Source organism: Chenopodium album, chromosome 16, assembly GCF_948465745.1.
Source record: "Chenopodium album chromosome 16, dcCheAlbu1.1, whole genome shotgun sequence".
Lineage (NCBI taxonomy): Eukaryota > Viridiplantae > Streptophyta > Magnoliopsida > Caryophyllales > Amaranthaceae > Chenopodium > Chenopodium album.
Genome location: NC_137849.1, coordinates 3,408,923 through 3,553,101, shown reverse-complemented (window position 1 = coordinate 3,553,101; position 144,179 = coordinate 3,408,923). Strand labels below are relative to the sequence as shown.

Here is a 144,179-nt window from a genome sequence, read left to right as displayed (position 1 = left end):
AATGGCTACGATTTTATTGTGGTCATTGCAAAACTGTCCGTAAAATCATGTGTATGTAACCTATTTTACGGAAAATTATTTACAATTTCTTACCAGTATAACGGCTTTGATGCTGTTAAGTGACATATCATATTTGTTGTTCATATGAACTTCAAGCAAAATATTCATAAAACTATGGTCATTTCTCTCATTGTCTGACTCGACGACAACATTTTTCTTTGGGGGTATTCTACTATGGTCATCTTCAAATATGACCATAGGTATGCTTTGGTTAAAATCTCCTTTCATTAAATTGTTGGTCAAACTTACTTTCCTTATTTTTCTATTTTTATTTCTTTTCTATTTTCTGAAAAATACATTTTCTTTTTTTCGAAATCCTATTTTATATTTTCGAAATTATTTTTAAAAAATCATCTTTAATTAAATCCGAAAATTAAATTAAATTAAAAAATAAAATAAAAAATCTGTTCTTCATTGTTCTTCATGTTCTTCATTCTTATTCATTTATTATGGATGAATTTAACCTCTTGTTAATAATCTTTGAACTTCAGGGTTACTTTCGCATCGATGATCATCAAAAATAGGGCCAGATCCAACCATCATATTCGATATTACAAGTTATTAGAATTCCGAGTTTTAGCGTAAATGGTATTGGTGAAAAATCATCGAATAATTAGTTTTTATTGTACAAAATCCTTCAATTGATGCGAAATCACCGATTTTGTGCAATCAAATTCAAAATTTATTACGTTTTTCAAGATTCTGGGTTCGACTGGAAATTCTAAGAAGAAACCGATAAAATTTTGTATTCGAAACCTGTTTGATCCAAAAACCACGCTTATGTTAATCTAAATTTTGTTTGTGTATACATACTTAACACAAATACATATTGGACATTACCTGTATGAAACATCTCTAAAATCTATTGGTTACGACCTAACGTAACATTGGACATTACCAATTATTAGATTAGAATTTGATTTGAATGCTACTTATTTTACGCTGAACCTAGACAAATATCTAAATGAATCTTACGTACACATTTGATTAAAAGATTATGATCTAAATATCTTGTAACTTAAGAAATTTAAATCAAATATTAGGAAATATGTATAATGTTAGGGGATCTCATCAGTATCTTTTCCTAAAATATTATGTTTTGAATTTTGAAAAGATTATCTTTCAAATTTTAAGAATCTTTTTTAACATTATCGTTAGGTTTTTTTTGCTGAATCATTCTCGCACACTATTCAACCGAATTTGCTTCAGAACTTGCACAATTACAATTACCTTTGGAACTCAAATCATGGTTAAGAAAGCAGAAGTAAGTATTCTCTAAATTGATTTGAATTTTTTTGCACAATTTTTAATTTAGGATTTTATGTAAAACTTTTTAATGTTTTGAATGTTGTAATTTTGAACATTAATTTCATCTATATAGGGTTTATGTTATAATTTCTTTTAAAAACTATACAATTTTGTTACAACTATGCAATTCTTTATTAATGAATTTAAATTGGGTATAGGGTTTCTGTTGTAAACAATTTAATTCATATACAATGGTTAAATCGTATATTCAAATCACTCATAATCTATTCTTTTTCATTGTAGAAAACTAGTGCAATGGAGAAAGATATTCATTGCAAATTCTCAAAAATTGAGTTAACATTGGATAAACTCGTAGCCGAAGTAGCTAGTATATCACAGAGTATATCAAAGGTTCCAGAATCAACTGATTGTAGGAGTGACAAAGAAGGCGATACCGTTGGTAAAACTCCGCATCGAATCGTTCGTATTCTCCTTTCTTAAGCCCTGATGGTGATTTGATCGTTAGCTCACGTGTCTCAACCACTAAACGGAATTTAGATTTGAATGACACCGGCGACGAAGGCGAGGTAGAAGAAAAACACTTAAACGGAACTCAGGTATTTACTGTCCTTATGTTTCATTTTCTGTTGAATTTCTGGCATTGTTAACCTTAATTTCATGTCTAATTACATATATAATTACATTTTATGCTGTTGTACGTTGCCAATTATGTATTGTGATGTTAAGGTTTTCTCTGTTTTTTCATTGGTAATATATTTTATAATGTTGGGATATAACCTATATTGATGAATGCATGTTACATTTCTATTTTGTAAAACCATGGGTAATGACTAACTATATTTCAAGTTATAGCCTTTTTATATTGTCCTTATGCTTAATTTTCTATGGAAATTCTGGTAATGTTGACCTTAAAATCATATATGATCCTATATGTAATGACCTTATATGTTATGTTACATTGCCTAATATGTTGTGATCTGGTTATTCTCTGTTTTGTCACTGGTGATTACCTGATTTTGGAAATTAACTATATTGATGAATGCATGATAAAAATTCTTAGTTTTAATATTAAAAGGGTAATGACTAATTATTATTCGGGTCATTACCTGAAAGTTTTTGATGTTAAATTCAGTTCCAGTGACATTATGGTATTTTTTATATTTAATTTAATCTCACGTAATGACCTTATACATAGTTGTATATTGTATCCTTCAAAAAAAAAAAAAAAATAGTTGTAGTGTACACCTATTTTGTCATTTATATAATTGAACAAGTGCATTTTGTAAGTACATTTTGTAGTGTACTTATATTGCTGAATTCTACATAACAAGTCTGTTTTGTATATTAATGGGTAATAACCCTATGTGTTTCGTGTTATTACCCATTTTAGTTTACAGTATCAATTAAAGACATTTAACCGAATTACATTTGTTCTTTGTTGGGAAGATGAAGATGTTGGTGACGATGAAGATGAAGGTGAGGGCGACAACTCTAAGAGAGTACAAAAGGCTTCTGCTGCACCTGTTGATGAAGATTATGATTCTGGAAATGAATACTTCTATGATACTTAGGCTTCGTCTATGTATCTATGTATGCCAGGGAGCTATATACTATTATTGTTGTATTTCTTTTTTCTCAACTATGATCCTAAGACGTTTTAAGTAGTAAATTATTATGTGGGTACTAGCATGTATTTTGGCCCAATGTGGCGAAACTGTAATGGTGGCATGTCACATATTTAATCTTTGTAATGTATGGTAACTAATTTCTACGTAACTAATTTCATTTTATGTTAAAGTACTTTATGTTCATACATTGAATTTTGAATTAGAAAGCTCTCTATTTTCACAACCTTTGCAGTATTAAAGGGTCTATATTAGGGGATTTTTCTAAATATTAAAGGGTCTCTATCTGTACATGAATTTAGTATTCCTTGTAAATTATTTTAAATAGTTAATTTTGAAAAGTTAGTTACCAATTGAATTTAATTAACATGTGTTAGAATTGGAAACATATCAATTGATATCCCCATTTTATATGAGCTCAATTAGGATATGTAAATATTCCATTATATCTACAAAATATATTAGGTTAGTAATAATACAAGTACTGATACATAATAAGCCATTTTTCCTTTGATAACTCAATTTATTCAAGGCAATCAAGGCATATTTTTTAAAAATTGTCATGAATTTGAATTGATGTATCAAATGATACTGAGTATTTTTGTTTAATATTATAACATAAATAGAAAAATAAAATAAATGATATTTAGAATTAACCAAATCCTCAACTAGTAATTCTACAATGTATTTTATTCAATAATCTCCTAATACTTGACCACAAACATAGCCCATGAAATAACCAGTGCAAACAAAGTCATAGATGTGTATGCAATATATCTGTTCTTCTCCATGGTTGATTGACATATTTGGCTTTTCAAGTCACATATTTGTTCCTGAAATTGTGATTTTTTTATCTTCAATTTGTTTAGCTTCATAGTTAGAGATTCAACTTCTTTCTCAGTTGCATCCAATCTCTTTGACATCATCTCACACTCGACGCATCCACCGACACCATCATACAACCATTTAAAAAATCCACAGTCCGCCTCCTGCAATTTATAAAAATTAAATAAACCCTAATAGTTACTTGGAACTCTAATGACAGATTATTATATTTACTCATATACATTAAAATTGAACCGTAAATTACAAATGGGTTTAGAATAAAGTACCGAATATTTACCACTACCACGAAATTTCCTTCCCTTATTATGGTTAGGCTTGTTCACAGTTCGAATCTTAGAGGGAACGCCACATCCACATTTCACCATGCCCCCTCCAAAACTAGAAGATGAACCTCGAGAAATGGAATTTTGTGAATCCCCCAATTTTTTTTTTTTTTTGGGTGTGTGTGTGTTATTTTTTGTGTTAATTACAAGGTTGAGAGTAGGTCAAGGATATAATTGAGCTTTTAAAAACTAACCTCCGAAAAACAAGGGCGGTCAGTTGAAAATTTTGAATTTAATTTTAAAAATTCAACAAATAAATTAATTAAAAAGGATACCGCGTCACTGCTGTCTTTTAATAAACATATAATATGATTTATCCTAAACATTTTTGTGTTATTACCCGTGTTTTATAAGTCTTTTTTTCTACAGCTAAGGTTCATTTCAATAACAATTTAGTACTTAGACATTGGGCCTTAAACAACATAAAATTATCATTGGGTATAAATCATATGTGGAAAATATATCAATGTAACCCATAATGTTAAATTGCATAAAGTATGATTAAATTCTTAGTTACGGTTCTTAAACGATTATGCCCATGGAATTTTCTAAAGGTTGATGTTTTAATTACTTAAATTGAGGAAAGGTGGATGTTTTAATTACTTATATTGAAGTATATGCCTACATAATTAAAATAGCTAAAGTAGATGTATAATTCACCTTTGATATCAAACCTTATCTTGGTAACATATAAAATGTTATTTGTCTAGGGAAGGCCAAACTCATATTAACCATCAATTACTAATATAACAAAATATTATTAAATTAACAAATAGTATTTGGTAATGTCCAAAGTAACAAATGGTCGTATCTAATAACTTATAGTAATGTTACTCACAGGTAGTGTCCAATATGTAGTTCTGGTCATTACATTTATGACAAATATATTGGAAACTAACCTCCGAAAACAAAGGGCGGTCAGTTGAAAACTTTTAAATTTAAATTTAATTTGAAAATTTCAACGTATAAATTAATTGAAAAAGATACCGCGTCACTGCTGTTTTTTTTATGAACATATAATATGCTTTCTCCTAAACATTTTTGTGTCATTACCCGTGTTTTGTATGTCTTTTTTTTTTTTTTTTTTTTTTTTTTTTTTTACAACTAAGGTTCATTTGAATAACAATTTAGTAATTAGACATTGGACCTTAAACAACATAACATTATCATTAGGAATAACTCATATATGGAAAATATATTAATTGTAACCCATAATGTTAAATCGCATAAAGTATGACTAAATTCTTATTTACAATTCTAAAGTTCGATGTTTTAATTATTTAGTCATAAAGTATGACTAAATCGCATAAACTATGCCCATGGATTTTTCTAAAGGTTGATTTTTTGATTACTTATAGTTGAAGATAAGTGGATGTTTTAATTACTTATATTGAAGTATATGCTTACAGAATTAAAACCGCTAAAGTAGGTGTATAAGTAATCATTCATATCAAACCTTAGCTTGGTAGCACATAAAATGTGATTTGTGTAGTTAAGACCATCATATTTACTATCAATTAATAATATTACAAAATATTAATGAATTAAAAAGTAGTATTTGGTAATGTCCAAAATAACGTGTGGTCATAACCAATAACTTATGGAGATGTTTCCCTACAGGTAATGTCCAATATGCAGTTCTGGTAATTACATATACACAAACAAATTTAAATTAACAAATGCGTTTTTTTTATCAAACTGGTTGCGCAAACAAATTGCATCGATTTCTTCTTAGAACTTCCTGCAAAACCCAGATTATGGAAAACTTTAAAATTTTGATTTCAATTGCATAAAACCCGTGATTTCGCATCAATTGTTGGACTTTGTACAATAAAAACCAATTATTCAAGGATTAAAAATCAACCCCATTTGCGCTCAGTATCGAAATTCAAGAAAATGTAGATTTCGAATTTGCTATTTGAATCCGGCCATGTCTTTGATGTCAATCGTTGCGCAATCACGACTAAAGGAAACAGAACATTAATTAGATGTTAGATTGAACCATAGATGAAGGACATTGAATAAGCATGAAGAACACAAAGAACAATGAAGAACACTTTTTGATTTTTTTTTAATTTAATTTTATTTTTGGATTTAATTAAAAGTTGTTTTTTGTAAAATAATTTCGAAAAAAAAACTAGATTTTCGAAAAAAGAAAAAGTAATTTTCAGAAAATATAAAAGAATTTAAAATAGGAAAAAAAAAGGGTTTGACCAACTATTTTAGGAGAGATAAGATTAGCCAATCAAATTTAAGAATAGTGATGGTCATAAAGAAGAATGACCACATTAGAATTTTTATTTTCTTTGTGCTTAAGTGTCTTTGATGTTCTTTAATGACCTTGTGAAGAATTACATCCAAATCAGCTACGACTTTTTCCAATCAACTTTCCAAACCTTTTACACGATTGATCCATCTAAGGCAGGGTACGAAATCTCCCAAAAACACTGTCCCAAGCAACTTCATGGCTCCATCCACGCGATCCTTAAAATTCATGCCACCGTCCTGATTTTCGCTATATTTTCTTCCAAAGGATGTTCTGCATATCACATCATATGTAAATGAAAAAATAATTTCCGCAAAATTTACCTCTGAACAACCTGATCTGTTAAACATTTCAACCATTTGAGCAACCTCTTCTTCTCTTATTGCTCTGAAAGATTGAACTTTCTTAGTATGCAACAGCTGCATAACGCAGAGTAAATACAAGTTGATATCAGATATCAACAAAACTTGTTAATATCAAGGCTAATTTTGTAAATTTAACTACCAACACAAGGGTAATATTGTAATTTTAGAAACCATACCCCATTTCTCTCCCCTCTATCACCACCATCCAACCTCCACTACCACCCACAGCACCACCTTTACCTTCACGAATCGACCCCTGCCGACCACCATACGCCCGCCGCACCAACATCCGGCCGCCGCAACACCACTAGCTACCACCCACAGCACTACCTTTAGCTTCACTAGCCTTTACGAATCGACCCCAGCCGACCACCACAGGCCGCTGCACCAACATTTGACCGCCGCAACACCACTAGTACGAGCAAATCCCTTTCCCTAAAGGGTTTGTATGGCCCCAATTTTCATAAATTGCTACTAGGGTGTCGTTTTTTTGGCCGGCTAGCCGGCTGCTGTAGATCCGCGTATGTGGTCGACCTCGGGCATGGGAATGGAGAAGAGAGAAGGAAGTAGTGGCCATGGGAATGGAGGAGAGAGAAAGAAAAATTGGTCATGTGAGGGGATTGGCAACTTTGGTGGCGAAGGTGGGAGGTTTTTTTCAAATTTACCGTGTTTCGAAGATAGACTCTTGTAGAAAAAAATTACAAAGAGCATCAATGGGTAGAACAAAGGATGAAAAATCAGTTTTTGCGAGAATTGTAAATATGGACTTATTATTGTTTCCAATGTGTTTGGGTCTGTATGCTAAAACTCAATTACTGAAAAACGAAAACAAGAAAATAATATAACAGAGAAATTGAAATTTTCTTAGTTATAGAATGAAATACTAGTTGAAATTAGGCTTTGAAAATCAATAAATAATTAAGAAGAAAGAAGATGAGTAAAAAAAAAAATAAAAACAATGACTGAATTAATGGAAAATGTAGAATAAGCGGTGTCCGATTTATTCAAAGAGAGAATATAATAAGATTTTTATAATAGTAAAAAAAAAAAAAAAAAACCTATTTACAATTTTGTTCTTAAATAATAATTACAAATTAATGTAGCGATATGTGTAAATGTTCTTTTTAGCTGTTTTGCTCTACTGAAATCTGCTCTACTTCGCTAAATTCTATTTTGTTGTGTTCTACTCTGCTGAAAATTATTCTGCTCTACTCTGCTCTGTTCTACATTATATTGGAAGCTCTGCTTTACTCTAGCTATTCCACTTGTTGAAATCTGCTCTGCTCTACTAATTGAATTAAGAGTCTATTTAGATTTTTTCACGAAAATTAAGAAAGTACATAGTACACATGTGTATGTGAGGGTTAGAGAAATTTTTTTCTAATTTTTTTCTAAAAAAAAAAATTTACCCATTAAAACAATTTAACTTGTACAATACATTTAATTTGGAAATAAATTTTTATTTTTTTTATTTTTTTATTTTACAATAAGGCCAATTAATAATTTTGACAATGATTAATATGTTATTTTTTTGTACAATTATACTTTTCAAAATTGATTTTTGTAAAAGTATGCATAGCATTGAGATTAATTCAACTACACATTGTATAACAACACTTGACTAAGGGCCCGTTCACATTTACTGAACTGAACTGATTGGAGCTGAACTGAACTGAACTGAATATTTTATGAGAGAGGGAAATTAGGAGCTGAACTAAACTGATTAGAGCTGAACTCAACTGAATTGAACTGAACTGAAATTAAGTAAATGTGAACAGACCCTTAATTAACTAAACGACTTTGAACCTATATTTGGGCTCGCTTAAAAGCTCGAGCTCGAACTGGACTCAGTGAACTCAACTTGAACATGAATATATAGGGTAATACATAACTAGATGTGCTTCCTGCTCCTGATAAGCAGATAAAGAAGGTATGATATGAAAACAAGATAATGCTCGACTCGACTTAAATGCTTAATTGACTCGTATACATCCTAATAATTACGTAGCATAACAATAAATGTATGTAATATTTTAAGTTGAATAATTAAATTTGTAGACTTGTGACTGGTCTTTATTTATCATTTATCTACAAAATACAATTTGATATGAAAAATAATAAATTATCATAAATTTTGAATGATTCCACCATATATTGTGGTCATATCAATTTATCTGGATTATAATTAAATTTATCTACAAAATACAATTTGATTTGAAAAAAAAAATAAATAATCTTTTACCTAGAATATAATTTAAATTATTTGAAAAATAAAAAATTGTCATACCATTCTCAAAGGTTTCCCGGAAATTATTGTGGTCATTATCTATCATAATTTGAGTTATTTTCCATCAATTTTCCGTGACAAAATTAGTATTGTAGGGGTTAATAGAAAAAATGATCATCTTTTTTTTTTTTAATATTTATTATTTAGAAATAGATTCTTACCAAATACTTCGTACAAAGCAAGAAAAAGAATAATAATGATGATGATGATGATGATGATGATAATAATAACAATAATAATGATTAGGGTTGGGTAGGTTTAGGCTTTTCCAATCTTCCACGTCTTTTTTCCGGCAAGATCACCGGCGAGGTGTCAGGTTTTGTGATTGTCAATTTCTGGGCGTTTAGCAAGCATTTTCCGGCGAAGTTACAGCGAATTTTGTTGGTTGTTTCTGGGCTTATTTCGGTGAAGTTTCGAGCGATTTTTTGGCGATTATTCAGGCTGTTTCTGGCGGTTTTGGGTGCAATTCTAAGGTGGTTTTCAAGAGGACTTTCAGGTGGAATTAAAGTGGCTATAAGGTGTTTTCCGTCGGTGGTTTTTAAGGCGGTATTAAGGATTGTTTTGTTGCAGTTGGCAGGCGGTTTTAAGGGCTGTTTCTGGTTGTGATTCTGGCAGTTTCTGGGCGTGTTTCTGGTCATGTTTCAAGCCATTTTCTGGCAGTTTCTGGGCATTTTTCTGGTCATGTTTCAGGCGGTAATTTGCTAGCGTTTTAGGCTCGTTTATGGTGAGCGTTTTCGGGGTTGTTTCCGGGCATTTTTGAGGTAGGTTTTTGGGGCTATTTGCGGGCTGTTTTCAGGTTGGTTTTCAGGCTAAATTCTGGTTAATTTTGCGGAATTTTCTAGTGCAGTTTCGGCAGCTCTTGGGTGCAGTTTTCTGTCTGTTTCTAGTGCATTTTCTGGCGTGTTTAAGGTCATTTTTCAAGCGTGTTTCGGTCAAAATTTCTGGCAATTATATCGTCTATTTGCTTCTGTTTCTGGTACATATTTGGTCTGCTTTTCTGCTTAGTTTGGGTGTTGTTTTGGATGCAAGTTTCTGGTCACTTTGGGTGCTGCTTTACTGCGTTTTTGGAATGTTTTTTGTGTAGTTTGCGTGTGGTGTATTTCGGTTCTCTTATGGCAAGTTGTGGTGGATGTTATGCCTCCTAGTGTTCTCTTTCATTGCCCGTTCATGGGTCTTAATGGGTGTTACGATGGTAGGGGTAATGGGTTCACTAAAACTTCTTTGATCACTCATCTCCGTGACCGCCATTGTTATGCGAATGCGCGGGATTTGATGCGAAACTCTCTTACTTCTAATTTGGCAATTTTCTTAGAGGCGGAGTCAACTTTTCATCGTATGGGAATTTGGCTTTGTGGGGAGTGTTTCAAAACACATTCTCTTCGTACGAAGTGTCAGCATGGTACTGATTCTGATGACTTCGTGGCCCCTCCTGATTCTGGGGATGGTGTTGTTCGGTTTGTTCTTTATGGTTTCCCTAAACCGCAAGGTCCTGCTGTATCTGATCCTTTTCCTAGGGTGCCTAGTGAGCCTCATTTTGCTTTTGATGTTTCTCTTCTTGATAGTTTTCTTTCGAAGCGGTTTCGTTCAGTAAAATCTATCCCTCCTAAGTGTCGTTTGAGTTTTTCTCGGGTTCTCAAAGGGGCCATTGATAAGGTGATTGGCAAGCCTGATGACATCTCTTGTTGGGTTCAATTGCTTGTGTTGCCTCTATGTGTCCTTAAAATCTTTTCTCCGAGGAGTAGTCGAGAATGTTCTTCGGGTGTCAAGCGACTGCGGCAGGAAGAGAGCATCACCGCTGCTATTCGTTCTTGGTGTGAGCTTGGTGGTTCTGTGCAGCTTGTGCGTGACACGTTGGCTGATGTGTCTCCACCTTTGTTGAACGCTAATGAGGATCATGATTTGTCCGAGCGTAATATTAAGCAGTGTAAGAGAAATATTTCTGACGGGCATTTCACTACTGCGGTTAGGGTTCTTTCGTCTTCTGGTCTTGCCCTTTATAATGATGCTACTCTTGCAAATTTTAAGAATGCTTTTAAGTTGGTAGACCGTTCGCTATGTTGCGTGAGGTTCGTCTCCGTTGTCCAACTCTGTCGCGATGGGTTGAATTCTGTTACTCTACTCCAGCCAGGCTGTTTTACGGGGAGCATACCTTATGGTCATGTCAGGGAGTGCAACAGGGTGATCCTCTAGGCCCTTTGCTTTTTGCTTTAGTTCTTCATCCGTTAGTGTGCCAAATCAGGGATTCTTTTGACTTATGTTTGCAAGCTTGGTATTTAGATGACAGGACTATTATTGGTGACACCTTAGTGGTAGGAAAGGTTTTGGAGTTGATTTTGGCGGAGGGACCTCGTCTCGAACTCCATGTCAACGTTGAGAAAACGGAAGTATTCTGGCCCTCGGAGGACCTTCGTAACTGTCTTGTCGATGTCTTTCCTCCGGATATTGGTCGTCCGGTGCATGGTGTTAAGTTTACTGGGTGGTCCTGTCAGTGCTGATTCCTCTTTCTGTGGTGAGCTTGTTTCACAGAGAATGTCGAAGACCGTTGTGCTAATGGATGCTGTTGCTAAGCTCGATGATCCCCAATGTGAGTTGTTGCTTCTTCGTGCGTGTATTGGGGTTTCAAAAATCTACTTTGCTATGCGCATTTGTCCTCCAAGTCTTTTTGAAACAGCACAGGTTTCTTTTGACATGGCCCTTCGGGCTTCTTTGGAGCGCATTGTAACAGCTTCGGGGCCTGGTTTTGGTGATTGGCAATGGCGACTTGCCACCTTACTATTTTCTTATGGTGGTTTGGGTGTCTATTTGGCGGGTGATGTTCGACATTATGCTTTCCTTGCATCGCGTCTGCAGTCTTCTGGTCTCCAGGCTACGCTTCTTCGCAATTCGTGTATTGTTGGTCCGGGACCGGCCTTCGATGGTGCTCTTAGACTTTTTAACAGATCTATGGAGAATGACCTTATGAGTAACCCTAGTGAGATCGTTGCCCCCAGAGTCATGAAAAAGTTGGCAGATGTATATTTCACGAAGGTCACTACATCTGCGGATTCCACTTTTTCCTTAACTCCGCGTTAGGTAGCCTTATGGAAGTCCTGGCAGGGGGATCACTCTTCAGCCTGGTTGCGGACGGTCCCGATATCGGGTTTGGGTCAGACTATGAATGGTAAGACTTACCATAGTGTTCTTTGCTACCGGTTGGGTGTTCCTTTGTTCTTCGTTTCAACACCGTGTTCAGCTTGCTCAAGGGTTTTTTACGGGGATATTTATGGGGATCATGCAGTGTCTTGTGCTGGGATGGTGGGTATTAAACATCGGCACAACATTGTTCGTGACACCCTTGTTGATATTTGTTTTTAGTCTGGGATTTCGTCTCGAAAGGAGGTTAACGTTGGGTTGACTGGAGGGAACGACGGGGCTATTCGACCAGCAGATGTGTTGCTTTATTCCTGGGATAGAGGCCTTGATGTATGTGTTGACTTGACGGGGTCTTCACCTTTAACGCAATCGGGGTTGTCTGACTTCGTTCCTGGTCGTGTTGTGTCGGCGGCGGCTCAGCGGAAGTGGGACAAGTATGGGGCGCGTTGCAGGGCTATTGGCTATGGTTTTCTTCCTTTCTCCTTTTCTTTGTTGGGGGAATTAAAGAAGGATGTTATTGCGTTGTTGAAGCGGGTTCAGGCGTTCGCTAAGACTCAGGATATTGGTGCTCGTGCAGTCGTTCACATCTTCAATAGGATCGGGTTTGCTATAGCTAGAGGGTGGGGGCCCAGATTGTATCTCGGCTCCCCACCAATTTCTTGTAAATTGATTGACTTTGTAGGTTTTTTGATATTTTTATTATAATAATAATAATAATAATAATAATATGAAAATCACTTTATAAACTTTCACTTTAGTTGAAATGTCAAGATTATCTTTCTTTGCATTCCAAATTATTCTTCTTCTTCTTTTTTAGTAAGGAGGACCCTACCCCTCTCGATTTTGGTCCACTCGAATTCCCTCTAGTTACACTTTGACAGGCATACAGTTTTAGGCAATTTAATTGACTTAGATAAAATAAGAGGTAAGTGGGTAGTTGGAGTATTAAAAATTATAAAAGAAAGATAGTGAGGTTAATAATTTATTGAAAACTAATGAATGTGAGAGCAAATATATAATAAAAAAGTAGTATTTAGTTTCGGTGGGGATTACCATGAGAGGAGAGAAATATAATATTTTATTGTAGTTTTTTGCCAAAAAAAGGAAGTGTAACACTTATTAAAACACGACCGGATTTGGTAAGTGTAACACTTATTAAAACACGGAGGGAGTAATAATAATAACACAGTCATGGTTGTCTGACTTTTTTCCTGGTCGTGTGGTGTCAATTGCTGCTCAGCGAAAACGAGACAAGTATGGGGCCTGTTGCGGGGCTATTGGTTATGGTTTTCTTCACTTCTCCTTTTCTTCATTGGGGGAATTAGAGAAAGATGTTGTTGCATTACTGAAGTGGGTTCATGCGTTTTCAAGGACTCGGGATATAAGTGCTCGTGCAACTGATCACATCTTCAGCAGGATCGGGTTCGCTATAGCTAGAGGAGTGGGGGCTCAGATTGCATCTCGGCTCCCCACTAATTTCTTTGTAAATCGGTTAACTTTGTAGGTTTTTGTTTATAATAATAATAATAATAATAATAATAATAATAATAATAATAATAATAATAATAATAATAATAATCTATTTAAATACGGAGCAATATAATATGATACGAAAAATTTGTAAATTTCAAGATGAGCTGGCTCAATAATGTGTAACAAACTATAGTTGTTAAACTGGTTGAGAGAAATCTATTTTTTAGGTTCTTATGTCTCCATTATACTAGAGTAATTTGATATTAAATACTAAATTAGCCCTGTGCAATATATAATATAAAAATTTTGATTAAAATTAAATTAGAAAGCACCGTATACATTAAGAAGTTGAACGGAAAGGAAAGGAGGAGATTAATGACATATTCTAGAAACCTTGTGTTTTGGGTGTTTTTGTCCCTCAGGAGAGTTACAGGTCAAGGACTGATCTGACTGCGCTTGTACTTGCAAAACAACGGAGACTCCGGGGGTTTGGAGCTCCGCCTCCGACGATCAAGTTAGTACTTGAATATGAGTGGGAGAAGGTGCGGAAAATGAAATAAGATCTTCTCAGATTCCGAGATCAGGAGATTTCTCTGATGTGAGAGAAAAGAAGATGTGATGTAATAAATGATTCAATGTGTCCCCAAAATGGGGGAATATCTCCCTATTTATATGGTCGTTGGTAATTGTGCCCTTACGTAAGCTATATGACCTAGATTTGGTGGGCTGCCCCCGTTTTGGCGGCTTCTTGGGGAATTGGGCCTTTGAAGGCCACCATTCCTTTTCCTGACAGTGGATTCCACATGTCATCTTGTTAGTGGCCCAATTTGGACCAATACTGGGTGGACACGTGTCCTGCTTTCATTTGGGCCACGTGGCGGGGTAATTTGACCTAAAACATTTGCCCCTCATAGATGTGATGTGGCGTGCCACGTGGCATCTGTGACACTTGTCACTCATCAGTTGGTGGAATAGTTTTTACTGTTCACCTTATGGGAAAATTACCAAGTTGTCCCTAAGATTACCCCTCTATAAATATAAAATTTACCCCTCATTTTTTGCATATTCACGAAAAAAGTTTGAGAGAATTTGCAAAGTGTTATCTGCTGCTTGCTACAATCCGACCACTTCGACCGACTCAGTTTACTTTAACTAGTACCTTCTATAAGGTAACCGCCTGACTCTCTTCTCCTTAAAGCTTTACATCTCCGCCTGTGTTTGTTTTTCATTACTTTCATAAATGGTTTCACAAACACACACGACACGGCCTAGGACAACTGTCAGCTGGTCACCTTGGACGGCTGAATCTAGGACTAGGGGTGTCGTCTGCTCTATTCCTTCGTCCCCCAATCCGACCGTCTCTGTGTCTGTGTTTGTGCAGGACACTATGGCTAGGACGAAAGAACAGCACAGCTGCCTAGTGATGAGGAGGATGAGGGTTCCCTAAGGGTGCCCAGGAGAGAAATTCAATATGATGCACCTGGTGCCCTGAGTACCCCAGGCGACTCCATTCTAAGAGAGTCGGATGATTCGGCCGATGGGGGGTCCGAATCTGTACAAGGGTCCTCCCATTCAAGCGCTTCTTTAGGCGGCTCCGAAACTGAATAAGAGTCGCCTGCTGAGTCTGACAAAGAGTCTGCCTCTCTTGAGAGAGGTCAGGGAGAGGCATCCTCCTCTCTTTAGGACAAGTACACCCCCTATTTAACACACATCTCCCTTTCCACCCAAAAAACTTATGCAGAAGGGCCTGGAGGACTTTCGAGACTCCTATGTGATGGGGGCCGGATATGAAGTCAATGTCCTAGCTTTAGGGGACGCGGTAATATGGCCTCTTAACCAAAGCTACAAAGACTCTGGCTTTGGCTGTTATGCGGCCGTGATACAGGCGGGCCTGCGATTCCCCTTGGATCCGGCTGTTGAGGCGATCCTGGACGGATATCGCCTGGGGGTTTGGCAACTCACCCTTAATTCTTGGGTTAATATTTTGGGGTTCGTGGCCGGCTGCAGGATGCACGGCGTCGAACCATGCTTTGAGGCGTTTACCTCCATGAACTATTTGAGCAAGGCTCCAAAGACAGCCGGTCCCGGCTCGTATACCCTTACAAGCAATAAGGGGTATATGACGACTCCTGGAAAAGAGTCCAAGTGGAAAGACTAGAGAAACAGATTCTACATAATATCTTCTCTAGATACCAGCCGGAATGCAAAGTTCAACTCCTGGAATCAAAATCCCTATCTTCTAGGCCAGAAAGCAATGCTCCCGCCTGTATCTGACGAGGGATGGGATCAAATTCTAGAGCCTAGTTTATTTAAGGTGCAGACTAAGACCATAAAGGGGAGTGCCGAGAAAGAGATAACCTTTAACAGTTATATCCCCAATTACGAATGGCTTATGGACCCAACTTATTTAGCCGCCTGTGGCCTTAGCGTAGAGAAAGGTCGAGGTGGGTAGCCGGATGAGTGTCTTGTTGTGTATTGTTTTTATTTATGCTTTTCTAATCACACATTCGGCCTTTTGCAGAAGAAGCAATGTCTCAGCTTACCCGAACAAAGAAACCAAGCGGCTCCGCCTCCGCCTACCGTCAAATGATATAAAAAGAGTCAAATCTTTTAGATAGAACAGCTTGAGCATGTAAGTCTCATACATCCGGCTCCTTTCCTTTGAATTTGAAACACACATTTTACTAAGTGTTTGATTTTCTTATAGGAGGGTTCAATCAAGCCCCCGGTCCTTTCTAGGTTAAATCTGAAGCCCCCCAAGCGGCCTCTCGGTGAAGAGGGGCAGACCCCACCCAAGCGGTTCCGGAAGACTGTTGCGCACAAGCCCTCTGCCAGCAACTCCAAGTCTCACCCTTCAATAGGCGGAAAATCGCCTGCTGCTATGGCTGCTCTAAAGCAGGCGGCTGACTCCAAGTCTTCAAAGGAGACGCCTGCTGTTGGGACAGACTCTCCTGTCAAGCGCTGCGACAAACAGGCCCAGGACCTAGTTGTCATCTCAGGTATCTGATACTTGGTCAAATTCCATGCGGCCTCCCAATATCTTAGGAGGTTTGGACTCATTGATGTCGGATGTGTATTCACTAACACCCAAATTTATTCATTACGCAGAATCCCCCCAAGTTTCGGATCTTCGGCAAATTGCCAAAGACGTGATCCGGAACGTCACCTTGAGCAACGGGACTCCATCAAGGGGGTTGGCACCATGAACTTTGATGCCATACTTGCTCTTCTCACTGAGGTGAAAATATTTCTAAGTTAGAACTTATAACTTTTGTGATTTTATGTCTCGGTCGTCTGTTTACTAACGACCTCATCTCTTCTAACCGGATGCAGGCTATGCTGCGAGTGAATGGGCTCAAGAAGCCTTTCAGCGAGAAGACCAAGGAGGTAAGGGCTGCAAACCTTAGGGCCGCTTCCAATCTTGATTGGGCGCTGTATGATGTTAATAAAATTGAGTTACTAACTCAGGATATCCTATATTCGCAGGAGGCTGCTAACTTGCAAGTCAAGAAAGATTTGGAGGTGGATCAGAAGAAGGTGACTGAGCTCAAGGGGGAGCTGAAGACAACCCAGGCAGAGCTTGGCAAGCTACAAGACATCGACAGGGACACAGACAGTCTCCGTCGACAGGTCGAGAAATTACAGAAAAAGCTTGCCAACCAGGAGGAGCAACTCAGGTTCAAGTACCAGGCGCGTGCTGATGAAGAGAAGTGCCAGCTCATTCAGGAAAATGAGAACGACTGTGTCACTCTAATGAAGATGGCATGGAAAGCTCTCTTTCCTAATGACGACTACTCCATTTGGGAGTATCGTTATGAGCAGGCGACTGAAGCCTTGGATCAGCAGCAGCAGGAGGCGGATGAAAGGGCCTTGGGTGATGAGACTGGGGGCCAGGAAAGTGAACCGGCTGAGAACCATCCAACCAATGCCGAAGATATGGCGGATGAGAATGAAGCGCAGTCCTCCCCCAATGCTGATTAAGCTTAAGTTTTTCTGTGGCCGGATAGCCTTTTTTAATACATTTCCGGCCTACGTGCCGAGTATCTCTTGTTACTTTACCGACTGCGGAGTCGGGTTAATCAACAATTTTCTTTCTTTCTCTCACCGGCTGTTTAGCCGGTTAACAATTTAACTTTAATTTCAACTGACCAAGGGGTCAGTTTTTAATAATGAATCATCCGGCCATTAGGTCGGTTTTAATACTTGTGTTTTGGTTTTTAACACTTGGTGTTTTAAATTTGAAATTTGAACTTTGAATGGTATACCAGATGTTCTTGCCCCTAGGCGGCTGTGCGCTTGGGTTACAGGTTGGTTGATTGACTGGAAATTTTGTGATACCTAAAAAGGGTATGACTGATTTCTAATTCAATCAATCACTAAGGTGATTGCCCCAAGCCAAGCGCGCAGCCGGCCACTTGAGCAGCCGGTGCTGAATGCAAGCGGTCATTTGACCTCTTTGACATAATCGGATGACTGTTCATGCTACAAATGTTACCAGTTGCATAAACTAGAGTGTAAAGTTTGCATTGGTCTGCCTGCCATTCTTTTATTACAATAATAGGCGTTCTTATATTTTTCAGGCGGCCTTATGTGCCTACCCCATTTCAAATGGGTTTCTAAGGCTTATTCATCCTACTTGGGCCAATTTTTAAATTGGCTGTCTGTGTAGGTTGACGGCCATAATTTAACTATCCAATTATACTTAATGTCCGTTTTCCCCTAATGGGAAGACTTGTATAATTCGAGAAGTAATCTAAGTTAGAACTTCGGTCGATTGCCGGCTGATGTGTCGAACATCCGGCTTTCGTTATCTTGGTCGTTCTTTAGATTACCCTGGTCAGACGGCTATGAGTTGACCAATTAAGTCGTTCAATTTTTGCCGTCTGCATGTGCTGGTAGAGCAAACGATAGAATGCCCTCTGCGACGATAACACCCGGAGGGGCGTCGCCGGACGCCATTTTTCACATTGGAGTAGGCGAATTTATAAAATGTGTAACCATCCGGCCATTGGCCTCATGTCTCTTTCAAAAGACGGTTATATAGCCACTAAACCTTTTCGTCCTTAGTTTATTATCTGGCCATTGGCCTCGCGTTATTTGGACGTTAGTGTTTAACTTCTAATTTTATCTTTAATTTATTAGGTAGAGGTGTACCGTTTGTATATCAAACAGGCGGCACTTATGATAGGACGTATGTATATAGAGGAATAGATAACATAATTTGGAAACAAAAAGCAGCTTCTTCATTGATAGGCTTTCTATTTACAAAAATTTACAACACTTAGAAGTAGTACTTTTTGAGATTGTCTACATTCCAAATCCTGGGCAGCCGCCTACCGTCTGGTGTCTCCAGGCAGTAGGTGCCGTCTCTTACTTCCTTGTAGATCCGGTAGGGGTCTTCCCAATTAGGAGTCAGCTTTCCAAGCTCATTTGCCCTACCAGTTGCCTACATTTTGCGTAACACAAAGTCCCCAACTTTCAAAGGGCGCTTGTGTACTTTCTTGTTATAGGCACGAGTCATTCTCAGACAGTAAATCTCATGACGCAAGGTGGCATTGCCCCTGAGCTCCGGGAGTGATTCCAATGCTAGCTGCATGGCCTCCCAATTTGCCTCTTCATCGTATAGCATGACTCATAGAGTCGGCTTGTAATGCTCGATGGACAAGAAAGCTTCAGCACCGTAAACCATGAGAAATGGGGTTTCACCGGTTGCCCCCTTTGCAATTTTCCGAATGGCCCATAGGACATGAATTAATTCTTCAGCCCATAAACCTCCGGCTCTTTCAATTTTCTTTTTAATGTCGTCTGAGAGAAGTTTGTTGAAGGCTTCAACTTGGTCGTTTGCTTGGGGTCGGCCGACTGAAGCAAAATAATTTGAGATCCCTTGATCTCCCAACCAAGTTTTGAGCTGAGGCGTCTCAAACTGAGGGCCGTTATCAAACACCATAGACATAGGTACCCCAAACCGGGTGATAATGTTCTTCCATATGAAAGAAATGACATCCTTGGTCTTGATGTTTTTGACCGCCTCCGCCTCCACCCACTTGGTGAAGTAATCCACAGCCACTAAGATATAGCGCTTTCCGCCTGGAGCAGGCGCGTAAGGATCCAGAATGTCCATGCCCCATTTAGCAAACGGGACTGGGCTGTGGATTGCCGTCATGTTGGTAACCGGACGATGGATTAGCTTACCAAATTTTTGACACTTGTCGCATTTTTTAACCATCTCCATGGCGTTTGACTCTAGAGTAGGCCAGAAGTAATGTCACCTGGCTCTGACGGCTAAGGATTTGCCGCCTGTGTGAGAGGCGCAGTATCCCGCATGCAAATCTTTAAGAACTTCCCTCCCTTTCTCAGGGGTAACACACTTCAGTAGAGGCTTCAAGAAACCTGCCTTGAAGAGTTCTCCGTTTCTCAAATCAAAGTTTGCAGCTCGCTTCTTCATGACGGCTGCTTCCAGTGGTGAATCAGGAAGTGTGACATCTGTCAGATATGCCCGGATGCCATCCATCCAGGTGGAAATTCGGTCAAGAATTCCAATGGGTTCCTCATGTATACTTCTATTTTCCAGAACTTTCCAAAATATTGACCGAGGCATATCACAGCAGGTGAAGGATGTCTGTTTGGACATCGCATTCACCTGATTGTTCTCATATCTAGGCACCTGATTTAGATGGAATTCTTCAAGTGTCCCAGTCTTATCCTTGACCGCCTGAAGATATTTGATCATAGCCGGATGGGTAGCTTCATACTCACCTTGGTACTAGCTAACGACCAATTGCGAGTCAGAGTAGGCGTCAATTTTGGTTGCCCCTGCCGCCTTGCACATGCGGATGCCGGCTAGTAGGGCTTCATATTCTGCCTCATTGTTTGAGGCCTGGAACTTGAACCGTAGTGCATACTCAAATTTGTCCCCTCAGAGGACTCATAAATAATTCCTGCACCACAGCCGTTCATAGTGGAGCTCCCGTCCACGTACACTTTCCAAACCTGATCAGTATTGTCCGGTGGAACCAGTCTTGTCATTTCGACAATGAAGTCGGCGAACGCCTAACCCTTCACTGCCTTTCTTGGTTCTTAAGTGATTTCTAGACTTTGAATTTCAATAGCCCATTTAAGCATCCTACCGGATGACTCCAAAGTTGACATAGGTCGCTTGAGGGGTTGATCTGTGTATATCACAACCGGATGCGCTAAGAAGTATTGATTCAACTTCTTGACTGCCATGTAAAGGGCGAGGCCAAAATTTTCAACTATGGGGTACCGAAGCTCAGCATTTCTGAGTACATGGCTAATGAAATAGACCAGGAGCTGGATGCCGTCTCTTTCAGCAAGGAGAACGGCACTGAGGGCATGGTCTAAGACGGCTAAGTACATGTATAACGTCTCTTTGGGCAGAGGGCTAACTAGCCTTAGAAAAGAGTGCAAGTGTTCTTTTAACTTTTGAAAGGCCGCCTCAGCATCATCCCCCCATTCAAATTTGGTCTTCTTCCTGATTGCTTGGAAGAAATAAAGGCATTTGTCACTTGATCAGCTGAGAAATCTTCCCAATGCCGCTAGGCAACCAGTTAATTTCTGAACTTCCTTGACAGTGCGGGGTGACTTCATGTCAATTATTGTCTGTATCTTCTCGGGGTTAGCCTCTATCCCTCTTTGATCAATCAGGAATCCGAGAAACTTCCCAGACTCAACACTAAAGACGCATTTCTTCGGATTTAACATAACCTTATGCCGCTTGAGTGTGGTGAAGGTTTCTCGGAGATCAGCAAGGTGATCCATCTGGAGCTTGGATTTGACTATCATATCATCAATGTACGCCTCTACATTCCTTCCGATTTGATTAATGAAGACTGTATTAATCATTCGTTGGAAAGTAGTAAGCGCATTCTTCAAACCAAACGGCATCACAGTATAGCAGAATAACCCTTGATCAGTGACGAAGGCCATCTTCTCTTGATCTTTTTTCTACAAAGTTATCTAATGGAAGCTAGAATAAGCATCCATGAAACTCATCAGGGCATGGCCGGCTGTAGAGTTGACAAGACTGTCGATCTTTGGGAGCTGATAACTGTCCTTTGGACATGCCTTGTTGAGATCTGTGTAATCAACACACATGCGCAAGGTTCCATTCGGCTTCTTTACAAGCACAACATTTGCCACCCAATCAGGGAAGTTACATGGTCGTATGAACCTAGCGTGTAGCAGCTTTTTAACTTCAGCAGTTGTTGTCTGACTTCTTTCCTCGCCGTGATTTCTTTTCTTTTGTCGAATAGGCTTCTTTTTTGGATCCACGGCGAGTTTGTGGACAGCAAGATCCGGGCTGATGTCTGACATCTCTTCCACTTCAAAGGAAAAGATGTCTTTGAATTCTTTCAGCAGGAGGTGCAAGTCTGCACCAAGCCTTTCAAAGCCAGCCGTCCCCAACTTAACAATTTGCTCTGGATGGCTGTCGTCCAATGGAATATCAACATGCTCACCAAACGGCTGGGGACGGAGATTATCTGACTGTTCCCCGGTCAGTGATTGCTATTTCTTCTCTTTCTTCACCTCCACTAGATGTTCAGTTTTCTTTTCTTTACGGCTGCTGGAGGGGGTGAATCTGGGTCCTTGACATCGTCAAGGTCTATTGGCTCCTTCGGCTGACCAGCTACAGCAGCAGTCGGCTTGACGTCTGAGAGATAACACTCCCTTGCCGTCTTCTGATCCCTGTTGAGGGAGCCAATAGAGTCATCATCCTTTTCATACTTAAGAAGCATGAGAGCTAGGATGATGACGGCCTTGCACTCGTTCAGAGTGGGTCGGCCAAGAATAATGTTGTAGGCGGTTAGCTCTTTAACCACCAGGAACCGGAGGATCATATGTCGTCCTTTTCCCTTCTCCCCAAGCCGGATGGGTATATCAATCCGTCCGACTGGGTGCACGACTCCTCCGCCAAAGCCAACTAATGGATGGGAGACGTCGCGCAGATTGTGTAGCTTGTAATTAAGCCTAGACAGACACTTGTAGCTGATCAGATCAGAGGAGCTACCCATGTCTATTTGCATTCAATGACGATTGGGTCGTCATGCGGTCGGCGAACTTTGCCCCGATCCTTCTCAGTGATGAGGACGTCTGGGAATGTTCCACTGGAGGACGTTTTTCCATCATCAACTGAATGGATTACCCTCTTCAGATGATCCTTGGTGCTCCAAATGGTTAGGCCACCACATGCGAATCCGCCTGCAATAGAGTAGACCGGATCCTTGTCAGTAACCGAGCTACTAGTAGGCTGGACAGGTTTTTACGACTGCCCCGAATTTGTCTTAGAAGTCTCTTTGGACTTCAAGACATAGGACTACAACAAGCCTTTGTCAGCCAGACGGTCCAACGTCCGCTTGAGACTATAGCAGTCGTTGCTGTCATGGCCCACTTCTTGATGGAAGTGGCAGAATTTATTCTTGTTCCGCGACTGAACGGAACTCTTCATAGAATTCGGCTTCTTAATGGTCAGCCGGTCCTTCACCTCTGTAAAGATGGTGTAATAATCTTTATTGAATTCATACCGTGAGACATACGGTTTAAATTCTTTCTTTTTCTTCTTGGACGGCTGGTCAAGTTCCTCAACCGCCCAAACTTCTTTTCTCTTTTTGCTCTTTTCAGCTTTCTGAGCCGGCTGAGCAGACCGAATCTCTTTTTGTTTGTCGGACTTCTTAGAGTCCGACCGATGGTTGGACAAGCAGAGGTCGGTGACTTGAATAAAGCTCTCCGCCTCTATCAACGCCTCTTGAAAGGTGAAAACCCTCTTTTGGACAAGGTCGAACTTAAAGGTCGACCCGTCCTACAGACCCTTAAAGAAGTTTGTATAGGCTACCTTGTCAAACAGCCCCTGGATTTGAATTCTCACTGGGTTGAACCGCCTGACATAGGAGCGAAGTCCCTATTTATCTCCCTGCTGGATGGTGCTCAAATCGAGACTTGTTTTCTTGGCAGGGATGTTCATTGAGAAGTTGGAGGCAAACAGGAAAGCAAGCTTCCTGAAGCTGTCAATGCATCCAACTGGAAAGTTGCCGAACCATTGTTGGGCAATGCCCTTCAATGTAGCCGGGAAGCACCGGCACCACATAGCATCCTCCAACCCCTACATGTGCATGAGGTTACAGTAGGCCATGAGATGGTCCTCCGAGTTGGTGGTGCCATCATAAGCACCCACCAACACATTCTTAACCTTGGCCGGTTGTGCGGCCTTGGTTATCTCCTTGGTGAACGCAGAAGTTTGTTCACCAAGTTTAAGCAGACGGAGCTACCAGTCCAAAAGTTGGACATTGTATGCCGCCTGACCCCCTAAGAGGGTTGGCTGCATGAAGTGAGAAGAATACGGACCGTAGACCATGGGGGGTACGTACGGTGCACTCCCAATCATCTGAGGGCCAGAATGGACGGTATTACTGCCTGTATGGCTCTCATGTACGGATTGAGTATTCCTTGCAGATGTACTCTTAAAGCTGTTTAGAAAGCTCGAAATAGAGGCTGACTCAGACAGCTGCTGCCTCCGATTTCGCTCGATGACATGCCGAGCGTCGGTGTAAGTCTTCTTGGTGTCATCCGGCTAAACAACATGGATGACCTTCCTTGTGCCCGTCTGGGGCAGAAGGATCTTCGACCAGTTAATGGCAGGCACAGTCTTATCCTTGGGGTGTGGAGTAGGCTGCCTGTCTTTGACTGACTTCTTCCTTGTAGTTCGAGGAGACTTCTTGGCCGGCTGACCCTTGCTAGAGCCAGCCATTTTCTTTTTGATCAGGTTCTTAATCTCACCCTTGAAACTCGTTATGAATTTCATGAGCTCGTTCCTGGTGACTGGAGCCTGACCTTTTGCTGACTGGGTTTCCCCTTCCGGCTGACCAGGGGTCCTACTTGTACCTGCCTGGCTTTCACCTCGTTCTAGAGTGTCTCTGGGACGGATGCGCTTAGTAATGAGTGAGCCATCTTTGGCAATGTATGTTTCGACCTGAGGATCATCATCCTCATGGTCTGTAAAGACCTCCGGCTGATTAGCCTTAAGGTCAGGAGGCGGTACAGACACTTAAACCATCTTTGAGGTACTCTCCCCACAGACGGCGCCAAATATTTTGGGTGTTTTTGTCCCTCGGGAGAGTTATAGCTCAAGGACTGATCCGACTACGCCTATACCTGCAAAATAACTGAGACTCCGGGGGTTTGGAGCTCCGCCTCCGACGATCAAGTTAAAACTTGAATATGAGTGGGAGAAGGTGCAGAAAATGAAATGAGATCGTCTCGGATTCCGAGATCAGGAGATTTCTCTGATGTGAGAGAAAAGTAAATGTGATGTAATAAATGATTCAATGTGTCCCCAAAATGGGGGAATATCTCCCTATTTATAAGGTCGTTGGGAATTGTGCCCTTATGTAGGTCATATGACCTAGATTTGGTGGGCTGCCCTCGTTTTGGCGGTTTTTTGGGAAATTGGGCCTTTGAAGGCCGCCATTCCTTTTCCTGATAGTGGATTCCACGTGTCATCTTGTTAGTGGCCCAATTTGGATCAATACTGGGTGGACACGTGTCCTGCGTTCATTGGGCCACGTGGCGGGGTAATTTTACCCAAAACACCTTGGATTCCATTGTTCGATTAAAAAAAAAAAAAAAAAAAAAAAAAAAAACTACTCCTCCACACTTGTATAATTTTTTTGGAAAGTGAACAATTATAAATCAAAAGTTTGTTGGTGAAGATTGGAATACAAAGTATAATGAAAGAGCAATTAGACAGGAAAAATTAAAGAAAAAGCTGTCATGTGGATAGTTATGATGTCAGATTTTAAGTGGTTGTTATTTTAGTATTATTTATAAATTGTTTCATAAATTCAAATCAATCAAGAATATTTTTTTTTTATGCTCTTGTTTGGAAATTGGAACCATGCAATATTATTATTCATAAGTTGGAAAAATTTTCAAAATTATTTTCAAAATTTATTAAGAAAAACGTATTCATATGAAATTTCGATCAGTAAATGCATAGTCTTTTAACAATTTTGATGTCCCACCTTCTCTCATAACAAAAAAACAATTGCATGCTTAAATTGTGATTCTATCACTTTTCAGTTTGTTCCATTATGTTTTTTCCAAAGGAATTTTTTCACTAATTTAAAAGAAAGGCAAAGTTGTGCATGAAATGCTATCATATTTGTCATTTGTGGGGGAGTTAGGTGTGAAAAAGATATTTCCTCCATTTTTTTTAATGATATAGTGAATTATTAATTGGTTCGATGTTTGAGTGCTTGAAATTGAAATTAAAGACTTGTTTGGATGCCTATGAGAATTCTCATTTCTCACGTGAAGTTTTAATTACCTAGAACTAGAATGATTAGGTAGATGAGTTACTCTATTTTATGCAACATAACACTCTCATGCTCAAGGAATTTTCAATTCCCATAAAATTGCCAGCGGAACAGATGCATATAAATTTACTTCCTTGATAAATCAACTTGTCTTGTAGTTTAAATTGTTGTTATATTTAGATTGACATAGAGTTTTAAGACGTTGATGAGTTGATTTTTTATTTTTAAATCATAAGTGTGCTTTATGGGACAATAAACTTTTCTTGACTCGATCAATAATTAGTTTCATACATCCATGGTAAAGAATTATTGTAACAAATTAGATGGTGTGGTTAATAATTTATTTGAAAGTAAGAGATCAGATGTGATTATTTGTTTGATTATATGTGATCAGAGGTATGCTATCAATATGTATAAATATATAGATAGTTGTGTGCAAGGAGAAATTTGAATAAAATATGAGAGTAATTAAAAATATGTAAATAGGGTAAGACGAGAGGGGTTGTACAGATATTAAATAATATATATAAGGATTATGTGTGACAGTAACGCAATAAAGTATGTATGTCAAATTTACTGAAAATTCAACTAAAAGTGAGTCTAGTTTTTAAAAAGGAAATTTTAGAAAATAACACCACAAAATTCTCAAAAAATGTATTATAACACCACCAAATCTAAAACTATTATTATAACACTACAAAAAATACCAAAAATTAGATTTCACCACCATGTAACGGATTTTTGGATGGAATCTGTTACTAGGACCCACTATGAACACGTGGCAATTCGACATTGGTTAAAAAAATGAAAATAAAAACAAAATTTTTTTTTTTTAAAAAAAAAAAAAAAAAAACCTTAAACCCTAACCCAGCCACCACCCCACCACTGGCAGCCTTAACCCCACCACCGGCAGCCCAGCCCAGCCGCTGGGACCACCACCTAACCCCCATAGCCTACCAGCCAAACCCACCAACTAAACGCCATAGCCCACCAGCCCATCGTCCACCAACCGAGCCCACCACAACCACGAAACCACCACCTAACCCGATAAACCCCATGTCCACCAGTTGAACCCACCACGGCCCCGCTGCAAATCCCACCACCACCGTCAATCGAAACCTCAACCCCCCACCATCTTGTCATTCCTTTTCTGATTCCAAACAACAAAAACCACCCGTTGCGAAATCTCTCTGACAACCCTCTTTTATGGTTATGGTGGGAGCTAGGGTGGGATTTTTGGGGGCTATGAACCTGTGGTGGTTGGGGCTAGTGGGAAATTGGGTCTTTCGGTGGTTAGGTGGTGGTTTAGAAGGTGAAGGATGAAGTTTCGGTGGCTAGGCATGCTTGCCGGCGACGGGTTGTAGGGCTGTCAGTGGTAAGGGTGGTGGCTGGGTTAGGGTTTGGAGTTATTTCTTTTTCTTTTTATTTTTAATTTTCTTTTAATTTTTTTTAATTCAATAGAATGGTGACATGTGTGTATAGTGGGACCCACTAACGGTTTTTTGGGTGATTTATGTTAAGTGGTGGTGAAATTAATTTTTTTGGTTTTTATGTGGTGTTATAATAAAAGTTTAAATTTTTGTGGTGTTATAATCCATTTTTTGAGAATTTTGTGGTGTTATTTTTAAAAATTTTCTTTTAAAAATGAAGAGCTATTAACTTTTTTAGTGATAATTATAGTTGTAACTTAAATCAAATCGTATCATATGGTTTAAGTAGGAGTTTAAATATAGGTCGTCATCTCAACTCCTTCCCATGTCTTTATGATCTCACGTTCCCATGAAAATGCAAAGGTTAATTGGTTGTGGTAGCACTATTTTAAAGCACAAACCAAATCTTGAAATGTATAGCAATTACTTGTATGCAACAAAAGAAATTTACTCAAACTACTCCTCAATACGGAATACTACATGAAGTTAGGAATAATGGGAACGAAAATTACTTATAGGCAATTCTTCAAAAAGAGCTTACTCCGAAACATGTTGCAATAATATTAGATGGTAGTAGGAGGTGGCTTAAAGTTCAAACAAGGGAAACCTCTAAATTATGATTCCTTCTTTCAAGCTAACACCCTCTTTGCTGACCTTTGTCTTAAAAGGGGTGTTTCTACTGCCACCACTATTATGTATTCTTTAAAAAACTTTCAAAGACGCCAAGTGAGTGTTCCTTTAATGTCTTCTTTAGTGTTTAGAGAGCCACCGATATGGGTGATGAGAATAGATCCCAAGAACCTTTGAAATCGAGAAGAAAATTCTAATCAGGCCAACTACTGAGTTAACCTTCAACCTTATTGTTTCATCGATTATGCTTAAGGCTACAATAACTAAAAAAGGAAATGAAATTGACAAATTGATAAATTAATAGAAATTTATACTCCCTCCGTTTTTTTTAAATGCATCACGGAGTTTTAGGATTGTAATATAATATTGTCAGTGGATTGGATGAATAATTTATCATAGTTTAGTAAGATAGGGTCCATGAAAGAAAAAGTATGTGAGAGAGGGTAGGTATTTTTTATTATTTGAGTAGGAACCATGAAAGAGAAAGATATAATAAAATAATTTGAAGAGAGTATAAAGTAAGAGAGAAATGATAAAATATAATATAAAATTACCAAATATAGAAGTGATGCATTAAAAAAACACCAATAATAGGGAAGTGATGTATTAATAAAAAAAAAAAAGAGGGAGTATGTTTCACAACATTTTCATTTTAATTGGTAGTTTCTTACAACATTTTTTTTTATTAGGTAGTTTCTCACAAAAAAAAATAGCTTTTAATAGGTAGTTCCTGATAAAAAAATCATTTACCATTATTATGGCAGCTCCCTAATTAAGCTTAGCAAATCGATCATGAAATCATGTTAATTACGTATCCAAATAAACCTTAAGTCCTAATGTACGGGGGCGGACCTTTGTTGCGGTGAGTTGGGCCCAACCCTCCTTAATTTTTTTAAGTTATTGATTAAAAGTAATATAATATGTAGGATATTTTTTGAAAAACTACCTTACAAAATACTTTATTTGTTGGAAACTACCTAATAAAAAATGTTGTAAGGAACTACCTTATAAAAGGGTAAATGTTGTAAGAGACTACCCTTGGTCGAAAACTCATTGTTGACTTTAATTTTCCGGCGTTGACCATGTCACGTGCCAATTAAGAAAGGAGGGAAAGAGTGAATTAAAAGTCATGTGATTGGCACGTGATGTGATCAACACCGGAAAATGAAAGTTAACTGCAACTTTCCGACCAATGGTATTCTCTTACAACATTTACCCTTTTATAAGTTAGTTTCTTACAATTATTTTTTTATTAGGTAGTTTCTCGCAAAAAAATGTGTTTTATAAGGTAGTTTTTCACAAAACAATCTAATATCTAATAGTTATAATTAAAAGTTATGGCATAGAGGTTAAGTATTGTTATTTTTAAGTAAAAGGTTAGAGGATTGAACCTTGCCCTCTAAATTTCTTGGCCCAAGATCCGCCAATGCTTATATAGTACGGAGAAAGTAAATAATTGGTGATGGTAGAAAATTAAACATACCCACGGTGCACCATGGTTGATGCATATATATCATATAGTATGTGTTTCATATATATATCACATAATGTTAGTTTAGATAAACTATTACGAGAGGGGGTGAAAAGTAGTAGGTTCTAATTAGGTAAACTTTTGCGGAATTTAAAGACAAAACATAAAAGGAACTTAAAGAACACAGCAAGTTTTTACGAGGAAACCTTCCAAGGCCCAACTGGAAGTAAAACCCCGACCCTTCTTGGGATTTTCAATCAAACTCCACTATAATAGGGCAACTCCTAGTTACAACCTATTAACACAGACCTTTCTCACAAGTTCCACCACGGACACTTGCTACCTGATAGGACTCTATCCTACCAAACCTAAATCCCACTTAAGTTCACTCAGCACTCCCGGAGTTCCTACACTCGGCTTCTAACCTGAAGCTCACTCCCTGTGCTCTTACAGCTATCACTCGAATTTTTGAGACTTTCAAACTCCTAGACTCATACAAATTTTAGAGAATTCAAACTCCTAAACTCAAACATGAATTGTCAAGAATTCACAAACACCCCAAAACCAATTACAACACAAAGACTCACTTCTAATATATAAATGGAAAGCTACACATGAAATCCGAAATCAAAATGATAAAGCTTAAACCTTTTGGCAAACTTACTCTTAAGCACTAAGTGGTATTCACGCTTAAAACGAACTCTCACTTTGCTTCAATGTATCACTTCTATATTTATAGAAGTTCCTCAGCTCACAAAGTAGGGTTTTTGGAAAAATGATAAGTTAAACAGAAATTCATTCTCATCATTTCAAAACCGAAACAAACTTAATATCGATTTTAAGAAAACCTTATCCTGTCAAATTCGTTTTATTAAAAAATAAAGTTTTATGAAAAATATAAAACCAAGTAAACCAGATTTTAAAAGATAAAATTAATAAAATACTTTTTCATAAACTTAAACTTATGTTTTACGAATTACTTAGTTTTCCAAGCTCTATCCGATTTCTAATAAGTTTCATATATATCAACCAGATATATATTTACATCAACCTAGAAAACAAACTTATCTTTAATACAACCTAAGTTACGAAGTTCATCTTTTTCGGTTGATATCTTGAGCTTTGCACTGGTCCTTGATTGTTGAGGTTGTGTTCCAGCATTACACCGGAACCAGGTCGTTATAACTCGTTGATAAGTTCCTATTAGGGAACTCCTTGTAGTTCCATCCAGCTATGTTCAGAGAACTTCTTTTTGGAACTCTTCTTCTGACTTTACTTGTCATCCTGGATCTTCTAAAGTTCTTCTGTTTCAGTTCCTACTTCAACTCCCAGAGTTTACTCATCCTGCCAACATCACAACACTAGAAAATCCTTATTAGACGGAAGTTTGCTCAGTCATAAACATCATCATCAAAACCTCATAAGGGTCAACACATAATCAACATCATGTATTACTTTACATCCTGAACCACCACCAAACTATCAATCAAAGATTATTATTGCTCCTGTTCCTCGGCTCTTTGGCTCGACGATTGCTTGTTTTACATCATGTACACAACTTAACACACGTGTTATGTTAGTAGTATATAGCCCCTCCATTTTCCTAAATTTTACTCGCTTTCTATTTTCATTATCTGTTTTTCTATGTTTTACTCACTTTAGCTTTATTTATTTCATGTTAACTTTATTTTTTCCTTCATGACAAACTTTAGAGAATGAATACTTTAGTATATTGTATTAGCTTATGAACAAATTATATATACACCTTAAGAAAAGAGATTAGGCCTTATAAACATGAATCGGCCCATTAACTAAATACGATACTAAGTACAATATTAGGCCTTAACCCCCCCCCCCCCCCCTCAAGTTGGAGCATGCAAGTCACAAATGCCCAACTTGCCAAGAAGATACATGAATTGTTGCTCGCCAAGAGCCTTAGTAAAAATGTCCGCTAGTTGATCCGTTGTCTTCACATACGATGGACTAATGATCCCTTCCTAAATCGCATCCCTAACATAATGACAATCAACCTCAATATGCTTAGTGAATTCATGGAAGACCGGATTCTGCGCAATATATATAACGCAGATTGACTATCACAAAACAAGCTCATGGCACACAGATGAGAAACTCCCAAGCTAGCTAGTAGTGCCTTCAACCATTTTAACTCATCAGTGGCCTTAGACATCGAATGATACTCGGCCTCAGCACAGGATTTAGCAACAGTATTCTGCTTCTTAGTCTTCCAAGAAATAGGAGAACCACCAAGAAACACCAATCAACCATTAATCGAACGTCTCGTCAAAGGATAACTAGCCCTATCCGAGTCACACCAACGTGTAATATGCAAATCACAATCTGAACTCAAAAGGATTCCCTGACTCGAACATCCTTTCAAGTAACGCAACGTACGAAGGGCGACCTCCCAATGATCCTGACGCAGTTGTTGCATAAATTGAGACAAGATATGAACCGCATAAGCCAAATCAGGTCTAGTGAAAGACAAATAAATCAATCGACCCACAAGCCGCCAATACATTTCAAGATCAGAAATAAGAGGGGACTCTGATTTAGCCAGAGTATGATTATGCTCAATCGGAGTACCTGCCAGAGACCCTTAGCAAACCCGACTCTGCAATAATATCAAGTGTATATTTCCGTTGACATAAAAATATGCCTTTCGGACTCCTTGCAACCTCAATACCAAGAAAGTACTTCAACACACCCAAATCTTTCATATGAAAACAGTCACTCAAGTATGATTTGAATGTTGAAATAGCAGTAGAATCATTACCAGAGATGATTAAATCATCAACATACACTAGAACGCTAAGTTGAATACATCTAGTTTGCAGAATAAATAAAGAGTAGTCAGTGTACGATTGCAAAAAAATCGTACCTTTTTAGAGAACCGGCCAATTTAGAAAACCAACAACGAGGTGCTTGTCTTAGACCATACAAAGACTTCCGAAGACGGTAAACCATACCAGGTTGGGTTCCATGAAAGCCAGGGGGAGGCTTCATATACACTTCCTCATCAAGATCGCCATGAAGGAAAGCCTTATGAACATCCATTTGATGCAGTTCCCAATTTTTCGTCGCAGCAACAACTAAGAAAGCACGAACAGTGACCATTTTAGCGACGGGAGCAAATGTTTTATTATAGTCTACACCCTCAACCTGATGATTGCCAAATATAACAAGGCGAGCCTTTAATCGTTCAACTGTGCCATCAGAATTATGTTTCACCTTGTAAACCCATCTGCACCCGAGAGCCTTCTTACCCGGAGGTAATTCTTCCATTACCTAGGTTTCTTTATCTTCCAATGCAGATATTTCTTTTTGCATAGCCTCTTTCCAACCTTCATGTTGCATATCTTCTTTAAAATTTCGAGGCTCAACTGTTGTATCTACAGCTGCAATAAAAACACGGTGTCGCATAGAAAATTTATCACAATTCACAAAGTGTGCTAAGGGGTAAGGAGTACCTGAGGAGCTTGGAATCGGCAATGAACTGTGAAAAATAGATGGACATGGAAGAGAAATAGTATGTGCCACATAATCACGGTGCCAACCCGGAGGGTGTCTATGTTTTTTGACCACGATCCAAATCTAGAGAAGAAGTAGAGGGGGGTTCGGAGCAGCCTGTGGAGTGCTGCCCAAAACAATAGCAGAATCGGACTGGGGGCTGCTGTCCGGAATAGTGGCAGAAGCAGTCTGCTCCGCGAGGCAGCCGCGGGCAGCACTGGACGTCGTAGTAGGGCTGCGGTCCAGCCTACCAGAAGCAGCAGTTGGGGCAGCCTTAGCAAAGCTAGTAGCAGCAGTAAGGGGCGCAGCAGTAGTTGGGGAAATGGCATAGCAGGGCTGGTAGGATCATTAGCACTATCAGGGTCGAGGGAACCCTCACCGACCTCTAGCACATGCTCTAGGTCGTCTAAAAAATCAATATCAACACTAACATTGTTGTTAGACACATCATCTGTACCCATAAGAGTATCCCCAACTCCAACATTATCCGCAAATGGAAACTCATGTTTGTAAAACTTGACATCACGTGAAACAAAAATGTCACCCGATTCCAAGTCATACACTTTCCAACCCTTTTTACCGTGAGGGTAGCCTACGAACACACATTTTCGACTCCTAGAAGCAAATTTATCACTCTTAGCTTTTTTATTGTAAGCAAAACAAAGACACTCAAACACTCGTAATGCATCAAAATTAGGTGGCTTATCAAAGAGTAATTCAAAAGGGGTTTTATTGGCTATTAAATGGGAGGGGGTACGATTAATTAAATAAACCGCCCCAAGGACACACTCTCCCAAAAAACCAATTGGCAAATTTTCCTGAAACATTAAAGCACGACTCACATTTAAGATATGTTGGTGTTTACACTCTACCCGACCATTTTGTTGTGGTGTACCGACATAAGAGGTTTGAAAAAGAATGCCATGTTCATCAAAATACGGAATCATGTGTGTAAATTCAGTCCCATTATCACTCCGGACACATTTCACAGTTACATCAAATTGGCATTTAATCATAGCAAAAAAGGAACAAAAAGAAGAATAAACTTCAGTTTTGTCATTCAATAAATAAACCCAAACACCTCTTGAAAAATCATCAACAATGGTAAAAAAATAGCGTGCACCACAAGAAGAAGGAGTCTTATACAACCCCCACAAATCACAACGTATCAATTCAAAAATACGACTAGCTCTACTATCACTAGTAGGAAAACTATCACGAGTTTGCTTAACTTGCGGACAAATTTCATAAGCTTTATTCAAAGATGTTCTACTAGAACTAGTACTAATAGCAAAAAACTAACTTGACAATAGAATCCGACGGATGCCCTAGACGACGATGCCATAACTCAAAGGAGGAGATCTCCGGAGTAGTCACCGCACATACTGTTGGAAGCCGCCGGAAGTAATATAGTCCATCTATCTGTTCACCGCCTCCAATCAGGCTCCTCGAGTGTTGGTCCTGTGTAGCACACAAATAATCAGTGGATTGGACAAAACAAAAAGAATCATCAATCATTTTTGACACCGATATTAAATTGCAATTTAGTTGTGGAACAAATAGAACATTCTCAAGAGTAATTCCTTCGGTCAAATACACTCGCCCCTCCATCGTAGCCATATCTTGTGCGCCATCCATGAGACCGACGGGACACGGAGATATGGCATGAGCATCCATCAAACAAGACTCATTCCCTGTTACATGGTGAGAGGCGCAGGTGTCTATAATCCAAGGCAAAGAACAAGACTCACCACTCAATTTTTCTTGTTGGCGAGTAGCAGCCATGTTCAACAAAATTCGCACATGTTCTAGCTGGAGGGCAAAGAGAGCAGAGAGATTGTCATGCGAGGGAGGAGAAGGATCACCAATGGAGCAGCCCACGACATTAGCATACGCCGTGGGTTTGCTCGAGTCCCACACAGCAGCAGAATTAGACGAGGCAGAGGGTCGGTTGCCAAGCATAGCAGCAGCAGTAGATGAAGCAGGGGCTGCCCCCTTCTTCCCGTATTTTTCAACCTACCAGAGAGCATAGCCGTGTAACATAAAGCACCCCGAGTTATTGTGACCTGAACGCTTGTAATGAGTGCAAAAAAGCTTTGATCTATCCACACGAGGGGTGGACTAAAATTGCCTACGGTTAGCTGGTGGAAGAGCAAACACATGGGCATCCTCCTTTGCCGTATGTGCCTTAGCTTGAGCGATGCTACGAGAGCGTTCCTCTTGAAGGAAGGCCTGAAAAGCGCGATCAAGGGTTGCAGAGGGCTGTTGAGATAAGAGATTAGTCCGCACCATCGCAAATCGATCATCATCTACACCAATTAAAAACTGATGTAATTTTTCCTCTTCCTTATCTAACTTATACTTGGAAGCCACATTGCAAGTACACTGACCACATTCACAGTCATGTGGTGGTTTAAGGCGAGCGAGATTGCCAAATAATCCCATCAGAGTATGGTAGTAGTCCTCGATGCTCATGTTCGGTGACTACTTGCATAGAGCAATAGTAGTCCATAGCTGTTGGAGACGGGGGCCATTAGCCTCACAAAAACGCTTCTCCAAATAGTCCCATAGTTTCTTAGCTTCATCAAAATAAGCATGGAGGTCGCAAGTTTCGGTTCAATGGCCCTTAAAATCCAAGACGCTAGCATGGAATTCACAGTTTCCCAATCAAGCGTCTTCTTCTTCTCAATCGGTTTGTTGATTGTGCCATCAATAAACTCGAATTTCCTTATAGATTTTAAAGATAGGGTAATATCCCTAGACCATGCCAAGTAGTTATCACCCTTCAAGATGACATGAGTAATCAAATTTCCGAGTTGATCACCCGAACCAAGGTAGAAAGGAGATGAAGGATCAATTTTACCATTTCCCCCCATTGTAGTGATTAATTCGGCTCTGATACCATGACAAACTTTAGAGAATGAATATTTTTGTATATTGTATTAGCTTATGCACAAAGTATATATACACCCTAAGAAAAGAGATTAGGCCTTATAAACATAAATCGGCCCATTAAGTAAATACAATACTAAGTACAATATTAGGCCTTAACACTTCATCTCTCATTTTCTCTTATTAGTTACCCCTATAAAATAATAGGAAAGAAATAAAAGTGTCGATGATTGGAGAAAGATGGCTACTCCCAAATCTTTTCAAGAAGTTAAGTTATAAAACACGTGGAAAATACAACAAATATAAAGCACACAAAGAAGTTGGAGTTAATGCAATTAGTTAATCAGGGACAAGGATATATTGCAAGCTACTAGGAACATTTGTGAAAAGGTCAAGGACGGGGTGTTTGAACCCAAAGCCATCGACGAGGCCTAGTTTAATACTTTAATTTGATCAAGAGTTGTGGACTCGTGGCACGCCTCACCCTGACCTGCTCATCTAACCAGACCGGTGGTTGCCTCCGTTTTAGTAAATTATTTGATGTGGCAGCTAGCCCAAACCGAGCTGTATTTCTCCCAAGTTTCTGCACCGGAATTTGGAGAAGTTGAGTTCCTCCAAGCCTTGCACTCCTTTAAGAAAAGGGAAAGAATGTTTGGAAAGTGATCTAATGTTCAAATTTGAACTTGATACGTTATTAAATTGAAAAAGGATGTAAATTATAAAGGCTAATTCTCTAGTGATGATACTCAATAGATAAAAGGAAATTTTCAAAATAACCCTTCTAAAAAAAACTACTATTTTTTTAATCATAATTAAAAAGATATATATATATATAGCTTTTACCACTATATAACAATTTCCATCAAGAAAATTAATAGTGAGACCTACCTTTATGATTTGGGGTATTTTGGACTTTTGGTGCTGAAGTGTTCAAATTGGGCTCAGGATCATTAAAATAAAATAAACTATAGATTGCCTCGTTTTGCTTGCTAATGAGTGTCTAAGTTTGAATGTCTTATATATATATATTAAAAAAAAAAAAAAAAAAAACTGAAAAATAATATTATTAAGATGTTAAGGGTCCAAATTGAGTTCGAAATTGTAAAAATAGCAATAAAATTGCCTTATTTTGCATGATGTGAAACAAAACCCTTTTTGTGGTAGTAAAAGACACTCTCTCCGTTTCATAATTTTAGTGCATGTAGAATCAATCACATAAATTAAGAAAAGAAGAGTATTTGGAACCTAACATTATTAAATAACAAAATAAATCATAATTAGTTTACCTTATTTAAGTTTTTTTATTTATTTATTTTTTAATTTTTAATTAATTAATTAATTTTTTTTATTTTATTATTTTTTTTTTTTTTGGAAAGCATAATTCATGATTGCATGATTCAAGGTAGAGATTTCCATACTTAGAACCATGTCATCAATCCACAACCAATTAATTTCAAAAAAACTAAGTTGAAAGGTGAACATGTTTAATATGGGTAAATCTTTTTGATACACCTAAAATAATATATGGGACTAATATTATGAAACTGAGGAAGTATTAAAAGTTGTCAAATACCAAAAAAATTTAAGGTAGTTATATACAAATAGTAATTTTTAAAGGTGGTTATTTAATTTTTTAGATTTTCCTAGCTAAAATTGAATTTCTCTTAGGTCATGTTCACTTCACCCTAAAAAAAATAATATTTAGTAAAAATAATTTCAATTTTGTAAAAATAATTTCATTTCACTAAAAATCAGTAAACTTAAAGAAGAATTAAAAGAGGAAATCTATAAAAAAAAATAATTTCTGTTCAACAAAAATAATTTTTGTTCAGTAAAAATAATTTCAGTTCAACAAAAATAAGGCGAATTGAATGAGATCTTACTTTTAGTACCATAAGATCATTTATGGCTTTCTATGTGGCATTTACAGCAGCCCGATGCCCGCACCCCACAGTTGTGCATGGCTTTTTTGTACAGTACACCGTAATAGTCTTAGAGTCAGTGTTAGATCAATATGCTTTGATGGTTTTTGTAACACCCAATCAATTTTAAGAATTTGTAAATAATTTTAAGTATTTAGATTTTTTTTAAGGCTCCGTTTACTTCACCTTATTTTTGCTGAACTGAAATTATTTTTGCTGAACTGAAATTATTTTTACTGAACTGAAATTATTTTTGCTGAATTTAAATTATTTTTACTGAACTAAAATTATTTTTGCTGAACTGAAATTATTTACTGAATTTCTATTATATTTCTTCTTTGAAGTTACTAATTTTTAATGAATTGAAATTAATTTTACTAAACTACACTTTTTTTTACTGAACTGAAACTATTTTTACTGAATATTATTTTTTTAAAGGTGAATTGAACAGGGCCTAAAGGACTAATCTAATTTTAATGTTACTATATTCTATTTTCAAATTAAATTATTCCAAGATTAATGTGTATTTTCAAAAGATATGCTATATATATATAACCCTTAGGGTTGTATATAAGCATTAATTATACTCTTGAGAATTGTATAAAATTAAGAATTCATGACAAAATACGCGTAAATCAGTGTAATTAGTGTTTATATTTTTATGATTTTCTAAATTCATACAATTTTTTAATGCATATTTAATGATTATATATAGTTCTAAGCACTATATATAAATAGCCCTAAAAGCTACATATATCATTTCCTTTTATTAAATAGAATAGTACAAGGACATCACTAATAATGGCAATCAACTACTCCGATTACTTTTCGAAACACATAAAAAAATTCGGATTGATTACATTTTTTTTTCTCAATCAACAAAGCATGGTTTATTGTTTTGTGGGTGTCACTAATTGATTTAGAGTGTAATGTTTAATGTAAAAAATAAAGTTAAATAAGTTTTTGGTGAGATAGTGACTTCTTTTTTTTTGAAACTCGAGATATTGACTTAAAAGATGGAGTAAATGAATAACGAAAATGACCTTAATAACACGCGAAACATGTGTTCATCAAATTGTGATGTGAAAATCTAAAGCCCTAGAGGCCCACATCATTTCTTTATTCTCATTGTAGACCCTGTTAATAAGAAAAGCATTGTACAACTTTTGGTTAGCTAGTAATTTTTCTACCATTCATTGATCATTTAATATTATTGTGGCATAGTGGGAGTGTAAAAATTTTTACCTAGTAGAAAAACCAAAAAGAGAGAGAGAGGTATTATGGAATATGGATGATTTTATGGTTGTTAGAAAAATAACAACCATAATTTTTTAAACAGAACGGTTAAGATTTAATGAATTTTGAATAATTTTTATATTTTAATATTAACTAAATATTATTTCAACTATTTCCTGATAAAAAATTTAATTTATTATCTGATTTTCAATTTTATTAATAATTAAAACTGAATTTCATAAATTAAAAAAAAATCGAAAATTAAAATTGAATTCCTTAAATAAGAAAAAAAAAACAAATTTTAATTAATTTTAGCATTAAAATATATTTAAAATTATTAAATTACAGTCATCTAATTTTAAATTTGTGGTAGTCATTTTTAAACGACTATTATACGTTAGATCTAATATGAATTCAACTTTATTAGAAGAATTTTATTATGTGCACCTAAATTAACATACACATTGGTTATGACAGTGTGTACTTAAAAGGTGTGTACACACCGCTTAAAAATACAATTAATCATTGAAATTTTATGTGTATAAATAAATGAATAAATAAATAAGTAGATAGATTCAAATTGTGCTTAAAATAAATAAGTGCCAGTAAATGGATTATGCTATCAAATTTATTTCTTTAACTTCTTATGAAGACATGCTGCTTTTTAAAACAGCATTGTCCAAAGAGTATTATTGTCGTCAACTAACTTGGATTGAACTAATCTATCGGAGGTTTTAAACTTTCAACTTAATAATACGCCTTATCCTTACCTAAGAAGAAGAAAAAAGAAAATGGGATATTAGCAAGATTTGGAAGGGCCCAAAATCGTAGTTGGTATGGGCTGCATTTTTTATTATAGAAGTGGGCCGCCAACCTTGTCTAATTGTCTCCAATTTTTGTTTTCTAGTAATGAAGAGGTTTTTAGCCTATGTGTGTAATAATACATCTGTATAGCAGTTAAGTAGTACGGTATATAGCAATAAGGACTACAAATAAAAAGCTAAAAGTGAAAAGTATTAATTAAAAATATTCACTAATTATATTGATATGTGTATGATTATGTCATGCATTCCTAAACTAATATTAAATAAAAAAAAAAAAAAAACATATTTAATGTTTATTTGTAGCCATAAAGGCTACATATAGCATCACCTTTTTTTTTCATTTCTGAATTTGTAATACGTTCTATCAAATATGTTTTTATTCTTCTATCTTTACTTTTCAGAAATTTATGGGCACCCTAATAATAAAAATATAATTAAGGGTTGATGTACTGAAGCATGCTTTAGAATGCCCATAAATTTCTGAAAATAATGATAGAAGGACAAAATCTGATAGTGTGTTTTTTAGAGAAATACCAATTCGCGCGAGAGTATTATACCTCTAAAGTGTTGGCTCACTTAGTAAGTTTCTTATCTTAAATTCTAGAGGTGCGAGGTTTGAATCTTAGCAAGTGAGGGTACTTGGGAGTAAGGATTGCCTTACCCTCCCCTCTATTCCTAAGTGTCGTACCCGCAAATATTGGACCAAAAATTCTGTAATGATTAAGGTCTAATCAGTGTAAAATGTCAAGCAAAATGAACATGGTTATCACATAAAAATGAACATGGACATTCAATTTTGTGCTTTTTCTTCTTTCATTTGTGTCATTTTGCAATATAGGATATATTCGTTAAGAATTTATCATTCAATTTTTTCATTTTTTATTTTGCTATTATTTAGGATTTAATGGTTTGATGAATTTGTGATTAAGGAAGGGTCTATTTGATGTCAAAGTTAATTATTCTTTGATTTCTGGCTATGGATGTATTTTATTGGTTGTATAAAAAATGAATATAACGATTTGAAGTCCTATTGTAATTCAGGAACAGTGGATGAATTGATGTTTAATTTATTATCAGTGAATTGATTTTGATAAAAATAGGCAAAATTCTGTTTATTTTATTGACTCATGTATAAATTCATATTGAACTAAAATTAAATTAAAAGTCAAAAAAATAATACTTACAAGGTATATGTTCATATAGAGAACATAATGTTGTTCATTTAAATTTCATTTCAATAAAAAAAAGTAGTGTCATGTTCATTTTAGCAATACTAGTATAATATTAAGGGTAATGCTATATGTAGCCCTAAGGGCTATATATAAGCATTAAATATACTCTTGGAAATGGTATAAAATTAGGAATTCATGACAAAAACACGCGTAAATCAGTGTAATTAGTGTTTATATTTTCATGATTTCTTAACTTTTAACGATTTTCAAGGCTAAATTTAATGCTTATATGTAGCCCTAAGGGCTATGTATAGCATTTTCCTAATATTAATACTCCTATTATAAATTAAATGTTCATTCAAGAAATATCAAATTTAATGCATATTTCCAACATTCCCCAAATATTGAAAAATGGAAATAGGACACGGATTTTAAGAAGCAATTTGTTGTTATTGTTTCATTCTAATAAATAAAATAAAATAAAAAATCAGAAAATAATCATATCTTAACGCTAGTCAGGACATTATTATTCATATTATATATCAACATATTTCATATGCGGATCACAGATAAATGAAAGCAAATGATGGATGTAGGCGGATCTAATAAAATGATGAATGGATGCAAATGATGCTCTACCCCAATTCTAATCGTATCCATTGACATCTATAATCCCTCCAAAAAGGACATTTTATTGGAGCTACCTACTTGTGAATATAAGTACCTCATTCAATTCTAGTAGCTTACAAAACCAAAACCATACATCCATATATCCAATCCAGTAACCTACTATCTTCCAAATTAGCAAAACATACTAAGTAAAGATGCTACGTTTCGTCCGAGTAAATGGCTTCTCTTTATTGGCATCTTCTAAAAAATTAGTTGAACCAACAGAAATATACAACCCAATTTTCCCCAACTACAACCCAAATCACTTCATTAGTAGGAAGAACAGTTTGAGATCCTTGTGTAATTTCATCAAACCGAAAAATTGTGATCAAAATTGTGAAGTTATGAATCAACAAGAAGAGTTAATTATCCCGAAACATGTAGCTATAGCCTTGGATGGATCTAGAAGATGGCATAAAAAACATGGCCTAGATCTTGATTATAAGCCTTTCTATCAGGCTTTCATGAGGTTTATTGAGTATTGTCTCAAATGGAAAGTTAGTAGTGCCACATTCTACGTGTATGGTCTTAGAAATTTTAAGAAGCGATCTAAGGTATACATATCTTGGTCAGTTTTTAAAATTTTATTCAGGTCATTTGGTAAGGGTACTTTATTTATATTAGAGAGTTCTTGAAATAGTATACAAGAATATTTTCTTTGTCCCACTTAAAATGCTTTAGATTTCATAGTAACTCATGTGCAACTCGCAAAGAAAAAAATTAAAGCAAACCTCTTTGAAAGTATACGTGCATTTAGATGATTATTTAGTTTATTGATCATTTAAAAGTTGAAAACTTTTATATGCATTTAGGTACAAGATGTAACCAGTGTGCTTTTTACTCATTTGAATGATTATTTAGTTTATTGCTCATTTAATCATTAATAATGAGCAAAGATGGACCATGAAATCGATTGTATGTTAAAAGTAATTCAATGAAAATGTTATTGTTTCTATTTTATTATTTGTATGACAATGAAAATTCTCAATTATTTTTCAACATATGGGTTCATTTTAAGGTTCTTTGACACCTTTTTACTCCCTACCAAACAATTCAAATAATAGACTCACTTAAATTCGTCTAATAAAATCATTGGTGTGAGTAACTAATGATAATAGAAACACTACTTTAAAATGAAAGAATTATTAAATATTTAAATTTGACTAATACTATGCAAATTATATTTAAATTTGACTAATACTATGCAAATTACATAGTTTTTTTTTTCTTTATTATAAAGGCTCCATTGGCCTTGAAAATTTTGGCTTCGCCTCAAGTTGATTTTAAAAATAAGCATTTATAGATGGATAAACCCTCCTTGCCGCAGTTATGTTTTTATTTTATTCTAACGCTTCGTCCTAAAATTTTACATCACAGGAAGAAGTTGATTTATTTCTAGATTAGCTTGAAACAGTTTTAGAGGAGGAATTGGAATATTTTACGAGGTACTCCGTCCATACTTTATGTATCACTAAACTGTTGTATAGATACGCAATTTAAGAAAAATATTGAAAAAAAAGTGAATGCTTCGTTGTCAGATAAGTATTATAGCGAATGTAAATTATTGGTAGATTTTTACGGCTTTTTTTTTTTTTTTTTTTTTTTGTAAAATGTTGTTTTTCAAAAAAAAAACAAGGATTTACAAAGTAAGTTCTCACAAAATTTCTTTTTTTTTATTTTTTTATTTTTTATTTTTTTTATTTTTTTACAAAACTTGCCATGGTATTTGTTTCTTGGTAAAACATTGGCATGTACCAATACTTAGCGCAATATCAAACAACTTCTTCAAAAACCAATTCTAGTTATTGAGTACGAAATAGATCGAGTACGTATGCCTATCATTGGCAACCCTTGTGATAGATATACATAGTGTATTTCATGACAATGGACCAAAATAGAGTAAGTTCATTTTATTTTTTTTGTTATTATTATTACATTTTTTGGCAACCCTTGTGAAACAGGAAAGGAGTAAGAGTGTTGGCGGTAGGAGAAAAGTACATGTTACCTGAATCACTTCAAGCCACAATAAAGAAAGTAGAAGAAGCAACAAAAGACAATGCAAAACTTGATTTAGTCCTTCCAATATGCTACACTTCACAAAGCGACATAGTTCAAGCAACAAGAAAAATTTGCCACAAAGTAAAGGAAGGAAGCATTACAATAGAAGATGTTGATGAAGATTTGATTCAACAACATCTTGCCGTCCTTGGTTCTCGACCTATTCCAGACCTATTTATACGAACAGGCGGCCAACTTCGCGTTGGCATGTTGTTGGGTTGGCAAATTGCCAATGTTCATCTACATATTACCAACACTTGTGCACCTGATTTCGGGGAAGATGTGTTCCTCGACGCTTTGCGTTCCGATCAGAAAAGAGATACAACGTTTGGTAGGTAAAGTTAGAAGCCAAGCTACTATGTTTTATTTTTTACCTTAATCTTGTCAAAGAAATAAAAAATTCCAATTAAGATGTTTGGTGCATGCTTCTTTGCTAAATCAGAGAGAAATTATAATTGTGTGCCTTGGCCTTCTCATTCAACCTCATGAAAAATATAGAGAGTTACAACTTCTAACCCTAGAATAAAAGATAATATAGGAAAATAGGAAGTTAACTACTATATACAAGATAATATTCCACCATGTCAAATAATATCCCATAATATCTCAATACACCTCCCCCTCAAGTTGGAGCATGCGGGTCATGAATGCCCAACTTGGAACGAAGATTATCAAACTGTGCTTTTCTGAGAGCCTTTGTAAAAATGTCTGCAAGCTGAGAAGACGTCGAAATATGAGAAGGAGTAATCAATCCTTCGGTAATTGCATCACGAACACTACTAGAATCCGGGAAAATAACGACAGTTTTTTTGCGACAGCTAAAAAAACCGTCGAAATATTTTAATTTACGATGGTTTTTATAACTGTCGTAATATTACAACGGTTTTTCAAACCGTCGTTGAGTTAGGACATTTTTTAGCCTATAAACTGTCACAACAGACACTAAAAATAATTATTAAAAAAATTAATATTTACAACAGCTTCAAAATGTTCTTATGACGGTTTTAAAAGCTGTCGCAATTTGCGACAACTTTAAATTGTCGTAGAGTTGATTTTTTTTAAAAAAAAATAATGGTATTTAAATACCCCATTCAACAAGCCCACACCAAACCCTAAATCCTCATCCCCCGTTTCTCCTCTTTAATTCCCCTCACATTTTCTCTCTCCTCTCCTTTTCTCTGGTTCGCTTTCCTCTTCTCCGCCTTCTCAGTTCCTCTCTTCTCTTTAAGTTCGCTCTTCTCTCTCTTTCTCGGATCATCTCCCCTTTTCTCCTCCTCTCTTTTTCGGTCTACTCTTTGTTTCTCATCCTCCTACTTTCCTTTCTTTCTCGTCCTCTTTTCCGTTCTTTCTTGTGTTCTAAACAATGGCGAATTGAGGTTCAATTTCGTGACATTGGGGTTTTATTTGTCAAATTCAACCATAAAAATTCCACATCTAGAGTTTTTTATGATCAAATTTGACAATCAACACCCAAAAAGAAGAAAATTTTTGAAGGTATGTTTAATTTTTTGTATTTTTCGTGTTTGTTATTGTGGTTTTTGTTTATATTCTGATATTTTTTGGTCTAATTTCATTATTTTGTGCTTGTACTGCGGTATTTTTGCTGCTCGTTTATTTTCCTATGATTTTTTTTTAATTTTTCGTCTATTTTCGTGTTGATTTTCATTTCAATTTGTTATAATTCGTTTATTTTCTTTGGATTTATTGTGGCTTGTTTGTTCGAATTTTGTAGTATTTGGATAATTTATATTTTTTTGTTCGATTTATGTATTGTGGGTTTTTTTTATTATTGGATGTATATTTGTATTTCTTGTTTGATGTTTTGTTATTTTTTATGTATTTTTATTTTATATTTTCATTTATGTGTGCTTATTATATGTTGGGTTTATTTTGTTTGAGTTTTATTTGTTGGGGATTAATTTTTGGATAAGATCTTAATGTTTCATTATGTAAGGTGGTGCTGGGACGGAGAGTTGTAGGTGGTTGTCGGTGGTGGTGCGAAAGGGTGTTGTGGGGGCAGGGGAAGGGGGGCAGGGGATGGGCGTTTTTTTTATTTTTTGCGACGGCTAGCCGTCGCTAAAACCATTTTTTTACGACAATTTTGTTTTCTGTCGCAACTTACGATAGTTTTAAACTGTCGTAAAATAATTACAGCGTTTAAAAAAAATTTGTCGTTGAAATTAGTAAAACCGTCGTAATAATTCTTTACGACAGTCAAACTGTCGTAAAAATTTTTTTTTACACAATGCTGACTGCGAAAAACAATTTACGACAGTTGATTGTCCCAACTATTTTTTACGATAGCTTTTGCTATTTTTGCGACAAATTTTGGTTGTTGCAAAATAGCTAATTTCTTGTAGTGGAACAAAGTGACAATCAACCTCAACATGCTTTGTTCGTTCATGAAACACTGGATTCTTAGCAGGATGCAGAGCCGACTCAATGTCACAAAACAATTTTATCGCCTTTAGATGTTGTACACCGAGACTCAATAACAATGCTTTGAGCCATTTTAGCTCACAAGTAACGGCCGACGTGGACCTGTATTCAGCTTCCGTAGATGATGTTGACACTGTGGGTTGCTTCTTGGTTTTCCATGAGATGAGAGACTTACCAAGAAATACTCGCCAACCAGACAAAGAACAACGAGTGAGAGGACAAGCAGCCCAATCTAAGTCACACCAACCCTGCAGATTTAAGTCACAATCAGAGCTCAATAAAATACCTTGTCCCGGAGTGCCTTTCAAATAACGAATCACCCTCAACACAGCATCCCAATGCTCGCTACCAGGTTCTTGCATAAACTGAGACAAAACATGAATCGAGTATGCTAAATCAGGGCGAGTAACAGCAAGATAAATCAAACGGCCTACTAGTCGTTGGTATACCTCCGGATCAGAGAGAAGATCACCAGTAGCAAGACTCAACTTGTGGTTCTGCTCCATAGGAAAGCCACTATGCTTTGCTCTCAAAAAACCTGCCTAAGAAATAATATCCAATGTATACTTTCGTTGGCACAAAAGCAAACCTGCAGAGCTATGGGCTACCTCAATACCCAAAAAATATTTCAAAGGACCAAGGTCCTTCATCTTGAAGCAATCACTAAGATAAGCCTTAAAAAAAGTTAATGCAGCGGAATCATTCCAAGATAAAATTAAATCGTCAACATAAACTAAGACAATAATTTAAACTTTGCCTGTAGTATATGTGAATAAACAGTAGTATATGTGAAACCGTAATGTTTAGGGCCGTTGTAAGCTTTGCAAACCAACACCGAGGAGCCCGTTTCAAGCCATAGAGCGACTTTCGAAGACTGCAAACCAAGGAAGGATCCGAGCTCTCAAAACCCGGTGGCAATTTCATGTAAACCTCCTCACCGAGATCACCATGTAAGAAGGCATTGTGCACATCCATTTGATGTAGCTCCCAATTTTTTGCAGCCGCAATAGCTAGGACAGTGTGCACCGTCATTATTTTTGCAACCGGATTCTTCATAATCTAACCCTGCTTTCTGATGATGGCCAAACACTACCAAACGATATTTGAGACGCTCTATGTCTCCATTTGACAAAAACTTGGTCTTGTAGACCTATTGACTGCTTAGAGCTCTTTTTCCTGGCGGAAGATGTTCCAATCTCCAAGTAACATTGTCTTCCAAAGCCGGAATTTCTTCTTACATAGACTTGCCCCATCCATCAAATTTCATCGGCTCTTTGAAGGTTTTTGGATCTTCGCTTTGAACAACCGCTGAAATAAATTTCCGATAATTCACAAAAAAATTATCACAGTGTATATAGTGTGCTAGGGGATACAGAGTACCTGAAAACTGATTGGATGGCAGAGACGGAATTTTAGCAAAAATAGTGTGAGTTATAAAATCTTGAAGTAAAACTAAGGGGAATTTATCCCGAAAACCACACCCCATATTGGGTTGCTGCTGTTGTGCTGTAGTATCAGTGGTGGTGGTCTCATGCTGCTAAGGTGCGGAGCGAGAGACCTGTTGCTGTGAAGTTGCTTCGCTGCTGCTGTGTTGCTGGCAGGCCGCAGTTGGGCAGTAGCAGCAGCTTCATCATGTTGTTGTGCCGTGACCGGCTGCTATGTGGTCTGTCTGGCAGAGGCAGTGTACTCCGCAGCTTCCTTGCGGCCATCATCTCTTTGCCGCAAATTGCCTGCGGAGTGGGCTGTCTCCGTATTATCTTGAGGTGAAGGTACATACATCATTTCCTTCCTCATTAAATATTTCATGCTCAATTTCATTACTGTAAGCAACCAAATCATCATCACTTACAATATAATCTGGAAAATCAACATGGACATCATCCCCCGTCTCACAAAAAATTAGATCAATATTAGCATCTTCCGGACTACGAAAAGGGAACACATCTTCCACAAATTTCACATCACGAGAGACAAAAAATTTCTTTGTTTCAAGAACAAATAGTTTCCACCCCTTTTTACCGAAGGGATATCCCATAAAAACACATTTACGACTCCTACTAGCAAACTTATCCCCTCTCGTTTTTTGATTGTGTGCGAAACACAAACAACCAAAAGTACGGATAGCACCAAAAGAAGGAGGCTTATTGAAGAGAATTTCAAACGGTATTTTATTTTGAAGAAGAGGAGTAGGAGTTCAGTTAATCAAATGAGTTGCAGCTAAAACACACTCCCCCAAAAATAAATTGGTAGTTGTGCTTGAAATCTCAAAGCTCTTCCAACATTAAGAATGTTTTTGTGTTTTCTCTCTACTCTCCCACTTTATTGAGGGGTCCCAACACACGAGGTTTGAAAAAGAATTCCAATGGCAACAAAGTAATCATGCAAACAATTAAATTCGGTTTCATTATCACTTTGCACAATTTTAATTGTTTGATTAAATTGCCGATCAACCATAGCAACAAAAGCCATAAACATCCAAAAAACCGCTGTTTTATCAAGCATCAAATAAATCCAAACAGCTCGGGAATAATCATCAACTATATTAAAAAAATACCGAGCACCACATGATGAAACATGTCGATATGGACCCCACAAATCACAATGAATTTTTTTAAAAAGTCTAGTAGAATTATTTTCACTTAAAAGAAATTTGTCTCTAGGTTGTTCAGCACGAAAACATACTTCACACCCCTTAGATAAACCATTTTTATTATTGTTAATATGAGGAAGCAACTTAAATACTTTCTCTGAAGGATGCCCCATTCTTCTATGCCAGAGCTGCAATTCTGATGTAGCTTCAACCACAAACACACGTTGCAACTCAGCCAGTTTGCTAAAATAATATAGTCCGTCTCGCCTAAGTCTCGTTCCAATCAGGTGCTTCAGTCGGTCTTGTATAGCACACATATATGAGTTAAATTGGACAACAACATTTAATTGATCACTAAGGTGAGTAACAGAGATTAAATTGCAATGAAGATGAGGCACAAAGAGAACCCCAGTGATTGTGATTTTATCGGACAAACAAACGGAACCTTCCAAAGTAGCAAGTACACGTTCACCATTTGGTAAACCAACTAGACTTTCAATGATGTGTGTGTCAAACAACCAAGAACTATAACCGGTAACATGATGGGTTCCTCCGGTGTCAATAATCCAACAAGAATCATCAACCTTATCATTACCCACAAAACCCGAAAACACCTTCGAGTGTTCGGTGGTAAAACCTAATTGCAGATTTGTAGTCTGGTCATCATTAGTGTCGGTTAGGGGTTGTTCGTCACCCCCCTGGCAGCACACTCCGCACCCCCCCTGCGGTCTGCAGGCATTTGCCGCGGGCTGCCTGCGGTCTGCTCTGCTTGGCCGTGGGTATGCAGGGGTTGAGTGGGTTGTACAGGTTGCTCTTCATATGCAACCATAGGAGAATCATGTCCCTGCTTGTTGCAAAGAGGGTACGAAGATTTAACCAATAGCTTGAAATTTCATGCCCCGGTGGTGTTTGATCATCACCGGCCATGGCTAATTAAAAATAAAAAATAAAAATAACCTGCTCTTGATACCATGCTAAACCAGAGAGAAATTATAATTGTGTGGCTTGGCCTTCTCATTCAAACTCATGAAAAATATATAGAGTTACAACTTCTAACCCTAGAATAAAAGATAATATAGGAAAATAGGAGGTTAACTAAAATATACAAGATAATATTCTACCATATCAAATAATATCCCATAATATCTCAATATTCTTCTATATTGCGATCGAGCCACCTTTCAATACTATTCTTTTTACTCTTGATAATATATAAAATCCCAATGCCACAACACACACACAATCATGGATTCATGGAACGTAACTACTTTTGAAAACATTCTCCTACGGAATCAAGTGATTCAAGTCTTGTTAACATAGCTTAAGATAAAATACGCCAATCAAAATTCCAAAGTGGTCCATGTTAGCGAAAACAGACGTTAACTTAACATCTTTAGCTAACCTTAAAAATTTATGGGTTCAAATAATCCATGCTAGATATTCCCTAGTTGCGTGCAGGGAATCAGGTTGTGCGCGCAACATATAGTCTTTGCACATGCTTTATTATTTTGAGGGTTTTTACAATTTTACTATAATTTGCAGCGAGTTTATGGAATAATTTTTGAATTTCATATCTCTACTTTAAAGACTATCTATTTTAGTTATACTTGGGATCTATCTATTTGATTTATCATAATGAATCATTGTATAAGCCCTCTCAAATTATACAATGAATCATTGTTTGTATATTAATTAAAAAAAAAAATTCTTGTTACCCAAGAATACTAATTTTTGTGGACAAACCCTGCCGAGGCTTATCTAGATCATGTTGCTAAGCTAGGTCATTACATGCAATCTTATCAGGATTATTAGGTAGTTTCTTACACTACTAAAATTCGGCTAAATTGCGACCATTTTTTTACAACCGTCAGAAAAACGGTCTCAAAATTCATATTTTGCGACCGTTTTTTATGCGGTCGCAATATTACGACTGATTTGACAACGGTCGCAAATTTGCGACCGTTTTACGACCGTTTTTAGCCTTTTAGACGGTCGCTAGGATGTTTGAACAAATAAAAATAATTCCAAATTAAAATAAATCGTTTGCGACCGTCAAAGACGGTCGTAAAATGTCATAATCTGCGACCGTCAAAGAGACGGTCGCAAATGTCAAAATCTGCGACCGTCTCTGACGGTCGTAAACTTCATAATCTGCGACCGTCAAAGAGACGGTCGTAAATAATCATAATCTGCGACCGGCAAAGACGGTCGTAAAAGACCCTTTTTTTAATTAAAAAAATACGGTATAAAAGCATACCTTATTCACAAACCCTAATCTACTTCACACTCCCTCACGCCGCTCACCCCTCCTCTTTCTTTTCTCTCTCCTGCTCTTTCCTTCTTACTTCTCTTTCTCACGCTCCTCCATCTCTTTCTTCTCTATCCTTACTTCTTTTATTTCCTTTCTTCTTCTTCTGACTTCTCCATTTTCGTTCGCTTCTCACGCCCCTCCATCTTCATTCTCTTTTTCTTCTTCATTTTTTTCAGAGCTGTAGTTTTGGTGTACGTATTTTCGTCGACAAACAAATTATGGTGTTCGGATTTCTTCAACAAATGAGTTATGGTTTTTCATGGTCAAATTCGACCTTAAAAATTCCAGATCTGGAGTTTTCTTGGTCGAATTTGACTATTTAAACCTAAAGAGGAAGATATATTATGAAAGGTATGTTTATTTTTTTGAAAATTTTGTTTATTTTCAAATTTTTTGGTTGAAATTCGTTTTTCGTTCGAATATCCATGTTTGTTTGATTTTGTTATCGATTTTTAATTGCTATTCTATTCGAATTTTTTTGATTTTGGTTTTATTTCGAGTTTTTCATAATTTTGTTCGAATTTGTTCTATATTGGTTCGAATTTCATAGATTTTTTGTTTGATTTTTTTGTCAAATTTTTTGTTCGAATTGTGGGTTTAATTTTTTTTTTTGGGTATAATTATTGTGCGATTTTTTTATTTAATTTTTGTTCGTTTTTTGGTTTAATTTTTGTGCATTTTTGTTCGATTTTTTTTATTTAATTTTTGTTCGATTTTTTTTATATATTTTTTATGCATTTTATTTGCTCGAATTTGTTCTTTATGTGTTCGAATTTCATAGATTGTTTAATGATGTTTTATTTCATTTTTGTTTGCTTTTTGTTCAAAATTATGTAGGTGATTTTTTTTCTTTTTCTGTTTTTCTGGGTTAAAGGTGGGTAGGTGGTGGTGGGTATTGGTGGTTGAAGGTGGGCGAAGGTGATGGTGGGTAGAGGGTGGCGGAGGCGGGTAGTGGTTGTTTAAGAAGGGTAGTGGTGGTGCGTGGTTTGGGTGGGTTCTGGGTTAAGGGTGGATGGGTGGGTCTTTTTCTTTTTTTTTTTTTGTTTTTTTTAATACTTTTAGCGACGGCTTATGGCGGTCGCTAAATTCAATAATTGCGACCGTTTCATAAGGCGGTCGCAATTTTTAATATTTGCGACCGTTTTTTTAACGGTCGTTGAAAATAGGTAAAACGGCCGTTAAAAATCTGCGACCGCCAAACGGTCGTAATATTTTGTTTTTGCGACCATGATAATAACGACCGCCATGTTGCGACCGTTGACGGTCGCAATTATGTATTGCGACCGTTTTAACTATTTTTTGCGACCGTTTGCGCCGGTCGCAATTTGGCCAATTTTTAGTAGTGTTAAAAGTGAATAATACCAACTTTAACCCATTCACTTTTAATAATACCAACTTTGAATTATTATTTAATAATCTCAACTTTCAGAGGTGTTTGCTTTCATTGAACCCAAATGACCAACAACCTAATATACAAGTTAATTATTTACTTTAAGTTATAAATGGGGACACTAGCAAAATGGTTTAATTTTTCTCTCTTTTTCCTCCGTTCCTCTTCCCTTTTCTCTCTCCTCTCTTGAACCTGACCACCACCTCCCCCCACCATGCCACCGCCTTCAGTTGCCTACCATAACAACATCAAACCCATTTCTCTTCTCCCTAAACCACTGACAACTCCAATCTCTTCCCCAACAATTCATATATGTACGTTAGGGTGGTTTTGGGAGTCGAAGGAGGTGGTTTTTCAAGTAAGGGAAGTAAATGAAGGTGTTTAAGGGGGTGTAGGAAGTGAGCGACGGTGTTTTCAAGGGTGGGGGAAGCGTTGGAGGTAGTTTTTTGGGGGTGGGGATTTAGGTTGTTTCTCAGTGGGAAGATGGAGAGAGGGCCAGGCAGTTTAAGCCTTCAAGAAGGGTTAGCAGTGCGAGTAGGGGCAATGACGGGGCTCGACTTGGGAGGGGAACCATTTCTGGTGGTGGCCGGGTAGGGGAGGGGGCATTTTGGGTTGGGGTTTGGGCCAAGGACTGCCGGTGGTGGTAGGGTTTGGCCGAATGTGCTGCCATAGTGGTTGCCTGGTTGTGGATTTTACTTTATTTTTTAAAAGGAAGAATACATTTTAATAATCCCAACTTTACTTGATTTAGTTTAAATAATTTCAACTTTTGATTATTCTGCAATAATCCCAACTTTCAACTCCGTTTTCCTCCAACATTCCCAAATTGGTCAACAAAATTCAATAACCTATTATTGTGGGTTACTTGACACGTGTCGATATATGAGTGGTTACAAAAAATTAAAAAAGAAAAATAAAATAAAAAAAAGAAATTTTTTTTTTAAAAAAAAACTTAAACCACCATTCATAAAGGGTGGCCTTCTCCCCAGCTTAACCCAAAACAAACCAACCACCAACCACCAGCCCCCAGCCACCAATTTTCGGCGCTAAATCCCCAACGCAACCCCCTATTGAACCTTCTCCTTTCCCACACCGCCGAAACCAGCGTCATCTTTCTTACCACACCACTAAAACTAACCCCCCCTCCTTTCCCTCAACCCGGAAACTGGCGCCTCCTCCCTTCCTTACCTTCAAAAGCGAAACTTGAGGAGACAACGAAGACCGCGAACTCAGAGATGGGAAACGCGTGCATCTCGGAAACCGGATGGTAGAGCGAGTGTAACCTCTTGGTACATTTTCCATTGGTTAAGTGACTCTACTAGCTCCCCCGCTGCTACCATTGTCGTTAAGTCAGAAACTAACCTCCTCTCTACGGTTTCAGGGCTAGGTTGGGGTGGAGGTAGGTTTGCGATGTGGGGGAAGAAAGGGAGGTGTTTAAATTGGTGACGGGCTTCGAAATCGGAAAACGGGGGTATGAAATATGGCTGGGCAAGGGAGGTCGTGGCCACCGGCGATGGTCATGGGTGGCTGGGCTTCGATTGTTTTTTTCTTTTCTTTTTAAACTTTCTTTAAAAAAATTAAAAAAAGTAATTGTTTTTAACCAATAAACAAGGATACGTGACAATTAGATTTTTTTACAAAAAATTTAACCCTTTTTCAGGTTACCGGTAAGCGGGATTGAAGAAAGAAACGCAAGTTAAAGTTGGGATTATTGCAGAATAATCGATAGTTGGAATTATTTAAAATAAATTGAGCAAAGTTGGGATTATTAAAGTGTATTTTCCCTTTTTTAAAAAAATTCTTAATTTTTTTTTAATTTTTTTATTCTATCGACCAATCATGTTTTGCCACATGTCCTAGGTAACCTATTATATCAGGTTGATGACCGGTTGGGACCAATGAAAGCAATCACCCCTTAAAGTTAGAATTATTCAATAATAATATATAATTTAAATAAAGTTGGAATTATTAAAAGTGAATGGGTTAAAGTTGAAATTATTAAAATCAAATTTTTCAAAATATTACGATCCTACTTTGTAATTAGCTGGTAAGTAACTTAAGTTTTGTACTACTCTTTTACTCCACTTTGATTCTCTTTCATTATTTATACTTAAAAAAAGAAAAATAATAGAATCATATATTTGTTCATCTCAATTTATACCTTCATTATATCAACTTTTATAATTTTTAAATGTTAATTATTAGAGACAAAAGTGACTGAGAGTAGAGGTATCTATTCGGAAACCTTGTCGGATTTAGGTGAGGTCTAATTGGATCATTTTAACGTTAAGTCATTCTAAATTATTGTGTTCATTCATATAAATCAAAATATGAATAGGTATTATTGTTAAGAAAGGCTATAAATCACAGCAACATAAAGAGTGTGCAATATGTAACAATGATCGTAATTTTGCTACACAGATAAATGTATTTATGTGATACATACAATTGTCATGTATTTATTAAATTCAAATCTCTTTACAAATGTCGTATGACCTTTTTTTTTTTTTTGGGAAGGCATGACGTATGACTTATTATCAATGAATCAATCTATTTGTTTAAAAAAAAAAAAAAAAAAAAAAAAAAAAAAAAAAAAAAAACCCAAAAATTCTCAGCTTTAATCATTCACTATTAATACATTATTGGAAAAAATTAAAGGAAATTTATTAATCATGCATCAACACAAAACACGAGTAACATTCATAAAACACTGCTTGAGTTGATTTGCCAAGCAAAAAGAAGTATGACATACTACAATAATTTAATAATTACAACAACTACGCTACTCAATTACCCAACATATATAATTCCAATAACATCAAAGCAAAGCTGAGTAACTTAATTCGTGTTCACACTACCCAAAAAAATTAAAGGCCAAAAAATGCAGAGAATGGTAGATTTTGGTGCATTTTTTAAGCACAAACCAAGCCTTAATTACTTAAATTTGACCAAAAACAACAACTCAAAATATTGCTCAAAAATACTTGTAGTTGGGAACCATAATAAATTCTACAAAAATGATGAAAAACACTTAGAGGTTGAACTAAAAAAAGAGCTTATTCCAAAACATGTTGCAATAATGTTAGATGGTACTAGGAGGTGGCATAAGGCTCAAGGAATACCTCTAAATTATGATCCCTTCTTTGAAGCTAACACTCTCTTTGCCGATCTTTGTCTTAAATGGGGAATTGCTACTGCTACCACTTTTATTTACTCTATCAAAAACCTACAAAGAGGCCAAGTACGTGTTCCTTAATCATCTCCTTTGATAATTGATTTTATCTATTTTTGCTCATTTTATCATCTCTTCGTCCTTTGTATATTTTGAGATTATGGTGTCATTTAGCAATTAGCGTTTAGCAAGCTAGTTCGGTTACTTAAAAGATTTGGTTGCATTGGCTTATTTCATCACAATTGCATTAATTATTTTATCTTTTTGACAAATTACATGTATTATTAGTTGTTTGTACAAATGTGTTCAATTATGTTCTTGTAATTTTGACTTATAGTGTTTTAAAACTCATTCTCATTTAGAGCTAATTTTTGTACATTTAATGTTTTTTTAATTATAAATTGGAAAAAAATCAAAATAATTCATTTTTGTTTTTTTTACTCGGTAATAAATTTAACTATTAGATTGATTTATCATTGTTGTTTTATAATAATAATAATAATAATAATAGCATTTTATGCATGTAACACATGCTGTTTTTTTAAAATACATGCAAACCAACATTACTCCGTATTAAATTACTATTTAATGTGATAGTAGAATTCTAACTCGACCTTTTTTATTAAGTACCTTGTAATGACCTTTTTTTTTTTCTTGAACTTCTATCAGAAATGACTAATTGTTGTAAGGACTTTTTTCAGAAACTACCTTTTAAAAGCAATTTTTTTGTGAGAAACTATCTAATAAAAATATAATATAAGAAACTACCTATTAAATAAAAAATGTTGTAAGAAACTACTTATCAAAACAAATAATGTTGTAAAAAATTATTATTCTTCAGGTTTTCACCTTTGATTAATTTCTCCGGCGTTGACTACCCTCGACTGGTCACATGATAGGTGGCATATTGTTGGTAAGGCATGGAAAAAAAGGTTTAAAAAGTTAACGTGATTGCCCAGTGGGTGGTCAACACCGGAATAATTAGTCAACGGTGAAAATCCGGTGAAAGGGTTGTCTTTTACAATATTTTCATTTTAATAGGTTGTTTCTTACAACATATTTTTATTAAATAGTTTCTCACAAAAAAAATGACTTTTAATAGTTAGTTTCTGATAAAAGAAAATTAATGACTTATTTCAAAAAAAAATATTAAAAATGTCTATGACAATAATCTGATGGTATTTTTTGGACTTTGAATATAAATGAAGTTGTTTAAATTAATCAATCAAAGCCTTAATCCCATGAGTTGTTTAAATGCAATTTGAAATTACATAATAGCAATTCATAATGTATGGCCGAAGAAATTAGATTTTACATAATGTATAACTTAATACTGATAGATATCATGCATGTGAAAAATATTGACAATCTCACATCCATTAAATAATACAAAATATATAATTAAAGAAATTAGATTTTTCATACATTTGTTGCTTCAATATTTGTTGTTATTTTAACATTAAGGTCAAAAATACTAACATCTACTGTAGTAGATACAAGAAACATAATTAATTAAACCTTGTGATTTGATCCAGCTGCGTGCATTCCACTAATATCTTTCTCCGATTAAATTGCAGGAAACTAATGATCTAATGTTCGGGCAACTTGAAAACTATTTAGAGAATAATCTGCAGAATTTTGTAAGGTATTGATTAACCATTATGGCAGCACCCTTATCTAAATTACTAGTAATCTGCATTCTACTAAAATCGTTCAATTACCATACATGTAAGCAAAATTAACATATGAGGTTTAATATTTTTTTTTATTTTTATTTTTTTACAAGGAGGTTTTTTTTAGGAAAACAAAGAGTTTGAAATATATAAGTTAATTAAGAAAATTGTTTAATTATATTAGAGATCTTATCCATATATTTTGATGGAAATTCTTTTTCCGTTTTTGAATGAGAAAGCCCACGTTAATCACTAAGATAAACAAATTGTTTATCTCATGACAATTTGGTAAATAAATCAACAAAATTATTCAGTTGTCATTACCGTGACACCGCTTTTATGAATAAGTTATTGATTTATTTACGAAATTGTCATATGATAAATAATTATTGTGTATCTCAGAGATGAACATGTATTTACCCTTTTTGAATTAACTACATTTATAATACCCAAAATTGTAAATTTAAATTAATCAAATAAAAAAAAATCTATTTTGGGATAAAAATGATTTTTGTAGCAGGTTAAAATCCATTGTGATTTAAAAAATAAAATAAAATTATAGTGATCTTAAAATGACAATAACCGTGCATAACACAGGTTTGCATCTAGTACTCACTTGATAAGATAAGATCAATTTATCACTGAGATTTTTTAAAATTCAAGCTTTTGCACACATTTAGCGTAACTTTTTGCCTATTCAGGTAACGTTTAACCTTGTTTAGATAACTTTTTATTTGATATAATTTTAAACTAATTTTTCACTTGGGCGATGCCCCAAGTTTTGCTTAATAAGGAATGAAAAAATTATATTACCTTGATTTTAAATAACATTTTGAAAACATGTGTTACATTAGTTTAAAATAAAATTTTAAAAAACGAAAAAAAATATATGGGAATAGAAAGAGAGATGCAATAGTTGAATACTTGTAAATGTTACTCTGTCCAATTGTCAAGCTGGTATTAAATCTAGAAAATTAACATCCAATGAATCAACAACCATTAGTATGTGATTAATTTCTTACGAATTAAATTGTATTGTGCAATTATTTAGAGATTACATTATTTTAGGGAAAAATTAAGTATGAAGGTTACACATACGAAGAGTTTTAGAGTGATGACACGTAAGGGTGACACATAGCGATGATGTGGTGTCAAATCACATTGAGGCAATTGTGACCCATGGTGTTAGTATGTTATCCCATTATATTTTACGTAATAATAATGTTATAGATTATAAAGACAATGAAATAACTTTTATAATGGTGATATACTCACTTAGATTTAATTTTTCTCACTTATAGTAAATTTTATTTAAATTACTAGATTCGGCCCTAAGGATTGTTTTGTGGGGCAGCTACCAAGGGCCCAATTGAAATGAGGCCCTCAAAATTATGAATGTAATTACTTCCTCAATTAACTATTATTTTGCAATAAAATGGAATTATTTATGAAATAGAAAATATTCCTTTATTATTGTAATAGTTAAAAGAGGAAGTATTTTAAAAGTAAAAACATTGGACAAATTTTATGTACATGCATGTTGGTAGTAGATACTACAGTAACTACTCTAATCATGCACAAGTTCAATATTATTCTTTATTTTATCCTTCATTTTTATTCCCCTTTTTTTTCTTTTTTTTTAGAATCATTATTTATTTCTTTCTATTTTTTTGATGATAATAAAAGCTCTTCTTTTTTTTTTTTCTCTCCTTCCGATTCTAAAATTTTTATACTCCCTCTGTGTTTTTTTAAGTGTTACACTTATCAAATCCGACCGTGTTTTAATAAGTGTTACACTTCTTTTTTTGGCAAAAAGCTACATTACAATATTATATCTCTCTCCTCTCATGGTCCCCACCCAAACCCACTACTACTTTTTCATTATATCTCTCCTCTCACATTCATTACTTTTCAATAAACTATTAATCTCACTATCTTTCTTTTAGAATTTTTTTAATGCTCCAACTATCTCACTTACCTCTTATTTTATTTAAGTCAATTAAATTGTCTAAAACTATGTGCCGGTCAAACTGTAACACTTATAAAAAACATAGAGGGAGTACTAAAATTAGTAACAATTTTTTTATTAACCATCTTGCCATTATTAACTTTTTCCTGTATATAATGGCTTTAAGATAGAATATTTGTAAAATCATATTACAAAGTCTTTTTATTCACAAAATACATATGCCCTTCGTCACTTTTCTATAATTATGTTTTCTATTTACGTACGTAGTCCTAAAATAAATATTCTTATTCAAGGTACCCAATCTTTTCCTTAATTAATACCGCATATACCCACATAAAAAACTAAACATAGCCTTAAAAAAGTGGAGGGAGAATAATTTTATGTCTTTTATTTTTATAATTAAGTGTGATTTAAATATTTTAAGAGAAAATGGCATTGAAAAACTTGTCCAATGCATGTTAAAAATTGATAACATGCTTCAACAATATTGGTGTAGTCTAACGGGTCCCAATTTATTATCTTGCCTAGGCCTATATGTTAAGACCAGGCTGATTCAAACTACGGTAACCTAATTTCATTCATATTGGGTTAGTATTTTTTCTATCATTTTAATACAATTTTACAACGGATGTACAATATATCATGTGGCGTAACTTTTATTTATAGCAAGGTATTCATGTTTAAGCTATTCAGTATTCACACTTGATTACATTATTTACATGCATGTTTGCTATGAAATTATTACAGGAAAGAAATAAAAGTCTCCATGATTGGAGAAAGACTGCTACTCCCCAAATCTTTACAAGACATTATAAAACATGTGGAAGATGTAACAAGAACAAATCACACAAAGAAATTGGACTTGATGTTAGCAGTGTGTTACTCAGGGACTAGAGATATAGTGCAAGCCACTAGGAACATTTGTGAAAAGGTCAAGGCTGGGGTGATTGAACCCAAAGATGTCGATGAGGCCTTGTTTGATCAAGGGCTATGGACTCGTGGCGCACCTCACCCTGATCTGCTCATCCGAACCAGTGGTCGCCTTCGTGTTAGTGATTATATGATGTGGCAGCTAGCCCAAACCAAGTTGTACTTTTCCCAAGTTTCCGCAATGGAATTTGGAGAAGCTGAGTTCCTCCAAGCCTTGTGCTCCTTTCAGCAAAGGGAAAGGACGTTTGGAAAGTGATCATTTGTTCTAATTTGCACAAAATGTTATTAAATTGAAAAAGAACGTCAAGAAGTAAAGTCTAGAGGGATAGTACTCAATAACTAAAATTGAGTTTTGTTTAAGTACCACCGTGTATGGCTTTCTAAGCTGAGTTCCATTTAATTTGGCATTGCGATTTTGGTTCATTTTTATTAGTATTTCGTTGTTGCTAAGAACTGACACAATTCAAAAACGTAAACATCTTCATTTAGGCCTTGCCTGGATTGAGAGGAGCTGTTAGGGGGTAATGATTAGGAGGGAAATTATAAGGGTGGACTAATTTAAGGAGGTAACAATTAAGAGGGACTAATTTGAAGCAAGTTTGGTAAAAGGTAACTTATTACAGGATATAAGTGTTCTTACGTTTGGTATTATTAATTTATATAGAGCACTATTGCTATGCTTCCATTCAAACCATCATTTTTTATTTTTTTTTTGAACAATTTTTTTTTTTTTTTTTAACAAATCAAACCGTCAAATATCATATACAACAAGCATGAAATTAATTCCTAAGATTATGAAGCAATTCAGTTACAACATGAAAAAATCATTAAATCAAATTAACCCAATAAAATTATGAAACCAAATTTTTTTTTAAGAAAATCATGAAATAAAAGTCATTTTTTTAAAAAAAAAAAAAGAAAATGAAATAAAATTCTGATTAACAAACATGAAATTAATCCCAACCGTTCTCAAAAAAAAAAAAAAAAAAAAAAAAAAATCCCAACCCTTTTCGATCTCGCATACTGTAAAACTTGCATTTTTTTTCATCAACAAATAAATAATCACTAAAAAACTTAATTTTTTTTAAATGGATCACAAAAATCGTATAATGCAGCAATACAACCATGATTTTTACTAGCAATTGAATAATATAGGTACTACTAAGTTCTGAGAAACAATTATTCAATCAAAAAAAAAAATCTGCAAAACAAAAATCAAAAAAAAAAAAAAAAAAATTAAGCACTAAAATCTGCAATGAATTGATAAACGTAAATTCATTGCAGATTGAATAATATAGGTACTACTAAGTTCTGAGAAACAATTATTCAATCAAAAAAAAAAATCTGCAAAACAAAAATCAAAAAAAAAAAAAAAAAAAAATTAAGCACTAAAATCTGCAATGAATTGATAAACGTAAATTATTACCCAATCTAATAATGAAATAAGCAAATATTGCATGCTCACTTCATGAATGGAGATCTGCAATTACAAGAGGTTGAAGAGGAGAAGAGAGAGGATGAAGCATTAACCTGAGATTCATTACTCTAGGGGGGGCCAGAGTAAAACATTACCCTCTATTTGAGGGGAAAAAAATCGAGCCTAATTTTTGAGCCCAATCCAGGCATACAATTTTAGCCCATAAAAGTTACCCCTTAAATTATTCTGCCCCATTACACTCAATCCAGGCGGGCCCTTAGTCTTTAAAATCTACCTATATATGTCAAGGTTGTTGCTAAATAAGTTGTCATCAATCGGTCAGAATTTTAAAATTATCTAGATGTCACATAAATCAACTATTAGTAGTTCGCACGTCAACATTAGAATTAAAATAGGAATATTCACGTTGGGGATAAGAGTAGATAAATATTTTTATGAACAGGATTAATTGTTGTGGGAGGAGGTGAATATTTTAGTAAATGAGAATAGTTGCATTGTCAGTACATATGTATAAGAAAAATGGGTTAAAAAAAAATATATCAAATCTAGAAAATAATTAAAACATAACCAACAAAGGTGAACGGAAAAATGACACACTTAACCAGATTTCAAAACTAGAGGGAGTAATACTTACGAAACCTCCTCGTTGGTTTTATGTGAACCCTTTGATTATCTTTCAGAAATAAAGGGAGTATATGAGCCTTAAATTTATAACGGTATTTTATATCTAAACATAATAACATACTTGTACATGTGAATTTAAAATCCATTAGAAGGGAGAGCTAGACCGACTCTTGGCTCAATGCTCGTGGGCGATTTAGACTGGGCATTGACTCTTTGCCCTATACTTGTGGGCGATGAAGACTGACGACCCTTTCATCAGGAAAGAAAAAAAAAATGTGTCTTCCACGCAGGAATCTGTTAAGTGAGGAGTTATAAATCATCTTTATAGGGTATTGTGTATGTAATAAATTTTACTCCATCATGTGATAAAATTATTAATAACATGTGAGTCTTCAAAAAATCATCTGACAGCTCGCTACTACATAAAAACATATGCTCTATATGCATATACAATCTTTTCTATGGAACCTAGGTATAGTAATTAACCTAACCAACAAGTGTACCAATGCATGACAATGCAATTATCTATGTTTTGATGCATCATAAATTGAAAAATGTTATTACAGTAACATAAATACCAGCTTCAGACTATATATATAATACAGTGTTTTTACCATGGATATAACACTACGTTACGTACCATTTGTTTAAATGGCAATTTTGGAGTCCATAAACACAAAAAGTCCAGAAAAATCGGAAGATGAAATCAAAGAGCTCCAACTCTGCCTCCCAAAACAAACATGGCATGCTTGGCCAATGTACCTTTATCAGGGTTTATGATGCTTAAGTTTTGTTTTTGAAGGTATAATCGCATTCAAAACCCACTTTCGAGCTCATGATTCTGATATCATCCTAGCCAGTCATCCCAAAACCGGTACAACATGGCTTAAATCCCTCATTTTTGCTATTGTAAATCGTAAGAAAATATCAAACGATTTTACTCAACACCAATTTAGCTCCAAAAATCCTCACGAACTCATCCAACAATTAGAGATCAAAGCTTACCAAAAGGTCAATGGAGAACAACCAAACTTGTCCTATTTACCCTTACCTCGACTCTTTGGTACCCACATCCCGTACTACTCATTGCCTGATTCAATAAAGACTTCAAAATGCTGAATTGTTTATGTTTGTCGAAATCCTTTAGACACTTTTATTTCACATTGGCATTTTAATCAACAGTTTGAGGCATGTAAGGGTGTTAATAAACCCGATATGGAAATGATGGAGAAATACGTAGAAATGTTTTGCTCGGGTGTGTCTCCATGGGGGCCCTATGAAGACCATGTGTTGAGCTATTGGAAGGAGAGCAAACAAAATTCAGAAAAGGTATTGTTCATGGAATATGAAGGGCTAAAGAAAGATCCAAGAGATCATTTGAAAAGGTTGGCGGAGTTTGTGGGTTGCCCTTTTTCGAAGAAAGAGGAGAAAGGAAATGTTATAGATGAGATAATAGAGCTTTGTAGCATTAAAAGTATGAAAGAGATGGAGGTCAACAAGAGTGGCAAGATTGAACCTAGCATTGAGAATAAGGCTTTCTTTAGGAAAGGGGAGGTCGGCGATTGGGCTAATTACTTGACTCCTATGATGGAGGAACAATTTAATCAAATGCTTGAAAAACTTAAGATGGCTGGTTTTTCTTTTGCATACTATCAAATGAACTCATAATTCAAAGCTCAAAAATAATAAGCTAGAATAAGTGATCTTGTTTACTTGTTTTACTCTAGATTTTTAAGGAATAAGGATGACCATGTTTCCAAAGATGAACTTTGACCTTGTATGTGTACTTTCGTTAATCAGTTTTTCTGGTTCTGTTGTTGAAGTACTACGTACTCTTGTTCTGTACTTTTCTTTTAAATTGAATAAAGTGTGAGTTTGTTTATGTCGTCTTAATATTGCTTTCAATCTTTTCAGGTCGGGTCACTTCGGTCAGGTCAACTTTCAGGTCCAAATTCAGGTCAAGTTCGGGTCGGGTCAAGTTCGAGTCGAGTCAGGTCGGTTCGGGTCAAATGAGTTTTTAAGTCCAATCATAAATAAATAAATAATAATAATGTTATTTTATCTTCTCAAATATGTTTTTGTAATCAACAATTCTGATAATATTATACAAAATACAAGTATTGATTATCTAAGATTATAAGAATTATAATCTAAAATTATAAGATAATAATTTATTATTCGATCTTCCAATATTTAAAACATGAAGAGTTATCTAAATCATTTTTTCTTAATTACTATTACTAGCTATTTACTAATAGTCTAATTGAGTAATAGGGGGCATGAGTGAGCGTGTTCGTGAGCTTTTTGTAACGGATTTGAATATTTGTTATAAAATGATTCGTTTTATTATAAAATTATTGTTATGACTTATGGTCTCAAACAAGCCAATTGAAATTCTTTGTTTATTTATTGATCATTACTCAATTATATCATTTACTACACATATCGTTATATATTAACAATATTGCAAGTGTTACGCGTACAACTAAACTAATATACTTCGTAACAAATTCATGGACGGTAGTTACTATACTAATATAGTAGGAATACTACTTCTAAGATATAATGTCATTGTCTTGTAGTATAGTAGGATACATGGACACTTCATCCAATTGTGTCCGCGTCAGACACTGACACTCATGAGACATATGACAACACGTCTTGAACAGTATTTTACTATGATATAGGTTGTTCAACTTTTTTTTTAATGAGAAATTTCAAGTACAATAAGGTAAATAAGGTAGTTGTTGAAATAATATGGGTGCCTTCATGTATAGCTCATTGTTAATATGATACAATAAGATCTAATGAGAGGAAGGAATAACAATTATATGATCAAATTCTTTCTTAAAATATATTTTATGAATTTTAATATCCTGTACCCGTGCCCCTTATTTTGAGATAAACGTTTTTTTCGTATCTGTTTCGTACTCGTATTTGTGTCAGTACCCATTCTTGTGCAACCGAGGTAGTATATTTTATAAAATTAAACAATGGATTTTTTTTTACGTCTATTGCTTTGTGATCAAGAGCACGGAGCACCCGAAGGTTATTCAAAATTATATATCGTGAGATATTCGGATATAATTTAGAAATATCATCGTTAATTGTTCGTGAAATTCAATAATTAAAAAGTTACATACTTTTTTTTTTTTTTACAACAAAAAAAGTTACATACTTACACTTGAAAATTTTAGAGGGAATTTTTGTGTCATAGACCATATTCAAACAATGTACTTGAATACTTGATTAAAAAGTAGAGTGAAAATTTTCCCTCCAAAATAAATTTAGTTGAAAAAATAGTGGGAAATCTCCCTCTTATGCCCTGTTTGGTAGTACCGTTTGAGGTAGCGGTTAGCGTTTTGACCAGTCAAAACACTGCTACAAAAAATTTGAAAGTGTTTGGCAAGGTAGCGATACAGGTAGCGTTTAGATAACTTTTCTCAAACGTTAAAAATAGTAGCGTTTAGAAGTAGCGGGTAGCGTTTGACAAATTTTTATTACTTTTAAAACAATAATTATATGAATTTTGATATATATTGGTATTGCAACCGCTACTTTTGCCAAACACTCATACTATCAACCGTTATCTTGACAGCTAAGCTCTACCTACTAATAATTGACCGCTACTCGCTACCTTAACAGCTACCTGCTACTCAACCATTAAAAGCTACCCACTACCGCTACTTTTACCAAACAGGACCTTATTTTACTTCAATAGTAACTTTTTTTAATATTTAAAAAAAAAAAAAAAAGACGTGAGTAAGTCTGACTTATGAGTAAAGACTAAACAGTAAGTCTGACTCTCCTAATTCTCCTAAGAAAGTAAGAAGACTTCATTCTCAAAAAAAAAAAAATAAAGATCATTGTTGAACAAAATCAAGAACCCTGGAACATCAACAGCCATTTTCACCCATTCTCCATCTTCTCTTCCTTTTTTTTAATTTATTTTCATTTGGAAGATTCCATCTTCTCTTCGGATCTTAGTTCTCCGTCCTCACTGGATTTGCTCAACCGGTCAAGCATCTACTCCATTCTTCGTCTTCTCAACTCAAGTTCAGGGCTCTCTTTTGTATAGAAATGATGTTGTTTTGTCTATTTTATTTCTGACTTTTACTATCAGTTAGGCCTTTGTGGGGTGTCATGAATGCTAATTTTCCCCCGATTGTTTTATGTCCGCTTTTCTCTCTTCTATGTCCAAACAATGTTTTTCAAGGCTGAATATTGTAGCTGCAATTCTCGCTGATATGGAGAAAATGCTCAAGGGAAGCTGTACGCTGCTATATCCTTATGGTTGTGAATGGGTTTTATTAGTTGCTTGTGACATGATTTGTTCATATATAAACTCTAATTTGATGTCAAGTTGCAATTTGCTAACAATATGTAATATACGAGTAACTAATAAGGGATGCTTTGAAATTCATATATGTGCTTTAGTAGTTTAGTAGTTGTATTGTTGCAGGTGGACTAATTTTTATTTTTTAAAGCTGAAAGTTGAAAATACATTAGTGCATTGAAGAACTATTGGTTTACTTTTGGGTTTTGTATTGATGTACTCTACCAGTCTACTCCTTAAAGATTTTATTGAGAATTTTAATCTTTTCCCCTAAGAAAATTATTCATTTTGGAAAGCAGTGGTAATATAAATAATTATAATGTAATCCATTACACCATTTTAGAGAGAAATTATAAAAAAAAAAATAAAAAATAAAAAATAAAAAAAAAACTAATCAGTCCTAAATTAGTTAGATCATTTTAAGTATCAAGTATTTTTGGTTTGAGTCATTTCACGTATAATGGTAATTATATTTTGGGTCAATCACTTCGGGTTAATTCGGGTCTGGTCATTCCGGGTTTCGAGTCAATTCGGATCAATAACTTCGGGTCACTTCGGGTCGGGTTATTTTGGGTTTCGGGTCAACCAATTCGGGTTACAATTGAGTCGGGTCACTTCGAGTTTCGTGTCATTTCGGGTCGGGTCGACTTCGTGTTACGGGTCGGGTCACTTTAGGCATCGGGCCACGTTCGAGTCAACTCCAGTTTGGGTCAGGTTCGTTCGGGTCATTTTCGGGTCAATGAGTTCGGGTCAATTTTCGGGTTACGGGTCGGGTCATTCGAGTCAGGTCATTCGGATCACGTCAGGATTGCCAGGTCTAGTCAACACAAGAAACATATCATCCAACAAATGGAACATACTAGCCAACAAAAGGAACTTATCATGCAACAAAAGATATAGATCAGCCAACACAAGAAACAAATCAGCTAACAAATGAAGCATATAAGCCAACAAAATGATGAAATCAGCAAACAATAGCAGCAGGTAAGCCAAGAAAATAAACACAACAGCAAACAAAATAAAACATATAAGCTAACAATTAAAATATACTTCCTCCGTTCTTTTTTATTTGACCTGTTTCTTTTATCATGTTTGCCGATGCAACACTTTAATCATCAATAACATTAATTCTCTTTAAGTAAAAATTATAAAAGTTATATATTGTGATAGCACTTATTTAGACGATTCTAACAAGATCCAATATGAACATGTTTTTCCATACATATAATTCACAAAAAGACAGTCAAAGGTGGGTTAGTGAATTGAATAGTGTAACAGTCAAAGCAGGTCAAGTAAAAAATAACGGAGGAAGTACATATCAGCCAACAAAATAAAGTTATTAGCCAACTAAAGAAACATATCAGTCAACTAATGTAGCAAACACAAAAAACATATCAGCCAACAAATGAAACACATCAACCAACAAGTGAAACATATCAGCCAAGTCTTTATGTGTGCGGTAGTCCGCACCCAATACCTTTTCTTTATTAAACGTGTCACTAATCCAATTTTTTATGCTCAATTTGTTCATGTGTGTTAGCTTTATTGGCTCTAGTGTCAAGAATGAAAAATAAGTATAAACTTGAAATGTTTTTGTTAATAAATAAGAACTTGAAATGTCTTTGTTTAATAACCATGGTTGTTAGGGTTGGTGAGTGCATAGCGGTAGCAAATTAAAGATGTATTGATTGATAAGATAATTAGAAGATAGATAAAGGCAAGATAAGTAGAAAAAGAAATGGACACACAATATTTAACGTGATAAAAATTATCAAAAAACCAACGAACGACGAGCATTGAAAAATAATCCACTATATGAAAATAAGATAGTACAAGAACCCTTGAAAGGGTGAGTATTACAAGGGAACTCTCACTATAGGAACTCACAAAGGAGCAATACAAATTAAGAATAGTGGATTAGGGAAATTGTGTGTATGTAGAAATTTCGATCTTGACAGATATCTTAGAGAGCGGCATTTGTAGGTAAATTCTCTCTAAGTATGGAGAGACGCTCATAGAGTGTATGAGGGTATCGGAGTATTGGAGGATATGTAGGTGGATACATGCTCCAAATAATGCCTAATACCTTATATTTATAAGTGATGTAAGGAGGTGGAGGAAGTGTGGAATTTTCTACATACAAGCTCTTCAAATTGTCCACATAAATCTAGAATTTTCTTGAGCATTCATTGCTTTTAGATCCTTCCACCATTCTTCATCAATTTCACGATTATTTTAGAATTTTCTAGAGACCTTGACATATAATGAGTTGAGCTATGGAATTTGGGCCACACTAACCCAACAATTTCCACCTCAAAACAAAATCTACAACTCTTAGAGCATTCTCACTCATGGGCTATTGACCATGAGAAGAATTTGATGGAAAAAAAATGGATTTTTGGCTTTCCAATCACGAGCATTAAAAAAATGCCCATGAGGAAGTGGAGGCATACCCATGACAATGGCAAAACAAATTGCTAAAGTGCTGGTGGGCCTTGCAATTAAAATATTTTTTTAGGAAAAAAAAAAAGGAATGCTATGTAATGTTTTTTTTAAAAAAAGTCGTTGTATATGTATAGATGACAAGTACCATTAGTGTGCCTAATAAGGTGCTGTCATGTGTCCCCGTCATTCAAATAGTTAGATGATGATATAATGTGTAGAAGAGAGAGTGGTGTGGGATGTTTTTTGCCCGTTAATGAGAGTAATCTTACCTTTTTTTCTAAATTATAAATTATACTAATGAGTCTTAATTTAGAGTTAGGAATTACGAATATATACGATACAGCTTTTAAACTATCAATTTTTAAGATGACACATTCAGAGTTCACAAACACAAAAACTCAAGAAATTTTGGAAGACGAAATCAAAAAGCTCCAACTCTCCCTCCCAAAAGAAACATGGCTTGCTTGGTCAATGTACCTTTATCAAGGTTCATGGTGCTTAAGTTTTGTTTTTGAGGGTATACTTGCATTTAAGACCCATTTTCAAGCTCGTGATTCTGATATCATCTTAGCGAGCTATCCCAAAACTGGTACAACCTGGCTTAAATCCGTCATTTTTGCCATTATAAATCGTAGCAAAATATCAAAAGATTTTATTTAACACTTGTTTCACACCAAAAATCCTCATGAGCTTATCAAACAATTAGAAATAAATGTTTACCAAAATGTCAATGGAAAACAACCAGACTTGTCTGAAATACCCTCATCTCGACTCTTTGCTACCCACTTGCCGTATAACTCATTGCCAGATTCAATTAAGACTTCAAAATGTAGAGTTATTTGTGTCAACCGAAATCCATTAGACACCTTCGTTTCGTATTGGCATTTTCATCAACAGTTTGAGGCTTGTAAAGGAATTAAACCCGATGATATTGAATTGATGGAGAAACATGTAGGTATGTTTTGCTCGGGTGTCTCCCCATGGGGGCCGTATGAAGATCATGTGTTGGGGTACTGGAAGGAGAGCAAACAAAATCCGGAAAAGTTTTTACTTATGGAGTATGAAGGGCTAAAGAAGGAACCACGAGATCATTTGAAAAGGTTGGCCGAGTTTGTGGGTTGCCCTTTTTCGGAGGAAGAAGTGAAAGGAAATGTTATAGATGAGATAATAGAACTTTGTAGCATTAAAAGGATGAAAGAGATGGAGGTCAACAAGAGCGGAAAGTTTGCACCTAAAGTCGAGAACAAGGCTTACTTTAGGAAAGGGGAGGTCGGTGATTGGACTAATTACTTGACTCCTACAATGATGAAACAATTTGATCAAATGCTAGAAAAACTTAAGATGGCTGGTTTTGCTTTTACATACTATCAAATGAACTAATGATTTGGTAGGAAAATTGATATTGTTTGATCTAAGATTTTTTCAAGGGTGGCTATATGTTCTTTGTTTAATCTTAAATACAAATAAGTTTTTCAAGTTATGTACTGTTGTTCAAGTACAATATGTATTCTTGGATTATATAGTTTAATTTTGAATTGTTGATGTTGATTGTAATACAATCTCAATGTTACGGATTTAAATCCCTAAACATTAATTAACTTTTATATGTGGTTAGCCACTATGGTGTTAGTTACTTGATTAGTGTTATGTGGGTTACTTATAGGAGTTACTCGATCAATTTTGTAGGGGTTACTCTATCAGTGTTTTAGGGTTACTCAACAAGGGCTTGTTCTGATTAACTGAACTGAACTGAATATTTTATTAGAGAAGGAAATTAAGAACTGAATTGGATTGAACTGAACTTATTGGAGCCGAATTGAACTGAACAGAACTGAAAATAAGCTGAAGAGAACAGACCCTTAGTATGTAAGGTGTTACTCTGTCAGTATAATAGGGATTACTCTTTAAGTGTTATAGGGGTCATTTTGTTATTTTACAAGCAGCCATACAGTGTGGCCGACCTTATAGAAAACACGCTCACTACAAAAATAAAAGTTTTTTAGAAACTAAGTTGGCAACAAAATTGTAAAACGTTGCTAAATAGCAACGAAAATAATTTTTTTTCATTGCCTAATTAAAAGCGATATTTTATGCTTTACTTTTTAATAATTAATGGCTACGTGTTTTTTATTTGTTGTTGTTTAAAACAAATTGTCTTACTAGTTGTTCTAGATGGCATTATATTTTTGTCTTGTTCCCATATAGAAACAAACTATAGATGTCAATGGGACGGGATAGGGCGCATGTTGGTCTTCCCATCCCCATCTCCACAAAAATTTTTCATCCCCATCCCCATTTCCATCCTCGCGGCAGGTCCAAAATTCATCCTCATCCCCGCCCCGCCGGGTACAATTTCAAAACCATCCTCGCCCCACCCCCACTTAGATATCCATCCCCACTTAATCCCCACCTAAGATCCGTCTAATCTCCGCCTCCCAATACACAATTCAACATAACTAATATAGATTACAAGAAGAAAAAAAAAATTGTTAATATTACCACTTATTTTTTTTTTTTTTGAAGAAGAAATATTACACACTCTTTTAGTTATAATATTAGTGTATTACAATTATTATATCTACTATTTATTTTACATAATTTTTTTATATAAATAGTGTAAAAATATATAATTTTGTTTTTAAAAATATACAAATGTGGGTGTGAGGTGGGGATGAGGCAGGTACAAAGTGGGGCGGGGATGAGGCGGGTACAATGTAAATCCACCCCCGCCCCATCACGCATGGTGGGTATGATTTTTATCCCCATCCCCGCCCCACCACCCGCCAAACCAAGACCCATCCCCACCCAACTGGGGTGGGGATGAGGCGGGTCTCCTACTTGACCCGCTCCACTGACATCCTTACAACAAACTATGACAGCTGATATTTTATTTGTATTGATTTAGAAACAATCAAATGAATGAATTTTTGAATTGTTGCCATTAGAAATAAGTCGTCTAAGCTATTGTTGCTAGATGATAACGTATTTTTTATCTGTTGCCATTTACCAATGTCAATTAATGACAACGAAATTTTTATTTGTTGCCATTGGAGATACTGTTCTTATTATTTGTTGCTATAATGACATCTAATTCTAGTTTATTGCCATTGGAAACAAGTTGTGTTACATATTGTTCTCAATTTATATGTAGGCCATTTTTATTTTTGTTGCCATCGGAGATACTCTTATTATTTGTTGCTTTAATAACATCAAATAGAGACGGATTTCTATTCTGTCTCTAATTTAGAGATGGATTTTTTATTTCTCCCTAATTTAGAGATAAACTTTTCAATTCTATCTCTAATCTTCCGTTCACTTATTATCAGATATGTGCATAGAAGTAAACAAATAGTACTTGGTATAGTTGGTTAGAGTTTCACCATGCGACTTTAAGGTCACAGGTTCGACTCCTACCAACTGCGATTCTTGAGACTGGAGATGCGCAAAGCTGAGCCTTTTAGAACCAACAGCAACCATCATGGAAACTATATTTAAATACATGCAATATTGCAACAAAATTGTTTTGCAACCGGTAACTAAAATTCCATGACAATAAACCTTTTAGCAACAACAAATTTTCGTTTCCAACCCTTTGCTAACTAGAGTTAGCAACAGATTTTTGGTGAATAACAACAAATTTTAGTTGTTGCTATATTGACTTAATTTTGTAGTGGGCTAATCCTAAAATATCTTGGTTTAATTTTTATTAGAAGTGTATAAAATTTAATTTTATGTAATTTCAAATGCAATTTCATTTGTTGATGATACTGATTTAATTATTAAAAGTAAAATTAATATTCCTTTCACATTAATTTAAACATTCATTGAATATTTAGATAAATCCCTAACATTAAAATATATTTTTTGTTTATAAATAATTTAATCTTTATTATTCACTACTCAATTTTTTTTTTTTTTTTTTTTTGTTTTTTTGCAAATGTGACACTTAAATTTAAATTCTCAAATCTAATTTATTAATTTTTCTGGATAAATATTTTTTTTTTACTAAAAAATATTAATCTCTTTTTACATAAATTATAATGTCATAAGATGATTTTTTGTTTGTAAAAATATAATTAATGCATATGTATAGACGTGTTATAAAGCATATGTACAGACAATCAGTGTTGCATAATGCATATCTCATAGCTAGAGCAGTTGTAACTAACACGTCTTCACTCTTGAATATCACCGATGAAAATTTCATAATTTATTTAATTTATATATACGTAGTATATATACACACAACAACTATAACTTTTTTTTATTTAATTTTGATAAGGACAACAACTACTCCGTATAAACTTAGGAGAGTAAGGAGAGGAATTGTACTACATGTAGGTACAATATTTCGCCTTTGTTATCATACCCACGTAATTAATTCATATGGCAACCTTAGAGCCAACAAACCCTCAAGATCAAGATCATACGGAAGATGAAATCAAAGAGCTACAACTATCCCTCCCTAAAGAAACATGGTTTGTTTGGCCTATGTACCTATATCAAGGTTTATGGTGCCTAAGTTATATTTTGGAGGGAAGTATCGCATTTAAAACCCACCTTCAAGCTCATGATACTGATATCATCTTAGCAAGCCTCCTAAAAACCGGCACAACATGGCTTAAATCTCTCATTTTTGCCATAGTAAAATGAAACGATTTTACTCATCACCCGTTTCACACCAAAAATCCTCATGAGCTCATCAAGACATTAGAGATTAAAGTTTACGAAAAAGTCAATGGGAAACAACCAGACTTATCTAAAATACCCTTACCTCGACTCTTTGCCACCCACATGCCTTATCTATCATTGCCTGATACAATCAAGACTTCAAAATGTCGAGTTGTTTATGTTTGTCGAAATCCTTTAGACACCTTTGTTTCAATATGGCATTTTTTCCAAGAATTTGAAGGATGCAAGAGCCTTAAACCCGATCATGAAATGATGGAGAAATACATAGGTATGTTTTGCTCGGGTGTCTTCCCATGGGGGCCCTATGAAGATCATGTGTTGGACTATGGGAAGAAGAGCAAGCAAAATCCGGAAAAGGTGTTATTCTTGGAATATGAAGCCCTAAAGAAGGAACCGAGAGATCATCTGAAAAGGTTGGCGGAATTTGTAGGTTGCCCGTTTTCGAAGGAGGAAGAGGAAGAAAATGTTATAGATAGATAATAGGCCTTTGTAGCCTTAAAAGTATGAAAGAAATGGAGGTCAACAAGAGTGGCAAGATCGTTGGAAAAAGATTTGAGAACAAGGCTTACTTTAGGAAAGGGGAGGTTGGAGATTGGACCAATTACTTGACTCCTACAATGGTGAGACAATTTGGTCAAATGCTAGAAAAACTTAAGATGGCTGGTTTCTCTTTTGCATACTATCCAATTCACTCATAATTCCAAGCACGAAAAATAAATCAAGCTAGTATATTTACCTTCGTCCTTACATTGACTATCTTATATTTAGAAAAATTTCGTGAATTCTTTTTTATTTTTATATATAATATCAATATAATTTTAGCTTTTCTTGTCAAAAAATATTAATTTTAGCTTTTACTTGTTTTTTGAAAGAAAGAAAGAAAGAAAGAAAGAAAGAAAGAAAGAAAGAAACTTAATACAATCTGTCAGTTCCCTCTAGCTTTTCTTCTTGGAAGGGTTTTTTTTGTTCCTGTAGGGTTTTTCCCTTGAAAGGGTTTTCCTAACCTCCATTGCTAGGTTTTTTTTATTTCTTTGAAAGTTTACCTTCTGTCTTCTCCCTTTTCTCTCCATTTCTACCATCTCTTTTCCTTTTGATCTCAGTTGTGAAACTTTGTCGGAGCTTCCACCGGTATTTTTATCGGTGGTAAGCCCCAAAAACCTTTCAATTCAATTACTTTCAATAAATAGATCTCATCTTTGTGATGATGATTTTTCTCTTGAGTTTATTTTCTTTTTGTGTTTGTTTAGTGAAAATTGAAGATATAGAGTTTCATAATATCTACAAGAATCCGGAGGACCACATGAGTATTTTCACTCAAACGACTACACATCAGTGGATTTTAAGCCGAATCAGTGCGAACTCACAGATTGTATTGCTTCAGATGAAGTTTTTTTATTAAGGCGATTGAAAATCAAATCTACAATGTATTTAGTTTTAAGGTGTGTACTTATGTTGGATTCTTGATTTTTTAGGAATTATATATAAGTGCCGTTTGGGTATATTTTATTAATGAAATCCCTTTTCTTGTCAAAAAAAAAAGAAAAAAAAATGCATGTTAGTGATTTAATAATATAGTGAAAAAAAAAATGAAATGATACGTGTTACAAGTAGAGAACAAAAAAAAAAAAAAAAAAAAAAAAAAAAGGTATATGCATGTTTAAGCTAAGAATGCATTATTGTGAATTTTTATAATATAAGGTTAATTATATTCAAGAAAATTTTGTAATATTAAGGTCTTATCAATGTAGTTGTATTATGATTTAAGTTTATACTTGTATATAGTTAATAATTTGAGTTCATCATTAATTTCGCCGCCTATGGCGAGCAGTGATCAGGGGTGCTCGATGCATTATTACTTTATTAGCCGTGGGCAGCGGCCCTTTTGGTCGGATGATTTCCTCTAAAATGAGACTCAAACATGTATTGTATCGTACATACAAAGGTGGCAATATATAGATTGTTCTGTTGAATAAACGTAACAACATCATAGTTTTCCTTTGAACTCACGTACTTCATATTGTAAGACTAAACGAACTTTTGTTCGAGATTAAAGCACCGAAATTAGAGAATTGGTGAAAAATCATTTTGAGTTCCTGATAGCAAGTCTAAGGCATACTTGAAACTCAGATCATCCGATCCTATAATGGATGTTTTTGAGTTAAAATTACTAGTATATGGCACGTCTATTTTTGTTGTGTCTTGAAAAAATTCCCTCTAATCTATCGATATAGTATTGGACACTATTGATAGAGTATATGACATATTCCTGGGGCTCAACTATCAGTTTAAGCTTTTGTTTGAGTTGGTCCTCTAACATGGTATCGGAGCCAGCGTAATACAAAGGTCACGAGTTCGAATCTCATCCACCCCCACTTTCAAGTGGAATATTAAGTGTTGGGTATGAGGAGGGTCCATGTTGCATTCACACTTCTAGCCCAAACGGGTTCTCGTGTGAGGGGACGTGATAATATACAAGTTACGTTTATGATGTTACACCTATAAATATTTTTATTGATCTGAATTCATCACTGGTGCAAACATAACACACAAAGTGTTAGACCCTGTTTATTAGTTCACTTTATCTTTGCTTATTTTTTTCTAATATGAACTTATTTGTTATGTTCTAATCTGATCTGATCTGATCTTTAATAAGTAATAAGGTCCGATCAAAACAAGGTTAACGATACAAGGTTTTACACGTTACACCCCTAAAATCTATGCATCCGATAGTTACATACTTACATTCATTGATTGATGTAATTTGCGACATGCGAGTTTGTGATGTACGGTGTGTATTAGTGAGTCAAATACTATCTCTTAAGCTCAATCTTTTATTTGTTGGTCAATATCACAGCCTATGAACTTCCTCATGAAAATCGTTAAGTAAAATAACTATAATATAAAATTCGATCTTAACTGTATTCTGAGCATTACTGAAAAATGCAATTCATATTATAATGGATGTCAGGCTCCATATATTTATATATATTCATGAAGATCTGCAAGATCCTAACTCAATAACAATCATGAAGATCTGCAAGATCCTAACTCAATAACAATCATGAAGATCTGCAAGATCTTAACTTAATAACAAACCGAGATTCTCCATGTGAAAGAAATTCATTCATAGCTTCCTCTGTTTTCTTTCTGTTTTTTTTTTTTTTTTTTTAAAAAAAAAAAAAAATTTATCTTTGGTAGGAGTCGTAATTTTCAAGATATCTTATTAATCTTATGAATAAAATAATTTTCAAGATATCTTATTAATCTTATGAATAAAAAACATAGTAGTAGTTGGTAGTTGATATATGATTTGAATAAAATCATATTAGTAGATGATATAGTCCATATAGATAATCAATTAAATCAATATGGGGTATGGCATGGAGCAAGTATGTATTATATTATACGTGGTCTATGTAGACGTACAATAAATTTATTGTTTAATTACTTGAATTTTTTATTTATTTTCTGATCTTATTTGAAATAAGTAATAAGATTTTGAAATAAGATGAATTAAAAAAGGCGTTATAATGAGTTAAAATTGAAAAACAATTATAAATATGCAACATTTTTTTGCCATTGTGAACATAACCACAACATTAAATGGCAGCCTTAGAGCCCAAAAACACAAAAGCTCAAGATAACAAGGAAGACGAAATCAAAGAGCTACAACTCTCCCTACCAAAAGAAACATGGTTTGTTTGGCCAATGTACCTATATCAAGGTTTATGGTGCCTAAATTATATTTTGGAGGGTGTAATCGCATTCAGAACTCACTTTCAAGCTCATGATACTGATATAATCTTAGCTAGCCTACCAAAAACCGGTACAACATGGCTAAAATCTCTCCTATATACCATTGTTAATCGAAAAGGTTTATCATCAAACAATTTTTCTCAACATCCTTTCCACTCTAAAAACCCTCATGAACTAGTTCTCAACTTTGAGATGCAAGTTTACAATAACCTCGAAAATCAACTAAACTAATCTGAAATTCCCTCACCTCGACTCTTTGCTACCCACATGCCGTATTCATCATTGCCAGATTCAATCAAGACTTCAAAATGTCGAATTGTGTATGTTTGTCGAAACCCTTTTGACACTTTCGTTTCAATATGGCATTTTTATCTACGATTTGAGGCAAGTGAAGGCATTAAGCCCGATATGGAAATGATGGAGAAATACGTAGATAAGTTTTGCTCGGGCGTCTCCCCATGGGGACCCTATGAAGATCATGTGTTGAGGTACTGGAAGGAGAGCAAGCAAGACCCACAAAAGGTCTTATTCTTAGAGTATGAAGGGCTAAAGAAAGAGCCTAAAGAACATTTGAAAAGGTTGGCGGAGTTTGTGGGTTGCCCGTTTTCGGAGGAGGAGGAGAAAGGAGATGTTATAGATGAGATAATAGAGCTTTGTAGCATTAAGAGTTTGAAAGAAATGGAGGTCAACAAGAGTGGCAAGGTTGTACCTAGATTCGAGAACAAGGCTTTCTTTAGGAAAGGTGAGGTTGGAGATTGGACTAATTACTTGACTCCTACGATGGTTGAACAATTTGATCAAATGCTAGAAAAACTAAAGATGGCTGGTTTTTGTTTTGAGTACGATCAAATGAACTCAAAAATTGAAGCTCCTAATTGAACTAGATTGAGTAAGCGATCTAGCTTGTTTACTTGTTTTATTGTTAAGCTATATTTTCTTTACCAGCATGTTATTTATTTATTTATTTATTTTTTTTTTTTTTTTTTTTTTTTTGTAGTAGAGTAGAAGGTAATACTTATTACTTTGGATCTTATAACTTGCAAAGGTTTGATTTTGCATTATCTACGAATTCTACTTTGATAAAAAAAAAAAAAAAAAAAAAAAAAAAAAAAAAAAAAACCGTATTAATTTATAGTCTAGAAAAAAAAAAAGTCGTTATAGTGAATTTCTTCGAATTTGCCACAATATATAATCTCTCTATTACTTGTGGAGTATTCTTTTTTTTAGTGTTTTTTTAAATGGTGCCAAAGTTGTAGTGTAACAGGAGACTATACCATTACATGCGACCGTGTACATCAGAAAATGGGGAAAAAAAAGGTTCGACATATACTTGACTTGACGGCGTCGAAGGTTTGTCATCCCCACCAAGTGCCTCTTATATATATGAACGCGGACCGACGTTGATTCATTTTAATGGTTGGAAAGTACAATGTTGGTGGTCAACCCTCGTGAATCTACAATGTTGGTAGTCAAGCTAGTTGTCAAGGTGGACCCATCGTGGTGGATGGTTAGGGTTAGTGGCGGTACATGTGGTGGAGTTGATGGTCAAGGTGGAGGCATAACTTGGAGGGTCAAGGTTAGTATAGTGGGTCAAAGTTAGTGGTAGTTAGATGAGGCGTATGTAATTTTTAAATTTAAAAGGGTCATGAAAGTCATTTAATACCATTACTTGAGTAATCCTATAGTGGTAAATAGCAATTCACATAAAATACTAGACATGCCCTAAGCCCCTAACACCCGTCAAAATTTGGCTAATTGGAAAGCTTCTTGAGAAAGTATCTTACTCTCTTCGTACTTAAATAAGTGATTTTTGAAGGAGAACTTAAAGGAAAATTCCTCCTAAAACAAGCTTGATGAGATTCGACCCCTAACCTCACGCCTAAAAAAATCAAAAAATTAACCAACTAAATTAACCTGCTATCTCATGTTTAGTCAAATTGGAACGCCTTAAAAAACCATGGTACTCCGTAGTATAAAACTTGAAAGATACAAAAGTCAAACCCCTTGGCCCTTTCCCTTTACTCCCCCTCATTTCCATTCTCCTCGCCAACACCTACCAATGAACCCAACAATCACCACTGCAATAACAACCGAAGAGGAGCTACAACAGCTAAAATCATCCCTTCCTAAAGAACTATGGTTCAATTCATACCCCATGTATGTTTACCAAAATTGTTGGAATATAATTCTTGATTCCACCATTTCTTGTCAAAATCATTTTCAAGCCCAAGATTCTGATGTTTTCATTGCTAGCATCCCAAAAACTGGCACAACTTGGCTCAAATCCTTAATTTTCTCCATTTTTAACAGAAATAATTACCCAATTTCTGATAACCCTTTGCTCAAACACAACCCCCATGAATTAATTCCTCAATTAGAGTCTATAATTTATGCTAATCCACAAAACCCAGATCTCAAAACCCTAGAAAAAAAGTTAGATTACCCTAGAATTTTAGGCACCCATCTTCCAATTCAATCACTGCCCACTTCAATTAAGACCTCTAATTGCAAGATTATATACATTTGCAGGAACCCTTTTGACACTTTTGTATCATCTTGGTTATTTTATTTGAACTATGATGAGAATGAGAGTGTAAAAAAAGATATGATTGATGAATACTTTGGTAAGTTTTGTGAAGGGAAATTCCCATTTGGCCCTTTTGAGGATCATGTATTGGGGTATTGGAAACAGAGTTTGGAGAAATCAGGGAAGGTTATGTTTGTAAAATTTGAAGATTTGAAGGATGATCCTAAGGGTCAATTGAAGAAATTGGGGGAATTTGTCGGGTATCCGTTTACGATTGAGGAAGAACAAGGTGGTAAAATTGATGAGATTATGAAGTTGTGTAGTATTGAGAAGTTGAAAGAAGTGGAGGCTAATAAAAATGGAAGAGTTTATTCTTTTATTGAGAACAAGTGGTTTTTTAGGAAAGGAGAAGTTGGTGATTGGGTTAATTACTTGAGTCCTACAATGGTGGAAAGGTTTGAGAAAATAATGGATGAGAAATTTGCTGGTTATGGGTTGAAATTATGAGTGATTTGAATTGTATAAACTATGCTATGTGTAATTTGGATAATATGAAGATGTATTTGTTTGTTGCTTTGTGTTATACTTGTGTTAAGTACCTATAATCACATATGTAATGGTGCTCAACTATGTAAATTGGTACTAGTAATATTGAAAGTTTAATGGAATTTTCCCAACATATTCCAAGTGAATTGGAAATCACATATGAGTTAAATTTTGGCAAAGAGGGAAAATAAGGAAGGCCTAGTCTAGGCAATGGACTTTGTGTTTGTTGGTCCATTTCCAATAGTTTTTTTTTTTCTATTCCTAGCTCTGGTGTCAAATAGTTTTATTCCCAGCAGAGCCATCATTTCAAGTAGCCACCGCGAAGTGGCGTAACTGTGTCAGGGACGGTAAACTACAAAGCTTACATCAGGTTTATGTAAACGGCGTAGCAAAATGTGGGAAAGTCGTTTGAGGAGCCACCTGACTTTATGGTCTAGAAAACCTAGATCGGTTCATTAATAAAATGAAGAACCCACGTTTTGGGCAAACAAAATCTTACCCATTAAATATGTTAGGTGATCCATAACCAAAACATAAATGCAGGTCAAGGCTCAACTAGCATCCTATGAATAGACATCAAACCAAATATATCTTGATCACAAATCCACCGACAACGTTTTCTCTATATATTTCTCTGAATTGGAAAATTCACTTACCTAGTTACCTATACAACTACATATGTTTTACCTCTCTACATTTTTGCTTGCCTAACAAATTCTGCCACAACCCAAGTTACAACAATTTTGGGATGGAGGATCATTACATTATAAGTGAGTGACAGTGTTTCAATTAGAGGTGTCAATTTGGAGGATCGGGATCAGGTCTGATATGGTCGTGTCGGGTTAATTTTTAAAGTTAATTCATACTAAATTGTTATGTTCACGCGAGTCCTAATCTGAATCACATTTTTTTGGATCGGGTCAGGTCGGATCGGGTGTGCTTTTGACACCTCTAGTTTCAATGCCACGGTCATGCCAAGGCGATGACATACTTGCTGATCAACCATTGCCCTATCGTGACCTCAAACAACTAGCAAGGATTTTGATTTTAAAAAATCAATTTCAAGTTAACTTGATTGGCTTGAACCTAACCTCACCTCTAGTACAACTACAATGTACCGATGTCTTGTTCCAATGAACTGATGTGGATTAACGTGGTGGATTATAGTGTTTGGGATAGACTCAAATCAATCGCAAGAATTGAGGGTTCAATTTTGAAATCTCGATCAAAATTGTTAGTTTAATCGCAAAAACTAAACCAATCGCAAGCTCACAATTAAATCAACGATTTAATCAATTCAAATAATCATAACACTCTAATTTTATTTATGAGAATCGAAAGCATATTTATAGGACATACATCCCATATTAACTAGAACTTTAAAAGATAAAAATTAACCCTAGGAAAGTGAAAACCTTAATTATATCTTATTAAAAGATAATATTTAGATTTTCCTTAAACTAATTATGAAAACGAACAAACACTAATCCCGTTATGCGTAACTTTTGGATTGACGAAACTCAATCTCACGATTAATGGACGACTCGAGCAAAAATTAAAATAAAGCAATTAAATTCCAAACTTGACGCTTTTGATTCACATCATGAACTAAACATTTTTCTATTAGTCTAACAAAAATAATTTGATTACTGATTATAACACCATAAAAATTAGGAGAACCTAGTTTCCTCATTAGTAGCCTAAATCGTGGCTATACAAAGTAATGGCTATTGAATCATTTTACCTAGCGCGCTAACAGTAAGTCATTTAACCAATACTACGGAGCACTGCTTTTTGGTCACCCTCTAACAAGAGTACATGATATGAATACAGTTAAATGAAGGCAACATGTAATAAGCATTAAATTTGAATGATCACCTACCTCTTAAATAATCAACAGGAAACATTTATCGCATTATAGGACTATTTATACTCAGCAAGTCAGTATATATGTAGCCGCTAAATATATACCACATAATTTTACCGTGCAATCCCCAAAAAGAATATTTATATCATTGATCATCCGTTATCTAGGATGAAATGCTAGCGGAACTAGCTCGGATAAGGGGGTCCCACTAGGCGTGGGACCCACCGAGTGCGCGGGCGAGTTCCGGCAAAGGGGACAAGTAGGGCTCATCTTTAGCCATTGATCAATACAACCAACATGAAAACAATGATTACAATCAGGCATACATCTTACAGTTTGTTTGGGCTTATACTCTGACAAGCAAATGGAACATGGGCCGTTATTGGGCTTAGGGAGCCTCTTGCTCTCACCCAACACCACTTCCGGGTATGGCACTCCCTTTTTGGGCTGCATATCTCGGCCCACTTTTAACATAACCGGGCCAGGAAGCCCGGTTACTGTAGGCCTGGGTTGCCTGTCCTGGTTACCGGCACCGTCTATACTGTCGTTGTCACTTTCGATCGTGGGACGGTGTCGGGTGCTACCGGATGACTTGATACGGACGCAAGCGTAGGAGGCGAGCATGATGGTGGAGATGAGGACGAGGATGCTAACCGCAATCGCAATGCCATAGCCGAGGCCGACGCTAGAGGTGGTTGTGATAGTGGTGGGAGGAGATTGGTGTGGGATGGAAGGGATTGGTGTTGACATGAACTAACTCATGAGATTTTGAATGAAAAAATAAATGTAGGAAAATATTGTTATGTAAGACGTGGGAGTAAGTGTAGGAAAAAAGTTGTGAATTTTAGGAGGGTTATTAAATTTTATGTTATTTTTTTATTTACATAGTTTGAATTATAAATACGGTGGTTGATAGTTGAAACTTAAAAAAAAAAAAAATGAGAGAAAAAGAGTGTGAAAAGAAAGAGGGGTAGTAATTAAGTAGAGGAAATGGTGGAGTAGGTGGTGCTTGCTTGCTTAAGGCCCGCCGGGCTCCACGGGAGGATATAATAAAAGAGGCATTGGAGTTGGTGTTCAACACTTGCAACTTGAATAGAAAAGTGTTATGCTTTTAATGTGGGTGGTTTCAAGTCATCTTATGTCATGTTTGGATGTATATGAATATATATGTGAGCTCCCTTCATTTTTTTTTTTTTTTTTTTTTTTTTTTTTTTTGATAGAGTGAGCTCCCTTCATTTTAGATTTATAGGCAAATACTAGTACAATTCTTATGGGGATGTATGTGCATAAGTGCATTGGTATCTTATATATTATACGGAGTACTAACATACTCCACTCGCCCTATATTATGATGCATATTTTTATTTGACAAAAGCTAACGAACATCCCAAAGGTGTTGGATAAGATAACCATAATTGAAATGTTAAATTAAATGAATATTACTTACATCAATCGATGCGTGATTTTAACATGATTTTTAAAATTAATACTACCATAGAAAATATTATAAATTTGTAATGCCTCAAGGACGTTCATTAGCAAGATTTTAATTAATCAATCAAAACAATATATAGATAAATATGTCAAGTTTAATTGTGTCAATTATTGTAAAACCGAGATTTTAGACTGAAGACGATCAAAAGAAGGTGCCTAATTTTTGTGGATCTTGTGAAGCTGTGGACAATGTATCGAACTATTCTTTCCCCTACAAAATTAGCGTAAGCCCAATATAGGCCAGTCCAATCCAAAATGATCAATGGACCTAAATTACCCACTAACTGCTTTCAAAACCCTAAAGCCCAACTTACAATTTCATATCATTGATTTTAAAATCTCTTCTCAAATCTGAAACCCTAAAAATCCTAGCCGGCGCATTTAAGGAGAAAGAAAATCCGAAAGTAGCAGCACCAGAACAACACACAACACAATCATGGGTAAATTTCCAATCATTCTTCTTCCATTCTCCAAAAGCTTCAAACTTTCCATTTTATCTTAGATCAAAAGCTTAATTCGAGCTTTAATGGCGGATGATTTGATTATTTTTATGGTTATTGTATTACAGGAAAGGTTCACGGTTCATTGGCGCGTGCCGGTAAGGTGAGAGGTCAAACTCCAAAGGTCGCTTCACAAGATAAGAAGAAGAAGCCACGTGGCCGCGCTCACAAGCGTTTGCAGTACAATCGCCGTTTCGTTACTGCCGGTAACCTTTTTCTCTCTTCTATAACTTAATTTTGTGATTAGGGTTTATTTGATTTGTAGTTTTATTTGTACTATGATATGATTCATTTTTTAACATATGATTTGGAAATACCAGTTAAATTGAAAAAGGTGTTAAAATCAATGAATGTGTTGATTTTATGGGTTAAATGGGTGTTTTTTTTGGAATGATTTATGAATGTTTGCTTAAGTTTGTTGTTGAGCTAAATTTGTTGGTTAGTTTATTAATTGGGTATTAGAGTTGAGTATATATTTGATGTGATTGATTAGTTGTGAATGTTAGTTGCCAATTTGCAGAGCAAGTTCATGAATTTTATGATGATGTTATCTTGCATTGAAGGTTGGTAATATAAACCATAGGGTGATTCTCCGTGCCTTTCGAACTCTGCTCGTGTCGATTATGGCCTCGAACAAATTACTACATTTTGCCTTTTCTAATCTAATAACATTTCCTTGATCATTATGTTTGCTACAACTGTTGCTGAAGTTTATACTTTGTTGCTAGATTTGTAGTCCGTATGTCATGTTTATATTAAGTGATGTGTTTAGTATATGTTTAAAGTAGCCAATTTGCAGAGCAAGTTCATTAATTGTAAAATGATGCAATCTTGCATTGAAGGTTGGCAACAAAAATTATAGGGTGATTCTCCGTGCCCTTCGAACTCTCTTTGTGTTGATTGTGGCCTCGAACAAATCACTACATTTTGTCTGTTTATATATGCTAAATTTGTGGATTTTTTTGTAATATATGTGTTCATTACTTGTGGTTAGAAACTGCCTATTTGCAGAGCAAGGTCATTAATTTTAAAATGATGCAATCTTGCATTGAAGGTAGGCAATATAAAATATAGGGTGATTCTCCGTGCCTTTCGAACTCTACTTGTGCCGATTGTGGCCTCGAACAATTCACTACATTGTGCCTTTCACATTTCAAACACAATCATTTTCTTTGTTACCGAAGGTGCATCTGTTGCTTGTTTAGTCCATGCATAACGAGTGTTTTATATAGTGGTTGTGTTGTATGCAAAGAAAATGTTCTTGATAGCATATCAGTTTATTTTTGTTCATTTAACCTTGTCAGTCTTGAATAGGTTGTGTCATTTTTTTCCCCAAAAAAGGTTGTTTAATAAAGAGTTAAATTTTTAGAGTTCATTGTTAGGGATAGCCAATTTGCAGAGCAAGGTCATTAAATATAGGTTGATGGAATCTTGCATTGAAGGTTGGCAATAATGACATAGGGTGATTCTCCGTGCCTTTCGAACTCTCTTGTGTTGATTATGGCCTCGAACAAATCACTACATGCCTTTATGCTCAATTTGGAGATCTATGTATTTTTGGGGTATGGGGAGATGGTATTTGTGTAATTACTTACAAATGCCAATTTGCAGAGCAAGGTCATTAATTTTAGAATGGTGCTATCTTGCATTGAAGGTTGGCAATATAAACATAGGGTGATTCTCCGTGCCTTTCGAACTCTCCTTGTGTTGATTGTGGCCTCGAACAAATCACTACATTTTGTCTGTTTCTTTGCTAAATGTTCAGTAGAGTTCGTTTTTGCTTTGCATATTGTGTAGTTGGTTTTACACCTGATTTAAGCAAACTCGAGAGTTGATTGTTTAGTTTACAACTTAATTGAAGTATCTGTGAAATTCTGAAGGCATGAGACTATGAGAGCAAACATCAGTGGTGTTTATGTTAAACTATGTTTTTTCAATCTGTTTCTGTGATGCATTGAGAGGGATTTTGTTTGCTTTGTATTCCCTGTGGCACTCTTGTTCTGTTGCCATGACAAATAATTGTATACTCTTCAATTACATCTATTCGTTACCTCTTGTTCCGCATTTTGACTGCATGGAAAGAATAGTTTCTTACTTGTGGAGTTTTGCTAATCCATGTCACTTCTCACGTTTCATTTACGCTTTGACGTAGCCAAAACAGGTTTTTCAAAAAGTTCAATGTATGCTTGATTATCTTGTTCCGGTTTTCATTATGCTGCTTTTGAATTTCAGTTGTTGGATTCGGCAAGAAGAGAGGACCCAACTCATCAGAGAAGTAAGAGGTTGAACAGCAGAATGTGAAGTTATGCAGCCAGTCTTCTTAGGATCTCTCAGTTTCACTTAAATTTCTTTTTTCTTTTATATTAGTGCCCTCTAGTAATGTACTTTGTGTATTCTTAAATGACTTGTTTTATGGTGCTATTTAACCTTTAACTATGTAGCTGGATTCATCTTTCCCTATACTTCGTAATAGAAACAATTTTGCCCACCTGATATCATCTCATATTCTCACTCCATCTTAAGTTTTTCATGTCCTGAGTACATTTTACAGTGATTTTTACACCATTCTTTTTAAGTGTATCCGGCATACAGTGCAATATTTGGCTAGTAAATAACTAAACAGCGAGTAGTATAGATGGTTTATGGTTAATACTTTATAGGCCTTGTAACAGTCTACCATGACTTAGTGCAAGCTCAAGTGTGTTAATATCATCTCCCACAAAAAGAAGAAAGACGGGAGAGTAGAGAGGAAATTATAGCGTTAATGCTAAAAAAGATGATGTTTTCAGTTAAACAACACAGAACCAAAAACCTGCTTCAGATTTTTCAAAAAAAACCTGCTTCAGATACTTTGCTGCCACCAAGGAAACATATTGACTACTGTCTATTGACCTACTGTCATATCTTTGCCAAGGATTTACAAGGTAGATGGTATGATTGAGCTAATAAAACCTGTTCGACTCGTGCTCGTTAAGATGTTGAGTTGATTCGAGTAGCTCACGATATGCTCGTTATGCCTTTATTTATGAACGATTTCCCATAATATTGTTGAAATAAAATCAATTCTCATAATACATTGATTTAAAAATAAATTCCCTACATAGTGTCCACGTAGGATCATTTTTTTGCTTTTGGTTCAACTTAAAACCGCTAATGGTAATACGGTTTTAAAAAAGAGACGGCCTCTAACAATAACAGGTCTCTTTAGTCTGCAGGAAGATTATTTCAAAGAGACCCCCTTTCAATAAGACAGGTCTCTTTGCGTCCTTGTTAATTCTTAGCCTACAGCAAGAAAAGAGAGCGCTGACAATTACACTTATAAGTTCAAAGAGACCGCCTTTCAATAAAAAACAGGTCTCTTTTACTTTATTTTTAAAAAATTACAAAACCGCTAACGGTAGTTGAACCGAAAACCAATCCTACGTGGACACTACTTTGGGAATTTGTTTTTAAAACGAAGCATAATGGAAATTTATTTCTATTTCAACAATATTAAGGGAAATCGTTCATTTATTTTTACTCACTTTATATTTTTTTCCTTTTTTATATATTCTTTTGATGATATAAATCAACACTTATTAAGTGGCAAACTTGTTTAAACATGGTAACTTTGTTTGTAAATTCTACGAAATATATATTAATAAAATATATTACCTAATTGAGTTAGAGATTGCTCAACTCGTGGTCCTTAACCTCTCGAGTCGAGTTTTGACCGAGTGTTAACTGAGTCGAGTTGGAGTTGCTCGCGAGCTGTTCAACTTAATTAGCACCCTTAATTGAAGTATTAAACCATGCACACAATGTTGTTGCTTTTTTTTCTTTTTTTTTTTTTTTTTTCATTGGAAGCTAAAAGAAAACTCTCAAATGAGCATTACATTCAAGGACAATGATAAGGGATGCATTAAAAAGGGAAAAATTAAGAATTACTCCGTATTAAACATTAAGAATATTAGTTGTCATGAAATTTTGTCAGAATTTTCAAATTAATACTCCATATAATGTTAGAAAATGTATTTAATAAATATGAACAACATAAGTTATCCCGAGCCGAGATGAAAATTGCCAGAGGAAGAATCAATTATCAAACCACTATAAAATTGAGAAACATTTGTCAAAAAAAAAAAAAAAAAAAAAAAAAAAAAAAAAAAAAATTGAGAAAGAAAAAATAAACAAAAACAAATTTGAAAATAATGAGCACATGGCCAATGGGTTAACCTGAGCTCACCGTTTGCTACTTTGCTAGTGCCATTAGGAGTGCATCTGTGCATATGACCTACGGTCTAAAATCTAAGCATGGAGTATTACTATTTAATAGTGCTACTTATTGTTAATTATTGCTTTGATTTACTATTTATAAGACTTTAACCTCCATATTATATAATGGGCCCCACATAATTTGAAATTCAGGGTGTTTTTTGAACGTTAGGTTAGGACATATATAGGATTGCTAGCTTAGGTTGTGGGTTTTCACTTTGCTGCATTGTTTGATATACTGTAAATCACAAGAAAGAAGACATGAGGTAAACTACAAGAGCGCCGAACATTTTCTTGACTCTCCGACATTTTCTTTTGCCATAAAAGTGTAAAGTTTTCTCTTTTTAACTATTATTGGCACCATCTTATCGAGTTGGTAATTTGGAAATCTACTTGAATTGTTTACTTAATTTAACTTGTAACTTGTGTGTAATCTCACGTTCATACTAATTGCAACATACTTTTAATTATGGAGGATTTGTTTTCGATTAATTACATCGCCTATTAATTGAAATTAATAAACCTAGTTATATTGAACTGATCCATTAGCTTTATTTTACATCACGAAAGAGAACTCACTCTTTATTACTAACTCTATTTAATATATTCCTTCTTCCTAAATATATCGAGATCAAAATTAGGGTTAATGGTGATGTTTTTTACACGTTTATCTTTGAATATTATCATGAGCATGATATGACAAGACACATTTAATGAAGCGGGCCAAACTAATTTAATGTTGATGTTTTTAACCTTTCTATCTCCAATACGAACACAAACACGACACAATATGATATGATGGGTATAGTTGTCAGTTCTAGAAAGATTGATACGTGAGCGAGCTGGAAAAGTAGTAAGAACAAATTAAAAATAATTGGTGTGGAAGTAAAGTTGTAAACATCTCCGACCAAAAGGAGATTGTTTCGGACACTAATGTATAGAGTCCACTAGGATTCTAATAACACGGAGGTGGTATTAAATTGTGCTTAGATGGTATCATCTAAATACCAGGAAGAAATTATGGTGAACATGGTCTGGTTTAGTAAACCAAACCAAACCAAACCATAATAGTATTGAAATTGGATCAAACCAAACCGTAATAATACGGTTATTACGGTTTGGTTTGCGGTATATATTGAGACGACATTTTTTCTTAAAAATTGCTAAATAATACTTCATTAATAATAAAGTTTAAATAATTAGCCCAACGAATTATATTGTATAAATTGTATTACAAATTTACAATAAACATAACTATTATTATTTTTATTATTTTTTTAATATATACTAATTATTTTTATTTATTTAAAATTATATAAACATTAAAATACGGTTTATTGATTTACGGTTTGGTTTGGTTTTTGTTTACGGTTTGGTTTGGTTTATAATTTTTGAAAACCAAACCAAACCGTAAACCATATTTACAAAAAATTCGAAACCAAACCGTATTTTTATAAACCGTAAACCAAGCCAAACCGCTAAAATATGATTTGGTCTGGTTTGGTTACGGTTTAGACCAAACTGTACACAACCCTAATTATATTGATACATGATACCAACAAAACATTTTTGCATTAGTTGGTATTACTGAAGAAGTATTTTGGTATTTAGATGATACCATTTAAACATAATTTATTACCAACGCCGTGTTATTGGAGTTAGTGAACTCTATACATCAGTAGCGTATACTTTCCCCAACCAAAAGTAATATTTCATATACGATACTAACTTAAAGATAGAGTAGAAAGAAAATTGAGATAAATATTAAGAGACAAAAGGAGTGTATTTTTTACATATTAATTTTTTATTTGCGTGAGTTAGCTAATGAATACATATATTCACGTGCAGTGCATAATACTCAAGTGGTAGTGTGGTAGTACTCCTTGTCTTTTTTTTTTCTCTGATCAAATTCCTCATAATAGCAAAGTTGAATTTACTAGGTTTTTCAAGGCATGCACTCATTGTCTCAAAAGGTAGCATTGAGCTGATTCCGCGTTAAAACCTAATTGGCTCAAAGTCAAATGCAATCATAACGCATTGAAATTTGAAAAATGATTGGATGATTAAAGCTTAGTATTATCGAGAAAGAATTGAAAAGGTCATAAAATTGTCTGTTCTTTTGTATAATTGTCGTGAAAACTATTAGCCCTGAAGTAAGAATTATGAGTATGAAACAATTATTCTTAGGGACGTTTTATTATCCATCTAATCATCTCTTTGTTGTTCCCTTGCTACTTGTAACTTACAATATCTCATAATAATCGCATCCTTATGTGATCATGTACAAATATGAAATATGTATGTAGTATGTAAGGGTATAAAATAACCAAGGTGTGCAAAGCGTGTATTTGCATAAGTTAGGGCATTTTTAATATAGCTTATTCTTTTCTTCTTTAATGAATTATCTCTCCTATAAAATTATATAGAGTGCGGCTATATTTGAAAATTCTATTTCATCTTCCTGTCATCCTTTTAAAAATGTTAATGTAAGTTTATTATATTAAATCAATTGACACAGTTGTTATAAATTTAGACTTTTAGTCATAACATTTGGTTAAAATATTGATTTGTAAATTTGTGATGTACGAAAAATACAAGACTAGAATTTTCGTGCATAAATTTTTAATTCACAAATTAGAAGGCTTCATTATGAAAAGAAAATACTTTATATGCTTATTAAATAAAAGTAACGTATTTTTACATTCTTAAATTTGTGTATACGTATATTTAGGGATTTGATTTTTATACGTTAGGGCCCCCAAATCCTTTGAGACGGCCCTGAAAATAACAAGAAATACTATTGTGTATGAAGTTTTTATTTCATGTATGAAGGCAACGCAGCCGCAAGCGTCTAAACAAATGTTCATATACAATATATAGTGGCGAACATTCCAATCTAATATTTAAACAAATCAAAAGAGAATGTTGTCAACTTTGTCTTTAAGCTTATAAATTTTACTGTAATTCTTAAATATTTAATTTCTTAATCAAATATTCAAAGGTAGTAAAAAATTTCTTATGGTCCAATAAAAAAGGGCCAAATAAACGGCTACATATTTTTATTTCTCGACCCACTATATTTGTCTGTTATTCCGTTTAATGGAGGGAAACATATTATATGTATGAGTGAAATAAAATGACCGTTACATTGAATAATAATAATAGGGACAAATCTTGATATATATAGTAACACCCTTCATCTTATTTGATCCATTGTCAGAATCGAGTAAACCAAAGAAATAAGAAGAAATCATACAGTTTTTTTTTTCCTATTTTTGTCTAACATTATGGCTTCTTTATTATCTTATTGTACTATTAATGTTACATGGTACTTATTATTATCACTTGCTACCTTGCAGGTGGTTGTAGGATCTCGCAACCTCCACCACCACCATGGAAATGGCGGTGTTACCTCACCGCCATTGCCATCACAATCTCCGTCTCCATCTCCATCACCGGTGTTCAACTACACGAGGGGCCATCACCGTTTGTGGGAATGGCCTCCTAGCTATAGACATATCACTGTCGATATTGGTGGTGGTGGAGATTATGTTTCCGTCCAAGCGGCCGTGGATGCTGTCCCGGATAATAACATGGTTAATGTTATCATACATATTCGTCCTGGATTATACATGTAATGTGCTAATATTTTTCGCCCTTGGCTCTCACACTTTATACACACTATTGCAAGAAATAATGCATGGTTCATGATTATTACATTTATCTTTAGTTTTAATTTTATAAAAATTCCATAATCAATATATGTTGCGCATGTATATTGCATTAGTAACATATATACATAAGTAACATAACCACCTCATCACACTCGTTGCATGAAGGAAATGTTTATCAATACCCTGATCTCTTTTTTTTTTTTTTTTTTTTTTTTTTTGTCTCTAAAACATACTTTCGTTTATTAAATAGGAAGAATTAAAAAGAACGTGTAGTAGGAATTGTAATTGCAAAATATTTAGTATGTACTCATCAATCCAATAATAATATTAATGATGTTGAGGGTGAATTTGGATGATTGCAGTGAAAAAGTAGAGGTACCAGCAACAAAGCCTTATATAACATTTAAAGGGGCGGGAAGAGATGTGACGTTGATCGAATGGCACGATAGGGCATGTGATCCCGGCCCCGACGGAGCACAACTCCGTACTTACCGCACGGCCTCGGTCACTGTCTTGGCTAATCATTTTTCCGCTAGAAACATTAGCTTCAAGGTTCGTACGTTTATTCATCAAATGTTGTACTATACTTCCTACACGAGTAATACAACTAGCTATACGTCTACAAATAATGTAACATTATTTTTATTAGCTAATTAAATTTTGAAATGTTGTACAAATTAAATGTAGAACACGGCGCCAGCTCCATTACCGGGAATGGAGGGGTGGCAGGCCGCGGCTTTTAGGATATCCGGCGACAAGGCCTTCTTTACGGGTTGTGGATTTTATGGTCATCAGGACACTTTGTGTGACGATGCAGGTCGACATTACTTCAAGGATTGCTATATTGAGGGCTCTATTGATTTCATATTTGGCAATGGTCGTTCCATGTATAAGGTAAGCTCTAATTTAGCATTATTCTCAGTTTAATAATGTATGATGAATTGACTGAGTAATCTTATCCACTTCGATCTAAAAATTCTTTATTTTACTCCTACTAGTGCATTTAAAATCTGTTCCTGTATTATTATAAGGGGTTAAGCAGTCTGCATTCTGCAGTGCATGGCTTAATTATTAGTTTATAATCACATATTACAAAATGTATATACTCTTTTAGGTAATGTTCTTCACATGCATATGAATGTTTCATTACATTATTAATTAATCCTTACTCTCTCTAATTTTTATTAAATGTCTGGTTTGGCTAAGCACGCATGCTGCCACCACATAACTTTAACCAAAACATATTTAATTATCAATAATCATAAAATATAAAATTTAATATTTGAAAAAGCACATTGAGTTGATTTCAAGAATTACTAAAATGATATATTTAATTTTTTTCTTACTTATAATTTACTAACATTAGTGAAAGTGGTATGTGAATAGTGTAAAACGTTAAAATAGAACATTTTTTAAAAGGAGGAGGAAAAAAAAAACCAAAGGTAATACGAAGTATATTAGTGGGTGGGATCATGCCAATACTAATACTACGTATATAACATCCTATTAAAAGGCCGAAGTGATTTTTATAGTCATCTTCATCTACATAGAATACTTCCACCGTCCCTTTATGATTGTCAACCTCAAAGTACAAAGTTCAATTTGTTATTAAATTGAGCATAAGTTAGTATTCTAGTACGAACTAGTACAAACTATTGACTTTGTGAGACTAAAAACTTACTAGGTATGGGGCAATCTGAAAAAAATACTTCGTGTCTCAAGAAGTAGAAAGGAGGTAGATAGTATTATTTTAGGATGTTCGAAAATAAGTTATTATGAATGGAAGTAGTAATGATTTATCATGATTGGATTTCCTAATACATAATTATGTGTTATTTAGGACTGTGAGATACACTCAACGGCAACAAGGTTTGGGTCGATAGCAGCACAATTCAGGACATCACGAGAAGAGAAGACAGGGTTTGCATTCGTAAATTGTAGGGTCACAGGAAGTGGACCAATCTATGTGGGCCGAGCAATGAGCCAATACTCTCGAATTGTCTATTCTTATACTTATTTCGATGACATTGTTGCTCATGGTGGATGGGATGATTGGGACCATAAAAACGACAAGAACAAGTAAGTACCTCCTTAACACGGTAACTCATGAAGTATTTATTTGAATGGTGTTTTTCAAGTTTCAAGTGGTTTTTATGTATTGCATATGCCTTCTTAAATCTACGTATTGTTGCCCTATTTTTTCCCCTACTATACCCTTAACTTCAACTTTCACCTCTTTAATCAAAACGCATCAAATAAAAATATTGTCCTGAGTTTTACCATTTCTTAATTAGGTAAAACAATTTCACAGTAATTTATTGTAATGATGTGATGGTAGTCTTTAAAAGCATCTCTAATGAGTAACGACAAGCTAATTGTCATCTTAGCTTGTCTTGTCACATTATATTCAAGATAATTTACTTTCTTCCTAATTTGTGCTCCAACGGTTAACTAGTAAATAACTGGTTAGTATTCTTAATAGCCTTTTCAAGCAAATTAACATGAGATTTGTAAGAATTGCAAGCAAGCTTCTACCTTTAGATTTACAACCATTGAAGATGCTCTAATAAACATTGAAATTACAAAGTTAGTTATTATGAGAATGCCTTGGAGAGTTTTTGCAAAAATTTTATTTACTGTGGACAATGAATTGTGTTTAACAAGTCGAATGAAATGGAGTTGCAACTAATTGGTTAGGAAGTTGAAATCACTAAAAAGAACATTTTTGAATAAGAAAATAAATTTATGGTAGTTTAAATGGAAATTTTAAGTAACCAATTCAAAAGAAAATTTAAGTAACATTTCAATTCAAGACTATTTTATTATTAACACCTTAAATTTCTTTACAAGGTGCTGGTCAAACAACTATAATTATTTAAGGTGATAAAAAAATTCAACAATGAAGTATTTGAAATAGGTTGACACAGTTTTATGTTGCAGGACTGCGTTTTTTGGAATGTACAAGTGTTGGGGTCCAGGAGCAGCAGCAGTTAGTGGTACCTCATGGGCAAGAGAACTGGACTTTGACACAGCCCATCCCTTCCTTGCTAAGAGCTTTGTCAATGGCAGACATTGGATTGCAAATTCTGATGCCTAATAGCCTAATACTAGAAATAAGCATCACAATTTCTCATCAACCACTTAAAAATATACATATACAAATACCAAAAATAGCTAGCATTCTTTTATCTAAATACTAGTATAAGATATTATTTGATTCAGTTTCTCTTATGTATAAAAAAATTACATGAATTCTTTACATAAACAATAAGCATATATTGTACCCCACGAGCTCATTCAAAAATTATATGTTGTACATTTTTACACTAGATGCCACATTCACACATTGTAAGATATAAATAATACAAGTACCTTTTTTTTTTCTTATCCAAAATCTAAATAATACATTGTAATATGTATATATATATACTTTGTAATTAATTTGCTTAGCTAGTGGAATAGTGATATTATTACCCACCTTAAGTACTTGTATTCTAGTAATCAATCATATTTCATGGAAGTCATTTATTTCTCTCTCCTTTATCTTGCGGGTTTCCCTAATAGCTTGTTATTTCATGAGTTTTTTTTTTATAAAAATACATTCATAATTTTGAAAATGATAAATATATAGATCATTTGTTTTGAAAATGATAAATATGTACTTCGTATATTTTTTTTTCAAATTACTATGACCTTGGTCCAAATATTTTTTTAAAGAGCGGCAATGATTGATCAAGTGGGCGCACTCACCGATTCCTTATGCCAGTGAATTAATACTAGAGTTAGCTGACACGCATGCTAGATTATCAAGTTGAATTCGTAGCTTGCTAATGTGTAAATTGCGTGTAAGTTCTAGGCCCTAAACCAAATTAAAGACATGACCTCGGCCCTGCGAAAGCAATTGTTATTACCTGGAGACCAGCAAGAGTTGGCTGGTCCCTCAGTCAAAAATGAACATTTACCCTAATAAAAATGAACATTTTTTACTAACTTATTTTACAATAATTTTGTATTTCTCAGTAATTAAATGTTCATTCGTATAAAATAAATATTCATTTTCATGTCGTATGATGTTCATTCTTATAAATTAAATGTTCATTTTCTGTTTAAATTAATACAAATTTTTGTGTTTATTCAGTTGTATAAAATGTTCGTTTTTATAATAAAGGATGTTCAATAAACATTAACATTAATAATGTGGACATTAACATTTTGTTCATTATCAAAAAAACATATTGTTGATTTATTTAATTGATATTAAATCATATAATTCAGCAAATTGCAAGATATTCATTTAAGAGAATTGAACAAATTAAGGTATTTTACTTGAAACCTAAAAAATGTTGATGAATAAGTAAAAAAAATAACATGTTCATCGCTATACTAAAAAAAAAAAAAAAAAGGTCGCCGGCCACCACCACAACTCGCTGTTCGGCTACACCTTCCACCACTTCATGGGCTTTGGACTTCTCAATCATACAATTCACTTAACCTTTATTTCTAATTCTAGGGTTTCCTCCAAAAAAAATCCCTCTCCATTACAAAATTCTCAATCATTTTGGTTCAATCAAAGTATGATCCTCTTTTTCTTTGCATTTATATATTAATTTAATTGCTTTCTACTCCATGATCATCAATTTTAATTGCTTTCGTTTTTCGGATTTTGATGTCACATCTTTTGAATTGTAATTATGTTTTGTTGATTATGTGCAAAATTCTAGGGTTCTTGTATTTTCTCTTCTTCATGTTTATCTTTTTCTTACATATATTCTTAATTGTTAGCTATAATGCTTTGTAAATGTTGTTGTTTTTGATGTTATGTATTGTTTAATTTATATTTGTGAGCAATTCTCATCCCCTGTTTCCCCTCGGCAACAATGATTATGGTGCATTGGTTGATTTTCGAAATTGCAGTTTTTTAACATAATTATAGTGAATTTGTACGTATTATTAGATGATTTGATGGAAAATAATGTCATTGATTTGTATTGATGATAATTTTGGGAGGAAATTCACTTTGTGTTTCCTAAAATTTGCATTGCTTTTGCGTCAGCATACTGAGTTACCGACTGTTCGTACGACAAAATGTCTGTTCTTTGCCCGCCCTTTTTAATTGGAGTAGTGTTTTTGGAAATGGCTAAGGAAGCAAGTGACAACTTATTTTGCCGGTATTGTGTGTAAAGGTCCTGTCACTGATATGCTGAAACACAGTCGTGCAACTTAAGTGCGAGTGCTGTTGTCCTTGTTGTAGTTGAATTGTAAATGACGAAGGAACTAGATGTAGTTGAATTCATAAGGGTGCAAATCCCAGATTGGGATGATGATGTCAAGGCTACTGCTCGGTATAAGGCTTTTAGCGGCCAAAGGTCTGACTGGGAGCCTCAATTTCATTTTTGGAGAGACTTGATTATAAAGATTGCTCGTCAATTCAACCTTCTGTTTCTCTCCCCTTCTCAGGTATCCCTTTTCCTCACTTGGGGATTTATTTTAGTAACTTCTTCATTGCCAACATAATTACTTCCTTAGTACTAATATCTTCTCCTTCCTCTGAATTCACGTTATCAAGATGAAGAATAGCTGGTTCAATAGGGGAGGGTTGTCGCCTTTATGCCTAGATGATGTTCTGGTAAGTTTCATTTACTTGCCCCTGATTACATCGTTCATAAGCGGTTTTATTTCCTGGGAGGATGGGTCATGGGAGTGTGTGTGGCTGTTGGGTGGGGGGGGGGGGGGGAGTCGATTCATTTTCAGATTGTGGAAGTAATTTAGAGATTGATTAGTTTCAGCCAGGGCTGTATGTGCAAGTCTCTCCATTATCAACTTCTAATCATGACGGTTTGACTGTGGTGTAATGTTTTGAACGGATTTCCCCTTGTTGCAACATTTATTATTATAACATAATTTGGGATTTTTTTAAAAATTTTGTATACAACTTTACGCATTGCTCAATGTTAAGCTTGTTATTAATTATATGCTGGCTCAACTCTTACTGACTCCATCATAAGAGTAGACCCCTAGACTACTTCTCCCTACTTTGTTAGATTGGCTCCTCACTGTTCTAGGTGTTTCCCAACATTTTTATTCCCTTTGGTTTGAAAATTATAATTTTTCGTACTATTTTGTGATGTTCAAACAATTTGTCAAATTTCTTAAATCAGTTTAATTTTGGTAATATCTTTGTATTCTATAACATATTTAGCCTTACATCATTTTTGTTTGAATTTTCAGCTTGAAATGTACAAAGCCGGTGATGTTTTGCGAACTACTGACCTTGGAGATCCAACCAGTGGACTACTATCTCAGCTGCTGAAAAAATTTATTCATTTCCCCATTGCCTTTAGAGCATTAAATTCAAGTGATATTCTCAATGATCGTCTCATTCTTCGAGTGATGCTGGAGGTTTGTGTGCATTCTACTATATCATAGATTAATTGTTTTTCAGTTACCATGAACCTTATGTTATGACTTACGAGTTACGACCAATTCATACGAATAATATTTCTAGTACTAGTGTTTATATGGAGTGTGGAACCAATCCTTTTCTGGAACCGTTTTGGGTGTTAGGATAAAGCTGCTGAGGTTATAAAAGCATTATCAGAAACTCACTGGACATCTTCATGCATCATAACAATGAGGAAGTTTGAAAGTCTATTTAGGGAGCACAGTGAAGCATATGCAGTGTTTAGCTACATGTCTGGACTTGGAAAAGCAAGATATCTTTCAGTCAAAAGAAATGGAGAGTTGATAGAGGTATGCTCTCAAAGTTTCTCACTTGCAGCTCAAACTTTTAATGTAAATTTGAAAATTTTTGTTTTCCCATTATAATCACACATTGAAACTGGATAGGACTAGTGCCCTTGCAGTAGATGTCATTGGTAGTGATAATCTTATAAGAAATGATAGCTATGAAACTTTTAAGGGATAAAAACAATTTCATTAATTCAGGTATGGTAACACGACAAGGTTCAGATTGTGTGTTGTGTTACACAATAGGCATTGCTCATGCTAAAATTGTTCTTTGCAATTGATCATAGATAAGGAATTCAGGGGTCAGGACAGGAAAATATTTTATTGTTACTGGTGAGGATTTAGAGGAAGGAATTCAGGGGTCAGGACAGGAAAACATTTTTTTTATTGTTTCTAGTGAGGATTCAGAGGAGAGTCTATTAAGGAAGATTCCAAAAAGTGAATTAGATCAAAGATTACATTGGTGCAAATCCCTCTAATTTTAATTTAAATTCTGATTTCCAAAATAATTAAGGAAATATTTGCATGATTTTTTCCTACTATTGCTAGTCTTATCATAATAATCCCAACTTTGATCAATCTAGAAATATCTAGAATAATTGTGTTTTTTTTTTAAAAAAAAAACTTATATGGAGGGAGGTGCCTTCTCCAAATAATTCCAAGTGGTAACTTGATAAACCGATTATAAAATTTTGTACCAAGTTAGTGCCCAACTGAGCTCCATCCTTACCCATCATAGCCACCTTTGCCCCCCACCCCCACAGCCTTACCACCTTCCTCTCTAATATGCCTCTTGTCCAACATCAGTTTGAACACATATTATTGCATAGAGTTTTAGGAGATAAGTCGTTGTTGGGTTATTTGTTGCTATTTAAACAGCATAGTAGATGTGATGAGAGTGAGTGGAGGTATTTGTATGATTTTTTTAATTGAAAAGTAGGAGATATTAGAATCTTAGCATGTATAGAAGTTTATTATTGGAGTTGATCAGCGACTTTGTTAAATGGCTTGACCTATAAATATGGAACTCAGGGATTGGTTTGGTTGGGAGGATTGGGGGAGGAGAATGAGAGACAGGTCTTTGGGTAGCTCATTTAAAGGAATTAAGTTTAGATAAATTCTGGTTGCTAATCATTAAGTGCCACGTGGTCTCCATGGCATACTATATGGTTTATGTAGAGTTTCGATTATTATGGGAATAGTGAAAGTATTGGGATTGTTCTAGTAAAATTTCCAATTCATTATCTAATCCATTGTAAATCTAATCACTTCCTCCAGATCCAATACAAAGCGAATGTTGGTTGTGAGCTTGTGACAAAGAGATATTACAAGATGTAGGAAATGGGAGAGGGTTTATTGAAATAAGATTGGAAGTAGGAGGTGTTTTCATTTGGCCATGGTTGCAAAGCGTTGATGATAAGCATTTAATTAGAGAGATTAGCCAGTAAACCATTTTTGGCTGTTGGTGGGTCACAAGCTAGTCTTTGCTTTGTTTGGTTACTAGCAAGTATTGGGTCATTGCTTTGGGGAAGTTATGAGAAGGGAGATATGTATTGGTAGCTTTGATTTTTTATTTTTCCTTCTTTTTACTTCCTTGGGGTTTTGTATTGGGGAAAACTAGGCAAACTAGCTAGTTTTGTAAAAATATTGGCATCTTTTACAACTAGGCAAACTACTTTGTCATTAATAAAATGTTCAGGGTAGATCACCTAAGGGCTAAGGTTCATTGTTAGAAGTGTTCTTGTAACAGTGCTTTGGTTCCAACTGTTATTCCAGATCATTTATTTGGCAATGGTAAATATCTTTTTTCTTGTTTGCTTTGGTGCAAGTTGCTTTATATTGAAGAAAGTGAATTGATGTGCTTATTCCTGTTACAGGGTGTAAAAGTGTCTCTCTCTTCTGCCACTGCATCTAGTATTCCAAGTACAGATTCAGCTATTTTGCAATTGGTTTGGACCCTGGAAGAGCTTCAGAAACAACTTGTTGTCATTGATGAACAGTATGAAAGGTATTACTCTGATACACTCTATCTGTGTGAGCTTGATGAATTTCAGCTTCTCGTGCTAGCCTTTTGTGGGTGTGGTTTAATTGGCTATCATTTTGCCAACCTATCTTGAACGGATCATTGCATAGTTGTCACCTTACTTTGTTTGGGATATATACCAATATCTACTTCCTATTATGTTTAAGGGATTATTCCGTAACTAGTGATTGATGTTTAGTGCCTATGATTGCTTTTGATATTCCTGGCTATTCTGTATAACTTGTGCATGTCATAAATCTTCAAAGCTTTTTAGTTTTTTAGGTCCTGGTTAAAGTTTTTGGACGTTATCCTCTATCTTTGTTTTGCTTCTTAATCTGCTTTTCTAGATGTGATAAAAGATTGTTTTATTAATTTCCCTGCAGTTTTTCTCTATTTTTTTTTTTTTTTTTTTTTTCTTTTGTTATTCTACATTGTGATTGTGGTTGACTGGTTGTCATAAGATAAAAGCATCTGCAACTTTAAAATATCCAGTTTTCTAGCTATTCACGCTTAGTCCCCCAGCTTCAAGAAATTCATCCAAAAAGCTGGAAATAATGGGTTTGGAGATTTAGGGCTCTTGGAATAATAATCAATGGTTTCCCCTGTTTGTGGATATAGACAAGGAATGAAAAGAGCTTTTTGGTTACTTTAAGTGAAGGAATAGAATTTTAGGCTAAAGAGTGTGTAATAGACTAACCTAGAGGGATAGTATGGGAATTTTAGTAATTTTAGCTTATTAGGGTTAGTAGTCTTTAGTATAAATAGAGAGGTAAGGGTAAGAAGGTAGGCAGGCAAAAATTGGATGAAACTTGTTGAGAGTTGTGACCTCAAGTCACTTTTGGAGAGTTTTGGAGAGTTGTGAGCTAAACTCACTTTTGAAGATTGATAGCCTTAAGCTATTATCCTATCTTTTGTAACCTTTCAACCATATTATCAATCAAATCCAAGCTTTAATCTTCAATTACTTACATTATTAAATCAGATTATAATCCCAAAAAAGCCAGTGCATTACAGAGTGGAAACAATTATGGGATATATTTTAATTATCCTATGAATAGTTCAAAGGGAGATTGAAATCATAGTCCTCTTTATTTTCTTAGTCTTAAATTTAAACCAGAGGAAACCCCTTTATATTAAGGTTCTGTTTGGCAAAAGTAGCGGTAGAGGGTAGCGGGTAGCTGTTGAGTAGCCGGTAGCTGTCAATAAGTAGCGGGTGAAGATTAGCTGTCAAAGTAGCTGTTGATAGTATGAGTGTTTGGTAAATTTAACGGTTAGATTATGTAACAATAATAAAATTTATTAATTAAATAATTAATTTATTATAAAATCGGTAAATAAAAGTCATAATAATAATAATAATAATAATAATAATAATAATAATAATTACATAGGTACTAGTATAAAAAAAGAATACATTTATCCTCATCATAAAAAAAAAAAAAAAAAACAATAATAATAATAATAATAATAATAATAATAATAATAATAATAATAATAAAGAGAATACTAGTGTTTCTTATAACAATCGACGTCTCTCATTTCTCGCCTTCCATAAATCAGCTGCTATTTTGTCACGAATGATTTTCATTTCAGTGCAGCTTTCTATACCATTTTGACCTTGGGGAGTAACACACACATCAGGAAGCTCACATGAAGGTATAAAATTAGGATAATTCTCTAACACTCGAAAAAGGGGATCTTCTGGAGAATTTATTCGAATATAGTTATGTAGTGCAAATGTTGCAACCATAATCCGTATTTGTGTCTCAATGCTAAATTGTGGCATACTTCTTAGTAACTTCCACCTTTGCTTCAAAACTTCGAAACATCTCTCAATGCAACTATGCAACTTCGAAGAGATGAGTGCCAACGATTAAAAGTTTCACGCTCATTCCTTGGAGGCTCGTTTTCAAATTGTGACTTATGGTATCTTGTCTTCGGATATGGTACAAGATAACCTTTTCGATCTGGATACCCTTTGTCGGCCAAATAGTACTTACCTATCACAAATTCACAATATAAATAATATTAACATAAACTATCTAATTAATTACCTAAAGATAATATATACTATAATTTCAAAGAATTATGCACACCTTCGGGCGGTTTAGGAAACTTAAAAGCTGGAGATTCAATTGCATGAAGAAATACACGAGTATCATGCGCGGAACCTTCCCAACCCGCTGATACAAACGTGAAACACATATCAAAATCACAGGCAGCTAATACATTAAATGTAGGAATTCCTTTTCTTCCTCTATAAGGTATTTGTAGAGCCACTGGTATACATGCCTCTATATGTGTACCATCAATACATCCAATACAATCCTGAAATACAATCAATATTAGTCTTTCGTATCAAAACTTAACATAATTTAATGACAACACTACAAAAAAAAAGAAAAAAAAATTACCTTAAAATAAGGCATATATCTTGCATCTGTTGTTATTTTTGCCGGCACATGTGTAAAAGTTGGATCATATGGTCTTATAATATCATATGTAAGTCCCTTGAATTTTCGACAAGCAATTGAATTGAGGACATCATGAAATGCCCTACTTATAGTTTCACCGGAACGTTGAAAACGCTCACCAAGAACTCTATTAAGTCTATTAGAGGCACCTTGAGCAATTGCATATAAAAAAATGCCAACTTTCTCGTGAATACACATATTGCAACTAGATTTCAGACCATATTTCGATGATAGATCATTACATAATCTTAAAAATAATTGTGGCTCCATTCGAAATGCATTGACACATCGAATAGGATTGCCAATCAACATTTCTTTTACCCACATCTCTTCTGTTAGAATTGAAGTCATGCATGGTTCTTTATATATGTATTTATAAAAATATGTAGACATCAAATATATTGTAAATGCAATTGCAATCCAAAGTTTGCGCATTCTTTCCTCATCAATATCCATATTAATAACAAACCTGCCAATTATAAAAATAAGTTATGAATAAAACTATCATAAAAAGTACTGAAAAATTTCTCCAGGAAAAACATGCATAACACAAATAATCCAAATATTTTACATAGAACAAATCTACATTTTTATTTTACCACTAGAGCAAACAAAAAAACATTTTTTTTTTTTCTAAACTAGTCCTAGTTATTACCCTTAATATATAGATATTCTAACCACTTAGCTCTGCTATCATCATCCTCCATACTCAAAAAAATCTCTCGTTTAGTTGCATCTCCAATGATAGTAGTAGCAAAGCACCAAAACTCACTATGTTTCTCCAAATACTCATTTTCCACCATACGACTTATGGTATTCATTGCTGCAGAAATCGTGGACACATTTGATGTACTAATTTGACTAATTTGTTTAACACATTCTGTCATTTCAATAATTCCCTTAGATATCATTGCAGATCCTGCTGATTGTCTTCTTGTACGTTTCACTTGACCACTATTAGACTTTAATGGAGGCTGATTTTGAATCTTATTAGAAGGACGAGTGTCATTGTTTACAGTTGCACTAGTCACTTGTGATGACTTACTTCCCGAACTACCTAAGTTAGCATCATTACGTGCTTGCTCTATAAAATGTTGAAAAAAATTCCCGTCATCATTAAGTAAATCTAGAGCATATTGGTCACTTGAAAAATAGGTATTGCCACCATCAATTTCAAAGTTCCCTTCCTCTAAATTGTCATTTTGTATGGTCAGATCTTCTATGGGGTCTACTGAGGGCACAAAAACATTCTCTCCTGTTGCATAAGAATCTCCAAACAACTGTTCCCACTTTTGTTCAAGCTCCAAGTTTACACCCCTTAGCCGAAACATTTGAAATTCTTAATTTTCCTACATTAAATTATTATAAAAATTAAAATGTTATTAAAAATAATTTCATACTATAATTGTTAATATGAAGATTATATAATAAATTAAAATATAAATTTTACACACCTTGATTTTTCTTTGCTACCATTCATTTGTAGCGTCAATTTTTCCTGACTTTGGATCCCATCCTATACCCATCTCTGATTGTTTTAAGCTTTTCTAATGACGCCAATCTTTTCTCATTGTATCATATTTGTTCTTGCAAGTATTTGAATTACTTAATTCACGACCAATTTTTTGTTCGACATCTGTTTGAATTTCCTTCCACCTAAAAAATTGTGCCTTCCCATTTTCCTTTATAAATGCAAGACAAACATCACATAGGGTGATTGAACCCTTGTCACTCCACTTAAAACTACCGCCCCGTGTTTCACTGCCCGTGTTTCCTTTGTTATTCTTTTTTTATTCGATGATGAGGCCATCTAACCACCAAGCACATAAAATCATCAATTCAACCAAGTATTAACAAAATAGCACATACACCACATATTTTAAGTTCAATAACAAATATTTAATACTTTCTATTTTTGCAACTCTGATTTCAATTTATAGGTAAGGCCTAGCATATAAGAATAATAGGCATTACTTTTTTTTAAACAAAGAACCGAAACTTATATTATATTATGGGAAAAACCCAAAAGATGTTCAAGAAGTAGCCCAAAAAAATTTGGCATATTGCTAGTGGAGTAAAATTAGCAAATATACAGACCAAGTGTTGGAAGAAAACTAAATCAACCAAACTAACTAAGCTTAGAGCAAAATAAGCAAAGGAAGGAAAGTACTGAAAGTAATTAAAGCTAAAATAAAAGTCTGACTAACCCCACCATTAGGCACAATTCTAGCGACTAAGTGAGCTTGCTTTGTTTGACCATACATTCTAAGATATGAGGTCACAACATAGAAGTAAATTAACCATTAGAATAATCACTTCTAAAACCTTAAATAGCTATGACCGACAAATCAATAATCACAAAGACCATATATTGAAAAAAAATTAGCATAATCTTGAATAATTGGTAGTGGCAAAAACAAATCTAATAATAATTATAACACTCGAAATTATGGGAATAAATTCTATCAAAATTTCACCAAAGGCTCTAATTTATAATATTGTGTAAATTACATAAACATATTTAATTCGAAATACCCAAAAGACGAATTAAAGAATACAAAATCATATCATCAATTCAAAAAAAAAAAAATTCTCAGAATAAAAAAATAAAAATTCAAACAAACAAGGGTTATATTTAAGGAGAGAATTCTTACTTGAACAATGATAAATTGATAATTGGTGATCAAGAGAACTTTGATGATGGAGGAATTTGATAGGAGATGGAACTTTGATGATGGAGGAATTTGGATGAGAAATTTAAAAAAGTTTTTTGACGTGATGAATAAGAAAAAGAAGAAAAAGCCAGAGAGATGCACCACTACTTTTGTGGGATAAACGCTTGTTATCCTAACGTTTGTGAAAATCTATTTAACCTCTACCTCTACCACTACCCGCTACTTACATCGCTACCTTGTCAAACACTACTAATTATACCTACTAGTGTTTTGACCTAGTTAAAACGCTACCCGCTACTCAAAACGCTACCACCAAACAGGCCCTAAGATTGATTTTGGTGGTAATGATGGGGCTGTAGACATGTGCTTGAATACTGGTGGTTACTGGTTATGTTGCTTTTGTGGAGAGATTTGCATGCGATGTGCAATGAGCCCACAACCGCCTCCAAATCACTCTGGTGTATGGCAAGAGACACAAGCAGACATAGCAGCAGAGCAACAATTCACCACAACAAGCACAAGCACCTTAGCGACAACTGTATTCTGATTAGCAGGGACTTTAGAGCTATTATCATATTTTATTGTGGTAATTTAGCTAGCAAACAAGAAGTAGTAAAAGCAACAATTAAGGCCTTGGCCATGTTGGTAGTACATGTCTAGTAGTATAAATAGAGGGAACTAAGTAGAGGAGGGTATCCAGAAAATTATATGTTGAAACATTGAGAGTTATGGCCTCAAGCCATTAACGTTGTACGAAGCTTTCAGCTAATTTATCTCAAAAAACCTTTCGTTTAATTATCTGTCTTTGAATCTCCCACGCATGTTGCATTTGGTATCACAGCCACCATGGCGCCAACGTCTTTGACGGTGACGGTGCAGAGGGTAGCTGCGTTAGAATAGCGAATGGAAGAAATTCTTGAGGAGGTCGGAGAGGGCAAAAATTCACTTCAACAAGTTCTGTTGAAAAACCAGGAAGAAGAAGCTCGCAAGAATAGAGCAGCCATTGATGACGTCAGACAGAAGTTAGAAGCACGAGTGGACAGATTCCGGGAAGACCAGAATCAACAGAACGCATGGATGAAGGGGAACCAAGACAAGTTTTTTGACGAGATTAAGGCAATGATGACGAACCTGCAAAACAGGGGCAACCGACCCTTCACGGCGGAGGACGAAGTGGAGCAGCCACTCGGGTCTGGCGGTTTTAACGAACCACCGATCGGTTCAGGTGGACTCGGGGGTCTCAGGTTTGGAAATTAGGAACCCGGCGCCGGTGGAGGATTCGGGAATTTTAACAAGATGGACGAGGAAGTTGAAAGTACAGGAAGTTGAAAGTACAGGAAGCTTGAGATGCCGACTTTCGACGGAACTGACCCAGATGGATGGATTCTTCGGGGAGAGCAGTACTATCAATTTTACCGGCTGTCGGAAACAGAGAAGCTTCAGGCGGCCGTCGTTGCGATGGATGGTAATGCGGTTCGCTGATATCAGTGGGAGAGTAGGCGCCGGCCATTGATAGGGTGGGAGGACCTCAAGAACCGAGTCCTTAACCAATTCCGACTAATTAACGCCGGTAGCTTACATGAACAATGGCCGGTGGTGGAGCAGTCTACCACCGTCGTCGACTACCGGAGGGCTTTCATAGAAAAAGCATCGCCCCTCCCAAACATACCTGAAAGTTTGATGAAGGGCCAGTTTATCAATGGCCTTAAAGAGGAGATTAGGGCGGAGATCCGGATGTTGAACCCGCTGACCCTAGAGGATGCCATGGATCTAGCCATTCGAGTTGAAGAGAGGAACCGGGTCAGCCAAGGTAAGAAGACGGGTCGGGCCTTCTCCAAGCCCGGACCATACTCCTATTTTAATAGGAGCCTAGCATCTACCCTATTCGGAGCTGGCCAGGCAGTCCATGTCCACAAGCAACCAACCCTTTAACTCAACTAAGCCCAGTCCACAAAACACTTATCCACGAATACCCAAACCCCTCAAAGCTCAACGACCTGAGTTAATTTCCAAACACCCACCTACCAAAACCGTACCACTCCTAGTGCTTCCCGATTCAGCGGAGTGGTGAGGAGGCTGATGGAGAAGGAAATACAAGACAAAAAGACTGATGCTTCAGATGTGACGGTCGCTGGACGGGGCCCACCCATGTGGGCGCGGCGAAGGGGCTAAGTGTCCTGTTAGTCGAGGAAGACGAGGAGAAGAGCAACGGTGAGTTTACTGCACTTGAACCACCGGAGGTTGAGGTGGAGGAAAGTCCGGCCACCATCTCAATGAATTCACTTGTCGGCATTTCCAACCCAAAAACCGTGAAACTCACGGGTGAATTATACGGGGAGAAGGTGGTGGTGATGATTGATCCCGGAGCCACCCATAATTTCCTATCACTTTGGGCGGTGGGGAAATTGGGAATACTGGTGACCGGTGAGGGTACCTTTGGCCTCCTTGGGAAACGGGGAAGCTATAAAAGGGCAGGGGCAATGTCTTGGAGTACGGCTGAAGCTCAATGAAGATCTGTTTATAGAAGAGGATTTTTTACCACTTCAGCTTGGAAACTCGGACGTCATATTGGGTGTGCAGTGGCTCGAGAAGCTTGGGGTTGTGGTGACCAACTGGAAGTTACAGGAGATGAGCTACGAGGCGGGAGTGAAACAGTGAGGATCAAGGGGGACCCCAGCTTGGCTCGTACTGGCATTACACCGAAGGCTATGATCAAAACACTACGAAAATAGAAGGAAGGCGTGCTAATTGAGTGTAGCCGTATGGAAGGGGAAGAACATCATCAAGGAAGTGAAATTCCTGATTTTTTGCAAGGAGTGTTGAAGGAGTTTGAGGCGGTGTTCGAAAACCCAAGGTGTCTGCCACCTGAGCGGGGACAAGAACACGCCATCATCCTCAAGGATGGCAGCAACCCAGTCAGCGTTCGTCCCTACCGATACCCGCAATTTCAGAAGGACGAAATTGAGAAGTTGATTGGGGAGATGCTCGAAGCGGGGATCATACGGCCTTCCACCAGCCCATTTTCAAGTCCAGTGCTCTTGGTTAAAATAAAAAAAAAAAAAAACGGCTCGTGGCAGTTTTGTATGGATTATCGGGCCTTGAACAAGGAATCCGTCCCCGACAAATACCCAATTCCCATGATAGACGAGCTCTTAGACAAATTGAAGGGGGTGCAAATATTTTCGAAGCTCGATCTCAAAGCCAGCTACCACCAAATTCTGGCGAGGCCGGAAGACACCCACAAAACGGCGTTTCGAACCCACGAAGGCCATTATGAATTCTTAGTAATGCCTTTCTGGTTAACGAATGCCCCGGCCACATTTCAGTCCTTAATGAACGAGGTATTCCGACCTTATTTACGCAAATTTGTACTTGTTTTCTTTGACGATATTCTCGTGGACAGTTCTAGTGAAGGAGAACACAGGGAGCACTTGAAGGTGGTTTTGGCAACCCTCAAAAGTCATACCTTGTTCGCCAATCTCAAGAATTGCGAGTTCGGCAAGGAAGTTGTGGCCTATTTAGGCCACGTGATATCAAGGGAGGGCGTGGCTGTTGATCAAGAGAAGGTGAGGGCAATGGTCAGCTGCCTACACCTAAGTCCTTAAGGGAGTTGAGAGGCTTTTTGGGGCTCATAGGGTATTACCGCAAATTCATACACCATTATGCTCAAATCGCCCAACCCTTAACAGAGCAACTCAAAAAAGACAACTATGGTTGGTCTGAAGTGGCAGAACAGGCTTTTCGAAGGCTGAAGGAAGCCATGACTTCCGCGCCAGTTCTAATAATGCCTGATTTTAAGAAGCCGTTTCTGGTTGAAACTGATGCTTCAGGGTTCGGCCTTGGAGCTGTGTTGATGCAATAGGGCAGACCTGTAGCTTTTTTCAGCAAAGTGTTATGGCCGGGAGGCCGGAGCAAGTCAATATACGAGAAGGAACTTATGGCAGTTTGCTTGGCCGTTCAAAAGTGGAAGCATTATCTTTTGGGGTGCCGGTTTATTGTCCGTAGTGACCAACAAAGTCTGAATTACATCACCGAACAGAGGGAAGTGGGCATGGAATACCAAAAGTGAGTGAGGAAATTAATTGGATTTGATTTTGAGTTACAATACAAACCTGGGGTGGCCAATAGGGTGGCAGACGCCTTGTCAAGGAGGGGTGAGAATGAAACAGAACCAGAATGTGGGGTCCTGATTGCGGTTCAAGGAGTGAACTGGGAATCCCTTAAGAAAGAGATACAGGGAGATGCTTCAATTCAGAAATCACAGCAAGAGGTGGAAAAGGGCGAAGGGGGCAGAGGGTATACAGTAGAAAACGGCCTGTTATTGTACAAGGGAAGATTGATTATTCCCCGAAATTCAAGTGCCAGGGAAACCTTACTTAAGGCTTACCATGACTCACCGGAGGGGGGCCACACCGGCGATACCAAGACATACCTTAGAATGGCCGGGGAGTGGTTTTGGGTTGGCATGAGGCGTGACGTGTCGGAGTACATTCGGAATTGCGTTACCTGCCAGCGCAATAAACATTCACAGCAATCGCCGGCCGGGTTGTTACAGCCGCTGCCAATTCCGGAGAAGGTATGGGATGACATAACAATGGATTTTATCGAAGGCCTATCGAAATCGAGGGGTATTGATACCATATTGGTGGTAGTGGACCAGCTATCTAAGTATGCCCACTTTATTAGACTCCGTCATCCATTCACGGGGGAAGGGGTGGCTGAGATTTTTGTTAAGGAGGTTGTCAGACTCCATGGAATACCCAACAGCATTATCACGGATCGTGATCGAATTTTTGTAAGCAAATTTTGGCGGGAGCTATTCCGGCTACAGGGCACCCACCTTCGGAGGAGCACTTCATACCACCCTCAAACCGACGGGCAGTCTGAGGTGGTAAACAAGTGGCTGGAGACGTACCTAAGGTGCTTCGCAGGTGAGCAGCCTAAGGCATGGGCAGTGTGGCTTCCTTGGGCCGAGTATTCCTACAATACGGCAGTTCATTCCTCCACGCACATGTCTCCTTCAGGGTCCTGTATGGCAGAGAGCCTCCCAAATTGCTACGGGTGGGTTTGGGTCAGACGACTGTAGATTCGGTGGAGGAAATCCTACAGGAAAGAGATGTGATGTTAGACGAGCTCAAATTCAATCTGGTACGTGCACAGCAAGTGATGAAAACTAATGCAGATTTGAAGAGAAGAGAGGTGGAATTCCAAGTTGGGGATCGAGTATTCCTCAAACTACAGCCCTATCGTCAGCGATCACTAGCAAAGAGACCCTTTGAGAAATTAGCCGCTAGGTTCTATGGGCCATTCGAAGTGATAGAGCGTGTGGGTAAGGTAGCCTATAGGCTGCTGCTGCCGGAGGAGTGTAAGTTGCATCCTGTTTTTCATGTATCCCAGTTGAAACAGGCAAGGGAGAATGTTCCAAGCTCCCCCACCATTCCCTCTCAAATTACCCCAGAACTGGAACTACTAGTAGAGCCGGAGAATGTGCTGGACTGTAGGCCGAAACTTGGATCGAATGAAGGGTTGGATGTACTCATCAAGTGGCGTGACTTGCCTGAGTTTGAGTCCACTTGGGAGGATGCTGCTTCAATCACCGCTCAGTTCCCTCTCTTCCACCTTGAGGACAAGGTGGCACTTCTGTGGGAGGGTATTGCAATGAGCCCACAACCGCCTCCAATCACTCTGGTGTACGGCAGGAGACACAGCAGCAGAGCAACAATTCACCACAGCAAGCACAAGCACCTTAGCAACAACTGTATTCTGATTGGCAGGGACTTTGGAGCTATTATCATATTTTACTGTGGTAATTTAGCTAGCAAACAAGAAGTAGTAAAAGTAACAATTAAGGCCTTGGCCATGTTGGTAGTACATGTCTAGTAGTATAAATAGAGGGAACTAAGTAGAGGAGGGTATCCAGAAAATTGTATGTTGAAACATTGAGAGTTGTGGCCTCAAGCCATTAACATTGTACGAAGCTTTCAGCTAATTTATCTCAAACAACCTTCCGTTTAATTATCTGTCTGTGAATCTCCCACGCATGTTGCACGATGACATTGGTGGAGTAACGGTTGCTCCAGATGTAGTTATAATGTGGTTATTGGGTAGGCAGTGGAAGTGGAGCAGTGATCAGGATTATTTTCCCCAAATATATTAGGCAGAGGGGAGAAAAGGAATGAAAAAAAAATAAAATTGTAAAGGAAAACTCACAGAAAGGAGACAGGGCTTTAGATCTTCAACTATCCTTGTCCAAACAACCCTTAATATTTTGAATGAATTGCACAAGAAACTTTTTGTTTAAACTAGAGTACTCAATAACATTGAAGCCAAAATGGATGTGGCTTGATCTTTATGTCTGAAGAGTAGCCATTTTATCTTTGCCTTGGATCTAAAATTTTGTTCATAAATTTTTCAAATGCATTCTTGTTCAGACCACAATTTTTTTAATTCTTCAGTGATTTTCACATACAGATCCAGAAAATCTGCTTTAGCTGCATTGGGAACTGGAGACAAGAAATTAGCTCTGAGGATTGCAAGGCAATTGAAGCTAGCTTCTGAGAGTAGAGAAAAACTCACACCATTCATCAACAGAGTGGAGGAAGTACTCCGAGCTATTACAGATGCAGAATCTGCAAAGAAGGTCCTTTTTATTTACTTTGTCAATTTTTAGGTGACTGAAGTTTGGAACTCACTTCAATCATACGAAGTATATGAGTGATTATGATATTGTCCTTTTCAGTTGAATGAGATATGTCTTATCTTTTATGTCAGGTGTCTGAAGCTATCCAGCTTGGTGCTTGGGCTCTCAAGGAGAACAGAGTGGAAGTCGAAAAAGTTCAATTGTGTCTGCAAGAACTTGATGACTTCAAGGATTCTCAAGAAAACATCCGCAATATCCTAGGTGACTGGATAACTGAACTCCTAAAAATTGAATATTATTCTAATAATAGTCTTTATGAGTGACTGATAGCAAGATTGTGAGTAGTTACTTGGACATAATGTCAATTATGCTGATTCTAGATCTGATGTCTCTTGTTTCAGAATCAACATCATATACAGCTGTGGAGGATGAAGATATCGAGGAGGAGCTAAAGAAGCTTGAGTCACAAATTAGAGATGAAAACCTTGAGGTTTCTACATCTAAATCTGAGGATGATGCAATAAGAAATTCAGGGGTTTCAGTTACCCCAGATTCATTGTGTGCTGCCATTGCAGATCTTAAGCTTGAAAGTCAGACTGAAGACCCTATTGACAGTTCAGGAACCTCAAGGAACCATACAAGTCATCAGCTTGAAGCTGCATAGCTGAAGTTGGTTAATGCTGAATCCTTGACGTAACCCGAGTTCCTTTTTACTGTTGTACATAGTGTGTGTATCCCTCTGAAGAATTTTCAAACTCAATCTGACTATACCTGTAAAAAAAAAAAAAAAAAAGAAAGGTGCAACCCCCAATCACCATTGAGGTTTAAGACCGTCATCTACAGCAGGTCCTTGCAGAGTATATCTCCATAGCCTCTGCACATATATTATATATATGATGATCTTCCGTGTGGGCCTTAAACCTTGAGCTGAAGTGGTTGAGCGTGTCGCCATTTTATTTTACTGTTGGGATGAGGTTCAAGCATAAGCATTGAGGAGTTAAGACTGTATTACGATCACAGTTTATTCAAAGTTGGTTCCTCATGCTGTGTAATTATAGTTCTCTGGTAATCTACTATTGGACTGGTCGTCTATGGTTGCAAGTTTACTGAACAGGTTTGGTAATTCTTACGGTCTTACCTCCTTTCCTCGCTCATTTCTGATGGCCTTGCTGAAGTATGTACACTGAAGATTGTGAAAAGATTAAGCCAGACGGCCTTTAAGAACAGGGGAATATAAAGTTATTTTTTCGTTGTCTCTGTCCAATGTCCATGTTTTATTAACTTATACTCCGTAGTCTTGTAGAGGTACAATAGAACAACTGAACATGTACTCTTTCTATTCTTCAATAACTGTGTAGTACTCATTATTTTTGGTGTTGTGTGTAATACTCGGAACTTCAGATTTACCTATTCACACTCCACCTGAAGTTTTGAATTAAACTATAGTTTCTTGAGAAAGCATTAAATACAGTGTTGATATGTATTTGCAAATATATAACAAATAATAAAAAAATGTAAAAGTACGTGAAAAAGAAAGAAGGGAAAATTTGTCACAAAGGACCTTTTAATATCCAATAATTTGTGTGAAAGGACATTTAAAAAAAGTGGCAAAAAAGACCAAAAATGGGTTTTTATTAGTGAGGAGGGACCTTTGCCCGGAAAATGAGCTTTGACGCCACGAAATGGCAGCCACCACCTTGGCCTTCCACGAAATCCCCTCCCCAACCCCTTTCACGGCAGCCGCCCCTTCCCCCCTCCCGTAAACCCCCCACCCCCCCACCCCTTTCATGGTAGTCCCTCTTCCTCACCCATTCATGGCAGCTCCGCCCTCATTTTGAACTCGACAACCCCTTCCTCTAACCCTAAATTCGAACCCCACAGCCCAACAACCCCTTCCCCTAACCTCCGATTTGAACCCCACCCCCCCTACCCCCTTCTCGTCTACCACCGCAACACCCCTGACCCATTTTCAAAAGTGGGTTTCTAGGTTTGAGGGTGATTTTGAGGTTGTAGGGTGGTATTTGGTAGGTTGAATGTGCGATTTTGTGGGCGGGGGATTTGAGTGGTGGTGGCTACCTTTCATGGGGTGGGGGAAAGGGGTTTCCTGGAGGGGGCAGTTGCCATGAAAGGGGTGGGGCAAGGGGGGTGGCTGCCATGAAAGGGGTGGGGGGAGGGGGTTTCATAGAAGAGCGAGGTGTTGGGTGCCATTTCGTGGTGGTTAACGCTAGATTTCTTTGGTCAACATTCACATTTCGTGCAAAGGTCCCTCCTCACAAATAAAAACCCATTTTTGGTCCCTTTTTGCTACTTTTTTTTAAAAGGTTCTTTCTCACAAAATAGTGGATATAAAAGGTCCTTTGTAACAAATTTTCCCATTAATAATGTGATTGTCTTTATTCTAATATGATCATTAGCTAGTTGTCAAAGTGTCAAATAGTATTTCAGAAGAATATATAAGATTTAATATTACCTCCGTTTCAAATTATTTGCAACAATTAAATATTTTTTACTCATATTTTATGCTAAATCGTTGCAAAATTTAAAATGAAGGTAGTATGTTATTATTCTCTATAATTATTAAAATATCTCATACTTTTTAGCTTAAGAAGTTAAGATTAATTAAAAATTAAAAACATGACGATGAGACACCAAATACTGCTCAATCCATGGGTAAGGGTTACTCCTTAGTCCTTACTCCAATCCTAATAACCGATGTAAGAAATTCTAATCCGATAAAACACCTTCTCTTTACCTATATTTTTAAGACGGGTCCGTTAAATCTAATATATAATTGTAGAGTAAGTTAATGAGGTTTCTCCAAAACCTCAATCCTCAATTCTTATGCACTCCCTTTTTTCTTTTTTATTTATTTATTTATTTTTTTTTTTTTTTTGCACTATCCTCTTTAATCCAAATAACTTCCACCTTCTTTTTAAAAAAAAAAAAAAAATCTCCAAATAACTTCCACTATTATTTTTTTTTAATATTTTTTTTTCCTAATAACACACATACTATCCATTTTACTCAATATTACAAACAAACAAAAAAAAACTATAATCTCCCATGATTAGATTTTTTTTGTAATATCATTCTATTAAATTGATAAATACCACATCAGATCCACGTAATAACAACATCCCATGCTCCCATTCATACTCACATTTCTTTTCTTTGATAAAACATATAAATTGACCAAAATCTCCCATCATTTTCACTCTTCTCAATTCCCATTTTCTCTCTCTTCGCTAATATCCAACATCGTATGCTCCTCATTTTCTCTCTCCTCCGCCGGTAATCTTCCGTCACCACTCTCCTTCGCTTTCTTCCGCCGTTACTTCCGCCATTTCATCGAAACTTGCACTCTTTTCATTTTCTCAATTTCCAGGTTCGTTTTCATTTCTATTCAACTTTTTCTGGGTTTTCTTGATTTGATTTTGTCATCTTTGCATGCAATTATGCTAGATTTTGATTTTTAATATTGTAGTTTTAAGCCATTGATTTGTTTATTTGATGAACATTTGGAGATATTTTAGTGTTGATCGTAATTTGAAATTGTATGTCGTCGTCGTTTGATCAGCTTTCTTCTTGATGATTCGAGACTTTTCTTTAATCATTTATTTTTTATTATTGTTATTATTTTAATATTAAATTTGTACTTGATTTTGATAATGGATTCTTTTGTTTAATTTTTTGAGATTTGAGTTAATTATTGAGAAATTGTTTAATACATACATATAATATGATTGGAGATTTCTGAATAAAAAGAACATGGTAGCCCCCTTTTGTCATGTGCCACGGGTTTTCCATGCATGATAGTCATTTCTTCAAGTGCCACTACTCGAATTTTGAAAGCACACGTTGAAATGAATCTAACGATATCTCATGTGTGATAATTCATTTATATTATCGCGAATTTACGATTGAAATTTTGGGTACGCAAGTATGTTATTTACTCTTTATGTCCTTAAATAAAAGTCGCATTTCACTAAAATATTGTCTCCAAGTAAAAGTACGATTATACTCTCATTTCTTCCCTAATTTAATGTTCAATTTTACAATCCCACAATCTTGTTTTTTCTATAACTCTGAGTTTATTTGTCTTTCGTTAATTCACCTTTAGCCAACCAAATCTCATTATCATGTTGGTTCATCTTTCTTTAAATTGTGCAAAATGTGCGCATAAACGTAACGAGACTTGTATTTGGGGACGTAGAAGTGTAGAAGTATTTACTTGGAGATGTTATATGAGTATTGATCCAAATGTGCCAATGTGGGACCTAAAAAGTGGGGAAGAAGATAATTTGTCCACGATGTGTAAGATAACATTGAATTGTTCTATTTAACCTTAAACATCAAATCACGTTTGACAAAGTATTATTCTATTTCTACAGCATATCCAAACAAAGCTACTGCACTTGCATATTATTCTCACAAAAGATGCTTTTGGGGCTACCACAATTATACCTATCAGAGATATTATTGCCCTTTTGTTACACTCTTTTGTTACACGTATAAAAGTTGTTAATGGGGAATTACATAAAAATATTTTTGGTTGGTTTCTATTAGTAGGTTCTTATATTAAAAGGTCCTTTTTCTACTATTAACTTTTTTTTTTTTATAAGAAATCTTATTTTGGCCATCTAGTTGTGTCAAGAAGTTTCATAGACATTGGAAATGAAACTAATTTATAAGAGAAACTAATTGACAAAAAATAGTCCTAACTAGGAAAACTATAGACCTATCTAGGAAAGGCATTCTTTAAATTGTTCTGAATATTTGATTAACTAGGAATCGTCCCAACTTTGGGGGTGTCTTCTACAAGCAGTAGATCAGAATTAATGTGCTTGTGTCATATTTACATCCGCCTTTCCCTTTTTTCAAACACGCACACACGCGACCCACTGACCTGACCTTCACCTTCTATCTATAATGATATAGAAGTCATTACAAATAGTCAAAGGATAGTATGTGAATAGGGTACAATCTCGATTGTTGTAATAATAAAAGAATGAAGGAAGGAAGTATATGTACCCGAGGTTTTGGTCATACATATGTCATTCAGGAGCAATTAGAGAAGATATCTTCGAAGTTGGTACTAGCTGTAGATAATCAATAGATGACAATATTTGATAAAAAAATGGGCTGTAGTGTGAACAATATATCTGCTTGTGGAGGCATATGGTTAAGCTTTGTATGTCTCTATCTTACCTTACACTGAATGTGTCCTCAGTAGCTATCATTGTATTTTAAGGACTAATCCGTTGTTGGTTGTGTGATTTTTTGTAGTTCCTGCAAAGTAGTAGTTGAATTTTTTTGTCAACTTTTGTCCTCTAGTAAATAGCATGTATATATTGTTGTAAGTTGTAAAATCATTTAAAGTATTTAGTTTTCCTTCAGTTTCATTGTATCTTGAACCATATTGTACTCTGAATGCAAACTAATTTAGTCCTGCTTGATTTAAATTGTTGGCCTAATACTGGGAATCATCTTCAGAAAAGTCATCATATTTTAGTCATGGGTGCTGTAGATAGTCCCAAAACCAATAAAGAAAATCCTTTGCCATCAGAGGCAACGAAGATCCTTCAATCAATAGCTTCAAAATGGAGTGATGTAGCTGATCCAAATGCTTTACAAGTGATTCGACTCAAGGGAGCAATGACCAATGAAGTATATCAAATCAAGTGGCCAACCAAAGCTGGGGAAATGTCTCGGAAGGTCTTAGTAAGAATATATGGTGAGGGTGTGGACGTCTTTTTTAATAGGGAGGATGAGATTAAGACTTTTGAGTGTATGTCTAAGCATGGCCAGGGGCCTCGTTTATTGGGGCGTTTTTCAACTGGGAGGATTGAGGAGTTTATTCGCGCAAGGGTTAGTCTTTTTCAAGCCATTTATATATTTCCTTTTGAATGATCTTTCACGCGAATTTCTCTAGCATGTTTGTAAGGTTACTGTATTATAGAGTTTTAGTTAGCTTAACATGGGAGATTTTTAAACTTTTTAAATGTTATTGATAAAGCTTTGTCTTGGAATAATGTGGTATTACTAGTTTACATACCTTGTTGGATAACTATACCTGTTGCTAGCACTTGCTAGTTTATCTCATTTAGTAAGCTTTCAGTCAGCCTTTTTTCAATTTGTTGAGCTTACTAGAGGATCTTTTCCTCTGATTTTCTTATAATATATATTTTATTTTCTTATAGATTAGAGGGGGAAAATAGAAAGTCATTAGTTCCTGTTTATTTTATACAAGGGATGTGCTTGTGATGGGTAATAGATTAGCCGAATAGTATTTTCCTAATGCTGACTATTATTGCTTATTGTTCCACTGATATGTCTCTATGAGCCTTTTGTTATTTTAGAGGATTGGTCTGCATATGACTATTTTGCAAGCCTTTTGTAATATGTTCTCGACGAAGATGTGGGTTTTTGACTCTATACTGAGAAGGTTTTGGGACATTTTGCATTATATGGAAATGTTGTTGGGAGAGGCTAATAGCTCCTTAATTTTTGAACTTCAGACATTATCAGCAGCTGATATGCGTGATCCAGATATATCTCCACTTATAGCTGCTAAACTCGGGGAATTCCATGATCTTGACATGCCTGGATCCAAAGTTATTAAACTCTGGGATCGATTACGGTAGTTTTCTATCATTTTCCAATTGCTTGGATTACAAGTTGTATACTTGTATTATAACAATATGTAACTCCTGTTGTTTGTTCTTTGCAACTTTCAGTAATTGGTTGAATACAGCCAAACGATTGTGTTCCGAAGAAGAAGCTGAGGCATTTCGCTTGAATGCTCTTGAGGAAGAAATCTCTGAATTGGAAAGGAAGCTTACTAGCAATCACTGTATAGGATTTTGCCACAATGACCTGCAGTATGGTAACATAATGATGGATGAACAAACAAAGTCAATAACTATAATAGTAAGTTTCTCTTGTCTGAAGTGGTTTTGACAAGCACTGTTAGGTGCTGAATTTGACTCACCAAATTGAAGAAGTGGCCCACCCCTTTATGGTGGCTTATTGTCATCGCATTTTGCTGTAAATCTTGCTCACTGACAGCCACTGTAATGTCCAAAATGAAAGGGAATTAGCTTTCTCAATGATTATTTTATTTGATTTATTATCTAAAAAAAAATGTTTTTTAGTAGTTTAGGAGTTGAATAAGCATCTGTCATGATAATGTCGTCTTGTATCTTATCTTTCATATTTCTCTACACTCATCACCTCCCGTGTTGAATCCTCTAATTTTCTTAATTCTGTTTTTGTATAGGATTACGAATATTCTAGCTACAATCCTATTGCATTTGATATAGCCAATCACTTCTGTGAGATGGCTGCTGACTACCATTCAGAAACTCCTCATCTTCTGGACTATAACAAATACCCTGGTGAGGACTACCTGTGGTTTTCTATCTTTGATGTTATATCTGTTGGATATCTGCCACTATTACTTGGTTACTTTCTTCGTATTTCACACATTTCTTTTTCTTCTTTTTTTTTTTCATGGAAAGATTTTCCATCTTTTTCCGCAAATCTGTAATCTACTTTTGTGTTGACTTTATAATGACTGCAGGTTTAGAGGAGCGTCAAAGGTTTATACACATATATCTGAGCTCCTCAGGTACTTATCTTATATTCCTGAATCATTAACTTCCTTGCTAGATATTTGTTCGTCATGCCTAATCTCTTTCTAGTTGGGTTATAAATTATAGATGTAATTGTATCTTTGGCATCTCTTTGGGCATTTCTACCTCGGTCTTTTTTTTTCCATGTACTTTTTCAGGGATCATGGTTAATGTACCTTCACTAGATGGAAATATTGAATGGCCTTAATCCAGTTAGCACATGTTCATTTTTAATGCCAACTATATATGAATGGGTTACGTGAAATTGCAGCTGTAGCTGAAGAGAACTTGGAACTTTAATGTAATGTCAACTGGTATTAGCTTTGTCTGTCATTTTAATTCAAACGTCATATGATTATGAGTGCATGGATGGTTATGCAGGAAGCCAGTCCAAAGATTGTGAAGCCGGACAGCTGCTTGAAGATGTTGAGAAGTATACTCTTGCAAGCCATTTGTGGTGGGGACTATGGGGCATAATATCGGTACTTTCTACTATACCATTTCCCACTTTTGTCATTAGAGTACTGCAAGGAATCCTATCTTCTAGAGCATTATGTATCCCTTTCATGAATTAGTTCATCAAACATTGCTTTAACCTTCTTTGCTCCATGTCTATTTTTATTAGCTCATTAATACTTTTAAGTCACACGCTCCAAAAGCTTATTTACCTAGCAGAAACATTACCGTAGTCATACATACATGATATTTTAATATTTATCAATTCATGTGAAATCACCACTTAACCTCAAGAGGGGAACACTCTTTTGTAGTATTGTTACTGAAGCAATAAGTGATGGGAGAATTCTCAAGGGTACAATAAGACTGCATGAGAATTGTTCCTTTTTGAGTTATGGAGGATGTTTTGTAATGTTGCCACTATAATCTTATTTCAAACTTAATTGACTTGGGGAGAAAAGACTACAGGGATTTTATTTTATTCTGCCATAAACTCCATCCAGAAAATAAGCTTAGCATACACTGTGGATCCCCACCCCCACCCCCCCCCCCCCCCCCCCCCCTCTTTTTTTGGGAAAATGAAAGGAATTTATTACCAAAATAAGGAAAAACAAAACTGCTAACACAACTACAACTTATAGGTTTATTTTCTTTTGCCATAAAGTCCATCTGCACAACATGCTCTCCTATATCATGCTTACAAAGATATACTTTGAATTGGTATTAAAGATTTTTTTTTATAACTATTTAAAGTTTTTTTTCAATTATAGTATTGAAATATAGCTATAGCTTCTAATTGCCTCCTATTCTCAGTGGTAGAACAACAATGTGACTCAAATCATCAGTGTGTGGCTAATAATAGTTATTTGTGTCTTTACATATCTGTATATACTGATTCTATGTGAGTCGTTACTTCTCTATTCATCAGCAACATGTGAACGAAATTGAATTTGATTACTTGGAGTATGGAAGGCAAAGGTTCCAACGGTTTTGGCAGAGGAAGTCGGAGCTGTTGGGTTGTTCTTGACCCGCTGCGATGCTGGTACGTGAAATTCTCTTTTTTTTGGATGCATTAATGATACATCGTACACAACCAGACAAATTAACTCCATGCCAATAGGCTCACAAGCATACCTTAGCTAAGGCATAGTCCAGCTAATTTCTTCTTCTAGTTTATGCTGAGTATTCTGAAATCCCTAGCAATTGTCACATGTTACTAAACATCCCTTAGTAGTCAATTATGTAGTAAGCACACAATTTTGAGGGGCTGGGTTATCACACACCAAATTTTTTCCTAGTCACTGCTGCCACAATCCCTCTCATGTCTTGATACACTTTCCTAATAGAGAATTTATCCTGCCGCAGAACAATCATATCAGATAGATTAGTTACAACCCTTGATGTCCCAACAGGAGCAGACATTTGTGAGACTAAGGTTTAGCTGTATCTCAAACTGTTTATATGAACCCACCTGATCCATGCTATGTTTTTCTTTAGGAAAGGTTATATAGAAGTTTGTAAATGGTTGCCTTTTTCCAAGTTGTTAAGCATGTAGGATTAAGACCACCTGCTGATTCAGGGAGACACAATGTATCCTAAGCCAGTAAAGCCCTTTCGGAAGCCCCTGAGGTGCCAGCCCACAAGAAGCTACAAGAGGGATTTTGCAAGTTGTTTGAATAAGCTTGACACATTATGTGGTTAAGGGAACACTTGACTCCCATAAGCTTGTACCCCAATTAAACAAAGTTATATCAAAAGAACCCTCTCTGCATATGGCAGCAACTTTAGAGACCCCAATTATCAGTATTGAAAGAATTTTCTTGAGTTTATATATAGTTTTTCTCAAATCACTAGCAAGGTGTCCTAATAATATTCCATGTGGTTGCCAAAAAAAAAATGTCGTGATTATTGCATAGGGTGTCGATATCAATGTGGTTTCTATTTATGAGTTTCAAGGGCAGCGTTTTGCTTCTTTAACAGGTATTGCCCCCCTAAAATAAAGTTACATCCTTAACCTTTTTGCTTGGAGATTAATGAGTGAAGCTGGAGAGAAGAAAGTGAGTGTGTTTGTGAGGCTCAACTCTCTAGAAGTAAAGAGCAAACAATAGTAGTTGTTTGGTAGAAGGATACCATGTTTGTTATGTAGTTTAAGGCTTAAGTTATAAAATGAAGGATGAGGATGGGGGTGAAACTGCCTTTATATCTCCATTTCTATACTTAGGGAGGGGAGTGGTATGGGGGTCAGTACTTAGAAATGTGGGTGAAAAGACTTTAACTGTTGTAATTAATTGGCTAATCATCCTCGTTGTTTTCTCAACTCATGCCAAACAAGGGACAAGATTTATGGATTCCCTATTATATATACTCTATCCCTATCCATTTCTTTATCCTTCTTTCATTCCAAACATTTGTTCATTACTGGTTACAAGTAATTCTAAGTATATTCTAATTTGTTGCAGGCAGATGAGAGTGGTATAGAGATTTAAAAGCGAGCAGAGTGCTTTTTTGGCTGATGGAGGTGTTGATGACTACTTTGCTTGGTGCTTGTAATTAGCAAGAAACATAAACTTTTATAGGTTTTCTTTGTTCATACTCTTCATAGCTTGCCTTGGAGGAGCATAAATCAAAATGTGATGTAAATTCTATGTCTGCATCCCTGACTAATCTCTAGTTCCTAGCCATTTAGTGGCTTATCTTCGGCATTTTTGAATAGTGCATATTAAATGCGTAAGGGCTAACATACATACTTTGTCGCTCTCTCGTGTATTGTAAATATGTTTTCTAGTGTGATAGGTTCAGCTGTAAGCCTGTAACCTTTCTCTTTTGTCTTAAGCAGTTGCACATACAGTTCGGCATTTAAGAATTTTTTTATCAGTGAACATTTTAACCTAGTCTTGCTTATTACTCTGTACTTGTTAGTACAATCATAAATTGGTGAATACTCTCCTTTCACATCATGCTAATCGATCGTTATCTAGGTGATACAAGTTTAAGTACAGAGGAAATGTGGCTTTATTCCTAGTTTTTTTATTAAATTTTTTTTTATAAACCAAAGACTTATATAGTATTTGTACTCGTTAAACAACATTTGATTAAATGGAATAACAGTAATTGGTACCTGCTTTACATTGCATTGTTCACCTGTTTTTTGCATCATTAGCCTGTTCGTTTGATTAGAGACCTTCAACGGCAACCAACCTCGCTAACACAGCTGAACAACCAATCCTTGAGCTACAGACTACCATCAATCATCCTTTGCTTCATTCCATTTCCATTCAACATCTTTACCATAAGAGGATTTAAGAATGTTGAGACATTAATACCCATTATTGTGACATATAACTTTATATGGTCAATTGTGACCGTAAGAGTTTGTGACATATAACTTTATATGGTCGATGTGATCGTAAGTGTTTTGACAGCATAGTACCTGCTGCTTATGGAATCCTAGTTGTTTATGTTTATGTATAATCTAATTGTTCGCAATTGTAATTCTATACCTGCATGGCGGGTGTTCCAAATTTCAACACAAAAATAAGGATAGAATAATTCTTACTCTCCATCTCCTCTCCTCCTCTCCTCCTCTCGAGTACATTGTTGGCTCTAGTCTGCAAATCCGATCTAAAATTTTTACTAACAGTATATTCAGTTCAATTTAAAATCTATGAATAAGATAGATTCGAATGGATACGGTGGTTATACAACATGTATTATATGCGGGTATAGTAGTATAGAATATAGATACCATGTTGATTGATAAGACAAAGATTGTATGTGTAAACTAGGTGATGGCAAGGTCATCAAGTATTATTATTATTATTATTATTATTATTATTATTATTATTATTATTATTATTGTAAGGTTAGATAGTAGGGTCCCCCACCCTATCACAGATTCACAGGAATGGGAGAGATGAAAATTTAACCCCCAACCACTTGGGGGGAAGATGAAGGGACTAACCATCCCTCCATTTCCTATGTCCTCGTCATCAAGTATTAAATAGGTGTGGATACCTTGGTGAATGATGGATAATGGGACTAATATTATTGTATAAGATTTTGTATATGTCACGGGTGATATGTAAGGATAAGAATTATTATATTAATACTTGTAATATTTGGTGTGAATGGATAACCATGCCCTTACTACTTCATCACCCTTATCTTCCCCGGCAACTCGCCACCCCTTCTAACCGGTGACAACCACCACTACCCTAATCGGCAACCCACCACATCCCCCTTAATGACGACCCACCACCTTCCCGTCGGCAGGAAGGTGGTGGCTTTTTTTTGTTTCCGACAATCGCAGTAACCAAAGTCCAAAACCGGTTACCGTACCTGGTAACCGAAGCCCAAAACTAATATGCGAGAATGAGAATGAATTTATTTATACTTTTCTAATAAAAATTAATTCTATTTATAATTTGTGCAATATAGTATCAAATGTTAAATTAAAAAGTCCTAACAACAAGTCAACAGTGCTCCATAAAAACTAGGGGTGAGAAAAATTATGGTAAAAAAAATAAATAAATAAAAATTGGATATCGGCCAAATTTTTGGAAATTTTTGGAACCGACTCAAATTTGGTTGGAATTGTAAACCGACTCAAATATTGTACTACCTTCGTTTCATATTATTTGTAAACGATTTGACATAAAGTAGAGTGGAAAAATGTCTAATTGTTGCAAAATATACTACCTCCGTTAACTTTTATTTACAACTTTGGAATATTTTATATTTCACAAATAATACCTTAAAATTACAAATAAAAGTTAACGGAGGTAGTAAAACGGATGTAGTACTAAACCAGAATTAATGGAACCAGCCTTTCCTCAAAAAAAAAAAAAAAGAAAAAAGAAAAAAGGAACCAGCCAAACCGGTTCGTGTTTATTTATTTTCCAATTCAGCATCTATTTCAATTTCAATTTCTTAATCCACAATATCAACTCCGACAATCTCGTCCGCCATTAGAGCCACCATAATCAAAGTGAACGCAATCAAATTAGGGTTTCTCAAATTCGCTCTTCTGGTACAATCGATTTTTCCTAAACTCTTCCGAATTAATTTCTTTTTCTTCCCTAGGGTTTGTTCAATTAGGTATAAAATTCAATGGGAAAGAACGAATTCCTAACCCCAAAAGCAATCGCAAATCGAATCAAAGCAAAAGGTCTCCAGAAACTTCGATGGTATTGTCAAATGTGTCAAAAACAATGCCGAGACGAAAATGGGTTCAAGTGTCATTGTATGAGCGAGTCTCATCAGAGACAAATGCAGATTTTCGGGCAAAACCCGGATCGAATCGTAGATGGGTATTCGGAGGAATTCGAAAGTACGTTTCTTGATCATATGAAAAGGAGTCATAGGTTTAGTAGAATTGCTGCTACTGTTGCATATAATGAGTATATAGCTGATAGACATCATGTTCATATGAATTCTACTAAGTGGTTGAGTTTGACTGAGTTTGTTAAGCATTTGGGTAGAACTGGGAAGTGTAAGGTTGATGAGACCCCTAAAGGGTGGTTCATTACTTATATTGATAGAGATTCCGAGACCCTTTTTAAGGATAGGATGAAGAATAAGCGGATTAAGGCGGATTTGGCGGAGGATGAGAAGAAGGAGAGGGAGATTATGAAGCAGATTGAGCGGGCAGAACAGTTGATGCCTATCGCGGAAGGTGAGGGTGAGGGTGAGGGTGAGGAGAGGGCGGACGAGAAGGAATTCCCGGGTGGTAAAGTGGCATTTGCGCTTGGAGGTGTAGGAGGAGGGTCTGGGAAGGAGAGAGGGGAGGGGCCGAGGGTTGTGTTTGAGGATGTCGCGGAGGGGGAGAAAGCCAAAAAGAGAACTAAATATGGTGATGGTAATGCAGCTTTTAAGTCGGCTTTGGAGGATATGATCAAGGAGGATGAGAAGGTTAAGGAGCGTCATAATAGGAAGGATTATTGGTTGTGTGAGGGGATAGTTGTTAAGGTTATGAGCAAGAAATTGGCTGAAAAAGGGTATTATAAGAAGAAGGGGGTTGTCAAGAAGGTTATAGAGAAGTATGTAGGTGAAATCGAGATGCTTGACACCAAACATGTGCTTAGAGTGGATCAAGCAGAGCTTGAGACTGTTATTCCTCAGATTGGTGGTTTGGTGAAGATAGTTAACGGGGCTTATCGAGGAATGAATGCTAGGTTGCTCTCCATTAATACTGACAAATATTGTGCCAAGGTCCAGATAGAGAAGGGTCTATATGATGGAAGAGTTCTTCAAGCTGTGGATTATGAAGACATCTGCAAACTTGCTTAGTGAAGCCGTTGGCCAGCTATCTCATCTTTGTAATGTATTGCTGAATTTGCTGGTTGATTTTATCTTACTTTTGATGTCATCACAATAGCAATTGTATTTTTCTTTGCAGCATATATGAAACAATCCCTTTCTGCAATTTATATTCTCAGTAATTGTTCTTCAAAGGTGAAATTTGGTTATAGATGGTTTTTTGGTATATGTATCTTTTGTCAGAACTTATAGTGTGTGTCATTTGCTCTCAGATTTTACTGTAATCTGTCATGAGTGTGTTTCTGGTGTAGTATGTCTAAGCTGTGATTCCCATTTTTGGTTTCACAAGTTACTATTTGTATGTTTTGTCTCAAGGAATTGCTCTCTTGTGATAGTAGATACTCTGCATTTAGTTTTCTTCTTATACTTCTATGAGTTCTATCAGCGGTTATGATCACTGTAAATTCTTGGATAGAGTTGTTATAAAGGCATGCTTGATTATTTTTCATTTATTTCATTTGAAGGTGTATGACTGTTTGAGGCTAGTTTGGCACCTGCACCCTGTTATATAATTGATGCCTTTTGCTTTCCTTGTTCTCATATCCCATTTGATCTATTTCTGATATATAGTATTACTGCTGTCATGTTAAAAACACTAAACTTTTTATTATACGTAGTATATGCTGTTATAAGTTTGAAGTATTCAGTTAATGCCTCAACTGTAAATGATATCTCTGTGCTAGTGTGCTGTATTAAGTCAAGAATGTACAGTTCTTGCCTATAGCTTGTTTATGCTGCCACTATTTGCACCATGTGGCTAGGCATGTGGGAATATTACTTACATGTTCATATTATTTATGCTTATTTTATAGGATACATGTAATATGGTTTCAATCGAGAAGAGGGGAGTGTTGTGTATTGAGATTTGAGAATGGGCTCCTGCTGCTCAGTAAGTTTGTTACAGGTTTAAACAAACTTAAATTTGGTTCAAGCTTAGATTTTTGGTTTTGGTAAAGACTTTTTGCTAGCTTGGGATATGGAGGGGTGAATATCAACACTTGATTATTAGAATTAGAGAGAGATTAGGAAGAAGAGACTCTCAAATTTGCATAATTATAAATTTTTTTTAAAAAAAATGTGAGAGATTTGAGATGAAAAAAGGAGTGAAATAGGAGAACAAGTAAGCTGAGGCTTATAATCAAAGCCATAAAAAAAAAAAAAAAAAAAAAAAAAAAAAAAAAAAAAAAAAAAAAAAAAAAAACTGTTCTAGAGAAAGAGGAATGGGGATAAGTAGGGGGAAGAGAGAGGGAATGACTTCAACAAGAAGCGGAGAAAGAATGTAAGGGTGAAAAAGCGAGAGAGAAGATATGCCATGCAGAGAGGAGGGACTAGGGAGCAAAAGACCTGGTAAAGATATGCACTTTCACCAGTTCATAATCTACATACCTCACGTTGGAAGATGGGACTCATTGGAGTGTCGAGTATTACATGGATTTGAAACGAAGAAGATAGTAAATATGGGGGTAGGGAGGGGTAAGTAGCAACTCTTGAAGATTAGAATTAGAGAGAGCTAAGGAAAGTAGGAAGAGAGGCTCAAATTAATTGAGAGGAAAAAAAGGAGTGAAATGGGAAAACAAGTAGGCTAAGGCTTACTTAAAATATCAAAGCAGAAATGATCTTCGTAGTTGTCTACTGCCCACTGAAAGCACACTGAAAAAAAGCAGAATGTGAACAATTTAGTTTGAAGAACCTCTTAATTCAGGTGTGATACACTTAATTCAACGGCAAACAAGTGTCTTTCTGTCTTTACCTTTTGCAACAGTGCATATTAGTTTAATTTTTATGAGTTACATAGATTTCATTTCAACGCAGGAGTCTAGATAAACTATGATGCTATATTCTTATTGATGTATAATTTAAACTAACATTTTGGTACTCTTAATCTTACAATGAAAGCGGGTTGCAAATTGGTTTATAATTGCTCGTGTATGTCTTTGGAACCCAACGGTAGAGCAAATGTACAAGGAAGATTTTGGAGAATCTGAACTATTGATTTTTAAATCTTCACTAGAAAACACTCCCATATTAGCATGGGTAAAGTCTTGGGGATCTTAATAGAGGGGAGAGGATATGCTGGAAAGCTCAACGTCAATACTCTACAATGCTCATAATTCGAAGAGCAATGTCAACAACGGTATTGATGCTCTTGGAAATAATGACAGCCTTGGGATTTACAGTAATTATAGGACTCTTTCCTGACCCAAACGGTGGAGGGCATGGACATCCGCATTTCATGGAATTGTGTAAATTAATTTGAATATACTGTTGTAGATTTCTCTCAGGAGTATTATGTATATGTAATAATAATATAGATGTTGGGTTGGAGAAAGTATATGTGTCTGTACAAGATAGGGGTCATACATGTAATTTTTGTTTTCACATGTTGGTAAAATAAAACAGCAGATTATAAGTGTAAAAAGTTTTGAGTATACAAATATAGTCTCTTTACTTCTATATTCTTGTATAAACATTGATTATGAAGATTGTTTTACGTAGAAAACAATTTTCCATTTTTAGTTATCGCAGTATTTGTAACATACATAGCGGACGGGGAAGAGTAGTGGAGCACGGTCTCGCCACGCACAAAAATGCCTCCAAATTGCACTTCAAGAATGCCAATAGTCTTCTAAATCTCATTAGTATTTGTTAAGTGAAGATCACTATATTATGAATTATACGAGTATCATCTGTAGTAGAGGTTGCTTTACAGGACTAAAAAAATTGCAGAATTATACAGTATCTAGTAGCAAGATAAATTATCTAAGAGACATTCTCTGCATTTGAAACAGAAGGCTCTAGCTCAGCTCTAGATTCAACGGGCACTGATGGAACTTCGGTGGTGGAGGTTTGAGACTCGGTTGCTGAGGAGGTATCACTTTGGCTAGACTCAGTGGTTGAGGAACTTTCACTTGGGCTAGGTGCAGAAACTTCAATGGTTTCCGTGGGCTTAAACTTGTTTACATAGTAGCTTAGTGATGGTCCAGAATAGACAGTTGTTTGCATCTGGGGTGCATTTTTACCAACCTGAAGCAGGATTGATGAGGCACCTGCAACAATGAATAGGCCAAGAAAAGCTGCAATAGCTGATGTGTTCTCTGCACCATCAGAAGAAGAACCTGCAGTTCCTGAGCTGATAGCGCTTTCTGCCACATATACCACGGGCTGCAGAATTTTTATCAATGTTAGATTTTTAGCTAAAACAGTAAGCAAGATCTGGACCATGAGTTGCTGAATGTTCATGGAAGCAGATATACAAGTGGAGTCCAAAGAGCTTTAAGCAAAAAAGGCTGCCATATTCTATGAACAAAATTTAGAAGAGGCTTATGCATTTATGTAAAACCTTAAAAATCCTCCATTACTTATGATCAGACAAGTTTTACCCGTTCTGTACAAGAGGCTTTTTTTTTTTTTTTTTTTTTTTTTTTTTTTTTTTTTTTTTTGACGAAGTGGAAAAGGAGGCTATACTCCAACCGACTCAACACCACAACTAATACAATGAAAGTTAGCCATTTAGGCTTGTATCTTCTTAACAAATCATAGAGTGGGGAGTACAGGAGGGGTAAAAAAAAAAACGAAAAAAGTATACAAAGGAAGATGTTAAGTGATTCCAAATTACTTTTTGTCGATTTTAGCTTTGATAGAGGGAATACTAGTGTTCAAGAGAAGCAAAGCAACTTTCAGGAAAAAAGATGTATTCTGAAAACGGAAAACTGGTACATGATTCACAATATGTTATTGAAATTTTGCATTGATGAGGGAAGACAGCCAAAGTACATACTGTCCATGACTTAATTCTGTCAGAACAATCAGGATGAATCGGCAGGAATATTATCACTTAAAAATAGATGCATACTAGTCAAAGAGCAGCCTGATTGAGAGGTGAATCTATTTCTACCAAATATATTCAGTTTTTGGGGATGTGAACATGTATAATGATTTAATTACCAATGACAAGTTCTATGCAAAAAAGAGAGCAGAATGTAGTTCAAAACCACCGACCTCAACTGAATATATATTTGTTTGGCCAGCTGTATCTTTCTCTATATACCCTGTCCAACCCTTTTTCCGAGGTGGAAATGTTCCCACCACCTGGGTCTTCTCTTCAGCCAACCATTCCATGCTAACCTTTCCTACCTGTTCATAAAGCAGCCAAGAAAATGATTTGTCACAATAATGACAGTTTATTTACAAAGCTTCAGCTCAAGAATAAGGAGAAAGAAAGCAAAACATCACCAATGTATAGGATTCACCTGAACCTCAGGTGAATCAGGTCTATCAGTAAGCAAGAATAAACTGGTGCTCACTGGGCTTGGGAAAGAGACAAAAACTTAAAAGTGGATAAGGCAAAGAGCTAGATCAACAATGATCCTGAACAAAACCTACTAAAGCAGCCGAGAAATTACATACAGTTTGAATTGATCAACACTGTTAAAACACCAAAACATTATACGATTGTCCAGTGAAGCAGATTGATGCAGAAATTCAACTGCATTGCAAAGAATTCAAATGGAGGTCATAAGCATGAAATCCCCAGTTTATTCCAAGCTCTACGTTGGTTTTGCACCAACATTGGGCAAGACCTACCCATCTGCGAACCTTGATTTCCCACTTCATTGCTGCCAATTCCACGACTCCACGAGTGAGCAAAATAAGGGACTAATTTATATTTTTATCCTAGTCACTAATTTGTGTCTTTACAAGAATAAGCTAGTTGGACACTGCCTTAGCATATGTTCAGGTTCATTTTTTATGGGACTATGTCCTGTTGTTATGTTTATCGTCACTTTCCTACGTAATTTGCCACTGTTGAGCCCTTCCTAAGATTCAAATGACTTATGCGTCCTTCAGTAACGACCAAAGCATACTTGAATGGATCAGATTGAAGCTTAAGCTTGGTACGGTAATTACATTTCTCCTTGGACAAAAAGGAATTCGATTTGCCAAGTAAGCTAAGTGGTGAACACTGGGGTTGTTTAATATCAGGAAGGTCATTTATCTTTGTTTCATGTTGGTAATTAGCTTACTATTCAAATCTAACCTTTGGTTTATTGATAGTGGTCTTCATTAATCTTGTAACATTTGCATATATAGACTCAAAACCTCAATAACAAAGACATCAATCTAATATTAATAAAAGCTCATGAGAAGAATACAACCTACAAAGTGGAATTTTATGAAACCAATCTACTTCTTGAAAGTATGATACAAGCTGCTTGTTAAAATCAAATTTAGTTGAACTTCCAGTAATATTAATCTCATAAAACTGGCAACAACAACGAAAAAAGCTCTTAACGTGTTCCGCAAAAGGAAACACCAATTGATCCTTAAATTCTATCAAGTTCAAAGCTTGAATTCGTACACCCGAGTGTATAATGGTAAAACCACACCTTTTTTTTTTCTTCCTCGGGCATAAGTTACACTTGAAGTCGTACACCCAAGTGCATAATGAAAATGATCGTATCTATGACATTGAATACTAAACACAGAATTTGAAATCGTACACCTTAGTGTATAATGAAAACTGCCACATCTTGAAGTCGTACACCCGAGTGTATAATGAAAATTGCCGCATCTATGACATTGAATACTAAACACAGAATTTGAAATTGAAATGAACTAAACCACTCATTTTTTTATCTATAAACACCACCCTATTATTATTTTTTATTTTTTTTACAGGAAAACCCCATTTCATACAACAAAGTTAATCATCCCAGAGCATTTATAACTAAGATAAAAGGCAAAATTAAGAAACACCCATCAAAGAAAAATCAAGGATTCAATAAAGGGTATTAAAGAAAAGGGAGAAAGAGAAACCTCTTTATCAGGGGCGCATTCTTCGGCATTGCAATCATCAGACTCATTGGAAGAAGCTCGAATTTTGAATTTGGAAACATTAATTCGCCCAATTTTCTTACTTGATTGATTATTCTTGAATGTAAATGAGCTTGTATTTGTTGCAACTGATATTACTGACCGCGAAACACAAGCCATTGCTTACCCCCTCTTGCTGGAGGAGAGAGAAAGAGAGAGAAAAAAAAAAGGGTAATTTTTCGACACCACAAATACTCAGCTCGATTTTAGAATTGAAATTTTTTATCAATTTATCTGAAGGAAGATGATTTTGGTGTTTTTGGCGAATTAATGAAGTTCTGAGGTACCCGATCAATGAACAAGAACAACTGTTTTGTGTTGTTGTAGCTGGAATTTGAGTGGCTTTTATTTGTGATGATAGACGAGCCACCTAGGCAATTGTTATGCTCGCCCACTCACTTTTAAGTTAAATTTTAGGCTTCAAAATACAATTAGATATCAAAAACTTTTTCTTTAAAAGCAAGCCCCACAGTATTACAGTATGACACTAGTACGTAGTAATGGTAATAAAGTTGTTGATTTACTCCTTCCGTTTTTTTTTTTTTTTTTTTATTTGCATCACTTTTATTTTTGGGGAGTTTTTTTTTTTAAAATACATCACTTTTATATTTGATAACTTTATACTATATTTTATCATTTCTTTCTCTTATTTTAAACCCCACTCAACTTATTTTATCATTTCTCACTCTTCCATAGTCTCCACTAAAATAATAAAAATATTTATCCTCTCTCACATACTTTCTCTTTTATAGTCCCCATCTTACTTTTACTATAATAATTTACTCACCCACTCACAATATTATATTACTCTCCTAAAACTTTGTGCAATCCAAAGATGCAAATAAAAATTAAAAAAAAAAAAAAAAAAAAAAAAAAAACGAAGGAAGTATCTATTAAAATGTTGTATGGAGTATTTTTGTTTAACACATAAATTAACCAAAAAAATAAAAATGTGAAGTAATACAGAGCAACTTTCTAATCTATGAAGTAATAGTTGTAAAATGAAATATATTTCCTTCGTTTTCTTTGAACTACAACACACCTATTTGGCATGCTCTTTTAGGAGATGATTAGAGTAGGTAAACGAGCTATTTTATTAAAATAATTTCAAACACCAAAAATTATAAAAGGGTTAAAAACTACGTGTATAAATAATTTTGATTCACTTGTCCATTTACATTACTTAATCTCTTCTTCAAAGTGCGTGCCAAAAAAGGTGTGTTGTATTTAAAGAAAACAGAGGAAGCATTACATATGATTCAGCAATAATATCTTTGAGAACTAGCCTTTTTTTTTTTAACTCAATAGAGGGAATTCGAGTGGACCAAAATCGAGAGGGGTAGGGTCCTCCTTACTAAAAAAGAAGAAGAAGAATAATTTGGAACGCAAAGAAAGATAATCTTGACATTTCAACTAAAGTGAAAGTTTATAAAGTGATTTTCATATTATTATTATTATTATTATAAAATATCAAAAAACCTACAAAGTCAATCAATTTACAAGAAATTGGTGGGGAGCCGAGATACAATCTGGGCCCCCACCCTCTAGCTATAGCGAACCCGATCCTATTGAAGATGTGAGCGGCTGCACGAGCACCAATATCCTGAGTCTTAGCGAACGCCTGAACCCGCTTCAACAACGTAATAGCATCCTTCTCTAATTCCCCCAACGAAGAAAAGGAGAAAGGAAGAAAACCATAGCCAATAGCCCTGCAACGCACCCATACTTGTCCCCCTTCCGCTGAGCCGCCGCCGACACAACACGACCAGGAGCGAAGTCAGACAACCCCGATTGTGTCAAAGGTGAAGACCCCGTCAAGTCAACACATACATCAACGCTGTTATCCCAGTAATAAAGAAACACATCTGCGGGTCGAAGAGCCCCGTCGTTCCCTCCAGTCAACCCAACGTTAACCTTCTTTCGAGCAGAAATCCCAGACCGAAAACAAATATCTGTCACGAACAATGTTGTGCCGATGTTTAATACCCACCATCCCAGCACAAGACACTGCATGATCCCCATAAATATCCCCATCAAAAACCCTTGAGCAAGCAGAACACGGTGTTGAAACGGAGAACAAAGGAACACCCGACCGGTAGCAAAGAACACAACGGTAAGTCTTACCATTCATAGTCTGACCTAAACCTGATATCGGGACCGTCCGCAACCATGCCGAAGTGTGATCCCCCTGTTGGGACTTCCATAATGCAGCTTGACGCGGAGATAATGAGAAAGTGGAATCCGCAGATGTAGTGACCTTTGTGAAATATATATCTACTAGTCTTTTCATGAGCTTGGGGGCAGCGATCTCACTAGGGTTACTCATAAGGTTAGTCTCCACAGTCCTGTTAAAAAGACTAAGAGCACCTTCGAAGGCCGGTCCTAGACCAACAGTACTAGAATTGCGAAGGAGCGAAGCCTGAAGACCAGAAGACTGCAAACGCGACACAAGGAAAGCATAGTGCCGAACATCACCCGCCGAATAGACACCCAAACCACCATATGCAAAAAGGTAAGGTAGCAAATCTCCATTGCCAATCACCAAAACCAGGCCCCGAAGCAGTTACAATACGCTCCAAAGAAGCCCGAACGGCCACGTCAAAAGAAATTTGTGCCGTTTCAAAAAGACGAGGAGGACAAGTGCGCATAGCAAAGTAGAGTTTTGAAACCCCAGTACACGCACGAAGAAGCAACAACTCACATTGGGGATCATCGAGCTTAGCAACAACATCCATTAGCATAATGGTTTTCGAAACTCTATGTGAAACAAGTTCACCACAGAAAAAGGAATCAGTACTGACAGGACCACCCAGCAACTTAACACCATGCACAGGGCGACCAATATCTGGAGGAAAGACACCGACAAGACGGCTACGAGGGTCCTCCGAGGGCCAGAATACTTCTGTTTTCTCAACGTGGAGTTTGAGATAAGGTCCCTCTGCCAAAATCAACTCCAAAACCTTTCCTACCACTAAGGTGTCACCATTAATAGTACCGTCATCTAAATACCAAACTTGCAAACATAAGTCAAAAGAATTCCTGATTTGGTACACTAACGGATGAAGAACTAAAATAAAAGGCAAAGGGCCTAGAGGATCACCCTGTTGCACTCCCTGACATGACTATAAGATATGCTCCCCGTAAAACAGCCTGGCTGGAGTAGAGTAACAGAATTCAACCCATCGCGAGAGAGCTGGACAACGAAGACGAACCTCACGCAACAAAGCTGAACGGTCTACCAAATTAAAGGCATTCTGGAAATCCACTGGCAACATGGAGAGACCAACATCACCACCACACGCCTCAACTAAACGATTAACAGCATGAAGAATAGCCTTACCACCCGCAGGCACCCCAACACCAAACTGAAGACCTCCTAGATAGCTTCCCAGACACGGACCAATTAAGGTGTCTGATCCAAAACAACAGTAGGAGTAGCAATAAGGTGTTGATCAACGGGAATATCCGATAAGATAGGAGCCAGAAAGGAAGGATGCTTAGCTTACAAATCTGCAAGAGTAGCATCATTGTAAGGGGCAAGACCAGAAGACGAAAGAACCCTAACCGCAGCAGTGTAATGTCCGTCAAAAATCTTTCTCTTACACTACTTAATATTACGTTCGGACAAATCATGGTCCTCATCAGCATCCAACAAAGGTGGAGACACATCAGCCAACGTGTCTCGCACAAGCTGCACAGAACCACCAGGCTCACACCAAGAACGAATAGCAGCGGTGATACTCTCTTCCTGCCGCTGACGCCTGACACTTGAAGAACACTCTTGACTACTCCTCGGAGAAAAGGTTTTAAGGACACAGAGAGGCAACACAAGAAATTGAACCTAACAAGAGATGTCATCAGGCTTGCCAATCACCTTATCAAGGGCCCCTTTGAGAACCCGAGAAAAACCCAAGCGACACTTAGGAGGGACAGATTTCACCAAACGAAATCGCTTAGATAACAAACTATCAAGAAGAGCAACATTAAAAGCAAAATGAGGCACCCTAGGCACCCTAAGAACAGGATCAGATACCTCAAAAGCAGGAGCCTGCGGTTTAAGAAAACCATAAAGAACAAACCAAACAACACCATCCCCAAAATCAGCAGGGGCCACGAAATCATCAGGATCAGGACCATGCCGACACTTCGTACGAAGAGTATGCGTCTTGAAACACTCCCCACAAAGCCAAATGCTCATACGACGAAAGGTTGACTCAGCCTCCAAGAAAATAGCCAAATTAGAAGAAAGAGAATGACGGGTCAAATCCCGTGCATTTGCACACAAATGACGATCACGAAGATGAGTAAGCAAATAAGCTTAAGAGAGCCCATTACCTCGGCCATCATGACACCCATTAAGACCCACAAATGGGCAATGGAACGAAACAATAGGAGACATAACACCCACCGCAACTTGCCACGAGAAGATCACACCAACACTACACCAAAAAACAGCACCAAATCCACACTGAAACTGCACCTAAAATAGCACCAAAAACACACCCAAACTGCACCAAAAAAGCACCAAAAATCACCCCAAAACTGCACAAACTGCACTTGAAAACACAGCAGAATCACACCTTAAAACCACCCAACAACGCCCCTGAAAGCTGCCTGAAAACTGACCAAAAACACCTAGAAAAAACCAGAAAATCACACCCGAAACAAATCACGCACCACAACACAACCGCAGCACGCACACACCCTCTGCTCGCAACAACAAGACACCACACCAAGCACACACGAGCAGCAACAACAAGACGCCTGAAACAGCCTAAAAACCCGATAAAACAGCCTGAAAACTCGCCGGAAAAACGATCAAGAAACCTCCCACAACCTGAAAACCATCCCGCCTGAAAACCTACCGGAAAACCGCCTGAAAATCGCCCAAAAGCCGCCTAATAAACCCCTGACTGAAAACCGCTCACCTTTTCTATTATTATTATTATTATTATTATTATTATTATTATTATTATTATTATTTTCTTTTTTAATGAAAGGGCACAAAATTGCTCCATTTAAACATTGGAGTTATGCAGAGATTCCTTTATTTATATATTGATATCAATATTGTGCCTCAATTAACTTTTCTTTTTCTTGTTACATAAACAGATTTAAACCAAAGGTAAATAAGCTAATTCCCAATTTAATCCAAACTTAAAATGATTTTCTTCTTTTTTAGAAAAAAACTTAAAATGATTTTCTAATCAACTTAACAAACAATCAGAGATAATTTGATTAAAATATGACCCATATTTAGAAGTAGTTCTAATCCTTAAACATGATAGAATTTGAAATGACCCGACCCAACCCAACCCAACCCAACCCAGCCTAACCTAACCTAAATTTGATATTGACATAAATAGTCCATTTTTATCCGAACCTAGAAAAAAAAGAGAAACGAACCTAACTCAATCCAAAGGCCAGGGAACTCGAAACGACATAAAGAACCAATCCAATCTTTACCCGAAAAAAAAAGGAATTAATCCCAAATTAACTATCACCTCAGTTCCAAGTTATTTGCAACAATGTGATATTCATTTATATCTTGTAAAATTTGTTTGTTAGTGGTAAATGAAAAGAGAAAAATGAAGTTGCATATGATATATTATGTTAAGGACATATAGAAAGAAATGAACAAGAGTGGTTTGACTGGTTTCCATATAAATTGCTCAAAAATAATTAAATTCCATAACTATGCCACATTTTATCACTATTCCGGACATACCGTCCACACCATCACATTTTTTTTTGTCCTAGTTCACATTGAAAATGTTAATTGAATTAGCGATTTTACTCGTAATAAGTTTCTTAAGAGTAAGATTACTAAACTATACTCCGTATTTTGATATATGTGCATTTATAAGACTGCAAATTGAAGTAGTTTATAAGGTTTATACCTTTTTATAAAAGTGGGCGAATTTTTGGTTAACGTGGATAGTATGCAAGGTTATTTTAAAATGCAGCGCACTCGAGGAATTTAGCTATCTTTGAGCATCTTCTATGGCACTCAATGAAGAATAAAAGGAAAAAAAAAAAGACACTTTTGTTACAATTTATTTGTAGGTTTTCTTTTTTTTTTCTTTTTTTTTTAAATTTATTTGTAGTTTCCATTGACGCTATATGTTGTAAATAAATTGAAATGGAGACAGGAAAATAAAACTCAAAATATTAGTGAACATCCAATCTTAACCCGACTCGACCCATATAGATAAACAACCCAAATCCAATCTTAACCTTGAATAATTGGGGTGTGCTAAACGCAATCTAGGTTTACTTAACGCAACCCTTTTTCTCTTATTTTATAACCCTAATAGAAATATAAAGTTTACTTTTTCTCCTCCTCTCTCAACTTGGTAAAACATGTTAATACATTTAAAAATTTTCTCACAAGAGTACCAAATTTGATTTAAAATACTAATTGGGATTGCAATGGATGACAATTTTGACATAGAAGATCTCATAATTGATGTAAGTTTTTCATTTTTTTGTTATTATTTTCGAGTACTCTTCGTGCTGAACAAGTGAAACAGGCTGATCTATTTCGGCTAAATTGAACAAAATTGATGCCTCTATTTTGCACACATTTAACATAATAGTATACTCTATTTCATACACATTGAACAACATAGTATACTCTATTTTGTGCATATTGAACATAATAGTATACTCTATTTCGTATATCTTGAACAAAATAGTACACTAAATTTCGTACATATTGAACAAAACAATAAGCACTATTTCATACAAATGTATAGTATCAAGTTGTATGATTCTTCAAGTCTTATTAATTGGAGCAACTGATTTACTAGTATATATGTATACAGATTCATGCTAATATAATAATCAAACTTTACATGGTCCGCGGGGGGGTTGCGGCCTCTGGAGGACAGCCGTAGGGTAGTTGCAGGGCACTCTGCTCCATAACCAAGTGAGCAGTAGCAGGCCGTAGGCAGGCTGCGGCAACACTCACCTAGTTGCGGGGCAGCTTGCGGTGTGGGCTGTTTCCCCCCTCCCCTCCCAAGTGGAGCAACCAATCAACTTCAATTTCATGATATAAGTGTAGGCTACATGACTTTGTTAGCAATAGGAACAAGAAGACAAACACCTTACAAACCAAGCATAATGATAAGTAAGAGTTCGGTCTACAAGGAACGGGATATGGTTGCTAAAGATCTTAACACTTAAGCTAATTCGAAGTCTATGGTCAATTGGGGTTCGTCAAGTAGACAAACAAACTATGATTCTAAATCGATGGGTTAAAGACACTAGGGAATGGGATCCACTCAACCAAGGCAATTAGGCAAACGAGGAGTAATAGACAAGGTATAGCAAGGACAATATGTAAAATCGACCTCATGCAATTAGAAAACAACTCACACTACTAAACTTAGATTCCTCATTAGTCTAGCAATAGATGATACATAATCAAATTGCAATAAGTAATGACATACTCAGTTTACATTCCCATGTCAAACTAAGCATATCATGCTATCAAGCTCCTAAGGGCTAAGCTAAGCCTTTCATGCCAAACATTCCACATACATACTTAAACTTCTCCTTATATAGCACAAGACCATCACATGAAAGCACAAATCCTACCAAAACCGAAAATACCCTATATACAAAGATTCTAAAACTTCCCCCAAGCTAGACATTTGAATATCGTTCCCACGATAGGTGGACACAATGAGAAACCCCTCCCCCCAAGCTAGAACTCGACACCGGCCTCGGTGTTATAAATGATGGGAAAGAAGAGAAGGGAACGGTAAAAACAAATGTCTAAAGGCTACTCCCGATCATCCTCCCTAGGCGGCGATGGCATGTAGTTATAGTTGAGGTCTACATCGCCGGAAAATGTGGGTTGATCCATATATAGAGGAAGATCATAGTTGGGGCTACTACGATAGTGCCCGTAGTCCGGTGCACTACTAGTACCCCAACCACCATCATACCCGGGTGGAAACCCGAAGTATCCCCTCAAGGGGTGGTTATCGATCTCCTCGGGAGACATATTACCACATGTCTCGGGCACCTGGTAATAAGAAGGGTCCCCTCTAAAATCACAACCTCCGGGTTGTGTATAATCGTAGGGAGGGAAGGATTGTAGCTCCGAAATGGAGCTACGTGGTCCTTGCCAATAGGAGTAGGTGGGTTGGTTGTTGTTCCAACCCAGAACCGGCCCCTCTTGCACGGGGCGGTGAGGATAGTTGACATAGGGGAGCAAATCTCCCCTCTCAACTTGGTTTTGGTAGGACATTTGGGACACAAAACTTTAATATTCATTCTCTTGAAGAATTCTTTGGTTAGTTAGGTTGAGATGGTGAAAGGCCGACTCAAGGTTGAAGGAGGAAGAAGAGGAGGAGGATTGGCCGCCCATAAAACTAGGAATGGTAGATATGCTATGGCGGCGGGGTTGAGATGGTTGATCAAGGTCGGGAACATTCCCGAGGAGTGGCTCATTTGGCACTTGCCAAGTGGTTCCCACGGTGTTCATTACCGCCGCATTAGGGAGAATGCAACGGTGCTTCCCCTTGACCAACCAAGAGTAGGTGGTCACATTTCCTCGGATTTCCACAATCATATTCATTGTGGCAAAACCGGAAAGGTCAAGAGCATTTGAGCCTTCCACCGGGGTTAATTGGTTGACCCAACCGGTGAAACCCAATGCCTTGGCGATGATAGTGATCATCCCACCACACTTAATCTCACCCGTCAACTCCGTACTCATCTTGATATCGTAGCACCGCTTAATGAACATGTACCCCATATTCACGTTCCCCTCAAGATTCCCCTCAAATCGGGAAGCTATAAAGAGGCATTTAATCTCCTCTTTAGATAGCTTTCCGAGATCTTGCTTTGTGAAGCAAGCGTACCCCATAATTCTCATGAATATATGGAGTACAGGGTGGATGATGTGGCTAGCGTGGCTAGACCGGGACGTGAATGCGGGGTACCCCGCGATAGTATTCCACCAATTACACTCTTCGTAACTGGTGAGGTTGTAACTATCGGGTTTGGTTATTTGGTTGTTCACGGGCAACCCGAATATCTGATTGAGGCGAGTTAAGCTTATGCTTTGAGGTCGATTGAACATGTTAAACTTAATCTCGCACTCAATGGGCTCTCCCTCACCATTAGTTTTTCTCATGGTTAGGGTGGATAGGAATTCGAGAGTGAGCGATGCGAATGTTTCCTCCCTCTTTCGAAGGAAGTCTAACCATCCGAAATTTGCAGCCACTTGACGAATTCCGTCGTCTATTCCTAGAAATTGGCACGACTCTTGGTCATAGAATCGGGTTGGAAGCATTTTTCGTGCGGATAGCTTTTTGTGGTAACCTTTGGATTTTTCGGGTATTTTTATTAAAGGGGGAGGATTTTATTGATCTATTGTTTGGTTTGGGGTTTCAGTTGGGCTTTCGGAATGACGATTTTCATTTATTTGGATGTCGGAAGTAGTCTTCCTCTTCTTCCCTCCCGCACCTCCAAATAAACGAAGAACCATTTTGGAATTTAAGATTGGATAGGAAAGGTAACTTAAAACACCACAAACACACTCACGACACAACACAAACAATCTCCGAAACTTCAAACCCCCGATAAAATCCAAGTACCTGCTTACAATTCAATAATATTCCAACACAAACAACCAACAATTCCAACACAATAATTCCAACACAACAAATTCACAATTCCAACAGAATTTAACCAATTTTCGTGCACAAGTTCATCAAACTTAAGCAAGAAACAAATCACAATTCTCTTACTCCATAACTAATCACAAAATTCTACAATTTAATTATCAATGGCAAGTAAATTTGTTTAATTCACCTAATCATGCAACTAATCACACAACAATCATGAAATAAACAAATTAGAAAAGATAGGGTTTAAGAGGGAAAGTGAAGTGGGGAAGAAGATTTTACCAATTAAAGTATGAAAATACTCTAAAATCCTCCAATTTACCCAAATTTCCTCCTCCTCTAGCAATCTTTACCCCTTTTCCTTGCTTGTTCTTTAATTTAATTTCGTGGGTCTTCAAAATTTTCGCTCAAATTAGTGAAAAATTATGGTTTTTGGAGAGAGAATTTGTTGGAGAATAAGAATTTGTGAATTTTGAGTGAAAAAAGTTGGGATTTGATGATGAAATTGAAGAGTGAAGTTGGAGAAAATGAGGGTTTTAGAGTGAGAAGTAGATGGGGAATGAGGAGAGAGAATAAGAAGGTATGAATGATTGGTGAAAATGGGTGAAGGAGATTGAAAGGAAGGGTAAGATTCTCTCCCTTTTGTTTTTACTTGGACAGGTCGGAGCGGGCGTGCAGTGAGGAGGAGCGCCCGCTCCAGACCTGGGCAAAACGTTCTTTTTTTTTTTTGGTTTTTTTTTACTCGGGTTGCCTCCTGGAAGCGCTTCTTTAACGTCAATAGCTTGACGACCTCCACACTCAGGAGGTAAGATTACATTGAATTGATTCTACTACACCGACATGAGCACCCTCGTAGTAAAGCTTGAGGCGATGCCCATTCACCTTAAAGGATCTCTTTCCGTCCAAATCCCAAACTTCAACGGCTCCATGAGGAAATACTTCTTTGACAACAAAAGGACCACTCCACCTCGATAAAAGTTTCTCGGGAAACAATTTCATCCTAGAGTTGTAGAGGAGTACCTTATCGCCTTTAAGAAATGCTTTCTTTTCAATATTGCGGTCGTGGCAATCCTTAGTGCGATTCTTGTAGTTGCTAGCACACTCATAGGCCTCCAATATTAGCTCTTCAAGTTCATGGAAATCAAGCCATCTTTTCTCTCCCGCGCTAGCCAAGTCGAAGTTAATCTTCTTAATTGCCCATTGAGTTCGGTGTTCAAGCTCCACCGGTAGATGACAAGATTTTCCATACACTAGCCGATA

The 144,179-nt window shown here is 35.9% G+C and overlaps 7 protein-coding genes, 5 non-coding genes and 6 pseudogenes across 14 annotated transcripts; 15 read left to right on the top strand and 3 right to left on the bottom strand.

Annotated features, from left to right (window-relative positions):
- Positions 1-42,093: 42,093 nt before the first annotated feature.
- On the top strand, positions 42,094-44,146 carry LOC145583746 ((2Z,6Z)-farnesyl diphosphate synthase CPT6, chloroplastic pseudogene; annotated as a pseudogene).
- An 11,265-nt stretch (positions 44,147-55,411) lies between these two features.
- LOC145584681 (cis-prenyltransferase 4, chloroplastic-like) lies at positions 55,412-60,636 on the top strand. Its single transcript, XM_081641491.1, has 3 exons — positions 55,412-55,778; positions 57,287-57,354; positions 60,099-60,636. The coding sequence occupies exons 1-3, from the start codon at positions 55,419-55,421 to the stop codon at positions 60,535-60,537; spliced, it is 867 nt and encodes a 288-aa protein (XP_081497617.1). The 5' UTR covers positions 55,412-55,418; the 3' UTR covers positions 60,538-60,636.
- Positions 60,637-62,994: 2,358 nt separating this feature from the next.
- LOC145583745 (cytosolic sulfotransferase 5 pseudogene) lies at positions 62,995-64,011 on the top strand (annotated as a pseudogene).
- Positions 64,012-69,490: 5,479 nt separating this feature from the next.
- LOC145583744 (cytosolic sulfotransferase 5 pseudogene) lies at positions 69,491-70,504 on the top strand (annotated as a pseudogene).
- A 6,915-nt stretch (positions 70,505-77,419) lies between these two features.
- LOC145584680 (cytosolic sulfotransferase 5 pseudogene) lies at positions 77,420-78,607 on the top strand (annotated as a pseudogene).
- Positions 78,608-79,591: 984 nt separating this feature from the next.
- LOC145584679 (cytosolic sulfotransferase 15 pseudogene) lies at positions 79,592-80,778 on the top strand (annotated as a pseudogene).
- Positions 80,779-82,623: 1,845 nt separating this feature from the next.
- Positions 82,624-83,430, bottom strand: LOC145584678 (putative RING-H2 finger protein ATL69 pseudogene; annotated as a pseudogene).
- Positions 83,431-85,025: 1,595 nt separating this feature from the next.
- LOC145587157 (small nucleolar RNA snoR86) lies at positions 85,026-85,154 on the top strand. Its single transcript, XR_014101183.1, has one exon. It is a non-coding gene; the product is annotated as a small nucleolar RNA snoR86 (small nucleolar RNA).
- A 150-nt stretch (positions 85,155-85,304) lies between these two features.
- On the top strand, positions 85,305-85,433 carry LOC145587151 (small nucleolar RNA snoR86). Its single transcript, XR_014101178.1, has one exon. It is a non-coding gene; the product is annotated as a small nucleolar RNA snoR86 (small nucleolar RNA).
- Positions 85,434-85,516: 83 nt separating this feature from the next.
- LOC145587156 (small nucleolar RNA snoR86) lies at positions 85,517-85,645 on the top strand. The gene has a single exon (XR_014101182.1). It is a non-coding gene; the product is annotated as a small nucleolar RNA snoR86 (small nucleolar RNA).
- A 259-nt stretch (positions 85,646-85,904) lies between these two features.
- Positions 85,905-86,031, top strand: LOC145587152 (small nucleolar RNA snoR86). Its single transcript, XR_014101179.1, has one exon. It is a non-coding gene; the product is annotated as a small nucleolar RNA snoR86 (small nucleolar RNA).
- Positions 86,032-86,116: 85 nt separating this feature from the next.
- On the top strand, positions 86,117-86,244 carry LOC145587155 (small nucleolar RNA snoR86). Its single transcript, XR_014101181.1, has one exon. It is a non-coding gene; the product is annotated as a small nucleolar RNA snoR86 (small nucleolar RNA).
- A 5,734-nt stretch (positions 86,245-91,978) lies between these two features.
- LOC145584677 (putative pectinesterase 68) lies at positions 91,979-95,770 on the top strand. Its single transcript, XM_081641489.1, has 5 exons — positions 91,979-92,394; positions 92,797-92,986; positions 93,122-93,328; positions 94,275-94,513; positions 95,375-95,770. Exons 1-5 carry the CDS (start codon positions 92,048-92,050, stop codon positions 95,529-95,531), a joined length of 1,140 nt encoding a protein of 379 aa, XP_081497615.1. The 5' UTR covers positions 91,979-92,047; the 3' UTR covers positions 95,532-95,770.
- Positions 95,771-96,788: 1,018 nt separating this feature from the next.
- Positions 96,789-114,431, top strand: LOC145586087 (uncharacterized). Of its 2 annotated transcripts, none has more exons than XM_081642821.1 (9): positions 96,789-97,006; positions 97,618-97,891; positions 98,001-98,060; positions 98,663-98,833; positions 98,999-99,184; positions 101,059-101,189; positions 112,825-112,993; positions 113,125-113,254; positions 113,395-114,431. In XM_081642821.1, exons 2-9 carry the CDS (start codon positions 97,697-97,699, stop codon positions 113,655-113,657), a joined length of 1,305 nt encoding a protein of 434 aa, XP_081498947.1. In that variant the 5' UTR covers positions 96,789-97,006; positions 97,618-97,696; the 3' UTR covers positions 113,658-114,431. The 2 variants fall into 2 exon arrangements, with proteins under 2 accessions (XP_081498947.1, XP_081498946.1); XM_081642820.1 differs by having other exon boundaries at positions 97,488-97,891.
- Positions 103,215-104,137, bottom strand: LOC145586088 (uncharacterized). The gene has a single exon (XM_081642822.1). The coding sequence runs from the start codon at positions 104,132-104,134 to the stop codon at positions 103,592-103,594; it is 543 nt and encodes a 180-aa protein (XP_081498948.1). The 5' UTR covers positions 104,135-104,137; the 3' UTR covers positions 103,215-103,591.
- A 1,795-nt stretch (positions 114,432-116,226) lies between the features above and the next one.
- Positions 116,227-123,915, top strand: LOC145586085 (putative choline kinase 2). 2 transcript variants are annotated; one of them, XM_081642818.1, is made up of 9 exons: positions 116,227-116,378; positions 118,487-118,861; positions 119,512-119,633; positions 119,731-119,923; positions 120,273-120,390; positions 120,576-120,623; positions 121,009-121,109; positions 122,012-122,125; positions 123,543-123,915. In XM_081642818.1, the coding sequence occupies exons 2-8, from the start codon at positions 118,508-118,510 to the stop codon at positions 122,108-122,110; spliced, it is 1,035 nt and encodes a 344-aa protein (XP_081498944.1). In that variant the 5' UTR covers positions 116,227-116,378; positions 118,487-118,507; the 3' UTR covers positions 122,111-122,125; positions 123,543-123,915. The 2 variants fall into 2 exon arrangements, with proteins under 2 accessions (XP_081498944.1, XP_081498943.1); XM_081642817.1 differs by lacking the exon at positions 116,227-116,378 and having other exon boundaries at positions 118,077-118,861.
- Positions 123,916-126,032: 2,117 nt separating this feature from the next.
- LOC145586084 (KIN17-like protein) lies at positions 126,033-127,567 on the top strand. The gene has a single exon (XM_081642816.1). The coding sequence runs from the start codon at positions 126,193-126,195 to the stop codon at positions 127,369-127,371; it is 1,179 nt and encodes a 392-aa protein (XP_081498942.1). The 5' UTR covers positions 126,033-126,192; the 3' UTR covers positions 127,372-127,567.
- Positions 127,568-130,041: 2,474 nt separating this feature from the next.
- On the bottom strand, positions 130,042-133,628 carry LOC145586086 (protein MAINTENANCE OF PSII UNDER HIGH LIGHT 1-like). Its single transcript, XM_081642819.1, has 3 exons — positions 133,219-133,628; positions 131,401-131,535; positions 130,042-130,563 (listed from the first exon to the last, which is right to left on the bottom strand). The coding sequence occupies exons 1-3, from the start codon at positions 133,393-133,395 to the stop codon at positions 130,162-130,164; spliced, it is 714 nt and encodes a 237-aa protein (XP_081498945.1). The 5' UTR covers positions 133,396-133,628; the 3' UTR covers positions 130,042-130,161.
- Between the last annotated feature and the right edge of the window lie 10,551 nt (positions 133,629-144,179).

What these genes read in the sequence shown, in the direction of transcription:
- LOC145584677 (XM_081641489.1), top strand. Translation starts at nt 92,048, where the DNA reads ATGGCTTCTTTATTATCTTATTGTACTATTAATGTTACATGGTACTTA. An exon ending in ATTCGTCCTGGATTATACAT is followed by an intron (nt 92,395 to 92,796) that starts GTAATGTGCTAA and finishes GGATGATTGCAG; the next exon opens with TGAAAAAGTAGAGGTACCAG. An exon ending in CTAGAAACATTAGCTTCAAG is followed by an intron (nt 92,987 to 93,121) that starts GTTCGTACGTTT and finishes AATTAAATGTAG; the next exon opens with AACACGGCGCCAGCTCCATT.
- LOC145584681 (XM_081641491.1), top strand. Translation starts at nt 55,419, where the DNA reads ATGCAGAGAATGGTAGATTTTGGTGCATTTTTTAAGCACAAACCAAGC. An exon ending in AAAACCTACAAAGAGGCCAA is followed by an intron (nt 55,779 to 57,286) that starts GTACGTGTTCCT and finishes ATTAAATTGCAG; the next exon opens with GAAACTAATGATCTAATGTT. An exon ending in AATCTGCAGAATTTTGTAAG is followed by an intron (nt 57,355 to 60,098) that starts GTATTGATTAAC and finishes AAATTATTACAG; the next exon opens with GAAAGAAATAAAAGTCTCCA.
- LOC145586087 (XM_081642821.1), top strand. Translation starts at nt 97,697, where the DNA reads ATGACGAAGGAACTAGATGTAGTTGAATTCATAAGGGTGCAAATCCCA. An exon ending in TGTTTCTCTCCCCTTCTCAG is followed by an intron (nt 97,892 to 98,000) that starts GTATCCCTTTTC and finishes CACGTTATCAAG; the next exon opens with ATGAAGAATAGCTGGTTCAA. An exon ending in TTCTTCGAGTGATGCTGGAG is followed by an intron (nt 98,834 to 98,998) that starts GTTTGTGTGCAT and finishes TTTGGGTGTTAG; the next exon opens with GATAAAGCTGCTGAGGTTAT.
- LOC145586088 (XM_081642822.1), bottom strand. Translation starts at nt 104,134, where the DNA reads ATGGATATTGATGAGGAAAGAATGCGCAAACTTTGGATTGCAATTGCA.
- LOC145586085 (XM_081642817.1), top strand. Translation starts at nt 118,424, where the DNA reads ATGCAAACTAATTTAGTCCTGCTTGATTTAAATTGTTGGCCTAATACT. An exon ending in CAAAGTCAATAACTATAATA is followed by an intron (nt 119,924 to 120,272) that starts GTAAGTTTCTCT and finishes GTTTTTGTATAG; the next exon opens with GATTACGAATATTCTAGCTA. An exon ending in CATATATCTGAGCTCCTCAG is followed by an intron (nt 120,624 to 121,008) that starts GTACTTATCTTA and finishes ATGGTTATGCAG; the next exon opens with GAAGCCAGTCCAAAGATTGT.
- LOC145586084 (XM_081642816.1), top strand. Translation starts at nt 126,193, where the DNA reads ATGGGAAAGAACGAATTCCTAACCCCAAAAGCAATCGCAAATCGAATC.
- LOC145586086 (XM_081642819.1), bottom strand. Translation starts at nt 133,395, where the DNA reads ATGGCTTGTGTTTCGCGGTCAGTAATATCAGTTGCAACAAATACAAGC. An exon ending in AATGCGCCCCTGATAAAGAG is followed by an intron (nt 131,536 to 133,218) that starts GTTTCTCTTTCT and finishes CTTTATGAACAG; the next exon opens with GTAGGAAAGGTTAGCATGGA. An exon ending in CAAATATATATTCAGTTGAG is followed by an intron (nt 130,564 to 131,400) that starts GTCGGTGGTTTT and finishes AAAATTCTGCAG; the next exon opens with CCCGTGGTATATGTGGCAGA.